This window comes from Fundulus heteroclitus, chromosome 1 (genome assembly GCF_011125445.2).
Source record: "Fundulus heteroclitus isolate FHET01 chromosome 1, MU-UCD_Fhet_4.1, whole genome shotgun sequence".
Classification (NCBI taxonomy): Eukaryota; Metazoa; Chordata; class Actinopteri; order Cyprinodontiformes; family Fundulidae; genus Fundulus; species Fundulus heteroclitus.
Genome location: NC_046361.1, coordinates 10751680 through 10895858, shown reverse-complemented (window position 1 = coordinate 10895858; position 144179 = coordinate 10751680). Strand labels below are relative to the sequence as shown.

The 144179-nt window shown below is 38.1% G+C and overlaps 1 protein-coding gene across 1 annotated transcript; it reads right to left on the bottom strand.

Moving 5' to 3' along the window:
* Positions 1–45297: 45297 nt before the first annotated feature.
* On the bottom strand, positions 45298–115597 carry ajap1 (adherens junctions associated protein 1). The gene is made up of 6 exons (XM_012866737.3): positions 114797–115597; positions 78124–78863; positions 57205–57292; positions 56822–57064; positions 53115–53242; positions 45298–50981 (listed from the first exon to the last, which is right to left on the bottom strand). The coding sequence occupies exons 1-5, from the start codon at positions 114823–114825 to the stop codon at positions 53170–53172; spliced, it is 1173 nt and encodes a 390-aa protein (XP_012722191.2). The 5' UTR covers positions 114826–115597; the 3' UTR covers positions 45298–50981; positions 53115–53169.
* Between the last annotated feature and the right edge of the window lie 28582 nt (positions 115598–144179).

The following is a 144179-nucleotide window of genomic DNA, read 5'->3' as shown; positions in this document are numbered from 1 at the left end:
TGTCAGCCGGTATTTAAATGTAATAACCCTTCATTTTGGCTGAGTGTTAAAGCACCAGACTCTCTGCAGGCGGCACATGCACTTCATTTAATCCCATCATTATCAAACAGAAAGAGCTGGAGGGCACAGCTATGCTTCAGGACATGGGGACAATGTCAAATGGACTAAACTTATATAGCGCTTTTCCAGTCATACTGACAACTCTGTACACTTGAGCCACACTAAAGCACACAAATTCATACACTGATACGCAGCTTGGTAGGCAACTTGGGGTTAAGTGCCTTGCCCAGGGGCACTTCGACATGTGACAAGGGGAAGCTGGAATCAAACCCACAACCTTCCAATTGCAAGACAACTACTCAAGTCACAGTACTCAAGGTATTTTGGAGCTCACACAGTGATGTTTTGAGTTGATCTGTCGAATTTCTCACACAGATCAATCAAGTATCTATACCCGTTAAACTTTTCTTTCATTATCATCTTACAGCCACAGAATTCCATGTGTTTTAATGGGACACACTAACAGGAAGTTGTCCTGTTAAGTGAGTTTGTCGCTGGAGGAAAGTGCAGCGAGGACCATAGAAGCCACATAATGAAAATAAGGTTTTTAATGAAAAGAGAAAAAGAACAGACTTACAGTAGGAGAACTGGCAAAAATCAGAAGGAATCATTGGAGTAACAGGGGACAGGAATAATGAAAAGAGAAATATGGAACATTAAGTGACGGAAGGTTAACAGAGAAACCAGCAAAGGGAAATGACAACTGGGCAGCTTATGTGCAGGGAAAGGTGTGATGAAAAATCATATCAGAACAGTCGGAAGAAATCAGAAAACTCTAGAATGGCTGAGGTAAATGAAACAAATGAGCTGAGGAGAAGATAGCAATGAACTGAAGGGAAACACATGAGATGTAACAAAATGTACATTAAATTAACTAAGAACAAAGTCAACATGAGTAAGAACTAAAACATAAAGACCCAAGGATAGCATAAAATAACACAAGAGAATAACTAAAGAAAGCATAATCGAGGAAACATAGAGAATTAGTAAAAATTACAAAGAAAATCAAGACATGCTGCCAATCCAAGATGGCAGCATGTCCCTCTGTGTCTCTTTAAACCTGTGATATTTGAGTGGAATTTTTTTTATCTCCTTTATGCTATTTTTACACTTAAATTTTATCAGCCTTGCATTGTTGACCATTGACTTTTTAAGTGTGTTTTCTGATCAAGCGTGTCATTGATGGATTTTTGAACTCTACCTGGATGCCTAGGAACCACACCTGTGCTGCTGGGACCATATGATGTACTCTCCTGGAGCTGCTTGCTGAGACGACGTTTCTTGCTGATGGGCTTGATTTCCTCATGATAGATGGAAAGTGCTTTCTCCACGGCTTCCATATTTCCGTGTTTCTCCAGATGCTTCTGTTGTCTAGACCGGATTGGTCTTCATTTTGATAAATCTTTACTCCACAGCATCCGTGCTCCGCTCCCAGGGACCACACTTCCTGTTTTTGTCTGACGTCACCTGTGGTGTCATTCCCAAGTAGCTGACTGTATGTTTAGGATGGTTGTTCTGTTGACCTCAGTCCCAGTATCAGCTTGTTTGCAGCATCTAACAAGTTTTCTTCCAGAATTTCCTTGTCTGCAGCTACAAGAATCTTTCCATCTACATCCCTGGTGTTATGGAAATATATAATAATTTTTGTGTTAAACCTGTATTTTTAAACCATAAAGAGTTACCTTATCCGGGAGTCTATAGACGGGGAAGATTGTAGCAATTAAATTATTTTAAGCTCTGGTGGGACGCCAGGCACAGAGAAGCACGAGAGTTTTATTAGGGACTGATACGGGGTGAAGGTTTGTTTATGGTTCTTGAGGTCATCTGTGTTGACCCCTGATAAGACATTTGGGTGATGGGTTAGCCTTACTTCCTGAAGACTCAGGGGAGAACAGATTTCCTTTGTTTGGGGATGATGGGCACCTGAAGACTGTCTAGGATTCCCCCCTCCCTTGACATTCCGTAGGGGGCTGGTCAGTCTATTAAAGATGTGTTTGGGTAGTGTTCGAGCAAACAAATCGCTTGCAGCACCAAGGATGTCGGGTAAATATACAAAATTAGGTATTATGAAGCATGTAAGTGTTTTTGTCTCCAATTGGAAAGAATTCCTATTGTAATAAGTATACATACTTTAAATGTTTGTCTCTGGCAATTGTTTCTCCTTTTTCTACCAAATCTTCGAACTGGGGGGAGTCGGGCCTTCAGTGAAAGAGATTCACGCCACTGGTCACAGCATGATAATGCCACTATCATATTTTTAAGTGGGTATTGTGTGTTCAGGGTGGGTTGCATGGTTAGCTTTCTATCACACACAGCATTTTGCATGGAGACCAAAAAGTTAGATTTTACCAAGGAGATATTTTTTCCCATAGTTCAGGAGGACTTACATAAATCTTACTGCTGCCTCAATTTTATCAGCCATGGTTTCACCACTGCAAGACCTGTAAGCACACTCAAACTTGGACCGTTATATACAGTTGAGCCAGAAAAGGGAAGAAATTGAACGTGTAATCACAGCTTTTTTTTTTGTGTGGCTGGATGACAGAAGATTCAGTAAGGATAGTGATCCTTCATCATGAGAGCCAGGAAGGAAAGCTGAACCAAACGCCTGGATGAAGGTGCGGCATCATCCAAGTTGGTGTGAATGCAGGCTGATTCACTCTCTTTTCTTTCCATTTTTGTTTGTCTGTTACCTCTGTTTAAGCTCATCTCACAGAGCTGCAGCACTTAGACACTATTTTATTTTATAATTTTTTTGTTTTTGTTTTTTTGCCAATATAAGCCAACTCATTTGCAAAACTCACAGCTGTAGACCGTAGTGAAAAAAGTGGTTAATCAAAACCCCCAAAAAGTTATTTTTCTCCCTGGGTGGCATGAAGTATAGGAAAGTACAATACATGTATTTTGCTGTGACTTTTTAGAACACAAGTAGCTCTAAATAAGTGTTTATGAGTAAGAAGATTAACACAATGTATAAGGGACAGTATGAAAAGCTTCTCTGCAGTAAGAAATACAAAGAATTTTTAAAGTCCTTAGATGTCATCCTGTTTACTCATTGTTCTAACAGTGATACAATTAAACATATCAATCAAAGTAATATACCAAAATAAATTTAAATATATCAGGATAGATTAGTATTTATGTAAAAACAAAAACTACTTTTTTTGGACTGCGTTCATGTGCAGCCCAGCCTCATGCAAAGGCTTTGAGGATGCACAACCTTCTACCCGAAGGAATAAGGATAAACAGTGGCTGAGCTGGGGGAGTGGGAATATATTTGTGATGTTCCCTGTTCTGTTTCTGAACCTCCTGATAAAAATCTCTTTTAGCGAAAGGAGGCTGCTGTTGGCCATTCTTTCAGCTAAAATTATCACTATTCGCAGATCCTTCTTGGTGGCCTGGGCGCAGCCTCCATACCAGACAATTGTGGGAAAGGTCAAGACGCTCTCCACTGCACACCACTAAATTGGAGTCAGCACTGCATCACAAAGGCCTTTCTGCTGAAGAACAGGTGTTGGTGAGAATACTCAATGATACTGACTTAGTGATTCATCAGACATTATAGGACTGAGTTGGATTTCTGAACTAAGACTTAAGTCCTAGTAACACGTACGAAGTTTGAAAGGAAGCCAGTATGTGAGCTATGCTGTGATGTGCTGGATTATTAGCCAGTGACGTTAGTGATAGTCTGTTCATGTTAGCTTTAAGCTTCATAATGATGAGCTTGTAAATCTCTCTTTAATTGAACAATTTATTAAAGGACTTAGGATAATTTAAAAAGTGAAATAATTGTAACTTACCTCCAATGTTCTCTTGCTACAATGCTAACTGTGACATCACATTACAAAGACACTGAAAGTATTCAAATAAAAGCATTTCTTGTTCCACTCATTGAGATTTTGCTAACTCATTTATTTACTTACCATTATTTGTCTCATTTATAATGTTGTAATTTATACCTTAATTGACCATATTTGGTATTTAGAACTGAGAACAAACGTTTTAAATCTGAATTTAGAAAAATAAAAACATTTCCCCATATTATTACATTATTATTACATATTCTACAACCGAAAGTAAAGAAAAGAAAACCCTAAAAACCTTATTTAGTGCAAAATACTACCACTACTGATGGATATGACAGAAATAAACAGATATGAATGTATTACAAAGACAAAGTGATAGTGTGTTTGATTCATTCAGAAATTCATTATTAACAGAATTTATTCTCTATTATTTTTTTTTCATAGAGAATACACGCCTATTTATATTTACAATGGGGTAAACATTACATTTGATACATTTGTATAATAACAGATCAGCCATTAGCAGTTTTTTGCATTCTCAATTATTTACTTTTTTTAAAAAGTAAGCAAAAGGTTAAATATGTAATGTCCATGTAGTAATTTAGGTCTAAGGACAAACAGTACATATTTTTATTCCTAACCCACTGCAACTCAGGGTTAGAGGTGCAGTAGATGTCATGGATTTGATGAGAAAAAACATTATTTCAGTCATTAGAGACTTAAGAGTCCACTGGGACTTTAGACAAAATGACTTGTGAACAGCTCTGAACAGTATTATCTAAAAACCTCATCCTTTGATTTCCTGGGTACCTCAAAAAGAAATCATATGTGAGTGTAAATGAGGGGGTTCCTTGTGGGAAACCTGGTGGAGAGGAAAATGGTGGAGGCCAAGACAATGTAGGTAGTTACTGACTGTGTTTCCCTGTTAGAAAGTCCACAACCAAGTTGCACAGTTATGCTTTTTTTGTTTGAGCAACCGTGGTTTTGTCAGGATGATGGTGTTAAAGGCTGAACTGAAATCCAATAAACGCAGTGTGACATACAAGTCTTGGGCCTTCAGGTGAATGAAAGCTAATAATGCGTCAGAGACAGACAAGTTCCCTCTGTTTGCATCTTGGTTAGTGTCCATAGTGTTGTCAATAGTGTCCCTGATGTGAAGAAAAATATTCTAGGCATTGCATGAGAACTGAAGTGAAACCCACTGGATTATAGTCAATAAGTTATATTGGGACACAGAGATGGTAAAAATATGTGTCAGAGCTTGTGATTTCCTCTGTATAGTCTTTAACAATCCTTCCTGGGTCGTTTTTTTAGACCAGCTGCTTTTAGAAGCAGAAATGTGAATTTAGAAATTCACATTTCCCAAAAAAAATAAATAAATAAATAAAAAAATTCACATTTCTGAAAGGTCTTTCTGATGTCTGATACAATGCTGTCCAAAGGCCTGCTCCTCTGGTGGGATGCAAAACATGGTGAGAGCAACTGGAGAGCTCTAAATGTTGCGTTGAATTGGAGTTCTTCTTCACACGCAAGATTGGAACTGTTTTGCTTTTGTTGCTTTAACTGCACATAGACTTGTACGTCCCATCCTAACCCACAGTTTCTTACAGACCAACTATGTAGTAGGTGCTCACAGAGCATCCGGGTCGACCTAAATAATCCAGATGATTAATTTGTGGGAAACAAAGGTTCAGTATAATCACAGCACACACCTGACTCTGGGTACCTGTGTGTGCTCACGTGTTCAGATGGTTCGCCTTCGCCTACACCACTCTGGCTCACGGCCCACATATCCCCGCTCCTTGTCTTTCCTGCCTGCATTCCCTGGCACTAGCCCCTAAAAGTAAAGTGCTATTTTAGGCACAAGGTAACAATCAGCGTGGCCAAGATCATTAGCTTGTGCATTCCCAGCGGCCCGGAGACAGAAAATAACTTTCCCTTTTCCCTGGCATCTGCAGATTCTGGGGAAAATGAAGACATACAGCCCCCAGGTCCAGCGGGCCTGCTCAAGGTAACCTCTGCTGTCAGCACACATTTACAAATGCTGCCTGTGGAGCAGAGGGGGCGCTGAGAAAAAGGAAAATAATATGCTTTATGTATTAATAAATAAATACTTCTGCCCATTCCCATTTTGTTTCTGTGCGTAAACATGCAGAGAAGAATCCCTCCTTGGGTGTTTCCAAGCAATATGTTATCCTGCAGCAGAAAGTCCATTGAGTATTTAAGTAACATCCACTTTTTGACTGTGTATTTGGTCTCATTTGTGGAAGTACATTTACACAAATGAGATAGCAGAAAAGTAAAAGCTCAATTAGTCTTCTTTTGTAGCCCAATAAAGATCTGTTTTATTTTTGAGTACAGTACTGACATCTTTAAGTTAATTACTCCACATGTACTGCAATGAGAAAAGCTTAAACCGTACAGAGGATTACTGATTATGTTTATTAGTTATGACCACAGTCAATTGTTGGCCTTTGATTGTTTGCTTGTTTAAAAGATGTGGAGGAGCTCAGGTGCTCTGCAATACAGAGCCCATTTTCACATTTTCTGGGTCGTTGTATTTACATTTTTTTAGATATCCAATTAAAACTAAACAGATCCACATTTCAATACACTCTAGAATAGATGTTTCAGCAAAAATAATTTATATGATTTCCATTTTTATTTTGTAAAGGGGTTCCTTGATGATGTAAACCACACTGTTCCATATTAAACAACCAGGATTAATTCAAGTACTGGTTTTGCAATTTGATGCGACTAGAGAGGACAATCAAATCACTATGTCACTGGAGCTGTAGATGCGTTAGGGTTTGGTAAAACAAGCTTTTTGATGGTTTGCTCTTACTGTATGATTAGAATGTAAATATATACAAAAAATGAAATAAGACTTCAGCTGATCTAGAATGAAATAATCACGTTTCTCCAAGTTTAGCTTTTAGTTATATTCTCCTACAGTATTATTATTTATGTAATTAAGTTTTTTTATTTCTGCCTTTTGTCTTTCCAATAAACATATATTTAGTCTGGTTTTCTGTGTTTAGTTGTGCTTTGCTTGTCCTTTCTTTGAAGTACTGAACTATTGCTGGCCTGTGTTGAATTGCTTTTTCCCTTCCCTATGGAAAGTTATCTAAGCTCAGTGCTTCTATTTTCTTTCCTAGCTAGGCCCATTTAGCCCATTCAGCTTGTACAAGGCCAAGCAGGAGAGTGCACATATTTTACCGTCTCTATAACTGGATTAAACATGATTGACTTTTTTCTCCTAAATCCCTCACAAATGAGGCTTTAATGTTGCTAAAACAAGTCGCTAACTTAGTTTTCTTCATGAATACTGATGGTTTTAGAGCTTGCTAAACATGTGTTACTATTTACTCATAGGAAGATTGAACTTGACTATATGTAACCACATAATTAATCTAACTCTGATCAGATTATATTGGATTGCGGCAGACTGGTTTGGACTAATACTAGATTCTATAATGTAAGGAATAAACTAGATCATAAAATGCTTTTAAACTATATTTGTAATTGCATCAAATTAGGAATATAGTAAAAAAAAAAGATTATCTAAAACTATTTGTCTAAAACTATCTACCTTTATATATGCAAGACGCAAATTAAGCAATGCTATTTTCATGTTTTTATTTAAATTAGATTTTTCTGGCACTGTCCCAACTCTTATTGTGAGGAGAAAAAAAGAATGACTGAGACACTCTTGAGAATACCTGGAGGATGAGGCTATAATCAGTAAATCAGGCAATAACTGCTAATCAAATCAACCACTGAAGAGCCAGAGGAAGGTTTTTAGAGGGCAATTTCTGCAATGAAGAATCTTTTAAAGTATTAACAGCACTCAAATTCTGCCATGACAAAGTAGCATGCATCTAAAGTATGCCCAGTTACAATGAGATGCACTCCATTTTACTTTAGCTCCTATCTAGAATATTGATAATGCATTATGCGACAGTGAAGTGACACTATCTTGATTCAATCCATCAGTCACTCGGCTACTTATTAGGGAAGCGTTCATGGACAGTTACAACTGGATTTACTTACATTATGTATTAAACATAATCCCAGAGGCTTATGCTGCAGGCTATTTTCAGAATGTACTAAGTATAATAATTAAGCAGATGCTCCTAGTCTTACATTTGTTACATTTGGATGCCTTTTTACATATGTAGACTGTTCTGGTTTAGCACTATAGACAGCTACACTGAGACAGCCAGCTGCAGGCATGCTTTTGGCAAAATAAATCAACTATAAATAAATAAATCAAAAAAGCTAATTTTGCTGATTCAATACTGGATATCATAACTATATTAATTCAGTAAAAGAAATTGCTATTTATAATGAATTTTGCAAGCAGGTCCCATACCGCCTTGGGAGAATATTCACCCCCCCATGGCAATTTTCATTCTACATGGCGAAGATTTATCGCTTCACAACTCAGAATTAAAATTAATTGGTTCAGAGGTTGCGTCATTACCTTTTTAGATCATGCTTACAACTTCAAATATACACATATACAATTATATATACATATATATATATATATATATATATATATATATATATATATATATATATATATATATATATATATATATATATATATGTGTGTGTGTGTGTGTGTGTGTGTGTGTGTGTGTGTGTGAAGCATTCAGCAAGTGGGTCACAATAAAAGTGTTTCAAGGTGCATAACTTTTCTTCCCCCCTGAAGTCAGTACTTTATAGGATGTGTTGCTTGTTTTTCAATGCAAAACTGCTCCAGCTCCTTCACTTTGGATGGTATTGGCTTGTAAACTGCAGTATTGAAGTCTAACCACAGATTCTAAACTGGATTGATGTTTTCATTTTGACTAGGCTTTTCAAAAACTTTTAAATGTCCCCAAAAATTATTTTGTGTAGCTTTAGCAGTATGTGTCGGGCCGTTGTCCTGCTAGAAGGTGAACCTCCATCCCGGTCTCAAACCAAAGTCAGACTGACAAAGGTTTTGCCAAGACTCTCCCTGTATTTAGCACCATCCATCTTTCCTTCTATGCGTACACCAGTTTCCCAGTCCCTTTTCCTAGAAAACATCTTAACAGCATTAAGCTGTCACTACTATGTTTTACTGTGGGAATGGTGTTCTTGGGGTGATGGGATGTGTTGGGTTTGCAGCAGAAGAGTTTTAATTCATGCATAAAAAGTTCAATTTTAATCTCACATGACCAAAGCACCTTCCTCTTTACATCTGGGTAGTCCCCCACATGCCTTTTGGCAAACCCAAAATGTGCCTTATCTTTAATAGTAGTGAGTAAGGGCTTTTTTTCTGGCCACTCTTCCATAAAGCCCAGCTCTATGGAGTGTATGGCTTATTGTGGTCCAGTGGACAGATCTTTCAGTCTCTGCTGTGGAGCTCCACATTTCCTTCAGGGTTACCTTTGATCTCTGTGCTTCCTCTCTGATCAATGCTCCTCTTGCCTGGACTGCAAGAAGTGGTGGAAACATCAAAGATTTGCATATTATTTTATGACTTGTACTTTTCAACAACTTTGTCCCTGATTTGTATGTAGAGCTCCTTGGTGTTAATGGTGTGATGCCTTTTGCTAAGTGGTGTTGCCTTTCATAAAACGTGTATTTATACAGAGAGATCATGTGACAGGTGGACTTTGTTTAACTATCTGACTTTTGATTTTAATTGGTTGAACAAGAATGTTTTAGGGGCTTCGTAGCAAAGAGGCTTTAATGTAACAAAACAAATAAAGCGCCAAGATGGTAAATACAGGGCATGATGCAAGGCACTGTAGGTAATCCCCTATTCTCTCACAATTTTGCAATATCACTTCATTTTCACAGCCCTCATATGATCATACTGGGAATATGTCTTATTGAAACATGCTCAAGCTTTGTACTATTTATGCAGGACTGTGACCTGAACAATTCCCATACCTGTATTAGCAGGAAGAGGTGTGTTTACATGACCATACCCAACAATATACCTCTGAAGTAAAGAGTATGTTCTAAAGTACCCTTGATTTACAGACAACAATTTTGTCAGGTTGGTTTTCCAACTATCCCGTTTGTTACACAGTGAAAAACTGGTTAGAATGTAACAAAATCATAATTGATTCATACAAAGCCTCAAATTCATTGTTCAAAATATAATTTTATAATCGGTCTCACACACATACAGGAATCTTCCTGTATGTGTGTGAGCTCAAAATGAACTGGAGTGGCCAATGAGAAATTTTGCAGCAGTAACACACAGTGACAAATAAAATATCCCTGATTCCCGAGTTCATGTTTTATCATACAGTGCCAAGTAAAAGTATTCCCCTCAGACTCCAGCCCCACCAAAAAGCTTTTTATAGTTTACCCTTTCACAACATCATTTTTTTTTTAAATTTCATTCATTTTATTGCAAGTTTATGTGAGCGATCAACACACAGTGGTGTAGTTTCCTCTATCTGCATGAATTGTATGCCCTATTACCTGCTAGTTCAGAATATAAAATTAAAAAATATTTCGCAAATCAAGGAATCAATCTCTGGTGTAAAGAGCCGTCTCTTAGCATGTGTATCAACATCCGTCTTGTTTTGTGAGGGGTAAAGCGTCAGTGTGGCAGCAAACGTGTAAATGGAAGATCACTTGCAAGATCCATCTTTTGTCCCTTCCTTTGTTTTTTGTTCTTTCACTCTGTTTTCACTGTCGCCTTGTTTCCATTGACATTCTGTCTTTCTTCCAATCCATTATCGTGTGTCTCCCTTCTGCAATCTTCCCTTTGCCCCCTCTTTCTCTATCTGACAGCAGTAAAGCTCCCTTGGGAGGTAATTAGGAACTATTCAACAGAAACACATACGGCAGCTGTTGAAAACAAGATTTTCAATACTTTTCAATCTTTTCTTGCATGACAATAGCAAGAGGCTATGAGTCAAGTTAACGGGATGATAAAAGTGGGTGCACAGGCATAACCAGAACTTCTTTAGGTAATGATGTTGGGAAGGGATGCTGCTTTGGTAATCCCAATTTTTTATGCAGTGAAGCATCTGATGCAAGCTTCAAATTATGTGCACCTTTGCTTTTGTCACTCAGCTTTAGAACATTCTGTGTGATCTTGTCTGAAAAACTGGTCCATGTTGGCAGCAAAAGTGTAACATAAAGTGTATTTATTTGAGGGGACATAGACAAAGTTCCTTCTCTGGCCTCAAGCAATTTGTTAATTTCCCAAAACTGCATGTTATTGGCTCTGTGCTTTCTGAGCACTGTAGAAAGAATAACCATGTGATATTTCCTAAGTGAATGGTCCAAATGGTTCTCTCTGTCTGAACAACCTGCTGCCTTCTGGGCTTAATTCTTAGTGTTTTTCATCAAGTTGGTCATTTGGTGCCTGCTTGGCACACTATGACTGACCTACTTTAAATAATTCCCTATGGCCATAAATAAGAGTCTTCTTACTCAACAACATGAATGACCATGGACCAAATATTAATTTAGATTCACAAACTTAGAATTGTATGTAAAGAGACATTAATTTTTGCACTGAATTAAACAACATCATTGCATATTTGTGAATCAACCTTTTTGTTAATTAGCTGACAATCTCACATTCTGTTTCATTGTAAATCACAATGTGCTATTACTAGAATCAAAGTATAAATCAACCAAACTACACACACAGACACACATGCATTTATATATATATATATATATATATATATATATATATATATATATATATATATATATATATATATATATATATATATATATAACATATTGCCTTTTTGTCACTTTCCAAAACTGTCCAGAATTATCCGCTTTACTGAAGGATTTATTCTTGTGTTTAATGAAATCACAGAACTGGAAAGGCCTTTTGGTAAGTTTCAAAGATTTTTGTTTTAACTGTTGATTCCAAAAATACTTTGCCCAATTGGTTCTTCTGGACTTGAGTGATTTTTCTCTGTTAAGGTAGATCACAGTATCTACTTTTTATGGCTTCAACAAAAGGTAGGTTTCAAAGGCAATTATCTGCAGTGACTCATGTCCAGTTAAATAGGAGACGTTTCTCAATCTAAATGGGCAAATATTTATTACCAACAGCATTGCTCTGTGGTTGAATTCCACATGGCTACTTGTTAAGGCCTTGCTTTTTGGATTTTTTTTATGTATACTATAATATTTGTGGATTTTTTAAAATTATTAAAATGCTTTTTTTATTTATTAGTTCTGATTTCTTCATTTTAGCTTGTATTGTGTTATTAACCATTTTTCCCTTGCTACTTTTATTCCTTGTTGTGAAGCACATTTGCGCAAATTTCTAGTTTCATAAATATCCCATCCAATACATTGATGTATTGGAGGAAACATTTTCTTCAAAATAATGGCAAAAAGACTTAAAGGTGCATAGCAACATTATTAGATTGTTTTAATGAATATGTCAGTAGCTCACTCTAGTTGCATACAAAGTTTTTAACGAAACATTATCACGTTTTGCTGACATATTAGTTGTTATTTTGGTGTTTTATGCTTTGTTTTTGCTTAATATACTAGTAGGTAAAGCTTTTTGTATTTATTTACGATTTTAACACAAGTACGTACTGCGCATGTGCAGCAGGGGTTAAAGCTGGACTGAACTGGAATGTCGCTGGGACTATAGTATGAACGTTGGTGTTCATTGAAGCGGACGCTAAACCTGCCGAGGCTCAAATGGGACTGCAGAGTTGATTGATGTGAGTACATTTTCTGATATGAGACTCCTAAAGTTGCTGTAGATTGGTTCATTTAATTAATAATGGTTGGTCATTGATCACGCTGAGCTGTTGCTTTACTACTTGGTACTGCAGAGGGTCAGGCTCGGTCCGGCATTATTTACAAGTAATTTGTTAATTAAGGAAACTGGCCTTATGACAGTTCTGTGATACTGTTGCTAGATGTCACCACGTCTGTTTATATTTGTTAGTCGTGCCTAAGAGCAAATTATTTTTTAGCTCAAAGAGGGCTATCTAAACACTATCAAGATGGAGGCTTGGTGTGTGTATAACCTTATTTTTACATGATCAAACAGTTTTTAGTCTTTTTTATAAGCATATTACATGGCTATATACTTTAAAGGAATTTTTGAGTTGATTGGCATTTAGATAGTTGTCTATGCCAATTGATGTTGCGAACCATCCAAACATGAAATAAAGACACATCAAAAACACAAATCTCATTATCAATGCATTGTAAAATTGGTTGAGTCGACATTGACAAAAACAAAAAAGCTGTCCATGTTACAAGGCTGCTTAAATGTTACAAAATGTTGCAGTGAAATCTAAGCTATCTGTTCTCATCCTTACATGTAGTCATTTAATCTCAGCAATCTTTCTGAAGAAATTGTTATTGAATTTCTTCGGAAAGATTCTTTCCGAAGAAATTCCAATATCTTATTGACTTTCCGATATCTTATTGACTTTCCTGAAATGGAAGCTTCTTTCGAACTTTATTTACCAGCAAGTTTATTAGAATGTTCTACAACTCAGAGGACCTAACAACTGTTTTGGATGGTTGTGTCTATGAGTAATTTTCTTTCCTTTGGTCCCCAGCAGTCTTTTTCTTTCTTTTACACAAAACACCTCATTTTCTTTGAGTATGTAATGACTATGTCTCCAGCTCTCCTTGCTGCCTTTAAATGCAAAGTCTCTTATTACTGAGCTCAAAGTGATATAACAGCTGGGGCATGGGGTGTGAATACTTCATTATAAAGATTTATAGATATGCTAGAGCAGAATATGGTTGTAGTTTAATAAAATATATTTCTTTTAAATATATATTTTTGGCCACCACAATGGTTTCAAATGGATCAAGCTTACATTCAGCTGACATTTGGTCCTAAATATCTCAGTGTAAAAAATTACAAATGAACAAAGTTGTTTTTTAATCATGTTACGACAGCCCACAACTTTTGTTAGTCTGAACAAATCCGTAACTGTTACAATTACACCATGGTAGATTACAATGGTAGATAACTGTTATTTTGAGTCCATAGGACTTAGCTTGATTGCATTATGATTTAATCATATCATTTATAAATCCAAACTATTGGATTTAGTTCACCAAGCAATTAAAGTATGTCAGGGTTTTGTTTACCGATGAACTCAGGACACACACACGGGACTAAAAGTTTGAGTCTTTATTGAAGGAAGTATGCTGGGTGGTGAGTGATGAAGACCGGAGGTTCAGGACTGCAGAAGGTCAGGGATGAATGTGATGGCAGGAGCTGAGCTTCTCCAGGGCGGCTAGTCAGGTTAGCAGAACTTGAGACCAGGGCACAGAGCAGCGCTTCTCCAGGATGGCTAGTCCAGTTAGCAGTTCTCTGGAGACACCAGGACACAGAGCAGAACTTTTCCAGGGACAAACAGCAAAGTAAGAGTGTATAGAAAACTGGCAGGACTAACCTTAAACAAGAAAAACAAATCTTCCAAGGCAAAAACAGGGACTGGCATGGAGAGGTGTGGAATGATGACGGCCCAGTGCTGAACTGAAGGCAGAGGGAGGTTTAAATAGAGCACTTCACAGGTGGAACAAGGGTCTGGCTAATTGACTGGTAAATTATATCAGGTGTGACTGACTGCTGAGGAGGTGAAGTGAAAATTGACAGAAAATAACTGATGACTGAAAACTAACAATAAATAAAGTCAAACCTAACCCAAAAGAGATGAAAAAATGAAAATAACAGAAAAACAAAGCCAAACCAAAACTCAACCATGACAAAGTATGACTTAAAATTAAACTTTTCTGAATGCAAACCTTTTGTAAGTAATGATTTAAAAAAATATGATTATAAATGCTTAGGCATTAATCATTTTATTAAGCCTGTTGTTGAAATGTTTTTTGTAGTTTCTCCATAAAATGGTTAACTCATTTTTAGTCCTTAATTATTGAGTCCTTTAAAAGTGAAAAAGTCTTCATTTTATTTCAGGGTTTCAAAATATCTACATGTGGTATGCAAGTTCAGCCAATATGATGTCTAGATGATTGTGTGTAATTGCTTAGAAAGAAGCAGAGTGGTGCTTTCATACCTTTGTGCAGCTGCCTCCACCCCTCAGTAAGATGTGTGAATGATTTATGAAGAGATGTTCGTGTGTTTGCACTGAATGACAGTCAGTAGTAATGCAGGCAGGCAGGACAGCCGGTGAGCTATATACCATGTACTGTGGGCTCTCTAAGATCCGGGCCGATAAGCACTAAAAGAGTCTTTAGAGAGATGAAAGCTCCCTTTTGGCCACTGTGTAGATTGGGCTGACATCCTTCCATGGAGGCCGATTAAAGCTGCCTTTTAGCTGCCTTTAATAATCTACAACTTTCACTTTTCCACTTAAGCTTTTTGAAAGAAAAGGTAGCAACACCCTGAAATGCTAAGCTGTTGTATCAGTTACTTAAATGTTGACATAGCAAATTTAAGAGTAGCTGCCATAATAATGTTCCATAAAATACGTTGGACTTTGTTGTTAAGCACATCTGGACTAGGGTGAAGGGGTCCCTGCTTTACAAGCGTAGTGTATAGAGCAACCGCGTAGATAAATGATTGTATGGATATCTTATTTGCTTTAAAAGTTGCTTGATGCACTAATCTAGGACAAAGGTTTCGTATATAGCATTTATGATCTTGGCAAACTGAATGATCTCTGCAGTTCATTACAGTGTTTGACGTGAGTACAATGGAACAAAGCTGCCACTCCTCTGCCAGCAGTTTGTAAAATATGCAGGCAGGCACGCTTCACTGGATACAGGCTCCTTGGTGGAAAGTGCCAAAATCATTAAGTTATTTAATAGTTCATTGAGTCTCTGCAGTTGAGTGGTAATTAAACAACATTCGATAAGTGCAATGAGGGAGAGTCCACGGATGACATTAAGTGACTAAGATGGTCATAACACCTGCAAACTGCTTGGATCAACTGATTGGTAATTAATGTTCTCAACCACTGCCACTGATGAAGCCTTCAGGAAGGGCTTTGAAACCTGATGTCTTTGCAAAAAAACTTACACTGGAGCTTAGAGTATTTCTATGGTGATACATTTCTAAGCTGTAATTCTCGCTGCTGTCAGTTTTTAATTAAAACTATGTAGGTATGAAAAAGTATTTACCCCCCGATAGATTGTTTGTCTGATTTTGCTTTGTAACTCACTTAAATGTTTAAGAGCATCAAAACAAATTTTAAGAAGATAAAAATTCCTTTATTGTCCCCAAATGAGGGAATTTGGTAGTCAGCCTATGAAAACAAGAGGACATACAACCTATTTTCAAAAGATTATTTCAATTATTCTAGAATAAGAAGCTACCCCACCTTACCTTGCCAGATCTAAAACAGTTTGCCCATTAAACCTGATAACTTGGTTTGCCACAATCTATGGCACAAATGTAATCAACTTCTTCTTTTCATAATAATTTTAGTTCGACAACATTTGAGGGTAAAAGTATGTTTAAGGTCATGTCACAGTATCTCAATTGAAATTATGCCAAAACTTTAACAATTTCAAAGCTTTTTTGCTTTCTTTTTCTCCTCTGCATTGCAGATGTGCTGGTATGTTTCAGGTTTTTGTCTTGCTGCATAAAGCCACGTGTGCTTAACTTTAAAGTCACAAACTAATGATTCTCTGGTTTAGAGCAGAATTTATGCTTCTATCAATGGAGCAAGTTGTTCGGGTCCTGAAGCAGCAAACAGCCCTAGACCATTACACTACCACCACTATGTTTGATTGTTGCAATGCTATTCTTCATCTAAAATGCTATGTTACCTTGAAACAATATATAAAGCAAATCACACCTTGCAAGAAGTTTTTTTTTCTTTTAAACTTTTGAGCTTTGATCTCATCTGAGGCAAACAAGGCCTGCAGTGCTTTAGATGTTGTTCTGGGTTCTTTTGTTACTTCTTTAATGAATTGTGGAGATGGTCCTAAGGTAATTTTGCTAAGTTGGCCACTCCTGGGATTGTTCAAAACAGTTACAATTGGTGGATGATAGCTGACTCCTGTCATCATGAAGAGCTTCGAGACAATCCTCCTGAAATACATCAAAGACAGCATCTCTGCTGGCCTGGATAACCTGTTGTTCACCTACAGGGAGACTCGCTCTACAGAGGATACTATCTTGTTGGCACTTCACACGACTCTGTCCCAGTATCCCGGCACCTCTTTTGGGATGCTATTTGTGGACTTTAGCTCAGCCTTCAGCACCGTGCTTCCAGACATGCTGCCCCTGAAGCTCCACAGCTTGGGATTATATCCACCGCTCTGCTCCTGAATCAGTGACTTCCTCTCCAACAGGCACCTGGTGATGAGGATAGGGAAATGCACATCTGCCCCGCTGATTTTCAGCCTTGGAAAGCCAAAGGGGTGTGTCTTCAGGTGTCTCTTCACCTTCATCACCCATGACCACCCAACAAACATGGCTGTAGTCCACTACTCCACCACTGTGGAGTAGTGGACTACAGGAAGTCCAGGAAAGCATAAAGTCCCTGGACATTCACATCCCCTCCGAACTCTCCTAGACTGTGAACACCTCCCACCTGGTAAAGATGGCCCAAAACGACTCTTCCTCCCAGGAAAACTGAAACGAACTGGATTTTCCACTAAACGGTTTAAAAAACCCTTTTCAAAGTTACAATAGAAAGCATTTTGTGTCTCAGTGTAACAGTGTGGTATAGGAGCCGCACAGCGCAGGACAGGAATGATTTGGCATGGGTGGTGAGGACAGAACGGGAGATTGTGGAATGCTCTCTTCAAGGTTTGGACACGGTTTAAGGTGCACAAGTCCAGAGAGGGGCCAGATGCATTGCCACTACTCCCACACCCCTGGCATCACACTGTTTGGCCCACTTCAATCAGAGAAACTCTTCAGAAACATTACATCAAAAACTAATAAACTCAAAAATAGCTTATTTTCCAAAAACTGTCAGTGCTATCACCCCCTGGTGAGATGTTTGTGTACATGTTACAATTATACTACTGGTAATAGATATTTGCACACTCATTTTTCAGGGAATTTCTGATTCCACAGCTTTGTAAATGAAGGTTTAAGATTACTGCACAGAACATACTGTGGGCATGAGTATCATTGAGAGAGCAGTGAGAGATATGAATATATATATATATATATATATATATATATATATATATATATATATATATATATATATATATATATATATATATATATATATATATATATAAAATCTAGTAAGGAAGAAACAGAAACCAGGAACGTAAATACAACTGGCAAATAATCAAATAATCACCTGATTAAAATCAAGTGATAATCAACAGATTAACCAAACAGCTAACAGAAAGACTATGGTGGGGAACTGAGAAGGCATGAAACGGAGAATCTAAATAACAGAACATTTCACTATACAAACAACACAAAAGAAGATTGTGACAAGTAAAGGACGCTAAGCACATATGGTCACCACGCTTCAGTTGTTTTTCTTGTTTATTCAAAAACCACATGCATTTGTCCTCCCACTTCAGAGTTGTGTTCTACTCTTACAAAAAAATCCAAAATAATATCTCAAAAATGTGAAAATAATTGAAGGGAGTGAGTATTTTTTACAAGCCAATATATAATTAAAGAACAGGAGACTTTTTCAATAGTCAGCTTATTTTTTATTGAATAAGTAAATTCATGCTAACAGTTTCCAGGATTTAAAAAACTTAAATCACATGCCTTGGTATCTTCTGGAGGGTAGAAAAAAATTCACATTTCCAGCAATAAATCAAACGATTAGGCTCAGTCTCTCATCTCTGACAATGGTGGTGCAGTGATAGAACCGGCTGTGACACAAATGAAGGATTCTGAGCGCTGAGCCCAATCCTCAGCAGGGCAGCAGTTGTATTGATCAGAAGCTGGGAAGTCCCATGAAAACAGCCAAAAGGTCGTGCTGGCGGGACACTGTCTGTAAAATATGAAAACAACCAGTGTTTCTGTGATTCTAATCACAGTGTGCAACGTCATGTGTCGCCTGCAGCCAGTTAGCATCTCAACATTGATATAATATCAGAAAAACTAAACTTAATTCAATACAACATTTGAAGAAATTATATCTTTAACCAGCATCAGAATTACAGAGAAAATTTTTTTTTTTCTTCCTTTTGACTGTCTGTAAAGTCGTTTTCTATTCGGTTGGAGGAAGGTAAAAACCACTGGGTGACTTTCATGTTATGAATGAAGGGTAGATCCTACACAATGAACATCAGGGAACCTTTTGGATCAAATGAAGAAACATGACATAGAATTATGCTTAAAAATTATAGGAACAGAAGGAACACAAAGTAGTCTTAATGCTGTTGAAAATTATAGAACAGATCAGTGAGAGAGAGAGAGAGATGGTTTATCCATGTCTAGGCTTTTGCTAAGGGATTTCCTGAAGAACCAATAAATCCTTTAGATTTACAGATTTAAAAGAAATCATCCTAGCCTTCCATTGTACAATAAAGGACTAAGGAAAAACACATCTCCTGACATACTGTCCCCCATCAAACACAGATGCAGTATGCCAGGTGTTTTGCTCATGAATTGTGGGATTTAATGAAAACTTGTCTATGAAATAGCTGTATTAGGTGGCATGAAACAAGAGTTTCAGCTGCAGGTTTTTAGATAAAGCAAGCAGTCTGGATGAATCACTCAGATAAATAGAGCAGAAAATAAGGACTAAAAGATCTGATGTGATTAGAACATTGCAATAAACTAATAATCGATAAAGGCAGTCATGAGAGGTGAAATGTTAAATACAGAACATAATTCCCTGTAGCCCGAAACAGTTGGATGGTGTCTTGACTGGAGCAGCTGAAGGTGAAAAGAGGAAACTTCTCCTTTCAGGAGAGCATTTAAAAAGAAATGTAAGAAAAAAAAGTTATCTGTAATCTATAATTGATATCTGGGAGAAATGGCCAACTGCCCAGGGCAACGTCACCTGGTAGTGTGCTCTGAGCAATCTGTGAAATGCACCCCAAAATAGTTTTCATTGGCTTATTAGCATGTCCTTTCAATGGAGAATGGAGCCCTGCTTGTGCAGTTTATGTACTGTAAGTTGTATTGTTTTTACCTTTTGGCTGGTTTGTGATGCCACACAAAGGTGACACAGAATGAGAGACTTGCTCAGGGCACCATTCATGCTAAAACCACAACTAATTTTCATACATATTCCAATTCAATTTTAACGATATAGCGCCAATTTATGAAACATGTCATCTCAAGGCACTTTACAAAGTCAAATTCAATCATATTATACAGATTGGTCAAAAATGTCCTATATAAGGGAAGCAGTTGATTGCTTCAATGTCCCGACAAGCAGCATTCCATCATCTATTCCTCTGATTGGCTCTTCTGATCCACATAATTATTTCTTTAGTGGTAAAACAAACAGAGACACATGCACCTACAAATAGAAAAATAATATGAGCCAGATGGGAGAACTTTAAAGGGGAACTGAAATCAAATGTCAAACAATTGACATTCCAAATATGTTATTCAGTCAAACACATCAACACAACATTGCAGTTTTCTGACCTAAAACTTAAATAAATAGTTTTTAGCAAAATTAGTCAATAATTTCCAAAGTGGGTAATTTTATGGGGCTGAGTTCATAACATAATCTGTGCCATGCACTTCTACATCAGTACAGGATAACGTAGAACATTGCTACTGTTCCAGCATTTCATCGTAGAAATGGAAGAAGAAGCATTTTCGGTTTATAAAGCAATGTCTGGAGGTTTTGTGAATCTGAAGGATGTACAGCCCTACCAATATGAACCTGAAACAACCGCTGGACGTCTGGAATTGAGTGAAAACTCTTCGGATTCAGATTTAGATCATCAGGACAGACAAAACAATGTGCATAACTAACCAGTTGGGAACGTGGGATGGTAAGAACAGTACAATTTGTGGGTTTAATTTGAATATCTTTTCTGGTCATTTTAAGAGCACTGCTGGCATGTTACATAGATTGATCGCTGCACAGACGGTCACCCGAGTTTGGAGAGTAATTTTGACGGCGTAGCTTATATATCCAGATCTGACAGCTTTTTGTCTTGGGAAGCTGAAAAATGAAACTCTGGTGGTGTTTTCTGGCCATTTGAACAATTAATAGCAACACAAAGAACCATGTTGCATGCCTACTCATTGGCTTTAACTGCTGAATAATGGCGGCGCAGCTGATGACACACTTCCGGGATAGTCACGGAAAAAGCCGAAAGCACCCGAGTGGTTTTGTCAATATTGAGAAGTACCAAAAAAAATTATGTTTTTTTTTATTTTTAATTTAAGACTTCTCCAAACAACATATCTTATGGCTATATTTTCACAGATGTTGACTTCAAAACAGGCTTCAGTTCATCTTTAAACCTGAGCAAAACCATCTAAAACATTTTAAATGATTAACATCAGAGCTAGCTTTAATCATCTTCAATCTATTTTTATTTAAAACTAAGGTTAAATTCTGGCGTTTTGCAAAATTTTTCATCTGGAAAGATTGTCATAAGGAATTAATAAACTACAGAGATCTATTAGAATGAGATATAATACAGTATGATATACAGCAAATTTGTTACACTCAAATGCCTTGTTGAATGCCAAAAGAGTACACTAAATATATGGTGTGTTCACTTGGTGTTCTCGTTTCACTATCTCTGCCACCTCTGTCTCTTTGATCTTCTCCTGCCAGGTTGGAATAGAGCTACAGAGAAAGAAGTCATCTTTTATCAGCTAAAAGAAAACAAGTCACCTGTGGCAGACAAAAAAGCTGGAAGGAGCTCCCTTAGTCAATCCATTTCCTCCCTGCTGTCTCCGTTGTTAGATGGACCCCTGACCTGACGCTTGCCAATTCAGAGCCACTGGACTGAGGGAGGGTAATCAAAAGTTCTGCGTGACCAAGAGATGAGGGAGAAGGGTGTGAGGAGGAAAGCGGGCCGTGCCCTGGAGATAGTGATAGATGGAAAGAGGCGGATCTGGGCAGTCCTGAAGTCAATCTTTGTTCATTCAAAGGGGAAAGTAAGGCGGACCAAGCCAAGCAGTTTGGTTTAATAAAAGAAATCCTCTAAAGGAGCCTTTTCTCCTCTAACAGACCTTTACCTTTTTATCTCTCATAAATATAAAACGTCAAGAAGATTAATCACTTTCCTTTCTGTCTCTAGAATATAAAAAAAAAATCATCATCATGAAGTTAATGCTGGATGCTTATTATGTCGAAGAAAAAAATTGTGTGAAATGATAGCATGTGCTAAAATGGCTTTGGTGCATACACATAAACTTCGAAGTCAGCGTTGCAGATTGTTAATCTGGCAAGCAGGTTGATGATGTGTAGCACTCTTGGTTGTATTGTACACATTATCAATCTGGGGCATCTCCCATCTAATCCATTCGGGGAAAGGAGAGACATTCAGCAGAACCCTCTGATCTGATTGAGCAAAGCGACACCTAGTGCCTGCCTACCAAAGTGTGGTTTTAGCCAATCACAGTATCAAATGGAAATATAAATAGGCACAAACATCTTTGCAGTGGTGGGCACAGTTGTGCCAAAGATAATTGCAAAGCTAACTTTTCATCCATATTATCATCGTTCACGTTAAGTTTAGAAACTGTTTGAGAACCAGTTGGCGTCCATTTTATTGGATGTTGATAACTGTAGGTACGATGACAACGTTCACACAAGATATTAATCTGCCATTTAGGTCAGTGTCCTGGCTCTTAATACACATCCACACAGACGTCTCCACAATGGCTCCACAAAAACATTGTTAATAGAAGTGCTGTTTTTTTCGGTGCGTCTGTGTTATGAGTCCAGTCCAGTACACAGGAGGTTTTCCACAGGGTGGGGACCACCCCTAGGCTGAAGCTCAGGTTGTAGATGTAGCTAAGGACCTCACAGAGCTCACCTGCACAGGTCCTCAGCAGCCTTGGGGGGGATGCCGTCCGGTCCTGAAGCTTTCCTCTGTTTCAGCCTCGTCAGCTGACTGCTCACCTGCATTGGTGTGACTGTGAGGGGGGAGGAAGGTAGGACCGAAAGTGTGGATGGGTCGGGGAATGGTGAGAGTGACGCCAGGGGGAAGGGTATGTCTCTGGAGGACTGGTGGTTGGAGACGTGTGGAGAGTTGAGGGCAGGGATGGGGCCAGTGTGAGGGGAGTCAAACCTGGTGAAGAACCTGTTTAACTCATCTCATTTAACTCATCTCCAAACATCTGCAAACACAAAGCAAAAATGGTTAACAAATGTTTTGAGATCTGGATGCTAGATACCATCACACACCTTCAGGGGTCCAGTGGCGTCTACACTTTAACAGAGCAGGGCTGCTTAGGCAACAACAGGCAATGGCAACAACACTCTATTGGTTGCTGTTGCTGCATTTTTTTTTTTTTTTTGCATTAATGATGCACTTTGTTCAGAGCAATACACCCACCATCCTCTTATGATTCAACAATACATGACCAATCACCTTGATCATTCTCCTTTAAAAAATCCATTATAATGATACTTATCAGAAGTGCAACCTAATCACTTTGGCCTTAGTCTTGTACTTTACATGAAGACATATTAGATTTATGAAACTTTCAGGAATATTTCTGTGACCTAAATATCACAACTTAAGTAGAGAAAAGGTTTTTACCAATCCCAAACTGTGTTTTAAAGAACCTGTAATCATGTAGAATACATCAGGACAGGTCTGACCAAACTAAATTTAAAATATATTGTCAGTGTAAAAAAGATCAAGTTGAGGTTTGACATAGAAAATGCATTCCATAATCCTCAAAAACAGTAAAGATTTAGCTCTTTAATTTTCAGGTGAATCTGAAATTAGAAATCAGATACCATGTTTGGAATCTGTCAGTGATGTTTTGCAGCAGTACTTCTGATGGAAATACCAACCTCCAAGTAGAAGGACAACTCACCACCAGTGAGCCATTTCAGAATCTAAATCATCTTTATTTTGCCCTGATTGTGTGTACAATCAAGGAATTTGACTTTGGTTACCTCGCTCACAGCGTCTGGCATTTGGTAGTTCACTAATTCTAAAAAAATCACTAATTAAATAGGTAATAATGTTATGCCTGATCGCCTGAAAAAAAAAAAAAAGAAGAAGAAGCACCAAGTCTGCCGTTGGGCTGCAGTCAGCCAATTCTAGCAGCCGGGCAACTTAATAAACGTCCCGAAGAGCATCACGTCATGGCTGGACCGTGACATGGTCTATTTTTAAGACAAGGCTTAAAACTTTGACAAAGCTTATCGTTAGAGTGGCTTAGGTTACCCTGAGCTATCTCTAAAGTTATGCTGCTATAGACTTAGGCTGCTGGAGGACATCTAGATCTATTTTTGTATTTGCACTGTATGTTGTTATTTCAGCTTTTAACTTTATGTTCTCGGTCATTTTTTTCTTCATAGTAGGTACACTTGGTCTGGCGTTCTGTTAGCTGTGACATCATCCAGGGGAGACAGATCACCCACTATTACCAATCCTTTCTATGTTTCTATTAACATAGAAAGGATTCCTAGATCAGTGTGTGCTTCTGTGCTTTTGTGTCTCTGCTCTGTCTTCTCACACTGAGCCTGGTTCTGCTGGAGGTTTTGCTACCTGTTAAAGGGGAGTTTTTCTTTCCATTGTTATTTCATGTTTGCTCAGTATGAGGGATTGCTGCAAAGCCATAGACAATCCAGACGACTTCGCTGTGGCTCTACGCTCTTTCTTGAGTGAATGCTGCTTGTCAAGACTTGAGGCAATTTTCTTAGATAGGAAACTTTTTCACCAATCTGTATGATTTGATTGAATTTGACTTTGTAAAGTTCCTTAATAAAATAAAATAAAATACAATTTTATTGAATTCATGATTCATTTCCAAATGCTCTGGTAAATCCAATCATTTTAAACAAGAGACAGTTGTATTCTGACAGGCAGAGAGGCTTTGTTTGACTGGACCAACGAGAGGATAGAACAGCTGCTGAAACATGTTCTGGGTCTGCTGCTGCAACTGGTCACATAACACAGTGACACACACAGCTTTATTTGGGGCTAATTAAAAGTGTGTCAACATATTTCTACTGAATACAGCAAGTGGCAAAAAAATCTAAAGCTGATTCTCCTGTTATGTATGTTAGTGCCTATTTTAAAGTCCCATTTCAGTGTGTGTGCAAATTCCAAGATGACAGAGCACCCCAGCTCACCAGTGCAAGCAGCATGTGATAAAGCCGTCCTATCAGCTGGCAAGTCTGCGGCTGCTGCATCCGTTCCACGTCTGTAAGCTCTTCCCTTAAGCTTAGCAAAGAAACTCTCTGAGAAGTCCATTTGCAAGGAACTGAATCAGTCTTTGGAACAGAGAGTCTGCTATTCCCTCAAAAATGATAGCAAAAAGAAACCAGATTTTTTTGAAGGTGCCCATTTACAGTCTGACTATCACACACAGGTAAAGTTTGAGAGGCTGCGGCAGAGACAGAGCAGCAGAGAGCTCATGAATGTTTAATTAGCGTTTTCAATGTGCAGTCAAAACAAGCATTTATATTCCTCGAGTCGATATCCAGTGCGGATGTGAGGAGGCTGATCTATGTTTAGCCATGCAAATGTGGGGATTAAAACTTCAGGCTAGGCTGCTGAGCAGGGATGCATTTGCTGCTAAATTTGTCATTCTCAGAGAAATGCATTTGCAAGCAAACACTTGAAAATGCAAAGACAGAGACCCTGTCCTTATTTTTTTCTTTTCACGCCCCCACCCCCCCCAAGTCCCTGATAGTTACAAACGAAAAACTCCAAACAGTGTTTGTTGTGAACAATAACCTGTGACTTATAGGCGCACCAGGTTTTGTGTGCCAAGCCGTCTTGCTCATTGAGTGATGGCTCCAGGATCTGAAAAACACAAACTGTCCTGGATACATGGCCCATCCATTTTAGCATCAGTAAGCCCCCGGCATAAAACATGCTCCTGAAAAAGTCCTTTCAGACCTCCTCACTGATGTGTTTCCCTCAAAGTTGAGTCATTTGTTCCTCCCCCAGACATCCTCTAATTGGATTCCAAATCTTTGGTGATGATTAATCATATGACTTGATTCAGAGGTGCTAATGAGGAGCTATTTTAGCTGAATGACATCATCGCAAATCACCTCTGGCAACTCTTGGCTGCAGCTTTTAACCTGTGTCTCTTCCAGCTGCGAAGGAAATGAAATGGGCATTTCTGATGGTTTCTGAAGGACAACCATTGATTTCAAGCTTGATGAAGGGATGTTTAAAAGCACAAACATTTCAGTTGAAGTCAGGCCCCGTATGTTTGTGCCTGATTCGGCTTACCCTTCAGCATTTAACAGCTCATATAATTGACAGACATTAAGTCAGCCTGTCACCTGAGAAAAACATTTGAACACTTAACAATTCATTAGCAAAGTGCTAAGGATGAGCACGTTTTTTTACAGCACATAATTTGAGCACAGTGCTGCGTTCTGCTGTTTTGGTTCTTAATCACGTATGTATTTTTTTTGTTTTCTGTTGCATACCATTTTGAATCCTTTAAAAAAGTACCCTTTTAAGCCATTTTTAGAATCAACCGTGTAGACACTGTACCTCACTGACCAGATACTTACATACTTTGTATAAAAAGACATACATTTTTGTTCTTAATGTTTGATATTAAATCAGGTCACTTAGTACACTTATTTATATTTGCTAAATACCTAAACTTTTTCATAAATGTTCTATGGAATTGAGATCCGGCCTCTGTGATTGCCACTCCAAAATCCATTTTGTAACAAATGTGGCAGTGTACTAGGGTCATTTTGAGGAGTGAATTTATATCAAAGCTTTGATTTTGTGGCTGATGTCTTAACATGTCTCAATATATCTATTTAATATTCTTTCATCATGATACCTTCTATTTTGTTTGTGGTCCCATTAAAGATGGGGTGGTGTTTATAGGCATGTAAGCATCTCCATTTTCCCCTACTAAGGTTACAATGGTTACCAATTTCTCATTTGATCTTAGGATATGTCTCCAAATATGAAGGTGATGGTCTCACAATGCATTTGAAAACTGTGATCTGTTTTTTTTTATCTTGCCTTTAGAGTATTGGATTCTTCCTCTCTGAGTGGAATTTCAGGCCATGTCAGTACAACACTTGTTTAACTGTCAATAATGACACTCTGTTACCAGCCTCAGCCAGCATAAGACCAAGAGCAGCCAAATACTGTGACCAACATCTTGGGTTCAAGTTCATCACAAACATTTTCTACTGTTGGTTTTTACCATGTGCAACAAGTTAATGTCACTGGTTGAGTATGCATCAATACAAACAATATTTAAATGTGGTAAAGAAAACTTGCTAAAGTTCATATCAAGTGTCAGAATGGAAAAGAAGGGTTGATTTAAATGACTCAGAAACTGCTGATCTACTAGGATCTCCATGCACAGCCATCTATTAGATTTGCAGAGAATCGTCTGAAAAAGAATATGCAGTAAGCCACAGTTATGTGAAGTTAGAGGAGAATGGGGAGACTTTTGAGATAATACAACAGCAATAGTTTTTTAGATAACCACTGATCACAAGCAATATATGCAGAATACAATACAAATACACCAGATCTTTAAAAAGATGCACTACAACAGCAGGAGACTGCCATACTGGAAGTACACATATGTTCACCAAGATTGGACAATGATGTGTTGCAGGCATCTTTAGAATCGGTTGGTGTTTGAACTATGATGTGCGATCAAGCCAATAGGTATAAAATGAGACTAAAATTTAAAGACTTGCTGCCCAGGTTTATCACCCTCATTCGCCCACTGCCCTAGCAGCATTGGGGAGAACACTCGCATCTCCCTCTGCAGAGTGGATGATCCGACTGGAGTTCAGAGAACTGCCACATATGCAGGCTGGAACGAAGCTAAGTGTGCCTATCTTCTGCGTACCCAGACGCTGGAGTAAAGAATACGTCTTTACCAAAACCAGCCGTGTGATTTTTCTCAGCTGTTGTAGGAATGCTGAGCACTCTGCAGCCTCCACAGAGAACGAACACAGCCACAGCAAGAAAGGGGAGCCCATGCTGCGACCCCCCTTCACAAGCTGAGCACACCCCCTTCCTGGGGGTACAGGTTGCCCAGCCAGGCCTGGCTCCCCAAACAAGGATGTTTTCTCCTTTCGAGCTAGCCTGCTCACTGCTCAGATAGCCAGCTTTACCTTGGAGTAATTCACTGCAATCAGACGGCCCGTTGCCACAACCAGAGACAACGGGAGAAGTTTGGCAGTGAAATAAACAAGGAAAGTTTAGAATGGTTTTCTTAAAGCATTTTAACTCTGTTTTTTAAAAAAACCCGGAGCTAACAGGCATAACTCTCGCTAGCTTCTTTGAAACCGTGCTATTCTGATGTGGGTTGAGTGTGATTTTATGGTTATAACAAACATTATTCCCATTAGGGTTGTTGTCTGGTCTGCTCATTATGACCAAATAGAGGTAAAAAAAACTTTTTAAATTAGTGCAGAATGTCCACTAGCACAGCGCTATTAACTTCCTGGATACCATTAGTGCTACCACCGAGTCAACACAACTACAGTTCATTGTAAACATAATGCTTCTTTTCGTTTCGCTCCGCCATCATTTGATAGTGCTGTTAGCATTATTACCGCATTACTATAGAACATTAACGTCAATTTAATGGTGTTTTATATAACTTTAGGAATAACCCATCAAGCGACCGATTGTTACAGCTCCCCTAGCTTCCCAGAGGAAAAATTGCATTAATAAAATCAAGTATCCTAAAAGCATTCATTTTCATTCAGCAAATCATTGTTATTTTCTCAAATTTTTTGTTTAACTCAGAATTTGCATTGGGAATGGAATTAAACATATACCAAATGTTCTAAATTAGTTAAGCTAATCTAACCTCATTCCATATTCTTTAAGATGAACTTTGGTTCTCTAACTTGGAACTTGAAAACGTTTTGCTTCCTCTCCAGGAGGCTTTCTCAATTCAAAAGCTTTTGAATTCCTTTTCCTTTCGAATTGAGAAAGCTTCCTGGAGAGGAAGCAAAACGTCTTCAACTACGGAAAACAAGTCCAGTTGCTTTGTTTTTTGTACTTTTTTTGGAATGAGGGATGAGGCTGTGGATAAGGACAGAGGCAGTGCGCGTGGTGAGGGAGGAACGGAGGCGGTTAATGTTACGAAGGTGGAAGTATGCAGACCGGGTAATGTTATTTATGTGTGACTGAAAGGATAGGAAGAAGTCGAGGATGACACCCAGACTCTTGACCTGAGGGGAGGGGGAGACCAAGGAGTTGTCAATGGCTAGTGAGAAACTATTGATTTTGGATAGGGTGGATTTGGTGGCAACGAGGAGGAGTTTGGTTTTCTCACTGTTTAGTTTAAGGAAGTTTGAGGTGAAACAGTCTTTAATTCCAAGTAAGCAGTAACGGACAAGGGGGGGAGTGAGGAAGCGGGTTTACTGGATAAATAAAGCTGGGTGTAATCCGCTTAACAGTGAAAATGAATGTTGAATTTGCGAAAAATACTGCCAAGGGGAAGGAGGTAGGTGATGAAGAGGAGGGGGCCAAGAACTGAGCCTTGAGGGACACCAGTAGTGGCAGGGGAAGGGTGGGATGTGAAAAATTTTAATTGAACAAACTGAGTGCGGTCGGACAGATACGAGCGGAACCAGTCAAGTGGGGTGTGAGAGATGCCAAGAGAGGATAATCTATTAAGGAGAATGGGGTGAGCAATGGTATCAAAGGCTACACTAAGATCGAGGAGGATGAGGATGGAGAGGAATCCAGAATCAGCAGCTATGAGGAGATCATTTGTGATTTTTATTAGGGCGGTTTCAGTACCATGGGAGGGGCGAAAACCAGACTGGAAAGGCTCATAAAGACTGTAGAGGGTAAGAAAGGCATGGAGTTGAGCAGACACTGTTTTTTCGAGTATTTTAGGGAAAATTTTAGATGGGACAAAGATTATTAAAATTAGTGGGATCAGAACAAGGTTTATATCAGAGCTCTGATTACCCTGTATGTTCCTAACAGAGCACTTCGCTCTCAGACTGCAGGTCTGCTGGTGGTTCCTAGAGTCTCTAAAAGTAGAATGGGAGGCAGATCCTTTAGCTATCAGGCTCCTCTCCTGTGGAACCAACTCCCAGTTTTGGTCCATGAGGCAGACACCCTGTCTACTTTTAAGACTAATCTTAAAACTTTCCTTTATGACAAAGCTTATAGTTAGAGTGGCTCATGTTACCCTGAGCTACCGCTATAGTTATGCTGCTATAGGCTTAGGCTACTGGAGGATATCAGGGTCTATTTTTGTCACTCTGCTGAGTTCTCCTACTGTTGCCCAATTTTGCATTGCTTGTTGTTATTTCAACTTTTAACTTTTTGTTAATTTTTCTCTTCATAGCAGGTACACCTGGTTTGTCATTCTGTTAGCTCCATGGGATGCTATATAAATTAATAAAATTGAATTGATAAACTGTGACTGTGTACCTCAAAGATTTTCTCCTCTTGAAAAGCTTTGCATGCTCTTCAATCTTTTGTGTAAACAACATAAAAAATGTTTGTGGTGATCAGATAAGACACCCATTTCTGACTTTCAAAGACCAGGACTGGCTAACCAAAAACTCCCACAAAAAAAGATGATGGGAAGAAGTATTATTTTTACGACATCTATTTAGGGTTGTGCTCTGAAAACAATCAATTCACACAGAGTAAATGCAATTTGGGAGCATTTACAGAAATTAAGCTGGTCCTGTTTTCCCACATTTTGGAAGACAGTCTGTGCATGTACTTTTATTACCTATGAAGTCTCTTTCTGTACTCAATTATGACAAATACACCAAGGGGCAAGGTGTTTCCTGGAAATTAAGTTTTCCGAGACATATTGGTGGTCTTCAAACATTGAGTGTTGAACAGTTCATTACATACTTTGCTAAGGTAATATGTAAGTAATTTTTTATCTCTAACGGGCAGTTTTCAATGTGCCAAAAGCAGACCTACAACCTCAATTTAATCCATGTTTGAGTTGAAAATGTTTGTTTCTCATCTTAGAAGCTCCCATTAACAGTGTTTGAGCAGAGGTGCTAAACTCAATGTTTTTTAGTTATATTGACGGCATCTAAATAGAGCAATTATGGCTTTACACGCATGCATGCTCACCATTCCATAGTCTGACTTGAACAAGTTAAAGATTTAGTAAAGAGTCCTTCCCAGTGAAAATCAATATTGCCTCACTGAGCACATCGACCATTAACAATCCACAGACAAATATTATTTAAAATTTAGGAAGAAACCAGGAAACCCGGTGACAAACAATATTAAAGTGCTTTATAGGTCCAATACCTCTCACTAACTCCAAAGCACACACTTGTGACCAAGTAGCTCACAGATGGCTGATCTAGTTTGTTTTGCTCATGCCAGTCTCAATAGATTTGTTAGTGTTCACTGCTGTTCCATAACAGTAGGTCATAAATGTTATACATCATGCATGTTTCTTGTTCTGGAATTTTTGAATACATTTCTCAGAAGTAAACCTGTCTGTAACAGTGATATTACCAAGAAGTGCATTAAGATAAGGATTATGAGCCTCAAGTTTTCAATGAACCTGAGTCAGGTGAACTAATTTGTCTTTAAAGGCATGTCAGAAAGACACTTGAGTGTCTGGAGACTGATTTAGCATTTTCTCATTGTAAGGAGGATTTAACAATTTTTGTCATTGATCCTAGACTCAAACTGTTTAGACTTTCACCTTAAGGTCGGCGCTACAAAGTTCTCTTTGCAAAAACTGGGTGCCACAGAGACAATTTCTATTCCCAGGAGGTTATCCTGATTAGCACTTAATAGTGAGAGTTCCCAGATCAATACCACACCTATTTGCAATGATTCAAAAATGTTTTTCTCTTCTGTAATATATATATATATATATATATATATATATATATATATATATATATATATATATATATATATATATATTACATACTTATAAATACTTATATACATACATATAAATAATATTTATACTTGTGATGACAACAAAGTTGAATTATATTCTTTTCTAAATATATATATATATGTAGATATATATATATATATATATATATATATATATATATATATATATATATATATATATATATACATTTTTACAAAAACTTTTGTCTTATTTCTATTCATAAATATATTTAAAATGTCTTCATCAGGAACAAATTCCTTATTAGTGTACATAAACTTGACAAATAAAGCTGATTCTGATTAACCTAATTTCTGCACAACAGCTAGTAACTATGTTAATAAATACGTAAGTATGTAAGATAAGTACAAAGATATAGAGCAGTGTTTTTCAACCTGGCTCCTCAAGGCACACTGCCGTGCATGTTTTAGCTGTTTCTCAGCTATAATACACCTAATTTAGATTATTGCAGTCCAGCGAAAGCCTGCTTATCAGCCATCAATTGAAATCAGGTGTGCTGTAGCAGGTAATCATCTAAAACATGCAAGGCAGTGTGCCTTGAGAACCAGGGTTGAGATTGTCTATTCTGTTTATACAGGTTCCCAATGCGGCAAGCTTCTTGGTTACTTGTTAAATGGTTGGATTTTGTTAATTGCAATCAGCAGAGGAACATAACTGACAACTCTGCTCACATACTGTAACAGAAAGTGTGCCATAGCCACAGGCTAATCCCATGCATAAATTGTACAATTGGTCAGCTTACCAGAAGGAGACACAGCGTGCCTGTGCTCTGTCAAAGAAGGACAGTCACACCAGTTTATTGGCTGAGACAGGCAGAATTACTCATGTCCACCCTTGGCTCTCAAACACAACTCTGTTATAAATAAATGCAGCCAAAGTGTTGACCAAACCATTTTGAAAAGCTGGTTTCAAATTAGTATTTGAAAAAATGACAAATGCAAATGAGTTTAAAACAATTTTATAGGATGTGCATGTCCTGCAACTAAAAAAGGGATTTTTTTTCTGAAAGAAAGAAGCCTTAAAACAGAAAGCTCTGTCTCCCATTCTTGTCACATACATTCTGGGAACAGCGAGGAGATCTACATTTATGAGAATGAAGCCTTCCTGCGCATTGATGAGGAACAATGAACTCTTTCAAATAAGATGGAGCTAGGACTTTGAGAGCCGTCTTTAAAATTAAATTGATTTAGAATTTCATCCTAAAGGAACAAATTCAGAAATGCCAACAAAGGTGAAACATAGTTTCTCCTTGCAGCACCAGAAAGAATTTACAGACTTCTCTGAAGGTTTAGTCAAGAATAGTGGCAGCCCAGAGCTAGTTTCAGTCCATTGTGTTCACTTCATTTCTATAGTGCCGATTAATAACAAAAGTCATCTGAGGGAACTTTCCAAAGAAAAGGAAGGTTCTCCGATACAATACACATTTCCTAAATGAGTTTTCTGATGTATATTTCATCATAATGAAAAGTAAGTTTGATCGTGTTCAGACTCGCTGCCATTAAAGACAAAAGAAAGCCATCTGTGTATTAAGAGCCAGCCAAAACATTTTCTTGCAGTTACTGACTTACTGCGAAGACTGCTTGTGTTGCTGTTTTTCCAGCATATATGGATTAGGAAGGGATGGGGCCAGATTTATGAAAAATACTATTAGTGTTTCTTTTTTTTCTTTAAGCGGAAATCTCTCACAATGTGAGCATGGTCACGTTATAGTGACTTGCTAATAAAGGCCCTCCCACTGAGCAGTTTTATATTTTGTCACGTTGTAACACTGAACCTTTTTGTATTTTGTTATGATTATGTGAATATAAATGGGAATACACTATATAGCACAGTCTGGACGTGAAACAAAACAGATGATGATTGATGATGATGATTTTTCCTTTTACAAGTAAATGAGAAAAAAAACTCCACATTTGGAACAAAATCTACCCTCAGGTCACCCTAAATTAACCAGCACATCGTTGCACCTTTGAGATCAGAGCAAGGTGTGAGATGTGTTGGGGGAATTTCGCAACAGGAACTCCACAAAGGACTGAGTTTATCACAATCCAAAAACTATTTAGTGCTTTACATACAGTTGTTGGCCATCCTTAACAATCAATATCTGCATCAAATTCTGCTGAGCAACATACTATATGTCAAGATGTATCAGGGCTGTAATATTTGCAGGAATAGTTCAAACTCCCATTTCGTGTCTGAATCTTTCAGTTGACTGCAAAGCATAAAGAACAAAAGGATGATCCGAAAGGGGCTTGTGAAAAATGGGGATAGCAGCTTCAAGCTGAGAGGATGCATTTCTTCTGCAGGGGTAGAGATGTTGTTTAGAGTTGATGGGAAGATGGATACAGCCAAATACTAGGAGATCCTGCAAGACACCTGGTGGAGATTACAAAAGACTCAAGGTCATCTTAAAGCAGTAAAGCAACCCTAAACATACTCCCAGGACAACAAAGTAATAATTCATATAGCAACTTCATGTGTTAAAGTTTCCCCTCAAAGTCCACTCCTGTAAATTTTTACATTTAGCATTGTGTAGATGCTTCCCAACTAATTGATAGAACTGAAGCAAAGATGATTTTGCAAAAGTTAAGAAAAGCTAAAAGACACATGCAGCTGTAACTGCAGAGAAAGGTGATTCCACAAAGTTTGGATTCAAGAGGGCTAAGTATGAATGCAAGGCACTCTTTTTTTCATGTGAAAATTTGTGAAAGCCAAATATTCTTTTTTCCTTTCCTCTCTTAAAATATATATTTTAAGATATCTTGGTTGATTACATAGTATCCCAAAAATATACATTGAGGTTTGAGATTGTAATTTGACAACATGTAAAAAGCTAATGTGGTATGAATTATTCAACAAGCCAGCATGTATTGGTTGCTGCAGTTTGTCAATTTAGAATGAAGTGAATGAAACAGCATGTGAGGATGAATGTTTTAGCTGGACTTTCTGAGGTCACAGTGTGGTGCTTACCGTATGTGGTTAACTCCATACTTCAGCCTGTTTGAGGACATACTAAAAAATGGATGCACACCAGCAAAGATGCAAAGCACATTTACAGCGCCCATCAACGAGGACTTTTAGCTCGTGGGGTTAAGAGTGATTCAATCTCAAACTTATCCACTCTACAAATTGAAGTATCCTTGGGTGAGACATATAACCTCACTTTGCTTCTGATGCATTCAGTTGCGTGTGTTAGTTACAGAAAGAGTCTTTGCAAAGACCACAAAATTGCTTGTGCCAAGAGGAGCTGAGTAGCTATATAGAGTGTAGTGTAAAAGTACATAAGAGGTCATTAAGAGTGAAAAAGCAGAGTTCATTTACTGTAACAAGCTCATTAAAAAGAAAACAAAATTCACATGACTAGCATATCTGCCATTGACTTCTCTACTTCATTTACTGCAGCAAGCAGCAAGAAGTCTGAAAACCCCACTTCAGGTGTAATAAAAGCCTTTGAACTTGTGTAGCTTAACACAATCTAAATCTTGAAGGGTTTACAAAGAGGCAGCTATTACCCCCTTTATGGTAATTTTGTCATTAAAAAAACAATGAAAAGCAGGGTGTGCTTCTACCTGTCCAGATGCCACTCTGGGGGTGGGGGGTGGAGGTGGGGGGTTAGGGGTCCCAACACAATTTTAACTTTGACTTCCTTGCCCAACCTCAGTGGTAGCACACTCTTTGAAGACCATAGTTTTGCAGTTAGATTAATCTCACTGTACTAAAGTATCTCCTTGGCAGCTGTCGGCATGTGCTGTCCACCCCATTGATCGGGTCCTTCTGTGGAGGCACGGATACATAATTCTATTTAATGTATGAAGACCAAAAGGGGCTCCGGGCCTGTCACAGTCAGTGCAGACTGATCCAAGTGGCTTCATACTAATGTGGCCTGGCAGGCCTCCCTCAGGGCAGAGTGTGGCTTTGGGGCGCACAGAGGCGTACTCAACCTGCCCGTGCTGATTCGTCAAACTGGAGCGAAGAACTATCTCCAGGTGATCCAAAAAAAATTAGCTGACAGCGTGAGAGAAAATAGAGGATGGATGCAGAGAGAATGTGACTCCCAGGAAACAAAGAGAAGACACAAGGGAAACCAGAGGGATCCCTGCAAACAGTTCAGAAATACTTATGCTGTTTTTTAGGCTTTAATCTGTGTCCTTTTATTGCTGAAATCAGTTTGGAATTGGTTTATTCGGAAAATTAGCCATGCAGCAGCTTTAGATATTTAATTTCTTCAAACTGAGGCCCTTCACTACCTTCAGTGGAGTTGGTTTATTTCACAGGTTCAAAAATAAAAGAAATGAAATTGCTGAAACTATTTAATTTAAAAGCTAAACGTATCCTTGTTAAACACAAAATATATTTAACAAACTTAACATTGTTGTAATTATCATCCATGAATCAGACTTTAAATTATTTAAATCATGCTTGACATTTACTTAAAAGAAATGAAATAAATGATATTTGTTGTCATTCAAATATCAGTGTTTGCTTTGTTTTCATTCATTATTTAACTCAGTAAATAAAAGGAATAAAAATATTGATTAGTTATAGTTAAAATATCACCGTTGGGGTCTTCATAATTGCTTTAATAGCATTAAAGACTTGTCAGGTAAGATCTCATTTGCTTCAACTAAATATTTTAGTACACAATAACAAATTCTGCAACAGAAACTGCTCCTGCAAACAATATTAGTCTATATATTATATTAGTTTATTATATATAGGGTATTACATTAATATCAGTTTCAATGTGGTGTGTAATGCAGAGCTGGCACAGATAGCAACATGACCATGTCCTGTGAAGGTTGGCAGAGATCCTGAAGAGGCAAAGTTTGAAAGCCAACAGGGCTAGCCCATTAAAATGCCAGGGGCTTATCATTTTAAACAAGAAGCTAAGGTCACCATTGTTAGAACATGGTCCTTCAATGGGCACCAAGTAGAATATGTTTCCAGGGAAAATTACTGTTACATCTTTGCAGCCTATTATCGACATTTGGTTCTACCACACCAAGACTGTCATAGTCAGGCCAAATACTCTATGTGATGATGGTGTGGAGGCTGCCTTTAAAAAGAAAAGGGACAGGACACAGAGTAGAGCATGCCTTGAACCATGGCGAAGAATCATCATATTCACACATTCAGATACTGGAGCCTTCATAAAGCCCCTATTAAAAATGGTGGTAGTAAGAGGCGGTTTCATAAAAAAGTCATCAAAGAGCTGGTGGAGAAAGGGAGGCTTCCAATGATAGATAAATTATGGGGAGGAAGTGGGGATATGAGGGCTGGCAGTGGGGGGAGGCGGGGAGACATTCCCACAGCTTCTTCACTTTCCTTAGATGTTCCAAGATCTACAGACTGAAACATCAATGAAAAGCATAGTACAGGTAGAGATGCCAAACAGGTAGCCTTACCTGTACTGCAGTAACAATAAACAAAATATCTGCAAACAATAGCTCTATAAGATTTCTGTCTGTCTTTTTAAAATGTTGAAGTCCCTTAATGCCGCCAAGGTCTACATCACAGTTGGTTCATAGATTAACAATCAGATAGATTTTATAGTTTTCTGACCTCCTGTTGCTTTTAACTAAGCGATACCTGGCTGATCATTTTATCTAGTTACCATGTAAACGTGTGCTACAAAAAGCTGTATCCTGGGAAAGCATTATGTGAGAAAAAAAAAACACAGATGTATAAAAATAACCTCATATGTATAAAGATCTATTATACAAAAGAAATTAACATTTTAAAAAAATGGCTAAAATTAAAAGTGCTCACATAATATTGTGAAGTGAAATTGCAGGAGAGAAATGTCACATGTAAACCTTCTCAGAGCAGGGTCATTTGTTGCTGTAATAAAGTTGAGATCAGTGACCCAGGGCAAATAGTAGGTAGCACATATAAGTCAAATTTAAGGATTTTAAGGCGTTTTCATGTTTATCTGCCATATTACAGCTAGCATCATATTGTACAGGCATGCAATGAAAGTGGCCTTAAAAAACACATTATAGAAATAATCAATCAAACTCAACTTTTATCAGTACTGTTATTACTAGTTGAGTTCTCCAGATAGAAAGAAAAACCAACTGCAGAGATATTTCACACCTTAATCACGTTGAAAAATGGCTTTTGCAGCAGTAACAGCTTTGCCTACAAATATGTCGCTGTTTATTTTAAAGCATTTTACCCAGACGAACGATGGTGCCACAACTATTTTTGTCAAATTAATAAACCAACAGTGCATGATGTGAATCCAGTGAGTGCATCCTATTGAACATAACGATGACAGTAAGACGAAGGAATATTTACACATTGATTTCATTTTTTAATTTGTGTAAACATTCCAGCATAAACAATCTCAAATAGATACTTTTTTGTTATTTTTAATCTGTGTTATGCTAATGAAAATATCCACAACATTTTATCAATTATAAAAGCATTGCACATCATATAGTCTCACATATTGTGTATCATACAGTACACAGGCAGTATATCCTTCCTGATTTGCTATTTTTTTGCATGGTTGTCACACTTAGGCGTTTTAGAACATGTCTTTAGAGTTAGACTTTAATTTATTAGGTCCCCGAAGAGCAATTCATTTGCAGCAAGTAATAGTAGTAATAATAGCAACCATCACACAATCATACAAACAATAAAGGCAATAGACAGGAGAGAAGGATAAGAAACGACTTATTAAAGTTAAAAGAGATCAATCTAAAACAAACATTTTTAAAATATATAAGGTTGGAGCTGAGATTTAAAGTAAAGACTAACAATAAAAGCTGAAGTAAAAATTAAAGTTAAATGCAGCAATTAGATAATGACCTTAGATCTGGATCTGAGATTCTACAGTTTGTTTAAAAAGCCAGTGACTGTAGGGACAAAATAATTTTTCATTCTGTTTGTTCGACACCTTGGGAGGGCATATCTCCCATTGAAAAAATGTCAATATTAGTCAAAAACAACACAAGTACACACAAAATGTAGTTTTTACATGGTTTATATTATTAAAGGATGTATGAAAAAGTGATTGACCCGTTAAAACATAACTCACACAGTTTACCTTCTCTAGCAACGCCCAGGCCTGAATACTGCCACACCTGTTCTCAGCCAAGAAATCACTTAAAAGGTATAGTGGACGACATTTCCAGAAATGTAGGTGATAAACTCCCAAGTCACTTTTTGAATAACTGCTCAAGACCATTCTACCTGCTCTTCTGCTCCTCAGGGGGATCATGTGAAAGAATCTCCCAAATACACCCTGGTCTTACTTCTTTCTTATGAGGCCTTCCTTTTCTTCTCATAAACTTCTAAGACAGTTTGCTTCTAGTAACTGTCAGTCATTTTTAAAGTATACAGTGAAAGCAGTGGCTGAACGGCTGAAGCTGGAGCTCACTGGATTGATAAACACTAGACGTGGGCATTCACAGAGGAAACTAGGACAGAACAAGCATGGATATTGCCGTTAGGTGAGCATGTCACAATGAATAGCATGTGGGGCATCTGACAGATAAGATGATCTCTGGAACTCAAAGCCAAATGAAGATTGTCCACTATACTTTTAAATAGCACCTGCCTGACAAAGTGAAGTTCACCTAAAGATCCTCAAAAACTAGACATTATGCCTAGATCCAAAGATATGCAGGCCTCTCTTGCCTCAATTAAGGTCAGTGTTCATGCCTTCACCATCAGAAAGAGACTGGGAAAAAATTAACCTGACTCTCGCACTATGGATTTTGTTCCGGCTCCACACCTCCATCTGGAATCGCTGCCATTGGGAGAGATTTCAATACCACATAAAGTGGACGAGCCACTCAGGATCGCCGGGTGGGATTTTTGTTGCTGTGACGTATCAGAGAAGTGACTGTTTGGATTCAGACAACAATGGAGGCTCGCAGCGAGGAAGCAGTGTTGTCCAATCTACCATATATGAATTATTTAAAAGAACACCAGAGAAAAGCTTTGAAGGCTTTTGTGGGTTTTAGGTCAGAACTCGTGTTGCTTCTATATGTTCCTAGGGCTTGTTTAGTGACCCAAGGAGACAGAGCTTTTTCGTTGTTGCTACCAAACTTTGGAACTATTTTCCTCTGATTTTCAGCAAATCTAATATATTTTACTAGTTGTATGTCCCTTTTTAAAACCCAATCTTTTTAACTTGGCTTCTTATTCCAGTTGAGCAAAAATGTTATGCTTAATATAAGTCTTTTACTTAATGTTTTTGGATTTTGTCATTGGTCAGTTGTCGTTTCTGATTGTCTTCTAGTAAATTTACGGACCTGTGCAGCACTTTCGTCTGCAGCACTTTCGTCTTCTTGGGTGTGTTGTGTTCTGTAAAAAAAAAATTATAGACTGATTGACATTTGTCAGATAAAATATTTTCAAGCACCTATACTATTGCAGGCAATCTGTCCATAACATTGCTATATTCTATGTGCCTACAAGCCCAATGTGTATCTCTAAGCTGTTGAAGCTCCCTTGGTGTATCTTCGGAGATCTCCTGCTAAACTCCCAGCTATCTGTTTTGCATGTAAGAGACAGATATGGATATGGCTCTTATGTAGGACTCTTCCAGGCAGGACCTGGAAGACTTGCTGTGATGGTGTATCACAGACAACCCTGTTTTGTCCCTAGCTTATATTGTATTTTACTCTAGTTGATTGTAACTTCTTTTATGTATTTATCATGTATGCTGTACATAATTGTTCAGGACTTTGGTCAGCTGTGCTGTTTTTGAAGTGCTTTTAAATAAAATTGGCTTGGCATGTGTGAGTATAATAAGTGTGAATGTGTGCGTGCATGGTTGTTTGTTCTCTTTGTCTCTATGTCCCCTGTGATAGACTGGGGAGCTGTCCATGGTAAACCATGCTTCATGCCCATCTAGATGCGTGATCATTCAAAGGATAACTCCAAAAGAAAAGCATTAATTTCTTCCTTTACCAGAACAGATACTTTTTGAACATTAAACGTATTCTGATTATTCATTTATTTTTTAAGCGTTTGAACCTCCAATGTAGTGTTTGTTTGTGCTAAGCTAAAGATGATTTTGCTTTATTTGTTTGTTAGTTTTTGTGTTCATAGTTTTGGTTTGTCATATGGAAAGTTTAGGTTATGCCACCCCTATTCGAGCAGCCTCTGTTCTTTGTCTGGAGGTCAGTTTTGTTTATGTTTTGTTACTGTTTAGTTGACCTCAGTTGTGTTGGGCACAAGTTCTTGATATTTATTATTTTAGTTATTTTATATTGAAGTATGACCCTTTTGTTAAACATTTTTTACATTATTAAATTGAAGATTTTCAAAGTTTTGGAACAGGGAATGCACATCTTAGCAGGGGACATGCTGCATTATAACACCGGCTCCCCTTGCCATTCCTTCTACTGGATTGCCTTTGAGCCAGTGTCGGGTTATATTGTGCGGCATTCAATGTTGTCAGCCATAAGAAGTTCACAATCATAATGTATGATGTACCATTAACTGTATCTTGAATTCATAGCTGACAGCTAGGGTGGCAGCAGGGGAGACAAGGCTTTCTTTTAGGGTGGCAGGTGCCACCTTAAGCCACCCCAATAAATCCACCTCTGTGTTGATCCCCAAGACTTTTGTGGGATATATTCCATGGACTGATGAAACAGAAGTTGAAATTTTCAGAAGGTGTGTTCCATTATATCAGTCATAAAAGTCACATTGCTTTTCAAAATAAGAACACCATAGCAACAGTAAAATATGGCAATACAAGGAAAGGCAGATTTTTTTTGTATTGCACATTTTAGTAGAAAGACAATGCAAAGTGCTTTACATGATTAAAACATAGGAAAATAAATTAGAATAAAAGCAAATTCGAATAAACTGTAGAAATAAAATAAAACATGGGAAAATAGATTGAATATAATTTATTATTTCTATAGGCTTTTATTTATTAAAACAGTTTAAGTAGGGCAGTCGAAGACAATAATCTTGATTTAAAAGAACTCAGGCATTCAGCACTTTTACAGTTTTTTTGGAAGTTTGTTCCAGATAAGTGAAGCACAGGAACTAAATGCTGCTTCTCCGTGTTTGGTTCTGGTTCTAGGTATGCGGAGTAGGCTGGAGCCAGAAGACCTGAGTGGTCTGGAGGGTTGATACACTGACAATAAGTCTGTGATGTATTTCGGTGCTAAGCCATTCAGTGATTTATAGACTAGGATTTTAAAGTTTACTTTCTTAGTCTTAGTGAGGACGCGGGCAGCAGCGTTCTGGATCAGCTGCAGCTGTCTGATCCACTTTTTAGGCAGACCTGTGAAAACACCGTTGCAGTAATCAATTCGACTAAAAATAAACACATGGAATAGTTTTTCCAGATCCTGCTGAGACATCAGTCCTTTAATCCTGGAAATGTTCTTCAGGTGATAGAAAGCCAACCTTGTAATTGTCTTTAGATGTTTTTGGAGGTTTAGGTCTGAGTCCATCACTACACCCAGATTTCGGGCCTGATCAGTGGCTTCTAGCTGAAGCGACTGAAGCTGTGTGCTAACTTTTGATCTCTCCTCTATTGGTCCAAATATTATTACTTCTGTTTTGTTTTTATTCAATTAAAGAAGATTTTAGCACATCCAGGCATTGATTTCTTCTAAGCATTTACTCAGTGCTTGAATGGGTTCATGTTGATGTAAAGCTGTGTGTCGTCTGCATAGTTATGGTCATGGATGTTTTTTATGATCGGAGCTAGAGGAAGCATGTAGATATTGAATAGTAGGGGACCAAGGATGGACCCTTGGGGAACCCCGCATGTGATTTTTGTCATCTCTGATGTAAAGTTACCTACTGACACGAAAGGTCCCTGTCCTTTAAGTAGGATTTTAAACCAGTCGAGTGTTGTACCAGAAAGGCCGACCCAGTTTTCCAGGCGCTCTAACACAATGGAGAATGGAGAATGGTTGATCCCCACACTGGAGGTGGTAGTGTGATGGTCTGGGGCTGTTTAGCTACTGAAGGACCTAGAAGACTTGCTGTGATGAATGGAACCATAAATTTGGCAAAAACATTCCTGGAGTCGAATGTCCAGCCATCTGTTTGTTACCCCAACCTGAAATTAACTTGTTTTCTGCAGCAGGACATTGATCCAAAAGACACCAGCACCTCTACCTCTGAATAGCTGAAAAATAACAAAATGCCTATTTAAAGTCCTGACTGGTTGGATCATGAGAGGATTGCATCATTGTGCAGTAGTAGTGTACTTGTAGGCTTTAAATAAAATTAATATCGTCGTCCATGGAGTCAAGCATCAAGTGAGATCTGCTGGTGGATTGGTGCACTCACAATGAGGCGCTTTCACGTTCAGTGGAACCCAACCAGTTATTTGGTTTAGGGGCAATCACTTTGAGACACAAGGACCATGTAGGGTTATTTTCTCTCCCTGAATAAAAACACATTTAAAGACTGCATTTTCTTTGCACTTGTGTTGTCTTTGACTAATATTAAAATTAGTTTGATGTTCTGAAACACTAAAATCAGGAAGGGGGGAACACTTTTTCATAGACAGACAGAGGTATGCAGTCTCTGTCTCATAGTCTGGCATGCACTGTTATATCAACAGTTGCAAGAATCTGCTGTAGGTTATGTAAAGACCTTCTAGGGCTTTGGAGTATTCCATTTAGCATCTCGCGGTCTACTGTTGGGATGAGCTTCCTTGGATGGCCACACCTGGGCATGCTAGCAGTTGCTGTGAATGTCAACTTGTCGAATATTTTCGGTATAAGGCAATAGCTGATTTTGAAATAGTTTCAAAACCTTTTTAAAAGTCCCAGTGTGTAAGATTTACATCCATCTACTGGCGTGCTAAATGAATTACTAACAACTGAGAAACACTCTCTGGTGCCCCGCCATTAAGCATGTAACAACTTCTATGGAAGCCATGGAGTGTCATAAATGTGACAATGTGACAGAGTAGTTTCTGGAACTGCCCTGTTTCTAACATAACGGCAAGATAAGCTTCACTGTTATATTGCATTAACTTACCTGTCCAGCAGAAAGCCTGGAACCTCCACATCCATTTTGAAGCCTCGTTCCCTCATGAATTGTCTCCACCTGGTAAAAGCTACACCGATGTAGACTCTGGTTTTCTCCCAGTTATTACTTTTTCTTTACTTGGTTACTTTCTCATTCCTCTCGCTCAAAATTTGTTTCTTCAGTAGTAGCCACTTTCACCTAGAAGTGAGCCATATTATAGTTTCAGGTTAGGGTTTTTGAGAAACCTTAGGCTGCTCAGGTCAGCATTCCAGTTGGTTTTTCAAGCTTGGATCTTTTACCAAAACAAAAGTAGCACAGCATTAGCACACATCAAGAAGCACGCAGAGTGCCATGGTGGGATCAGGTCTGAATGTCTGCTGCACAGATCTTCCTTTTGTGGAGTTTGTTTTTTCATACCATTTCTCCATATATTTTTCTTGGTTTAGTCAAAAACAGAACAAAACAAGTTTGAATAATGTAAAATGAATAAAATATTTTATCATGATAATGTAATGCCAGTAAGAAACTGAGCTCACCTCATATAAAAATCTATAAGACATGGCATGTGAGACAAAGTTTGGACCAACATGTAGACAGGTACTTAGGAGCAGCATGGTGACTGAGATGGTTTAATGAAAAAAAATGTAACAAACAACAAAACAAAAACACAAAACAACTTACCGACTGGCACAAGGGGAATGGACAGAGAACTGAACTGAAACTTGAGGAAACAATAGGCATGGAGAGCAAAAGAAACCAGTAAGTATTTATACACTGAGGCAGGGAAAGAGAAATGACTGGCAAACCAGAAGAACGAATCAGACAGGATGAGTTGCAGGCGAAGGAGAGAGGGAATCCAGAGCAATAAGGGGAAATGAGGAGCAGCTGACAGAGGAAGGATGACAGAGCAAGAGAAGCGCAAAAACATTAAGACACTTTGGCTGGCTTCAAACTAATTATGTTCCTTATACACTCTGTCCTCCCACAGCAAAGTATGCTGTGCAGCCAACCAAACTGTATATGTGTAGGATCCATTCATGCTTCCAGAAAGCCCCACCCCCCTCTCCCCTTTATTTTGAAATAATTCCAGATTCACTTTATTCTCCATGTCTTGACTTCCTATCTGGCTCATCTGGTATTAAGAAATTGATTTGTTTTGCTCCATCATCTGTCACAAATAAACTTGATCCGTAGTTATGACCAACGACAGAGGAGGGCTCTTTGTCATCCTGTAGCTACAGGATGACATTCAAAGTAGGATATTCAAATTTTGTTGAACTTTAGAAAACTTGCAAACTTTTATGCAGAATGGAATTTACCTCATGTCAGATCTCACCAGAACAATGGTACATGACTGAGTTTTCAATAAGTAGGTTTCAAAATACCCTTAAATGTTATCGGTGATTGTAAGCACTGCAGGACCATATCAATTTTATTAATTGATCATTTTATTCCCTGCTGTTGAGTTAGGCTTTCTCTGTGCTTTTCCCACACCAAAAAAAGCATGTTATGGCCACAACCTCATGTTGTTTTATATTTTATTAATAGCAACATCAGAGTACTAAATGTACAGAGGACGAATCCAGTGAGAATCGCATTTACAGTGCTTGCAAATACAGAGCTTAGTAGTACAAGAGTAACCAAATCATAGTCACCTGGAAATTTAAACGTTTACCAATTACTACAAAAGGAAGAGATGTGGTTCATAAGACACAAAACAAAAGTTATACAACGTTTAGCCGTCACAGAGACAGACTGGAGTCCCTTTTTTTGGAGGTGTATAATGTGTGTGTGAGTGTGTGTTTGTGTGTGTGCGTTTGAATATACTATAGTCATATGTCTTTTACAAAAGTTAACAGAGGTACTCATTGATATATTAAACACAAATATAAAAAGTTTAAGAGTCACAAAGTACAAACTCTTCATTTTATGGCGACAACACAACTGGAGTCATTTTCCTTCAATGTAAGAATGAATGAGCTTTTCATCGAGTGTAAATGATCAAATCACACGGGCTCACAAATGAGCAGCCTTTCCCGATTAAAGAAAGACTACGAATCTACATCATTTACTTTCTTTCTATCTGTAAACACAATGTGTGATATTCATGACATTTTTGTCTTTGATTTTAGTCGCACTTCATCCACTGATTTTGTCGTTCCCAAACAGGGCCCCATGAGTCCTGTTCCTCACTGCTACTCACATTCCCTTGACTTGCCACTCATTTCAGGTTTTTATATTCTGTTGCAAAAGGCATCTTGCAGTGCTAGAGGCCTTCTGTGTGAATCAGCGGCAGATTTGGGTCATGTTCCTACTCCCACTTCTTGCAGGTGCATAATGAGAAGTTGCAAACAATATGTTTTCCTTTCTTTTTCCAAGTCTTTAACTGTATGGATAAGCACCATCAGTGCTTTAACTTTGTGAATAAAAAAGCAAAAACATGACCCAAGAGCAGAGTCAGAGCCCTCCGCTGCAGTCACAGTAAGCGCACAGTACGTGATTTTCCTGAAACAACGAAGAGAAGCAGGGTGAGGAGCTACAGTTTCCTGATGGCTAAGGAATTGATTTGGTAAGATTTATTGTCAAATCAAATGTTTCTCTCCTTCTATGGAGTCTCACCTCATTGAGCACCCCACTGACTTTGATCAAATTTAAACCACCACCTCGTCACCATCAATACCATGTGTGTAATATGTTTCTGGGCTAGTCAGGCATGAAAAGCTCATAATGATGCCAAGTCGATTCATTGATTCCATTCCTCTTATGGTGGTGCTATTTAACAACATGGTGGGGAAATAAAAACAGACTTTGGAAATGTTCAGCAAACATTTAGATGTTCAAACAATACATATGTCGATAAGTTCAACTCCATATGTCTGACGTGCAAACAAAAACCACAGGATCTGTAAATTTGTCTTATCCTTCATCTTGACAGAGCAAACCTTTGCTGATCGATAGTGTCTTTGTGCTTAGGGGTGTGAAAGAATTCAAAGGCGAGTGACGTGACAGAAATAGAAGCAACAGAACATTTATTTGCTGCGGAGAAGCTTCTAAAATCAGGTCTGACCAGCCAATAATTGACTTTATTTCTTCACTATTTGCCAAAAGCAACTAGCTATCCAAAAATATTTACTTAAAATGAAAATTAAGCATGAAATGAAATAACGTGCTTATTGGATTTTGGACAGGATTTGATAAAAGAATGAGTTTATGTGTTGCATTTGTGACTTTACCCTGCAACAGGTCTACATATGTTATGTAGTTAAAACATCTATGTTTATCAGATCCCTTGTGTCTCCATGCTAATCAGAAGTATTTGTTTGAAACACAACTGCCCCAGTGACACCACAATCACAACTGCCATTCAAGCCCTATACGAACCAGGAAGTATCTGGTAAAGTATGAGAAAAATGATTTTTTTTTTCAGAGTTTCAGATCATGTGTTTATTTTTACGTCATCAGCATCATGTACTCTATTAGCATATTTCTGCAGGAATATCTGAAAGGACTTTCAGATGACATTTTGTCGAAATTCAAATCTTTCTGGGGCAATTGTACCAAAATAAATATATGAGAAAAAGAGGAAAATGGCAAATGAATAGAACTCAACCTAGATCAAGTTTTGTTGGTTTCTTGGCGGCAACAGTTGAATTAACAGTTTCTTATATTTATGCAATAATGCTCTTTATATTAAATTTTGCTTATAAATATTTGAGAAAAACAAGTCATTGGTTTTCCAGCCAACCGTGAATGCAACAGAACTCAACATATAACCAAATAACCTGATAAAACCATCCAGCACTCTTGCTTTAAGATATTCCACCTGGAGATCACTTTTTAGCCAGTGAACTATTGCAGCGTCTACTGAAATATTATACTGGTTAGCTAAAGATATCATACAAGTACTGCTTGAAAGTGCAGATAAGAAGCTTGGCACAAGGTTAATTTTTGTGTTTTTGAAAGAAATACTGTAGATACACATGTAAACAAAGACACTATCCCCGACCTCACTCGAAAACCTTTCCAACAACTGGAAAGGCTTTGAAAAATAGAACACACCTGTACACAAATAGAAGCAAATATATAGAAAATACATTTACACGTGTATAATATACAGCAGGTTTTGTAACCCTCTGATTGAGAAGGTAAGACATTTCATTCAAAAAATATATGTTATGTTATGTCAAAGAAGCAACACAGCCTGACAAATTTAGGCTGTACCTGTTATGGGTCATTCGTTAGAGCATTTTTTCATGTTGTGAATGGGCCAAAAGCAGGAGTTTTGCACCACAGTGTTGATCCCAACTCATTTTCACACCTCGGCAAGGGTTTCCATTTACACATAAGGCGTTTTCACACATGCACTATAATCCTGGAATGTTCTAGAGATGATTTGGCAGCATTTGCACCGAACGTCTTTCAGGGATTTTCCAGGCTGCTTAAAATAAATAAATAAACAGGAAGAACAGCTAGTGAGAAAATGTGCAAACATAGTAGCAAATCTATCTATTTTTCTGGCAACTTGCTCTTTTCCATTTGCTCCCTCACCACTGTGGAAAAGTTAAGACCCTAACAGTTCTTATTTCTTTACAAAGTGATTGTACACAACTTCATTTGTCACTGAAAGGTCATTGAAGTTCATTGTCATTTGATGTGTTTTAATGTAAACCTAGCAATTTTCTGCATCCTGACTAGCTTACGTTGTCTCCTCTCCTACTCACATCTGGCTGTGAGACCAAATATTCAACCTTTTCTATTGTGAAATGCTTATGTAAACAGCTACTTAAAGGGGACCTATCATGCTTTTTAAATAAGTAATTTTTACATTTTGGTCATTAAGTTGTGGTCTACATTAAGTAGAACTGCAAAGCTTTGGTGTGAATTTTTCATTATTGTCATTCCACAACCGCTCTGTTGCCTCTGTTCTGAGGTGTGACTAAGGGGCAACTCGCTTTAGTGCCGTCCCTTTAAATCTAAAGAAGGCACCTTACACCCTGCCCCCCCCCCCCTGCAGGTCCTGGAGCATTCTACTCCACCCCATTCGGCCATTGTTGTAGTGTGCAGGGGGACTGTTTCATTAATTATGTGGGTCAATACACCCAACAATCAAAAATTTTTACTTATCCTCTTCTAGCTTCAGCATGCTTGAGCTTTGACTACAAGTCTGTGACTTTGTTCAGCATCTCTGTAGCAAATGCTGTGACATAATTGTTCAAAAAACATAAAAGTAAACAGAGAAAATTAAATGGCTTGAAAAATATGAAGATATCTACGTAGCACCAGGAGAGACTAAATTTACCGTTGCTATCCTCCTAGAGACTCTGAGTACACAACAAAATGTATTTGAGTGCTAACAAAGTGTATTTTGCATGATATGTCCCCTTTAAAAAAAAGAATTCGGACGAAATTGTCTGCACAATCCCCAAAACATCTTAAGTCAGTCATGTGTGAAAACGTCCTCGTTACCATCACTTCATTGTGTGTTCTTGGTACATTTTAGAAATTGGATATAGGTCTAAATTAAATTACCCATGTGTATTACTGGAAATGAATCCTCAACACCTAGTGAAATCTGTACATATTGCTGTTTGCAGCCAAAGAAATGTTTACAATTACAGAATTGTTTTTTGTGCTTTGTACAAACCTACAGCACAATTACAGGTAGATTATTAGACAGTTTCCACAAAAGCTTCATAGCACAAAGGTCATCAGAGTTTGAAGTTTTAATAATAATAAAGTCATTGGTGCTAGGAGAATCTCAGGAGAGCTTTACTATTCTCACCACTCAGTTCACTTAACTTTACTTCAGAGACGGTTTCAACAAATTTTGGGACTTGGCTTTTCTTTAATTGTTTTTTTTCTTATTGGTTTTACTTTAACAAAACAATCATGGAGTGACAGCTTCTTTGAATACTTTTTTTTTCAGAAAGAACTGTAATATTCACTTTAGCATAATATAGTTGAATGGAAACTGGCTGAATTTGAATCTGCCTGAGCCACTGTTCTTCTGGTAGAGGACAAGGTTGGTCAATAGAACATGCCTTTGTTTCTTCCTTGCTAGTAGTTCTTCAGTCGTATATTCCCTCATTTACAAAACCGGTTAATAACTTTCTGTAGGTTTGAAAAACAAAATAAGATGCTTGAGCAACATTTTTCACTTTTTATCTAAATAATACTAAGTAACAGAATTTTGTCCAACTAGCTTTCCAGTAAGAGACTAATTTGTACTTTGCATAAAACCCAGACTGCCCTGAGACGGTCTGAATGTCTGAATGTCCCGTGGAGCTCCCTGCAATGTCTTGTGGCGGTCTATATTCAAACCCTCTGAACACATTTTCATTAACCTTACTCAGATGCAAACCATAAGAAGCAGTGACATGGGCATTGGATTGGCTTAGACCAGGTGTTGATGAGTTTCTTTGTAATAATTTCAGTTAACGGTGGGGGCATGTAACAAGAGCGGTACCTGGTTATCCAGACTTCCACTGTCAGGGTTCTTTTTGGTGTACAAAAATAGACATAATTATTCTGGTTTTAAAATGGGACTTAATACAAATTATGTCTTTAAAGTGAATTGTCCAATAAAGCATAAACCATATATGTTTTCTTCCATCTCTCTTTTTTTTGTGATTCGTAGAAACATGTTTTAGACTCTTTTGCAACACTTCTCAAAATTACTTCAAAACATTTTTAAATACATTTGTAGTATTTTTTTTTTACATTTCTTTAAAAAAAGACAAAAAAGAAAAGAAAGAAAGAAATAAGAGCTAATACAGGGTTAATATAACACACATTGTTTAGTCCTTCAGTTATTGTTAAAACCTCCATTAATCCAGGTTGTGGCACATAGTGGCATTATTGGCACATTGTTCAGAAATACAGTTTATCTTCCCCCAAAGCAGCTGCTTGGGCCCCTTTGTCTAAAGTCAAATATTTTCCATGAGACACCATTGATGTCCACAGTCTTGTTCCATATGTCCTGTAAATATATCTATATATCTATATCTCTATATATAGATAGATATATACTCTCTACCTAAATGAGTGCTGTTTTTTTTTTTTTTTTGGGAAAGATGGACGAGCAGCTCCACAGCTGCTCAGCTTGTTAACTCTAGAAAAATAAATATCTTCAGAAGTGTCCAAGGAGAGATTACACTATTTTACAAAATAAGCTGTTTTGTGTGTTTCTTGTTTCCAACTGGATCCTGTAGAAATGCAGAGAAGAAAAAAATCCAGTTACTCCTCATTACGAGGCCAAGCATCACATACATACTTTTTTTTTCTTTTAAATTAGCCTACTTTCTACTTGCTTTAGAGGGAAGTGTGGCATCCAAGTCTGGGTTGAAAAACATGCTACGCAAAGCTGACAGAAGTAACATGCGTTATACAAAGCACTATACAATTAAGGGTAAATGTTTTTATAAATACATGAAACTGCACAGATAGTGAGAGGTCTTGCATTTTATTCAAAACTGCAAAGAAGTGAACATGCTGTGAAAAGCTAAACTTTATAATGTGTGTCCAGACGAGAACAGATGACCTAAGACCCTGTCCTCTCCCTATTTACCTGCAGGCCATCAATTTCTCTGAAAATCTGGGTCAATAGCAGTGTTACACCTCCTCCTAGGATTCCGCCAACAATGCAGGGCTAAAGCATGTGTTTAAGGTTTACACTTTGTATTTCAAATACTGGGACATTCTGTCATTTATTAGCCATGCAAAAAGACTATTTTTTAGCAAGGTAAAACTTCTCTTTTGTTCTGATAAATGGAAAAAAATATGTTAAACTTGTAGATGGTAATGAAATGAGGCACATCAATGAGAGTTACAGCTTTAGAAGTTAAGATAGAAAGAAGTTTAAATATGTGGTGCTGATATACTTTGCAAAAGTATTCACACAATTTCAATGTTTACGCATTTTATGAAGTCATACCCAAAAACTTTGGTGCATGTTATCAAGAAACTGACATTTTTCCCCATTCTTCTTTGCACAATAGCTGAAGCTCAGTCCGAGGTGATCAACTGGATCTAGGTTTATATTTTGACTTCTTTTTAAAACATAAATATGTGTTGATCTAAACCATTCCATTGCAACTCTATCTTTATGTTTAGGGTAAAGCTTGGCCAAAGTCTTTTGCAGCGACCAACAGCTTTTATTACAGTGTTGTCCTGTATTTACCAGCTCCATCCATATTCCAACTCTGTCTAGCTTTCCTGTCCATTCTAAAGTAAAAAATCCCTTCAACGTTTATGGAGGTGTGTTCAGGGTAACATACAGCGTTAGTTTTCCCTCACACATGCTTTACGTGGAGCTCTTAAAGTTCCATTAAAGCTGAAGTAGGTAACTTATGTAAAAATTGATTCATTATAAATCTGCTAAAACTGTCACTATGTCCTGTCAGTAAAATAGGAGACAGATAATCTGTGAAAAAATCAAGCTTCTCTGGCTCCTCCCAGTGGTCAGGTCATAATGCCATTTGCAGAAACACTCCGCCCCCGGTCAGAAACATCCAATCAGAGCCAGGAGGAATGTATGGCTCTGATTGGTTGTTAGCAGTGTCAGTCAGGCTGGTGTACACTGCTAACAAAGAAAACAAAGACAGGTAGAGAGAAGAAGACCAATGATGAAAAGAAAGAGTTGGCCTAAACCTGTAATAAAATGCTGCCGTTGGGCAAAGGGTGGACTTTTCTGGCTTTCTTTCATTAAAAGCTTTTTTCTTGCCACTCTTTTATTCAGGCTAGATTTGTGGAGTGCAGCTTCTCTGTAAAAAATCTTCCACCAAATCTGTGGTTCCTGCAGCTCCTCCAGAGTTACCATGAGCATTTTATCTTGCCTGCTACACTGATTAATCCCAGTCCCACAGCCTTTAATCTAGGTGGACTTTTTTCTGTTGCTATATTTTATCTTTATTTCCAGACTGGTGGTTCAACAATGCTACATTAGATGTACTTTTATGATTTTGAAAACTGTTTCTCATTTTCATCCCACATTACAGTTATATGTTAATTTGTGTTGGGCAGACAAATATCATAAAAAAATAATATACATCAAAAAATGTTCCTATGACCTCACAAAATGTAAAACATGTCAAAGGGTGTGAAACGTACAAGAATAAGAGTGAGCCTATCTATTCCCTCTTTTCTGAACTGAATTTCTCATTCCCTTGTCCTCCCAGAACAGAATCCGGGAAAAAAATCTACAATTATGTCACAAATAACAAACATATGCCAAGTTCCTCTCAATTCCCAAAGTGGGGCAGCATTATCACAGGGATCGAGGCAACTGAAGCCCACTTCAAGCACAGTTTGTAGAGGAGATAACGTGGAAAAGTACCCACCAGATCGTGAATTCGTGAAGTCTTCACCACTGAACGAGTAAAAGCCCATAGCTCGTCAACAGGAGATCTCAAACCATTTCTCTGACACAAAGGCCACAGGAATCAGTTGTCTTTCAGTGGGGGACGGCCTGTTGGGTAAAACGAATGCAGTTAGAACATTGAGCTGATTAAAGTTGAAGAGAATGGAATATGGAGCAGAGGCATTTTTTTTTTACCCCAGAGACTTTTACTGTGTGTCCTCTAAGGTCTAATTATGCTCCTAGTTAGCCTTCAATGCCACTGTCAACAGCATAATGTTGTCACATACAGATACTTAATAAAGCTGCTTGAGTCATCAGCAGTGTCCCTGTTAAATCTGTAAAATAAAGCCGTAAAAATGCTTTCAGTGACTTGTGATGATTATATATAAGCAGTAAATAAGACATTCCTAGCCTCACTGCCAAATGTTAATTTGTCATCGTTGTCGGTCTTTTACCTCAGGGCTTCACATTTCTTCACCCTGACAGTAAAAACTGTCAATATACAACTAATTTAATGTCTCATCATCCACATAATGGCTGCATCAGGGATACATCATCAGATCCAAAGAGGACACCTTTCAATTATTTAATCATCTTCTGTGATATGGAAATTACATAAGAGTACAAACATGTTGTTAAAACATTTAAACATTTCAGAAACTGTCAGAAAAAGGGAGTGAAGAAAATTTTCTTTTGCCCTGGACTTACAAACCAAATCATTACAAAAGCAAGAAAAATCAATCCCAACATGCTTTTGGAGAGAAGCTTGAATGTGCTGAGGCACAGAACTCAGCGGAGTCTCAGGAAGATGGATGAAGATCGATATCATACAAATAATGATAAAGATTAGATTTTACCAAAGAATGAGCCACCAAATTAACCAGAATGTGGGCAGGAGAAGAATATACTAGCAGGGGAAAAAATTTGATTATCTGTGATTTTGTTTACAATTCATTCTACTAAACCTGTTTGGTTTTCCATTATTTTTATTCTTTATAGTTTAACAAGTAAACTATTCGTGGAGCAAAACAAATTATCTCCTCATTTAGCTGTGCTCTTCAGCATGCACCACCACCTTTACAATGAATTGCCTCCTCTTGTATAGAAAAACATAAACAAATACATAGCAAAACTTTACAATGCAAGTTTGAGGAAATATTAAAACTTTAATTTGAACACATTTATGCAGTACAGACAAATATCCTTCCTACAAATACAGTTTCTAACTACCAGTCCACTCATCAGTGCTATCAACACTTTGTCCATCTCCCTTTCACACACAGATCAGTGGTAGGTTTTCTCCTTTAGTATCTCATGAGGTTGGAGCATACAGAGACAGGGACTTTGACCTTTGTACACAATCTCTCCAGAGCATCCAACGTCTGGTGCCTGTATTCACAAATATTCCTAAAGGCTGGTTTATATGGCAGGATTTTTAGCCCGATTTTCGACCCGATCTCCCTTTTACGAGAGGTGCAGATTATTGGTGTGTCTCTTAAAATATCCTGAGAATATCCTGGCGTGTTAAGAATGATTGGGTCCACTCGGTAGAACGTCGGGACCGCTCCGACCTCAAATTGTGGTATTTAAAATATTCGATTGTTTTGTCCCGATATCCTATTGTGTGGTTTCGCTCGAGGACAAACGAGCACATAGCCTGTTGAATGTGACTTGTAGCCAATCAGAAGGTGAGGTGAGGGATTCCCCGAGAGAGAAAACACTCCCCAACTCGCCTCCATTTCATAGTGCAGAAAGCGTAGAGCCCCCGGTCGCGTTGTCTCCGCTTCTTTAACCAATGGCTTTTCTTTTCGTTATGTTTTTTTCTACGTTAAAATCAGTCCACAAACTATTGCCATTATTCTTCCTGGTCGTCCATGTTTATTTCTCTGAAAACACGCTTGATCTTGAGAGGACTCAAAAGATTTACCGTCTGATATCGAATAATCTTAAACCAAATCTGTTTGTGTGTTGTGTTGAGCTTATCATCTGACCGGACACCACACACTGTACAAACAAACATGTTTTATCTAACATTTTTTATTGTTACGTGTGATGTCTGTCAGGCTTTGAAAATCTGCTGACTGTGTGTGTTGTCATCTGAACCTCCCATGTGAACCACCCTTTAGACTAAGAGTAGCTCTTAGTGATGTCATTGTAGGAAAAAATCTTAGAATTTCCCGAATTATAAGATCGATCTTACAATTTTACCTCAGTAAGACAAAAGTTATTTAAAAAGCATCTTAAGGCTTAAGAGAGATCCTTAAGTGACAAAATATTAGTAGTGAGGAGGACTTTTAGCAAGCTAAAGAATGTCTTAAGCAGGGAAGAGGGTGGAAACAGAGATAGCTGATTGGCTTGAAATGTCTCCACTTTTTATTTATGGTTATTCAATATTTTTCCAATTTATTCATCCTCAATAAAATTGCGTATCTAGAGCTATGCCTCTAACCCTTTGGGCTGGTGAAACTAATTAATTTCCCTCTATGTGAATGATAAGGTTTATCTTGTCTAAATATTATAATTGTATGATTGTTAAAAAAAACTTTCAGTGCTCAGTTCATCCACTCTTTAGGTGGAGGATCAGCCAATCAGCTCTATGTTTCCACCATCTTCCCTGCCTAAGACACTTTTAGGCTCACTAAAAGTCCTCCTCACTACTCCTAACATTTTGTCATTTTAGGAGCTCTCTTAAGGCTTTAGATGCTTTGCGAATAACTTTTATCTTACTGTGGTAAAATTCTAAGAAAAAAATTAGAGTTTGGGAAATTCTAAGATTTTTTCCTGAAATGACGTCACTAAGAGCTACTTTTTGTCTCAGGTTTCTTATCTAAATATTATAATTTTATGATTGTTAAAAAATATGTCAATATGGTATTTTAAAGCTTTAGTGATGCAAATCACTCTAACCAGGTCCCAAAGACCTTTGGAAAAGAAACATACCCCTTACTACACTTAATGGAATGCCTGAGGTGCTTTTCCTCCTATTGGGCCTTTGTTTCCCAATGGACACACATGAAAAATTTTGATGTTCACTTGTAAACTCATCTGACAAAAGCACATGATTTGAGTCAAAGTTGAAAACGGGTTCAGCAAACTTTAGATTTACGTATGTAGGACAGTAGGACAAAAAAGCCCTTTTCCTGGTATGTCTCCTAAACATAATGGCTGGCATGTAGATGATGTCTAATAGTCGACACGGTGATTTAGTGACCCCTAAGATGTCACTCTTTACTGTAGAAAAGAAAAAAATAGCCTCTGTCTCACATCAGTGTAGTCAGAGGGAGTCATGCATTACTATTAAAACCAAAATATTCCTGTCAAAAATACACTCTATTTAACCTTAAAAATTGAGCATGAATGAAGAAAAACTTAATATACATTCATTTTATGAGGAAATCAAGTAAAATCCAGGCCAGTACTTTTGCCTTTATTTTGTAAATCTTTTCTTACATAAAAAATGATTAAGAATAACTTAGTTTGAGGTTATACTAACTGAAGATGGATTTAATTTAAGGTGCCTCTAGCAGGTGCCAGTAATTCTGGAGGTTGTTGTACTTACATCACCCTTGAGACACCACAGCCCAACAACACTAATGAATGATAATTTATTAAGTGCATTGAACATTATTTCTGACAAGCAGAAGAACTATTTCCAACTTCCATTTAGTCATTCCTCCACCATCATACCTGTTGCCATTGTACGCCGTCTTGTAGACAGGCGTCTGCTGGATCATCTCATCGGTGTAGATGGGCACGGCAGTTCGTACACACTCATGCGAGCACTGCAGGCTGTCATTGTAGGCAGTGAAGATATCCACTTTGCTGGGAACACGGGCCGGGGTGAAGTCTGTCAGGTTCTGGCAGCTTTCCTCCTGCTGGTGGATCTTTCTCTGATGGCTATTGTGGCGGCCATTTCCAGACTGCGCACAGCTACAAAAACACGCACCAAAGACAAGAAACAAACATAAAATCATACCTTGCACCTATGACTAAGCTAGTAAGATTCTGAATAGTAGATACAGAACTGCAGACAAGGTGCTGTGAATGAAAAGTAAAGGAATCTTTCCTACCAGTTTTTAAGGACAAGTGTTGTGATCAAGGCTGCGATCACCATGATGAGAGACACAGTGATTGTGATAATCTGGTGAACTGCCAAACCTGCAAGAAAAACACACATAAACAAAGAAATTGCAGTGATTTGCAGAGAAAATTGTTCCTTTAAAGTAATCTAGACCACCTTTTGGTTTTTCACAAGCTGCTTACTCAAAAAGGGAAGGATTCTGAACAAATATGGTTTCCTACAGTAATATAATATATCTTGAATTTTTTTAAGCAATCAAACTCAAATAAATTTTCCTACAAAGGTTCCCCACTGTGATCTTCGTCATTCTTTAACATTATACACCTCAAAGTAAGTAGGTTCTGCCCGAAGGCTTTCATTTATGTGTGGAATAGAAGCAAATTTTTTGATCCGATATATCAAATGAAATGTCTGATCAAAAGCAGAGCCTGAAAGGTAATCTGAGTTCTTTGAAAAGGGTGACAGATTGAGGAGGCAGCAAGGAAGCGAAAATAATTGATCTTTGGGGAGTTTGAGGAAGACAACAGGGAAATTTAATCTAAAGAAAAAGGCAAAACATCATGGAAAATATGGTTTCATATTCTGCAACAAAACTGTGGCTGTGCTAATTTTGCTTGAATCAAATCCTTCTTTAGATTCTGTTCTGTATTCCTCTAAACACTGGGCTGATTTTATCCAGTTCTGGCTTTGTTTCCCAAATGAAGTCAGGTGGGTCAGATGCAGTTGCTTCATTAGAGCCATCTTTCTGCAAAGACACATAGTCACCCAAACTATTATAACAAGTAAAATATAAAAACAAATGCTATAAATGCTGTTAGACAGTATTATTCAAGTGTTAAGGGTTAGAAGAATTTAGGCTTAATCTTTATCTCCCTCAGATTCTCTATCAGATGGAAGTTGGGGTTTTAGCCTGACCACTGCAAAAAGTTAATAGTATTTCCAGTCAGAAGAAATATGTTTGTAAAATAAAAAATAATAAAATTTGGAACTAAATATGACTGGGGGTATAAATAATTTTAACTCACTGGTCTAACCCAGTGAAATCAGTGGTTTAGCACAAAAGGAATATGTCAATACTAGATGCTAGCATTCAATTCACAATCAAGGTTAGATTTGTTGTTTTTTTTTAGAAATGTTAGCCCATTTGCAAAGAGTTTATAACATCATTTGGCATTGTTTAACTGCTGTTTCAGTCAAAAACCCCTTGTCATCTGCTCACTGAGTGCTGAGCACCCCTAAAGGTTAGATCCTAGAATCACGCTACTCTAAACTATCCATCCATTCATCCATTATCCTAAACTAATCCAGATCAAATCAGCTGTGCAGCCCCACGTCACAGCCCTGAGTTAGCACATGGTGAAGAAGGAGTAAATTATCTTGACTTATATACATCAGGCAATAGCATTTTTAATTACTGTAAATATAAAGGCTTCTTATTTTACTATCTGAAGTCAAGTTGAGTAAGAAAAAGGAAACTGTGGTCTCCCCACATCATTATTTATTTCAAAAACAATTACAAAATCCAACAATCTTACACACTGCTATCATTCAGATCTCATGATTATAGTTCTGCTATGCTAAACATACATACAGCAAAAGGCCATAAATGTAGCCTACTACCCAAAGTTGCACAATTTAAACTTTTTCTTATGCTAAAATGCACAAGAACATCAAAAGTCCGTTTTCTTTATTTTTCTCTCTTTTCAGACTATAAAGTGAGATCTCTCTCCTTTTTTATCAAAGGCAGTTATCCACCAATACAACTTTGTAGGACGTGTTTAAAGTGAGGATTAGTTCAGGACCAATGCACTGTACTTTAAGGTGTATTTGTGTGGGTGAGTGATAGAGCATGAGAGCAAATAGGGCAGAATGACACACTGCAGCAGGTGACATACTGCAAGGGGACAAAATATATAAATAAAAAGAAAAGCTGTTATGATGAAAATGCCCATGTGGTCCTTATACACCTCACCTCTCCATCAGCCAGCTGCCTAGCTGCTGATCCAAGCCAATTTGTCTTCTGAAAATACTCAAAAGGAAGTGCTACTCATTGCTTTTGGAAAAGAACACAACTTCTCTCCTGCTTCCCTGCCACCTGGATAGTCTCCTCTCAAACAATAAACTTCTGTGGGCAGGAGTTTTTGGAAAAATCAGATCAGGTCAAGCTAGGATTAATGATATCTCCGACTGGCTGTGGGAAGCCTCACCTTCCCAGTGCAATCAAGTCCCTCGCCGTCCCTCGCCGTGACAAAGGCACATTTAGTTCTCTGACACACCATTTGCATTTTCAACAACCCACTCATCTCTCCCCTCCATATCCCTCTCTGTCTATGTCCATGTGATGTTGGAGCTGGAAAATTCTGGCTATAAATGAGCATCTGTTTTTCTGAGCTCAATCAAAAGAGGTGTCCACTGATGAGAATAGCTTTGCCTTTCGTTGATGTCAAATTGAAAAAGGGAAGCCTTCCACTTGGTAGATTTTAAATCAAAAACTGGACTCATTACATTTGCCCTGTAAAACTCTAACTGATTAAAACACATCATAAGGCTGAATTAGTTTCTGCTCCTAGCCTGCAATTGAGGCCACTCTATTAATTTTGATAAGAGAAAGCTGACTGACACAGCTGGTAAACAAGAACATTTTGTTTGCAGTTTAGTCAGGGTACTTAAGTCAGAGTAGATCATTAAGAGTTACATCAGGATGCCATTTCGTGCTAAAATATGCATACAATCTCTGCACAGTCCTTTAATGAAACAAATGAAGCCAAAAATGTGAGCCTCAGCAACACAAACACAATGTTAGGTCTCTCATAACCCAGTTTTCAAGACACAGTATTGCAAGGTTCTTAGATGGCAGAGCACAGCGTTCACCAATCTAGGTCAACGGACCAGTTCTGTTTTCCTCCACAACTACCAGTTGGAGGGAGAAAAATCTGGCCAGTGGATCTAAAAGGAATTTCGTCCTACTAGGAAATTTGAGAAATATCCTTTGGCATGCACCTTACTTTAAAAATACCAAAAAAATTGTTTTTTGGTTCAATGACGATCAAAAATAGAGAGATACATACATCTCCTTTTTGGTCTCCCTGTAGGCCTCCTGAACCAATGTACTCACTACCCCTCCTCTATATATATGTTCAAACCATCTCAGTCTGGTCTCTCTGGCTTTATCTTCAATACAACTAATGAGGTACTCGTTCCTGATTCTATCCATCCTGGTCACTCCTAAAGAGAACCTTAACATCTTCATGTCTGTTACCTCCAGTATCAGTATCACTTTATTGTGTCCCCTTAGGGAAATTCTCCTTACAGCAAGGTGGAACAAGAAAACATAGACATTACCAGCGCACACAGAAACAATCACATATGAATTTAATTTGTAAATTTTAATCAAAATCCAGTAAGCATCCATGTACGAGGATCAATTAAAACAGGCTGAACAACAAATCAAACCTGATAAACTTTAAGATTTATCTGAATGATGGCCTTGCTGGCAAAAACGTTTTTCCATCTGTTTGTACTTGATTTGGGATGCCTAAATCTCCACCCGAATGGTAGTAGCTTGAATTCACTATGAAGTGGGTGATTTGAAGAATGAATTATGTGTTCTGTCTTTTGTGGGACTCTTTTTTTTTAAAAAAAAAAGGTTTCTTCGAAATTGGTTAATCTCACTCCAATAATTTTGTCACCAATTTTTACAATTTTCTGCTGACATACTGCCAAACCAGGTGATAAAAGCGAACATATTTACTCAGAGAATTGTTGAAAATGGTGATCAACATTTTACACACTCCAAACTTATTTAATTTATGTAAGAAGTGGAGTATTTGGTGAGCTTTTTTACTAACCTTTTCTGCATTTTCACTCAATGTCAGCTTGTTGTCGATGACAACTCCTAGACATTTTTAATGTCTTTGGTTTTAGAGACATTTAATGTCAAATAGGAATTATCACACCGCAAAATGAAATCCTCCACTCCCTGACCAAGTGAGTCCAGCTCTGTCTCATATCTCTTCCACTGTCTCTAAACCTTAGAACATAGCTGGTATCACCCCCATGTGGTTCACCTTTGCTTTCATTCTTGCTGATGCTGTTTATATCACACAACAAACTCTTTTCTCCACCAGTTCCAACCTACGTGAACACATTTCTTTGCCTCTTTTCTACACTCACTGTTGCTGTGGACTACAGACCCTAAGTACATAAAGTCCATCACATTCTTTAGTTCTGCTTCATGTAACCTCATGGTTCTACTTGGGTCCCTCTCATTCACACAAATGTATTCTGTTTTGCTGTGGCTAACCATCATGTCTTTCCTTTTCAGGGCAAACCTCCATCTCTCTAGAATTTCCTTCACCTGTTCCCTGGTGTCACTCCAGATCACAATATCATCTGCAAACAACATAAGTCCATGAAGATTCTTGTCCAAAATCACATATCAACTTGTACATCACCACAGCAAACAAGAAGGGGCTCAGAGCCACTTCTTGGTAAAATGGTAAATGGTTTGTACTTGTATAGCACTTTAAAGGACAAACTCCTTAACTCCTAATGCAATCCCACTTCCACCTTAAACTCTGTCATACCTTTAGTACACCTCACCACTGTCTTACAGCTATCATACATGGTCTGCACAACTTTAACATACTTCTCTGCTTCTCTAGACGTCCTTTTACAATACCAAAGCTCCCTCTTACTGTCTCTGTACTTCTCCTTTAATGTTCTCAAAGCAAATACCGCATTGTTAGTACTTTTTCTTGGCATGTAAACCATACTGCTGCTCACAAATGCTCACTTCTGAGCTCAGTCCACCTTCCTCTACTATTTCCTATAACTTTATTGCATGACTCATCAACTTTATTCCTCTGTAGTTGCAACAACTCTCCCTTGTTTTTCAAAATTGGCACCAGCACACTTCTCCTACATTGCTGAAGGATCTTCTTGCTATCTAAGATCTCATTGATCAGCCTAGACAAAAACTCTACTGTTGTTTCTCATAGACACTTCTAAATCGCCACAAGTATATCATCAGGACAAACTCCCTATCCACTCTTCATCCTTTTCAATGCCTTCCTTACTTCATTCCCATTAATCTTTGCAATCTCCTTATCCACAATGACCATTTTTCTTTAACTTTCCATTAACAATATGCATTAATACCTAAACCAAAACTTTCTACCTTTTTCCTTGCCTAATCACTTACCTCAAAAAGCAAAACACTTTAAGAAAACATAAAACTTTAATGTCACTACTTCAGTTTTTAAAGGGATTTTTCATGGGATTTGGCAAGTAAATCGATATGTCCACTGGCAATATCTTTACCAGGTGTCACAAGTTAGAAATGTTACTGTGTTGCAGATAGTACGGATAGTTAATGAAAACCCTAGAAGTAAGTTCATAACTCAACAGCTTAGTGCACTACAATGTATTTTCATTTGGTTTGGTAAATTTTCACTCTGCACTTTAGAAAGAGGACAAAAACACCTCGATGACATCAAGCAGTTCCAGCAGCTGGGGTGCTCAGTGCTCACAAGAAGCTGGCCAGTATGAGCAAATGGGGAAGCAACAACCTATGCAGCATGCTAGTCTGTACCTATGAGACAGGTAGAGCAGTATCGCAAAAAAACAGCAGAGAGAGTATGTGTAGTTACTCAAAGGCTGAGTGAGTACTTTACATGTAATTATGTCAATCATCCTATATGAGATATAACCATGTTCCCTTTTTGGTGCAATTGATAGTCTGTTTGCATTCCCACTCTATGTAAACCACACAATGGTTCACCTGCATGTGAATTGAGGCTCACATTACCAAAATTTGCTTGTTTGGTCCAGCTTTCACGTCTACCTAAATGAACTGAACTGCAAAGTGGTACCTTTTTATATTGGAGCTTCTGTCACAACAAGAACTGTGAACCATAAACATTTTTGCTGAAAATATAATTAAATGAGCAAAAAGTTTTTGAATAGTTTTTAACAAAATATTTGAGTTTTGAAAAGGTTCTGTCAACTTTAAAAACAATAAAAAGCAAGTGGATTGTTGATCAAATATAAATGGCTTAGGATTGGACTTGAGGTAAAAAGGAGGGATTACAACACTGAAATTTAACACAAACAGTAGAGAAACTTGAGTTTCTTGGCAATAAATCATATATGGATGAACAGCCTGCTTATTTCCCTTTGAATAGGGCCATGCATGAAAAGAAAATGCATTTGTGGTCTGAGCAGCAGAGCTCAGTGTCTGAGTTGTCCCCACTTGATTTGTTGGGTTTTGCTTCCCTTTTTTAGTCTCTTCCATTTCTGTCATATTTTTTTACTTTGCATTTGGTTTAATATTTATGGTAAAAAACCAGTTGGTGCCTTAACCTAATATGAAACAATTGCAAGGCACAAGTACTTCACCGAACACCAGTCCAGGAACATCGTCAGTGATGTGAGGCCTCAGCAGCAGTTTAAGGCTCCAGCCCCACAGAGACAAGATGAGGTGTATTCTCAAAAGTATTTTGTCACATAGGCTGTGCGACCAGGTGGATGCAATGTTTAGGAGACTGTAAATTATAATTTTTTTAAACTGGATCCCAGAGTGAATAAATAATGTTTTCCATGTGTAAATGGGAGCCGCATCTTTTCTTAAATAATGATGTCGTAGCTTTGTCTCTCTATATAATCCGCATGCGCCTGACTCTCACAAAAACAACAAAGTTGTCACTTTCCAGTGTTGTGGCTTTGTTATGGCTGTTATTAGCATTCTCTGAGTTTTTTTTTTTTTTTTTAACAGGCCTGCTCTACACGCTGTATCCCTTGCCACCCCACATATAAATCACAATGAACATGTGTAAATATTTGTTTTTGATCCCCCATCATGGTGCTGTGTTTACTTGACATGAGTTGCCTGCACATGCCCGGTGTTGTTTACATGTTTCTTTAGCAGTGTCACAGTGTCACCAATGGGCCCGGCATATCTAATACAGTCTTTTCAATTGTGCTGCGTCTTCTCTAATTGTTTATTTACCTTGTTAGTCTCTATGCAGACAAACCTGAGAATAATTTAATCCAGTAGTTCCTAAACCTTTATACCCAGCATTAGCTATAAAGATACTAAGCTCTCTAAGGGTGCTGATGGGGCCATGATTTGTATCCACTGGCACTGGCCTTAGATCCACTTGGATCTAAGGACGCAGTGTAACTGTACCCTCAGAAATCAGAAATGTATTACATCAAAGTAGCAGAAATAAACAGGAGTCACCAAGCCAACCTTAAAATCGAATTGTTGCCACACATTTAAACCACAGTAATGGCTGCAAAAATAAAACAGTTAATAACTATTCTGTCAGACATATCTCAATTAACTCGGTATGCTGTACAACCTCTTTTATACTGAATGTATTGGCCACCTGTTTAAAGGACCAATACGTGAAATATCATTATTTTAGAAAGTAAAAACAAACAATTTGTTTGTGAAGAACTAAAGGTATCTTTTTAGAGGGAATATGGTAGGACATCACACACCATCTCTCTGTGTTATTCTCCAGTCTCCTGTATACAAAGCCAGGCCGGCAGTGTGTGCACATACAAGTATGCGCGGCCATGTACGTGCATGTGAATAGCTGCAACTCAGGGCTTAGCCCCTCCTTCCCCTTAAAATGCCACCGCTGCATTCCGTTCAGGACCTAAAAAGGAAAAAAAACTGTCTTTGGCAAAGAGGTTGTGAAATAAGGAATAAGACAAAATGAGGATTAACATTGGCCTCACTTTTACAAGAAAGAAAGCATTTGTAGAGCAGAAGCAGCTCCAGTTTGACTCGGAGCTAGGTTCTCTCCTCTGCAAAGGTAACAGCATGAAGTCAAATGTTTGTTGTTGGTGGTGCTACAGTCCTGTTACACTTGTGTTGCTATGTTGATTTGATTCAGTGTAATGCTACAATTGTGACAAGTCCATAATGCTTTAATTGTGGCATACGCGTTAATTGTTGAAGTTTGACCAGCGAGGGCCCAGCCATTACTGATCTGCAAGGCAAGTAGCCAGTAGCCCAGCTAACACAGTTAGGGTTTGTTAATACTTGTGAGCTGCCCACCGTGATCCTCGCATATATTCAGGACATTCCTTTTTAAAAATAAAATGTAAACTTGAAACGGATAACAGGTCTGGTGCTTAGATTTTAGAGGTAGACAGAGGCTTGGCTTGCCACACATCTTGTATTGGTCTAAAGACAATGCTCAACACTCCACATAGTTGTGAAATTTTGCTTATTGCTCCTTTAAATGTACCAAATATACATAACAATGCAATGTCATAGGCTAATTGTGGTCATCTCTGTCACTGAGCATTTTCCTGGTTTTCACCTTGCCACTGGAACACAGTTGTGTGCAGTCTCATTCCTACAATCAAGTTTTGTTCTTAGAAGTAAATGAAACACAGGAAAAATAGGTCACAGTTTCAGTGTGATTAACAATACAAGGCAGCCCTGCTGGTAAGTGATTGGATAACTATGTATCTAATTAGCAAATAAAATGAATAAAAAGGCAAAATAAAAACCCATCCAAATAGGCCCTTAAATGATGAACTGCTGTTCATTTCATATATAGGACACATTTAACTGTTTAGCACAGATTGAGTTAATATGGCTTTCTTGGTCTCAAACAGAACATATGTGTTCAGCTCACTATAATGGCTATAATCTATCAGCCAGATGACTTCATAATTCCAACTCCTGTTTTCCTTCCCTAATGAACTGTAGTACTGATAAATGTTCTCATAAAAAGCACAATAGTCTTAAGAATACCAAGCTACTGTTTTTATATCACGGTAATGGATACATATTAGAGAGATAAATTCTAGCTCTTTTGTTAAAAACAGTTACACAATTTTAATAACAAATCAGAAACACTTATATTTTTCTATGTAATAAAGGCAGTATTTTGATGACTTTGTAGACCACTGTTTAAACATACTGTGTTATGTATTAATCTGTAATGATATTAAAATAAATGTTATTCTTGGTTTTATTTAGCTTATATAGCTCTACTGGTGGAAGAAGTTAGTCTGGAGTAATTTAAAACAAACTTATACTCTTAACTATTATTGTTGATCCTATGTCATTGAAAATGATAATAAGGAGGCAAAGGTTGACATATGATAAACTTGAGTAAAAACATGATTTCACACAAAGATTTAAATATAAAATAAAACAAAAATCTTTATTAAACAAACAATTTAAAAAAATTATGTTGCTGTTATACAACAAATTGATTATTATAGACTATTGCAGTCTATTACACGTTGTATTACATATTTTTATTGCTTCTTGTTTGACTTTTAATTTTGAAACTAAGCAAATGTATAGAATAAACACTTCACAGAAATGGTGCACATATCTTCACAGGTCTAGTTTTAGAAGTGTTAGTTTATTAAGAATAACAGGTGGTATCCCCACAGCGTGAAGCCATGATGACTTTATTTTATCATTATTTATACACCAAGACTGTATGTTTTTTGTAACAGTAAATAATTACAAATGAGAAAAAAGTGTGGGATTTAACTTTCAGCCAGATCTCCTTCACTATGCAGCAAACGATGGAGCATTGAAGGAGACGCGTGGGAAAACTCTGGTCACCCAAGCCCCTTTTTTTGGCATCTCATTGAAAGGTCTTTAAGCTGTTTGTCTAATATGACAAAAGATGTTTGTCATTTGAAAACCGGCAATTTTAAAAACTTGGTACATATAGATACAGCTAGCTGCCTCATGTCTAGTATTAATTATATTGAGCTGCACCAAAGCAATTCTGGACATTTGATGTTCTCATTAAGTGGTGATTGAACCACTCAGCAAGCATGTATGACTTATTGTGTCACCATGCACATGCTGAACTGTCCCAGTATCAATCATTCTCTGCAAATAGCCATTTAGAAATAATGATACACACACACACACTCAGTGTTTGCTTTAAATGCTCCTAAAAAATGTGGGAAAGGCCACGCTCAACTAGCCTGAGCCCCTTCACTCTCACAAACTACAGAGCACATTTACGAAGGAATATTCAATACATGCTAATTTGTTGTGTGTCCTCACCAAGATTGCCTCAACTATCTCATAGAGCAACCTGGCTCCTTTTCAGGACAGTGGGAGAAAACTTCCATCAAAGTTTGCTGGTTGATAACCATGAATTTCCAATTAACATCCATGTCAATGTGTCAATCTTGGCTGCTTTCCACTGAGTAACCAAGCAATCTAAAATACTCTTTACCAAAAGCAGCAGTGAGAGAGGCACAGGACAGAAAAAGGAGCAGAGATCAGATACAATTACTCTAAATGCCTTTTCATTCAGTGTCAAAGGCATTGCTGCATAATTCAGGCAGCCTCCGTTGGAAAATGGTAAAATGGCAGAAAAAGGGCCAGCCATGGTATATTGCCTCAATGATAGACCCCATAAAGTTAGATGCACTCATCTTGAGTCTGTATTAGAAACAGCAGGGGAACACTCAAGAGCTCATCACACAGCAGACAAATGAGAATAACAGGAATTTTAAGGGGGGATGAGAAGTGCCATTGCTTCTAATGCTGCTTCAAACAGCCACCCAGAAAGCAGCTTGCTGTCAGGCTGGTGAATGAAGTTTTTCTTTTTTTAGTTTTTTTATCGAAAATAAATAAATAAACTTGAACCAGTAGGAGAAGTAAATTGAGCACCTGCAGAGCTGCTGATGCCCTCTCCTTTCAAATACATATTTTTTAATACAAAAAAAATTACTTATAATTTTTATTCATAATTTTGTTTAAGAAATAGAGAACAAAATGTTGCATCAAAGTTTCCTGTGACTCTTAACATAGAGGTAGAATTTTATTTATATTCTGCTAAAACTTTTCTGATTGACAAGAAAAAAAAATCTCCAGCCTCCAAAGCTTCTCAGTTGACTGTAATTGTTGTCTTTGAGGCAGATGTGCCACAAAGAAGAAGTCAGAGAGACAGAAAGTGAGGTTACATCTGCTCAGTGCGGCCCGTTCATCTACCCTTGGCGGAGTCATCTGTAAATCAGGGGCAGAGGGTTCAACTTTGTACGCCTGTCACCGGGCATCAGCATTTAAGTCCAGATTTAACGCTTGAGAAAAAGAGATTCATTTTACCCACGTTATCGTGAGTCAATACAGAGAGCTATGGCAATTTTATTGGATTGCCATGGTAACTGTTGGGAAAAGTGCTTTCTCTCTGTCTCCGCATGTCTCTCGCTGTTGAAGAGGCTGTACTGTACGCCTCTACAGGTCTACCTCAGGTCAAATTGCTGCTTTACAATGTTCATACAGCCAGCTTTCTTAAAAATTGATTTATGAAACAACATAAACTTTACATAAGCAAAAAAAAACTGCAGGGTTATTTCTTAAATCTAAATACTGGATTTATGTGGTCTGACAGAAGTTGGCCGCTTTTTACATGTGGTCAAGAAATTTGACCCAGCTAGATGGGTTAGAGCGTTAGAGCAGGGGTGTCTAAAGTGCTGCCTGGGGACAGTTTGCATCGCCTGGACTGATTTTGTGTGGCCCCCGGTGGAAATTCAAGAATGTCATTACATTTCATTTTCTTACGATGTAAAATGTTTGGTGTAAAAACTGTCTGTTTACAACAAGCATCAGAAATGGGATTTTAGTGGTATGGGTGTTGGTACCAAAGAGGGTGGTCTGTTTATTTCAGGAATTTTTGTCATGTGTACAGAGATTGGTACAAACAAAGAGAAAACAACCAGTGTGTGCCATTTACATGGATACATTGTTGATGAGAAAAACTGGCAGATTAGTTTAAGATAACAAGCCTTGCAGCGGATTGGCTTCAGCAGCAGAAGACTACTCCAGTGAGTAAACTGAGGCTACAATTTACACACACTTAGAAACAAGGGACCATGAGGTACTAAATTGTTGCTTGGTTGAAGCTGAGTCTAAATTTCAGCTGCAACATTCAGATGGTAGGGTCAGAATTTAATATTCAGAACTTAAAGATTGTCTGTCTTGTAACAACGTTTCAGGCACCTGAACTATTCAGCAAGAGGTGGAACATACTTACATTTTTTCTAATTTTTGAAAATGTGATCTCCTTGGAGTCAGACACAATTATAAGGCTTATATTAAATAAATGAATAATTAAACACAGAAAAGTCACAGAATATTTCTTGGTTAATAATCCAGATTTGTGCTTTTTCAGGTCCATTCTTCAGTAGCATTAATGTTAGAAATTATGCACTTTAGCTCTTATTTTGGGTTGAAAACCTAACGCAGTATGTTGGGTCAGGCCCAAAACCTAATCCTGTTGTTTTAAATCAACCCAGGCATGGATTGGTCCATATTTGACCCATGCATGTGTTAGCATAATAACTGTAGTTAGATTGTTTTTAACCCAACAGGTTTTACAGGCACCTGCTCAATTTGCTCAAAACTACATGCAGACCCACTCATATGCACCATTCATTTAACCTATTCCCTCTCAGTCCTGATGAATTACTATGCATTCTGTTGTATTTAGTCACCTTCTGGTTCCTTCAATGATTGCTTGGTTACATTTTATCTAAAATATGCGCTCTAGGCTACAGATCCAGTCAGGCATTATAGACTCTGAGGAATAAATGCCTTTTTTTTTTTTTTTTTACTTATTTTGAAAAACCTATAATATTTAATCTTCCATCCCACAGACCATCTAGCAAGACCTAAGTTATCAGCAGTGGTTTGCTGACTGGCGTTTTAATCATTCTGTTTCCATAATGGAGCTGATAGCTCCATCTGCATGGAGTCGAGGGGAGTCGGAGTTACAAGCGGCACAAACACAGAGAACAATCAGTGAGCATCTGGAACCAGCACACTAAAGGCTCCAACCCTCCTCCTCCTCCTTCCGCACCACCTGTATAATGACCTGAGCACCAGGGGAGCGAGATCAACAGGAGCTATCCACTCAGAAATGCACCATCCAGACCCCCCATCCAAACTAATTGAGCCATTGAAAATGCTTATTATGCACACTGGTGGCAAGCCATTATAATAGGACAACACACATTATCACCAACACTGTATTCTGTGTGTTTCTTTCCCTGTTTTGGGCTTGGCCTGTGGCAGGAAAGCAGCTAATTGAAGAATTACACCCACTGAAGGCAGCAAGTCATTAAACTTCAATGCATGTACTGACTGATGATGTGCAAGAGAATAGCTCAAACTAGTTAAATGAGGCAGAAAGCTCACAAAGGCTTCTTTCTGAAGGACGCTGATATGATTAAAGGACTTTTCATTATTTAAAATTTTCTAAACCCATCACCAAATAGTTGATTTTGTTTTTCCTGTGTTCTCCATGAAAACACAGAGGTTTCACAGAGACAATTCACTGTATGTGTTTTAGTCCCAAACTGTATTAATTAAATAACACAATAAACAAAATCTGCATACTGAGGAGAGTATTTGGTGAATAGCAATAGCAATCCCAATAAAAATAGTGTGCTAAATTAAATAAAAAAAAGTAAAATTTAACCCATGTCCCTAGAAATATACAATGAAATTGTATACATATTTTCATTCTGTCACCATCAAGAAAAATAAACAACCAGAAAAACATTTCAACCCTATACCTGGGAGCAGAGAGATGTAGATTAACACCTCAGGTTAGGACTGTTGGGCTGTGTTGCTCTGCTGCTGCGAAAATAAGGGAGCAATTTTAAAAGCTACCTCTTGAGAACGTTACTTCAGCAAATTTAAATATGACTCATGATGAGGCTTGTTTAGTAGATGTAAAGTACCTTTTGGAAATAACAACCTTTAAGCAGGTATTAAACATAATGTTCAGCCCACATTTCTGCATGAAAAATGTTTTCTATTGGTCTGATGTAATATTGTGCTTTTAAATGTTGTGTTTTCATTAGTTGTAAGTAGAGAATCTTCATAATTAGAAAAAAAAGTCTCAACAGTAACAGTCTGAGTGTAATTAATCTTTGTAATGTGTTTTAATTAGTACATTTTTTGAATAGCTTTATTGAAAATACTTCCTCTCGACATCTGTGTTCCGGTGTGATGATACCATAAAACAACATTCTGAAACCTACATCTCTGAGCATTCAATGCTACAGTTTCCGGGGAACTGTAAAGGCAACACAATCATTTCCATTCTAATTAGTTTTATACATAAATATTAGCTTTTTTTTTTGTAAGGAGAGCTTCACAAATTGGTAAAAACTGATGTTTTCTGCAAAAATTCAAACTTAAATTACAACTACAAATAATTTTTAAAGATGCATTTTTTTCACAATGCTTCAAAAGCCCAAATTACGTATGGCAGATTGCTATGCCGCTTTACAAACTCAAGTGCAAACAGCTCATTACAGTAAAGCAAAAACAGGAAACCGAGGCAACCAGGAGAACATAAAATAGAAAAAAGAGAAAAACAAATCTATTAAGAGTCACAGAAAACTTTGATGCAACATTTTGTTCCCTATTTCGTAATCAAAATTATGAATTATTTTTTTTTTATATTCAAAAATTAACAATATTAACAGAGATAATTTATTCCTTGTCATGATTTAGGTTTGCTTGTTTTGAACTTTTCTGGAAGTTTCAGCCCTGTCACAGAAAATCCTCCTATTACCTCAGTCCACTTTTCAGTCACCACTCATCTGCCCAGACCAGTTCCACCTGTCACTAATTAGTTCCATCACTCCTCACCTGTTCCCCAGCCTTGATATACCTGCCTCTCTGACCCACTCTGTGCCAGATCGTCATTTCATTTCACATTTCATTTCCCAGCACTTCACATCTCCTGACTTGTGCACTGCCATCATGTTTTTTTTTTTCCAGTTTGTCTCCGTAGTCGGTTCGGTTTAAGACTGGTAACGCCTGCATCTCCTAGTCTGTTTTTGTTCTTTTTCAATACATAATCCAACAGGTCGAGGCTCAAAACCCAAACAATTTAATGTTTGGTCTTTGAGCGGTTGCTGACCCAGATGCTCTTTACTACTACGATCCAAATTTAAAGAATCCACTCAATTCCGATTATCAAGATTTGTAATCGATTCTCACACATGGGCATGGTGAGAGGGACGTTTTTCTGTGTCACTACACTGCCTATTTCAGACCAAAGCAAACCAGTTCCTGAAATGTAAATGCCCAAAGCATGAACACAAGAATGATGTGATCTAATGGCAGAAACTTCGGGAAAAATTGTAGACTTTCTTTAAAGGAAGTGTCTGTGAAGAAATCAACTCTTTAACCTCCTTTTCCTGAAAACATAATGTGTTTACTGTATTCAGGATGGAAGGATGATTTTACCCGGTATAACAAAAAGTGTTTCTGAACAGGATTACCAAATATAGCTTTAACAATATTTGCCTCAAGTAAGTACAGCTTTAATAAATAACCACCCCTGAGGTTATGTGAAAGAGTTTCTTTAAGGGTGCCGAACGCAATTGAAGATAATTTCATATTCTAAGATCTAACAGCATCAACCAATTATACTCGTCTCTCAAACCATTCACCTTTGCTGCCCACAGAATGTGATCATACTGCTACAAATGCTGCAACTTTGACATCTTTTCCCTGGTGGTTTAAAAACATTTGCCCCTTGTATCATGTTTCTACAGGCTCTCACCTTTATGAGTATTAAGATAAACAACTTATAAGTGTCATCAGACCCTCTTCCCCACAGTACTGCTTAGTCAGTGGAAAAACTGGGCATTGTCCAAAAGTATAAAGGACAATGTACAATTTTTGCAGAGATTTATAGTTTTGGGCCAGGTACTTTAATGTAAAGTTTGTTGCACTCTCAATGATCTTTGCTCCCTTCTGGTAAAAAATCTTAAAAAAAGGCTTACAATAAATAGTTGCTGTTGGGACTCCAAATAACTATGATTCTCTAAGAACGGAGTATGGATGTGTTTTACCTCCCTTACCATCCTGCTCAGTGTGTGTCGTGGAAAGATGGGTCCTGGTCTCGCCTTGTTTGTCTCAATTAAATGTTTAAAAATGATGTTCGGACTTTAAATACTGGTCACATTTCACGCGTAGCTCTTTTATGATCTCTGCACATGCCTGCTTTACACGAACATGTTTTCTTTTCTTGCCCATTTCGAATAGGGGCTAAAGGAAATGGGGCGTTGTGTCAGATCATATTTATATATGATTTACTAGAAAAGTAATCCATCCATCCATCCATTTTCCAAACCGCTTTATCCCTCATGGGGTCGCGGGGGTTGCTGGTGCCTATCTCCACTATAAAAGTAATATATAGTTTAAAAGAAATTCAATTGCATTTATTTCATAGAAATTATGAGAGGTGTCAGTAACTGTACAACTGTTTAATTTGTAATAATTATTTGTTGGACAGAGGCAGGCATCCACTGTTCATCCCTTCTAACACAGGGTCTAAATAGCACTTGATAAAACATTTTAGAACCAAAGGTTTTATGTAAAATATAAGTAGAAGAAGCTACTTGTTAGGACTGAAAACCTACTGCCCCCTTGTACAGTGAAAAACAAGCAGTCATATCAAATTTATGCTGCTGGTAGTTTTAAAATAAAAAAATTGCATAACACAAACTGGAACAGCATGTATTTCTGTAAAACAACAGGAGTAGGAGGCATAAAAAAAAACTTGAGGTGGGATGAAGTAAACAGCCAGCAGAATATGTGATTAGCAGGCATTAGGTTAGATATTACCACAGATAAACAAAACCGAAAACAACTGCAGACACATTTCATATATAATAGGGACAGAAACAAGCCTAAAGTTATTTCTATATATTCTTTCAGACTGAAGCTGTCGACGTTACACAGGTGAGGATTTTTTGGTTGTTGTTGTTCTTCATTGGTATGAGCAGAGTACAGCTTTCATTCATAGTTAAACCAAAACAATTAAAAGGTGTGGAATTACTGAATTAATTAAAAACGCTGAGTGTAGAATGATTATGTTGTTAGTTCTAATGTGTAAGATGATTAAAGACGTCATGATAAGACAACTGATGTCTGCAGAGACTCTACGCTGAACACAGATCAGCAAGGGTTTTCGAAGAATTGAGCTTTGGTGGGAAATGTGATTTCAATTAGAAAATCAACCCCTGGATAATGCTATGGAAATAAAAATCAATGCAGTCCAATGCAACTTTGCACTGTTTTTTCTAACTAATGCTTCATTATTCATGACACTGTATGTTTGTAAATACGTCTTAAATCAGTTTCAATAAGAAATGATCAGGTATCTGTCTAAACCTGTCTAAATATCAAACAATTTCAAAAAGTGCTCAAAAGTGACAAAAAGGAAAAAAAATAAAAAAATAAACAAAATTATGTATCTGTCTTTTAGCAATCGTCTCATCAGCAATTCAAAGCTGTGCTGCTGGAAATTATATATTTTTTGCTTTGGGGGTAATTTGAGGCAAACATGGGTTAATGTGTTGTGAAGGCAAAGTCCTTTGCAGAGTGTCTTTTATTTTTGAAACAGCTCTGATGAGGAACCGCGATCTTACTGGAACAACGATGTGCATCCATTTGGAAAGAGAGAAACGACTTTCTTTCCCTGTCAGCTTTCAGGAAGCTGTGTTAACTAATTTCCTCCTGGATACAATATCAAGCCATCATTTGAATCACAGGTGGCCTCACACTAACCTCCCAATCAAGGAAAAATCAAGGGAGCACAACAGAGCTGACAAGACCATTAACAGCTGCCATTTTGCATTCATTATACAAAGCTCAATCACAATTGTGGAATACATATTTATGCCTCTAGCATTAAAACTGTTTTTAAAGTTAGGTTTTACAACAAAATCATATATTTCCTTGCTAGTTCCTAATTTGTTCACCGGTATCTGAGCCTCAAGACACTAATACTATATAAAAACCTGTTCAGTATTAATATACTTTAAACACCTTTACTATCCAGTGGCTGCTTTTACGACATGTCTGTTATTGCTCCATGTGGAAAATATTAAATTAACCCAGTTTACATGATAAGATGTAGAACATAACTTATGTATCATTACACTTATGAAGAAGTCATGTACCTCATAAATGTAATGAAACGTTAATTCTGAAACATCAAGCTGAGAGGGTGGTCTGTTGAGGATTGTCCACAAAAGTCACAAGGGTCCATGTGTAGTAGTATTTCAAGCAAGAAGCATTCAGTGTAGTCAAGAACTCTTCACAGAAAGCATTTATCTGCACATACATTGCATTATGTTCTGTGTATTCTGCTCTTTGTCTTCTGTTTTGCTCCTCGAGCTCAATACTTTATTTTAATATGATGCTTTCAAGCTGTTGCTCACATTTCTTTTGTATCTTTTCTCAGACAGTGATATAACACCCAAAATTGTAACTTTTAAAACACTGGAAAGTTGGTCCTTTGGCCTGATAAAATTCTGTCAAATCCCCATTTATTCAGGTCAGGTGGGAAATATGATGCAGTGATTTAAAATTACAGCAACATTGACAAGCGTTTTAATTTTTGGCCGTGCAGACACATAGATCTAGATGGACCGTGTGAATGGAGCCTCTCACCAATTTGGCATGCACTTTCAATTTTCATAAATAAATAGAAATCATCAGGGCAGGGAATAGATGCCCCCCAAATACCAAACATAGGAATACAGAGATGAGTTTGCATCCCCTTTGACACTACTGCCAACATGAGCCTGTGAGCGACTTCTCACCTACCTGATTGCATCTCAGAAATGAACAAAGCAATGAACTACAGCATAACTTTGCAGAGAAATAATGGCAACCCCTTCCCTGTGAAGTACAGAAAGTTCATCCTGAAAATGATTTCAACAATAACATTCCAGTCCTTTTTTCCACATTTGTCTGTTGAAACACCAAAAACATGAGTGATGACAACAAACAGTTTTGAAAATGCTAAGAATTTGTCTTTATGCCTATTTTGACATGAGTACAAGATAACATTTTGCCCCTGGGGTCCAGTTCTACTCTTTTTTTTTTATTTTTGATAAGCTGTGTTGTTGTTGTTGTTTTTTTCATTTTGATGACATTGTATACTATTGATTCTGCACAAGATGTTGGTAAATCTGTGTTTGCAGCTGACTGTAAGGAGCTTCAAGAGTCCCTGCAGTCAATTTGTTTTCCTGTTTTCTCACCCACACAAACGCACCCTAGCCATCTAATTGTACACTTCTATGACAAAGCAAATTGTCTGAGCAGACTGGATGCAAAATAAGTTTTAGCAAAGAATATTTAAAAATAAGACAATAAGACAAAAAACTTGCTATTTGTGGCTTCAGGACATCCAAGAGTGTCCACCAAGTGCCAAGATGGCCTTCTACTAAGGAGTGGGCATTAGAGTCATGTTGACACCATTGCAAAGCCTAGGTGGCATTGGCACAATGTGGGTGTGAGCATAGCTTCCCACACAGTGAGATGAAGGCTTCTGGACAGCAACAACTATGTGACAGGAAGGAAAACAAAGAAGCAGCAAGGACAGGAATTCAACAGGAATAACAAAGATGGACGGCAAAAGATTTCTCTCTTCTTTCTCTAGTATATAGCAGTGGATCTCAAACTTTACGCCTCTGACCGCTAAAATAATTGTGGACGACACGGGTGGCACAAATTGCTGAATAGGTAAATGAGAATTTTACTGAGTGCATAAAACAGAGGTTCAGTTTGAACAAGTGCTAAATTTTAGTCTAAATCCCCTTCAACTGAGCAGTTTGATCCAATTTACTGCTTAAATGTTGCTTCACCTCACCATGATCTCCTCAGTCGGACCGTTTATAGCAAGGAAATAAAAGTTAGAATCAAGAACTTTTTAATACATTTTTGAAATGTCGCTAAGTCCCCATAATTTTGACGGAATACATTAGAAAAACTTTTACACAGCTCTGCAGGCGGCTCAGACCAAGAACCAACCTGTAATAGAGCCCCCAGCCAGTGGCATGCAAACTGCTACAGTTACTCACCACTTGCAGAAACAACATCTTTGGGGCCGTTATCAAACCAAAACTATCTGGAAACTTTTAAAATGATCATTTTAATCAGCATATAACTGACAAATGAAAAAATGAGACCCATCCTTCCTACTCATTGCCAGGGTTCCATTAATATTTTGCCACTGCCATTTCATGAGCTTTGAGATTGGTGGTTTAAATAAGGGATTGCATGTTTACATCAGAGTACTTCTTTCTGGATGCCGGGGTGCTAACGATGTGGTTGGTGGCGGAAGTGTTGTGTCTTGGAATGTGTCCAATTATGGTCTAGGAAAATTTTCAATTCTCAATAAACCCTTGAATAATGGACATGAAATGACCAACTATGGTAATGCAAACGTAATGTAAAAAAACTTACAGCACAATAATTGACAAAACACATTAAAAGACTGAAGTCATGTGTTGAGTTTGTCAAAGTAAAGCTAGATTAGAAATTACAATTTTGATATTCTACACAGGGATGGATGATATAAAAAAAATGATAAAATAGAAATCCTATTGATTGATATCAATAATCATCAACAAATTCAACATATTTTAAGTGCAGCCCTGGCTATTTTATGCTGTTGCTTAGCTACCTATTTTTAGATACAGAACACATCTTCACTGAATTCAAACTCAACCTTTTATTCAACCAACTTTTTACCAACCTGCAAGTTTTTAAAAAAGAAAAAAGAAAGGGTGTTCTCTGAACTCTTTCAAGGGGGATGAGCTTGGTGACCTGAGTGTGCCTGGGTCTGTTTGTAATTGGTTGGGAGGATGTATTTACTATAATATTAACCTACATTACTAGAATGCAAAAGTAAGTAGAACTGTTACTCTATTGAACTTATTATTGACCCTTTTTTTCTATCGTCGATATTCGCCTACCGATCGATCGATATACATTGTTATTGAATTATCATCCAGCCTTAATTCTACACCATGCAATTCACTTCAAACCATTTGTTTTTTAGCTGTTTTGTCTTACCTGGTGTTTCCCCAAATGGCTTTTGTGGTTTGGCAGTCTCTGTTTTGCTGATAGAGGACTTGGTGGTGCTCTTGGACTCTGTTGAGGTCACCACAGAGAACGTCCTTTGGGAGAGCCTTGAAGTAGTGCTAGTGGTTGTTGCCACTGTAGTAGTTGAGGCCTTAGTGGACAGGGTTGCATTGAGTTCTGGTTTGCTAGGATCATCTATGCTATCTGTCCCCGTGGGTCCCCAGTCAATGAAACTAGGCACCGTTGTAGTCCGGCCCTCCTGAGACTTGTCATAGCTGTCCCACTTGAGCTGCCTCCTGGCTCTAATTAACAACCTCCCTCTCGATAATGCAACAGGAGCTTCTACTATCCCAGCCAAAGGGTCACTTGGCTCTGTTTGAGAGTATCTCAACCAGCACTCCTTGCATGCCGCTTGTCCTTTATGTGCTAACTTCCGATGTGTTTGTCCTTTGGATTTCAGTCCCATCGCTGCCCTGTTGTCTTGAGGTGGAGGAACAGGGTGAAGGAGCCGGCGCGCCAACGGGGTCACTGTTCTCCAATGAAGCTTGTTGGGCATATCCCAGAGAGGCTGCAAGCGAGGCCGGGAGCGAGCAACCAGTTTAGGTGTGAGCTTGATCCCCAGACCCTGAATTAGGGGGCTGCACACAGAGAAGTCCAAGGTGAGGTGAGTCATGGCCAGCAGGATCCAGACCCGGTGCCCCACACAGCTGCCCGGCCTCAAAGCAGACGAACTGCAAAATATAGCACAAAATACACAAAATATAAATGAGACAGGTCCTTTTCTTGGCAAGGACAATCTAAGCAAAATCTTTGCATCGATAGTCATTACCCATCTGTACACCAGTCAAGGTTTAGACTCTACAACGTCTGCAACAGCCACTCCATTAGGTTTAGACAATAATTACGTTTACAAAGGGCCTCTTGAATTACAGCTTAAAAGGTCATTTATAAAGTAAATGTTGCAGAACATATGAGAGATGTTGGATTTGCACCTCTGTACTCTGATCTATTACTGGCAAGATAGAGCTATCCTTGACTTTCGAGATTCATATCAATCCAGGGATGATTAGACCAACACGTAAGGTCAGGCGTTTAGCTGATCATCATATTTTACATTATCTTGCCCAGGCACAAAGTCATCTGATTCCCAAGGAGCTGATTATGCAGCACAATGCTTAAGGTGGTTCTACGTTATGCCGCCAAATTACACAGCATGTCAAATATGTTGTAGGATTTATTTTTTTACTATTTAGACAGCAATAGTTTACTGAATAGTACTGTAAAGTACCAGCTTCTGGACAAAGTTCACTTTCTGATTACAAGGTGATAGATGGGCTGTGTATTCAGGCTGCGACCCGGTAGTGGGCTTCTTTTAAACTCAACCTTCAGAGGCCCCAGGGACAAAGCTACACATTGATTCCTGAGGGAGAAAGCTCATTATAGGCTATCTTTAATCTCTGCTGTCCTTGCCCAATTTAAGCCCACAAGGATGGCTCCGTTTGGAGGCATCAGAGAGTTTGATGACAAATGAAAACAGCCTGGTCGGGTTCATCAATGGTTAGAGGCATCAAAAAAGACATATAATTATAGAGGCTTGTTTGTGCAACTCTGGCACACCACTATCACCACTATACTGTCTAATTGTACTTTGCATAGGCAAGTAGGTATATTACAATTGCTCAGATAGGGATTTGACAGCTTTAATGGATTCAATGTCAAACATAATCATGTGTGTTGCATTTTATGAACAAAATGTTAAGTGCGAACAAAGTTTTTTTTTACAGCGCATAAGTGAAAGACTGACAATGATAAGAATAGCTATGTTTGCAGTATTCCCTGCTTTTCAGCTATTCAGCCAGGGTGTGAGGTACCAACAAGCTACTGATAGAGGAATAATTTAAAATGGCATTTTAATTGAGCTATAAAAGGAGACTGATGTGATCACGAAAGAGGTGCGACAAGGTCAGTGTACTATCGACAGCAAAAAATATGGGCGATAATCTGTCTTGTACGAGCCCTGGCCCTGACCTCAGACTTTCTGGCACTGATCCTGGCTCCCACCCAACCTGGAGACCTGAGATAATTCTCTTTTAAATCTCTGGGCCAAATGAATGCAATATCCGATATGGGGAAGCGGATGTTGCTTGTCATTAATGAAATTACTTTGCAAAAGGAAAGGTAGAGTTTTACATGCTTAAATGGCATGATTGCAAATCATTTAGCTTTTAACCCAGAGTCTAAAGAAAGATTGCAGCAAAAGATAACATATAGACCCTCTGCAACAATTAGGTTGTTCTTCATTCGTACGTGGCAAGTAGGTGGAAATGAAAACATGTGGACACAGACGATGCTCAGAAGTCTAATAGGCTCATGTTGTTAACGAAACACAAGCTGATTTATGACTATATATGATTCATTTTCAGAAATTGCTCTGATTTATTAGTAGTGATGCACAGTAAAATATTTATCAAAAAGAAATTAGATACATGTTAAATTAAAGAAAATGATAAAGGATTTTGTTTTTATTTTGCTAAAACAGCTGCAAACACCTTCCACTTTTTAAATAGGTTTTGCATCTAGAAAGTTCAACTTCCAACAAGATGACCTATGATGAATAAAAGCAATTTTTTTACAGTGATATTGCAACCATTTGATCTCCAAGAGCCAATAGCTCAGATATCCCTTTGTGGGCTATAAAAAGGGTCAGCTCAATGGCCAGTTTTACAGGCTGATGAGATTATGCTAGATCACATAGAAATGCTGTTAATGAAGATTTAAAGCAGCAGATATGAAATCAAAGTGTCTATAAATGAACAATGGCATCGGTTTGACTTAACATACTTTATAAATGAGCTCTAGAATAATCCCTAAATTGTCAAACTAGAGACCTATAGCAAACCTTGAACACCCATCTTTGCTTTTGTACATCAAGGGAGAATTGTTAGTCTACTGATCTTCAGCCCTTAATGTGGTGCCTGTGGGAGGTGCATTGAAATCTCTTGGCAACAATCTTTTTATGCCAAAGTTTATAAGCATATGACTAAGTCAGTCTTACATCAGCTATTTTTATAAAGGGTTTGCTTCAGGCTTGACATTCTTTAATTATGTTTTGTATTCTTATTTTAAAATGAGTAGCTCTGGAGTTTCCTTGTGTTGATAAATATGACTGGTAAAAACTACCAACAACATTGCCACAAAAACATTAAAGAAGCTTCTAAGTTTGTTATTTTTTTTTTCATACAAGAAAATGTGTAAGCACTGTAAGGATATTGCAACTGGCTGACCACTACTGAAAACAAAAAAGGGGAATCTCGGTTTTCCAAAAATAATTGTATTCCTAGTATTGAGTTTTGTCTCATCTCTGGAGCTGGATGTAATATTGCAGCTCTTGTGCCAGTGAAGCTTACCAAAACCAGTCATTGCTGCTCTTGGCAACGCAAGCCAAGGCAAATTTATTAATAAAGCACATTTCAGTACAAAGACAATGAATTGTGCTTTATATGATTTCTTGTCTGGTGTTGTTTCTTGGACTGGATGACTGAAATTAAAAAAAGAATGTATAATGACAAGCTAAAATTTTCATTATTTAACAGACAAATAACTTATTAAGTCCATGTGAGAACTGCACTTCCGCCTGGCACCTCATCTCCATGCTGATCAGCAGCTTGATCAAACACTGCTGTGGGACAACATCCAATTCCTAAACAGACACTAGTTGCAAGTGAGCCAGTTTGGTTGTATTGGTCCCTGGTATGAGATGGTATTGATTTTTAAGTTTTAATGATTTTGCGGTCAGGACTGCAGGCAAGCCATTCCATTCTCTTTAACTTCAAATTCTGGGTGTAGTCTTTGATAAACCCCACTTTGTGTAAGAGCGTTGATATCCTAAAACTATAAAGATTGGATCCAAAGAGCATAGATCATCTTGACATCTCTCTATTTTGAGATTACCTGTAATGGTGACAAGTCTGTGAGAAGCCACCCCTCTGCAACCTCTGCTGCTCAACCCAAAAGATGCGTTTTCATTACAAATGTGGAACCACTTCAAGGGAAATGTATAGGCTTTTACAACAGAATAAGATTTACTGCTTGAGCCATTGTTACAAAAAAAGAACAACAAACACACATTTCTTCTTTTTTTCTTTCTTTTCATGCTGAGTTTAGGGTTAGGGTTACCATCAAGAACAAAAGTATTAAAGTATAGCTTAACTAAAGAATGTTATAGCCTGACCAGAGATACGTAAATTCATAAATCATTCAAGGAATTCAGTGCTAGTCACCCTATACATTTTTATGATTGGACTTTTTTATTCTTTTTTTTTTTTTTGCTTTGCAGTAACAAATACAAAGATGAATAAATTATTAAATCAGAAATCAGAATCTTACTTTACTTTTAATAAATAAAAAGATGCAGGCACTATGTAAGTTATTTTAATTTGTAAGTCATGCAGTTCTTCCCTTCATTCTTTATACACGCACTTTTACATGCTGATGTGTTGTCTGAATCATACTCTTTGGATTGCACACTACTTACATAAGTCCAATCACAGCAGGACTTGCTAGAGATATAATATCCTAGCTGCAAGTCAAATTTTCTAGGAACTGCACATTGATAATTTAAGAGATACTAACATACTCTGACATCTTGCATAATGAAAATATAATTTGGAAGTACACTACACAGATGGCAGGAGAAGTAGTGCAACATTCTCGTGTGAACAAACCAGATTGCTTTTTGAAGGCACTGTGTGTAGAGCGTCCTATTTTATGAGCTACATCATACTGTCATGGCTAACTTCAAAGTTTAGGTAAGCCCTAGGAATGTGGCAGAAAATCCTTTTAGTGGAGCTTGTGACATGGCCTTATCCTAAGCTTCTACTGTCCCAGTCTCACATTTTTATCTTCAAACTGTGATAAAACATGAAGCCTTTCTGGTTTAGATACACAGAGCCTTGCAAAAGTATTCACACCCCCGGAACTTTTCCCCCACTTGTCACATTACAGCCACAGACTTCAATGTATTTCAACAGCATTTTAACCACAAACACGAAATGGTGTGGTTTTGTGAAATCAAAACACATGACACATATTTCCCTTTTTTAAATAAATTGAGTGTGGAGTCTCAAAGGTCAATACCTTTGCAAAACCAACTTTCTTTGCAATTACAATTGCAAATATTTTGATGTATTGTATATCTCTACCGGCTTTGCACAAACAAATTTATTGGAATAGCTCAAGCTCAGTCATAATGTAAATGAAGTTTCTGTGAACATTAAATTTCAAGTCTTGCCACATATTCTTAGTAGGATCTAAACTTTGAGTCATTCCAACACATGAATCGTCCTTATTCTAAGCCTTTGTAGTAGTAGACCTTTGCAAAAATACATTTTATTGATCTCCTTCCTCAATGGTTTATTTTGAACAAAGGCTTTCTTTTTGCCACTTTTCCATAAAGGCCAAATTGGAAGAGTGCATAGCATACGCCCGAGCTCACTTTGAATGTGGTGCAGGTTGCGGCCCTGATCCAGTTCTGGTTTTCCGCAAACCCTGACTCAAGCTGCTCCTAGGCCAGCTGCGACTCCAGTTGCAGAAATGGCGCTGGCAAGAACAGAAGTTCATGTGGTCCTTTCTGTTGCTATCCCTCATAAATGATCAAAAACAGCTATGGTTTTTATTTTTTAGGACAAAACTTGTTATCCGTGCATTAAAATATCCTATTTCATCCTCCAAAAGCCCCTCTGTTGCTTCGTGTTTCTGGCAGAATCTTTCACAGCGCTGCACAGCCTTGGTAACCGGACCCACAACTGCATGCAGTGACTGGAAACATTGATTTTTAATTATCTGTGTTCCTTGCGGCACTGCAACCGTATCTGCACTGTAGTCATTCTGAGCCTGGGGTAATAATTCTCTTGTTAACAGATTCCCCTATCTGAGCTGGGGATCTCTGCAGCTCCTCCAAAGTTGGCAACTTCTGTAATAATTATCCCCTTGCCTGCCCAGTCAGTCTACTTGGAAGGCCATGACCTAATAAATTTGTAGCTCTGCCATGCTCTTTTCATTTTCATGGTTTGAACATTGCTCTATTACATATTCAAGCTTGGGACATCGTTTTCTAACCTAACTCTGCTTTAAACTTCTCCCCCACTTCCTCCCTGACCTTTCTGCTGTATTCCTTCATCTTCACAATGCTGTTTGTACCCTAATGTTCTCTAACAAACCTCTACGGCCAACACACAAAAGCCGGATGTATATTACGATTAAATTACACAAAGGTGGACTCTAATATTAATTAGGCAACAATTGGTTGAACTCAATTCAACTTTGTTAATCCCACAAGGGGCAGTTAGTTAAGATCAGCATGTTTGCAACAGTACATAACACAAATCACTTCAAAACATACAATAACTGATTTGTATTTAGATGCCTAGGAGTAAGGGGGAATAAACACCAATGAATACCTTGTTTGTTTGATTTTTATTTATAAAAATAGTGAAAACAGGGGGAAAGTTTCCCTTCCAATCACGTTTTTTGGTTGTAACCTGACAAAATCTGAACAAGTGCAACGAATACTTGTGCGAGGCTCTTTAAATCTTTAAGACAAAAAAAATCTAATTTAACTTTAAGACTGATAATTTGGTAACAGACAATCTGATGCATATACTCACAAAATGACTGGAACTAGAAATCAAGCAGAAAATATGTTTGGGCATTATTTAGCATCTTTCCTCGTTCTATCGCAGCGTATCAGGCCCGTACTGGGAACTGAATTACCAAGTAAAATGTGGAGAGAACCTTTAATTGGCATGTCTGTTGGCCTGGAGGACTCTGGTTTGAAGGTCAGCAAAAGACTTGCTGGATTGATGATTTTACCCAGGACTTGACAGACCGCAGATGAAAGAGGCACCTTGGGCTTTGGCCCACATGAGGCAAAACAAAATCTCGGTGCATGGCATGTAAGCTCACAACTTTTAACTATCACAACAAATAAACAGCATGTTCATATGTATCATATTAGCCGATCTCTCTCTGGTGTTTCGTTTGATTCAGAGTTAATGATATTTGCCATATGTTCAATCGTGCCAGAGTCTGAGCCCCACCTCTGCAGTCTTTTGATAAACGCAGTGAGGAATTTCAACAGAAAGCTGATGATGTAAGAGTAGATGTGACATGTTAAATTTCAGAGCAGTGACTTGGGATTATGCTTTTCAAGCCCAATTATGAAAGAGCGCCACAGCAGGCTTTGCTGACCAGGATTTTTTTTTTTTTTTTAGTTTAAGCTGTGCTATATTCAGTAAATCTACTGGCAACTTCTCGTGCTGCTTCTTGCAGATGCTACTGTCAGTGGGGAGGTTGCATAAGTCATTGACAACTCAAGCCAAATTAAAGACATAATGTTCACGTGCCGGAGTCTCAGCCATAAGAGCCAGATCATGGGTTCCCCTTCATATGAAAACATTAGCTGTATGTCATTTAAAGTCTGATTTATATAGTTTTATAGTATTTTAGTGTTTATGATAAATAATTAGTATTTTGCATATTACTTTCCAGGACATGCAACATGGACATTTAAAAAAAAAAATGTCCAGCAAGCTCTGCGTCTGGAATAAGAAACAGTCATTCTTATTAATTTCCTCACTAATGTCTCATCAAATTCCTCCGCCAACCACTGAAAGCAGCTCAAATATAAAACCTGGCCTTCAAAGTAGAAACTTAACATTAACACTCTAAGCGAATCGGAGGACTAAAATGATTTAAAACGAGCATTTAAAGTATGTGAATAAGACCCTCAGTATCATCCTGTTTGAACTGCTTGAGTGAAGAGTGACTGTTTATTAAAAAAAGTGATTCTTGCACTGTGCTCTGCCCTGAAGATACAGGTCCCTCTGCATAAGTAAATGTCTTCCCACATGACAGATTTTTGACATGCGAAGTGGTCCTCTGTGGTTTGTGCTTTTCCATAAATAGCAGGGTTTCTAGCCTGTTGTTTTTCACACCCTCATGTGTGTGAATCCAGCCTGAGTAGCACTTGAGATTTCTTTTGCTTAGAGGCCCCAATGACCAAAGCCCTCAGGGTGAAGTAATTACATTTTCCTTCCTCTTATACTTATGTAACCACAGTTTAGTTCTTTTTTTAGTGGAGATGCTTTTTTTTTTCTTGTGACAGTAAAATTCTGGGTGTGTCCAAAATTATATTACTTAGCCATTGAGATTTGTCATGGTGTATCAAACTCCTTAACGCTCTCAGCAATGACACCATGAGTGCTGTAAATGCTTAGAGGAGCATAAACTGGTTGCAGCTCGGTCAAGAAAGACAGGCATGCTCCGATAAAAATCCCACGTTGACCTAAATCTTACTAATAGTGAGCAGTAAAAACTGCATTCTGTCAATTAACTGAAGAAATTATTTAGTTACTAAAAGTATGATGAATACATCAAGCAATACCAGCTTTTTTTAAAGAAATAAGCATTGGTTAAAAGTTTATGTGCAATTTTCTTTCTTGTTTATAGGCTTATAATTAATCCATGTTTTAGTAACTCTAACTGTTTTCAACTCATCATATTTAAAAGTCATGTTATCACACAGTCTGAAAATGGACAAGCAAGACCCATTCCAGGTACTTCTACTGTTTCCCCAGGACAGATCAAAGTAGTTTGGGACATTTTGCACATCATTTTTCTGAACTATTTGTCGATGAGACCCAGTTAACTAAAAAAAAAAAAAACACGGGGCAGTGGCTTATTTGGCTCCGGCTCAAGTCACCCCTCCAAAAATTGTTGCAGCCACCTTAAATTCCCATATGCTGCCATTTCAAACTAGCCTACTTCCATTTCCATTGCATACCCGTAAACATAAACATTGCATATCAGTTCATCTCTCTTGGAATTATTTAGGAGACTTATTGGAGATAAACAAGTGTAAAAAGGCTGGAAATCCATGTATAATTTAATTGAACTGCATATTGTTTCTAAAGATATCTACATTAAACCCTAATTCCACTGACTGTGCTTTTTATCTGCATTTGGGATAAATGATTTATTAATATATGAGAGATTATGGCCACTGATGAAACTAAACTAACTCTGAGTGGTATCCTCCTATTAATTAGATTTAAAAGGTGACACATTTCCAAATTTCCTCACAGCAGACATATGTAAAACATAAAAATGTTTTTACAAATCATTTAAAATGTTGGTTGTTACAGTGGGCACAGAATTATCCACACAGTGAGTCCAAGTTGATGCACAACTGGTAGCCTACAAAACATGATCTGGGAGACAGCTCATTTATATCTAAAAAAAAGTCAGGTATGAATAATGTACATACAATTATATTTTTTTTTCTGAAGCCTTTAAGTTACGTCTTACTTCCAGTGACTGGGATTATGATCTCTGTTTGGGGAAGAGGATTCTTATTGATAATGAGAGATCCTGATTCTGAACTCTGATTGTCCTGGTCGATTTTTCTTTTCTTTTTCTTTTTTTTTTTGTTGAACTAACATAGCATATTTGTTTACTGTGGCCTATGAGCACATAAGAAAAAAATACTTAAATAATAATTTCCTAAAGTTATAAAACAAAATGACATGCTGTTCAACGAATGTACCACGTCAGATGGCTTGTTTTTCATAACTGAAAAACTCATCCACAACTGCAGCAGTATGAAACTGTAATAACTCAAAAAAGCAATCTTTTCCGAAAAAGAGGCCAATTTTGGAGACCACTGGTAACTTATACATAGTTTTATTATTTTCATATTTCTAGGATTAATTTATTTTAATGTGTTTTACAAAGATTTACCAGGACAGCCTAAACGTCCTGGTAAAAAATCCAAGATCAGCATATTTTTTAACAAATGGCTCTCCTTCTAGTTTTCAAGGAAAACATTATTTTTCTGTTTTTTCAACTCATTTCTATAATTGTTTAATGTTTGATTTTCCATTCTTTATTCTTTGTGTCACATTTCTCTGTTTTTCAGATCTACATTTAAAGTAAGGAACTGTAATGATATAACATTTTCTAGGATAATTAAATAAAGTATTCTGTTTCTGTGTGTGGAGTCTTCAATACTGTGTCACACACCTGTGATGCATTAAAAAGAATATATAAGCTAAATATATAAACTTTAACTTAAAAACCAGATGGATTGCATAGAAAAGGAAACCAGCTTTCTCATTTAAGTGTTAATATGTAATTTTCATGACAGTACAAGAGCTAAATAAAGGATTTTATGAGTCCATGAACTCATCTTTTTCACCACTTTGGACCTGGTGAAACAAAACTATTATCTCTGCAGATAATCAGCCATTGTTCCCTATTATTGTTTCTGCACAGAATCCCTGGCCCACTTCCTGTGTCATCACCACATTGTGATCTCCTGTGCAAAGTAGGTCTTAATTAGAATTGGTTGGTAAATTTGCAGGAACGAGGTCTCAGCAGATGGGTTCCTCACCTGAGGGAGGTGAAAAAGGCAACTTGTGTCCCTAGGTTGGCATCAATAGAAATTTTATCAGTGTGGCCTCAACAGCTCACCCACTAACTACGTATAATTTTCTATTCAATACAGCCATTAAAAATGATGTGTTTTAAGGTATCCCACTTTTGTTGAAAACCTTAATGTGATGGCAGTCGCTATCAGTGAAGATGTAGGCTGATTCAGCGGTAGGCGTGTTTAAATCTTGCATTGGAGGTTTTCCGGCTCCTGAAAAAGGTGCTTCTATTCAAGTCTATGTGTTCACCATTTCAGAGTTCAAAAAGTAACAATTTATTCAGGGTGGCTCCTGCAATTGTTGAGAGTATTTACAGGCTGAACTATGGTATCCGTTTCTCTCCCACTCGCTTCCAAAGTAAGCACTTGGAAGGAAAAAGAAGAGCCACTGGGGAAAAGGTATACAAGCTACAGGTCACAAAGTTTCAGGCTGCAGTGGGTGTTTTTCCCTCGCGGGTCTAAGCGGGCACTAGCAGAGGTTAAAATGTGACTTTGTGAGTACATACTGGAGAACTGTGTCTCAGAAACACTTGTTTCAATTGACGTTCTTTTTTCTTTTTGCCTTAACATTTCATCTATTAAATGAACTTTATAAAATACATAAATAAATACAATTCATGCAGTGTGAATAAAGCATAAAGTGGTGTGTAAATTTGCAGTTTTAATTTTGGTAAAATGTTTCATTTACAGTAGTATTTGAAGCTTACTCAAATTACTCTTAATGAACTCCTCTTGTTTATTTTGTTTCGTTTTCATTTTAATGTCTTTTGACCTTTCATTTTACCTGCTTAGAATCAATCAAAGATATCCTTTGACATCAAGAAAGAAATTTTATTGAGTCAAGGTAGCGGGGCCGGGAATCTGTTCTGGACCTTGACTGTGTACTGTGACTGGCACATGAGACAGAGAACTGTGGATCCACACAAGCACACCTAGGAATGAAATGAGCTAATGGGAAAAAAAAATGTAACATTTGTAATATTTACCCTTTAACATTACAACTGTATTTGTTGACGTCAGTTTTAAAAACTCTGGGATTTGTGATTGTCCAAGCATCTGAGACTCAGGCAAAATGCTACAGACACAAGTCTAACATAGAAAATGTTATAGTAAGGTTCATATTTATATAAGTGTATGCAAAAGGAATCAACACCAGTAGCCCTCCACCTCCCCCAGTTAATAAGCAACTACATGCAGAGTCCTTACACTACGTCTCCTTTTATCAGTCCCATACATTATTTCCAACAGTTTTTTAAACATTCTGAACTTTTGATTAGAAAACATTTAGCTTGTGAGGTAACCTTGATATATGTATAAAAAAAATAACGAAACCACAATTTGCCACAATACCACAATGTGCATTTGGATATGTGTGGCAACGGGCTACTTTTCTGCTCTTTGACATCTGGGCCAACTTGGTGCTTATCTGAGGCTCTGTCAGTGACTCCAAAACCAGTAGGATCAACATCTAAAACCTTAGATGTGACATCATCATAGAATATGTCAGAGAAATATAAATTAACGTAACTGTTTTCTTACTAATTTTGTCCATATTTATGCAGACATGGAAATTATCAAATAAAATGTGATACTTTTCTAGACTTCCCTTCTGCATAGGAACTCGGTAAGTTAGTCCACTTTTGCCTGGATGTATGCAGTTATATCAGGATAGTCTAATTTGTCTGTTTAAATTCCTACCAAATTTCTTTCTCTATTGGCATTATAATCAACAGTCTGAAAATACTTGTCAGAACTGCAAAATCAATAATATGAGACCTTATGACTTAAGGGTTCTGACAAGCATCAATACACAGAATGAATTAATACATAACCTTTAAAATAAATGAATTCAGGAAAGTATGATGTTCCTTGAACTGCAAATAACCTTCTCTCCTATCATAAAAAAACATTACCAGTTAAGAATCTGAATGCAGGATATATTGTGTGTTCAGGCTGCAGACTGCAATTTTTCCATGACATCATTTAATAAAGGGCAGTTGCCAAAAACCATGGAAACAGTCTTACTTCTTGGTGCGCTAGGATGCTTAGTAGACAGAAATTAGCCAGTCCCACATTAAGAAAACACATCCCGTGTGTGTGCTGAAAGAGTCAAAATGTGATCATTTATGTGACTAACGTTGAAAAATATGACTACTACTACTCCTACCAATAATAATAATAATATTAATAATATCAATTAAAATAATGAAGCTGCAGAAAAGTGCTCCGCCGTGAATAACAGGAGCTTGCAATGATAATTTTTGCCAATTTTTCATGCATTTTAACAAGACTGTAATAATTTATACAATTAAACATTTTCATCCTTTTATATCCCCAATTACACCTTGAACCTACTTTAGAGTTGCTAATTAACCTACCATCATGCAAGAAACCCGGCATTGAAAATTCTTGCATGGACAGGGAGATCATGCTGTTTTCAGAGACTACAGTAGTGATCCAAACCCTGTGAATTCTTATTTTGAGCAATTTTTCAATGCAAATCTAAAACTATGAAAAGGCTACAATCATCAGTCTATTTTTGTTGCAATCTATTGCAGTTTATGTATATACTATGAAAACCTAAAATATATTTGGCACATTTTTCTGTCAGATCCTCACTGGCTGTAATGGGAGGTGTCTGTAAATGGACTGAATCTACATAGTCATACTGACCACTCGAAGCGCTTTACACTATAACTGCTTTCACCCAATCACACATTCACACACCGCTACACAAATCGGTAGGCAACTTGGAACTAAGTGCCTTGCAGAAGCTGGAATCAAACTCCCAACCTTCAAATTACAAGATAACTAATCTACAGATGCCCCAGGAATCAACATGTTTTACAAGCTGAATCAACTGACTTTATTAAATGGTGAAATTTTGCATCCACAGGTTTGATCCCATCAGTTTGTAGTAAGTGTACTCCAGTTAGTGCAAATCAGAGTGATTGTTAGAGCAGATTGTGTGTGAGACCTGCATTTCTACCTTCAGTAAATGGTCTGTACCTCAGTGACTTTAATTTTTTGTTTGGCAATAATTTTATAAAACTATCCACAGCTCCTTGGCAGAGCATTTTTTGTAAAGTGAGGACTTGAAAAGAAAGCCTCAATCTGATTATCACTAATGTGAAGCACAATACTAAAAATCAAATCACAAAATAGAAGGATACACAGAACTGTGTGTTTTCAGTGTCTTTCTAATGTTCATTTTGAGGAAAGAAGATGTTTCCTTGTGCTCAGCACTGTTTGAAAAACCCTTTAAAGATCAAATGACTGCAGGGAAACCGTCATACTGAAATTGTAGCGTTGCATCATAACCACTTATATACACTTAAGCGTAACTACTTAATCTTGCACTTGACCCGAGCAAAACTGGCTCTGCTTCTGGTTTTACCATGTAAAGAATTAAGTAGGCGACTCATAATTTTTTCTTGTAAAATAAACCTTTCTGAACATATATTTGGCAAGCTGCATTTTACAGTAAAATTCCTGCTCTTTTTAAAGTAGAGACTTATTTACCATTTAAAAATTACAATTAGTGATTAGTTTTAATGGTGGCTGTCTAGTCACCGAATAAATCAAATACAAAAAGTCTGAACATATTTGTGCAGTCACTAAGGCAGGAGCAAAGAGCAGCTCCAACCACGGACTGCTAATCAAAATAAAAAAAAAATAAAAAAATACCTTTGATGGACACAAGCCATCAAGCACAGAAAAAAATATAACACAAACATTGTGGGGTGATGTAAAAACAGACTGAAGATTTTTTTTGTAATATATCCCTATAAACGAATCAGATTTTCTTAGTGGTGTTATATGTTATATGTTTGTTCTGGCTTTCTTTCTTTTTTTTGTAAACTTTGGCTACTTTTCCATTTATTTTCATATGACTATGCTTTTGGTTAAGCCACCAAACTCTGATCTCTAAATCATGAAAAAAAAGCTTTAGAGATGAGCAAGTGTTGTCTTTACAATATATCATATAAAAAACATTTAAATTGGATCTTCAGGCATGTCCTTAACAGCAGACAGTCACTAAAATGCAATTTGTTCCAATGAATGTATTTGTGCTTATGAAAATCATTAACAGTGACAGTAGGAAAGCAAAGTATTTTTGCATGTAAATAAATATGTAATTCTCATAGAGCATTAGCAAGAACTTGGCCAGAAGGTAACTGGGGCATTAGTGACATTGCTTGGTCTGCTGTCCCTCATCTTTCCCCTGACCTTCATAGATTCTCAACAGGATTTTGGTCAGACAAGTTTGCAGGCCAATCAAGCAGTTATATGATGGTCGTTAAAGCAGCTATGGGTACTTGGGACAGTGTGGGCAGGAGCCAAGTCCTGCTGGAAAACAAATCTCCATAAACCTTTTCAGCGGGAAGCATGACTTTCCTGCTTAACAGCTGCCCTGAATTTGAACTTGATAACACACAGTGGACCAAAACCATCAGATGGCCTGGTTCCCAAAATCACATTGATTCACCCACTGGACTTCCAGCAGTTTAGATACTGTGCCTCTCAACTTTACCTCCAGACTCTGGTACCTTAACTCCTTAAAAAATGTGAAACTTTATCTGAAAAACTGGCCACTGAGAAACACTACAGTCCTTGTTACCCTTAGCCCAAACTAGGGTCTTCTGACTTCTCTGGTCCAGGAGTGATTTAATACAAGAAACGAGACACCTGTAACATCTGTAGCCTATGTCTTTGCTATGTCTGAGTGTGGTGGTTCTTGAAGCACCGACTCCACTGCAAAACTTTTTCCTTCTACTCAACTTTCCATAACTTGCAGGGCTACAGCAGCCTGTTTGCACCCTGCTTCTTTAACAATGACCTTATTTGGCTTACCCTCTGTGTGGAGGGTTTCAGTGACTGCCTGCTGGACAGCTGTCAAATCATCCCCATTATTGGGTAAGGCATAACACAATATCACAAAATGATATTTCGGTTTTAGAAAAAAAATAATTTGTCTTATACAGTATTCTAAATTTATACAAAAGTTTTATGTACTTATTATTTTAATTACTAAGCTTTAAATGAACTATACCAGAATACATTTTTGTCTGGTTAAGAAAAAACAATTGACTAGTTGCTTGTGCGATTAATTAGTTTGACTGATTGATTAGTAGATTGATTAGTAGGAATAAACTGCAAACCAGAGACAACCAGACAATTTTTCTCTGTCAGTGGCACAATGATGTGCGGAGCCGTTGCTAAGCAGCAGCTCCTCCAGTGCATGCACGACAGGGTGTGTAAACAGAACAGCATGGCATGCAGGTAAGTGTTGACCATTCACATAGAAAAACATCATTTACCCGAGATGTAGCCATTTATTTAAAAGAAAACCAATAAAAGTCCCTCTATGAAGCCTTATTTCATAAAGAAATAAAATGGACGAAAAAAACTGTTGGGTGCAGGGCTTACACTTCAAACTAAAATGTTCTTCTCACTCGTGGTTCAAACTTGTGCAGAATCTAGTATAGTTCCTTTAATGAACGAAATTAACAAAAAGGTGAATCTTTTCAATATATCATTCTCTGTAGACTGAATCAACATGAGTTTAACTTTGAATTAAATTACTGAAGTAAATTAACTTTTAAATGATACTGTTTATTTATCGAGATGCACATAGCAGGGTCGACTGAAGAAGGATGCTTCTCTCAGGTCTTTGCTGGAGTTCTTAAAGTAGGAACTTTGAGATACCGCTCATCCACTCTGTTGTTGGTATTGTTTTATTCTCCACCCCTGCTGATGTTTGGTAAGTTGGAAACGTCAGTGTTTCATGCTTTTATGGTCAGGTACAAGGATTGGGCTAAAAAATAATTAAAAAAATAAACATTTTAAAAGACCTTCAGAAGCTATTAATTAACTTTACTCAAGGGCATCTTAAAATATTACAACAAAGCCTGGCTCCGTAGAAAGAAAGTAAATGGAGTAGGTTTAAAACATTTGCACAGTACTGTAGCACCTATAAGTTATTGAGCTTTGTTGCATCTGCTTCGTCTGGGTATGGGTCAGTGGGGGCTTTATCTTATCCCAGCTGTCACTTACAAAAAGCAAGGTACAATTTCAACAAATGTCCACAATGTGATTGAACCGTGCACCCTGAAACGGCGTCATAAAGTAATTTTAACTTATTAGTTAGGAAAAGGGCCATGATCAAAACATGGTGACAAAACATGAAGACAGGACGTTCCTACTGTGATGTGACACAAATAGACATGCGGCCTGCCACAAGCATTTCATCCACTCTCACACCCATAAGCAATGCAGCTGTTCACGGAAATTGTGTGCATAAGTTCGATTTAGCGACTAAGAGTTTGCGTGTGTGTTTCTGTGCTGCCCTCAATCATATGCTGCCGCCATAAAGTGGTAGTCATCCATCAAAACTTTGAAAACGCCCCAAACTTAGCTCTGCTCTGTCTCGGTGATATATGGACTTTTCTAGTTCTGTAAAATCTTGCATTGTGATGCACAAACGGCAAATAAGAAGTTTTGAAACAGCAATTTAACAATCCAGTGACTTCACATCCTTCTCGCTGACAGCATGTAAGTGAAATTTCATAAAAAGTTGACCTACTGTATGAGGAAGATCTATAGGAGTTAGACCTTGTCTGGTTAATCAGACATGTTTCCAGATGAAAAAGCCTTTTGCGGTAGTCCGCACCTCATTGTGTTAGCTGTTATTTATAGCCAAGTTGTTTAAAAAGCTCAGCCCTGTCACGGCTTCCCTCAAAAGCCTTCAAGGGATTTGAGGATGGATTATGTCTTCTTTTTAGGCGAAACACATTCAGACCACTAAGGAGTAGATCCAACTATATTTTTCATCTTTTAAGAATGGTGTATATAGAATACACCCAAGACAGTAGTGTGCATGTGAGGGCTCTTACATTGTGTTGCCCATTGCAACCCATTCATTCCACCTTCCCTGATTCAGCCCCCAGCATAGCAAGTCAACGTTAGGAAGCAGATTCCTAAAATAGAGATGGAAGGACATGGAGTATGCATTTGCATTGCCCTAAGAGAGAAACAGAGATGGAGAAAGAAAAGAGTGAACGGTGAAGGAGCTGTGTGGCAGTCTCGCCCCTCTGGGGCAGAAAAACTCTCTGATAACATTCAGGCCGAGGAGCAAGGACACTTCTCCTTACAGATGAGTCACTGTGAGTACAACGCAAATAGCAGTGCAGATTGAACCCTGGCAAAAAGGTAAGGATGCATTTGAGCGCCTCAGTTGAATGCAATTGAGGCACAAGACAGTATCTATACACATCAATATTTAGAGACAAACTACACATGCAAAAAAGAATCTGAAATGACCAAATGGAGAGGAAACCAGAAAGAGACGATATTCATATGATTTAGGATTTATAGCCAGATATGATGGGACTTTTTAATGGATCATAAAGCAGAAGATGGTCAAGGTAAATGAGAAATGGCATCAACAATAAGTTTGTTGAGCAGCTGAACCCCAAACATTGCATTTTCTAAGATGCAAAAAAATGGAAATGCATTGTTTGACCAACTTATTTCTACTTCTTCATGTAACTATGAATGGTAAATGGCCTGTAAAGCACTTTAACTAGTCTTGACGACCTCCAAAGTGCTTCACACTACGTACAGTTTAGTCATTCACATACACACCCTGACGGTGGTGAGCTATGTTAGTAGTTACAGCTGCCCTGGGGCAGACTGACAGAGGTGAGGCTACCATACACCGGTGCCACCAGGTCCTCTGACCACCACCAGCAGGCAATGCGGGTGAAAGTGTCTTTCCCAAGGACACAGCGACAGTCACAGAGCGGGGGATCGAACCAACAATCTGCCAATTGCAAGACAAACTCCCTAACCTCTGCGCCACCGTCGCCAAATAATTCCAAATATATGTCACACATTGGGAAAAATATTATTGAAAACATTATTTGTTGACTTTTTTACTCCTTAGACAAACAACTAAACTTGATTTCCTCATAAATCATCCTGTTGGTTCAATGATACGTTTACCTCCTCACGTAATTCAACCTAGATAGACTCGCACAGACAGAAAAGGCAATTAGAGAGATATATTGACATAAATCAGTAATTATTTCTCAGCGTTAGGATTAGTGAAGTCTTCCCCCGGGGTCAGGACACTAGTGGTGGAGGCCAGAGGGGAGAAGGAAGCCAGGAGGAGCCTGAGAGCGCAAAGGAGGCGATGGGGTGGAGGTGGGTCGAAAATCAGCAGAAGAGCAGGAGAATCCATGGATGTAAAGCTTTATAAGCAAAGTCTTGCAGAATGATTGGCTGAACTAGGATGAAGACTTGATGCAGATTGGCTGGAGAACAGGCGCATGATGAGACAATTAGGGAATACAGGCAAGGCTGGGGTGAGTCTTTCAGTTTCTATGAAACTAAAAGACTTCTATGAAAGGCTATGAAAGCATAAAAAAATTAAACGAGCCATAAATTCTCCAAATTATGAGAAATTGTCGCTAGCAACACTGAACTGTATTTGAGGTTTTATACCAAAAAAGCTTTAAAAAAAATAGCAAAAAAGTGTCATTTTGCTCAAACGTAAATTTCTTACTGTTAAGAAAAGTTATCCACAGATGAGAAATATAAAACTTTACCTTCATTGAAATTATGTTAATAAGCAAGGTTTTGGGTTCCCCAGTCATGTTCTAGTCACTGTGTTATTCTTTGGACTAAATGGAAACTCTGGTTGCCCGGACACTTTCCCCTAGCTTCGTGAGACCATCCTGATCTTGCGAGCTTTCAAGGTTTCACTCGCAGATCAGTCTGGCTACTTTCCGTTAAAGAAAATTTGGAGCCGTTCACCAAACGAACGTCCAATCAGCGTTGGCTTTGAGGCGGGTTGAGGTGTGACGCAACAAGAAGCGCGACAGTTCAGTCTAAAGAACATGGCGGCTTCAGCCGATGAAACTAGCGTTAGCATGGCTATCGAGCAAGTTTTATCGGAATTACAGAGTATTTCTTTGCTGAGCTAACGAGCCTTTACCTGCAGCAGCAAGAGTAGCCTGGCTTGTGGTTGTGTTTGCGAATCTGATTGGTTCATTTGGCCCGTCTATCACCAACACAGGCCAATCAGCTAACCAGTATTTTCGCCCCTTCCCAAAATTACTTCAACGGAAGGTTTCCAGATGGATATGCGGAGCAAATCTATCTGGTAAACTTTCCCCAACATCTTGTGAAAAAAATCCTAAGCTAAAAATCCACTTTTTAGCTCTTAAATAATTTTTTTTGTGTAGTCTTTAGTCTGTCCAGGAGCTGTATAGACATCTTTATATTCTGTTTAGGTGATATATCTCTTGCTGTTGAATTTTCTCTATTCTCTATTACATTTTTTGAACAATTACATCACAGTGTTTGCTGCAGAACTGCTAAACATTCAACCTTCGGCTTACCACTTTTGCGCATAAAACAACTTTTTATTTTATTTTTTTGTCTTGATTTTGTAGTTTAACCTGAAGCATGCCAAAGCTACAAGTGGATAAGTAAAAATGTTTGGTTGTTTGGTGTATTAACCCAAACAATTCATTACAACATTCCCTAGTATAGCACAAAAATGGCCGAACAGAGTGGAGTGGAGCACTCTGGGACCCCGGAAAGGGACGGGGTTTTAAGTGTCTCCTTTAGATTTAAAGACACATTACCAAAATGAGCTGTTCTCAGATGCCCCCGCAGAGCAGGAGCCAAAGAGGGGCCTGTGGACTAACAATAACGAGGAATTCAGATCAAAGCATTGCAGTTTCACTTTATGCAGACCAAAACTGAATGATATAAATGTGAAAAGGAAGGCATTAAAACAGCATATGCCCCCTTTAAAGTGTAAGAGCGGCAGTTAAAATCTGAAACAATGTTAAAACCATTTTTTTAAATATTCGGTGTAGTTCAATGCTGAAAACAGTCCCATTCTTTAATATTCCCATCAAGATTTTTAAAAAGATACCTATAACTATTTGTAACCTAAAATTATGCTATTGCTGAAGCCTGTACATTTTTTTTCTTCAACTCTTCCATACCTAATCACTGCTTTGTGGAGTGGTAAACAGATAGGTTTATGCACTGTTTGATTACCTAAGACTGATGACTTACCATAATATAACCGCACTGTTTCATTAAGATAACAAATCAAAGCTCTCATTAATAGAAAGAGTTTGTGTTATATTGGAAAAAATAGTTGCAGCTTTATAGACCTGAAAGGCTGCCTCATCCTTTAAAAGAAACAAACAGTGGAGATGCACAGTCAATTAATCCTAATTGATGCAATTTAAAAATACTTCTAAAACTGTGGTGATTACAATGTTATCTCACAGAAAACATGAGTTTGCAACTTAAGGAATTGACTCTGACCCCACTGGGTTCAGTGAGTTGTGACACTTTTTCTCTTTCCAATAAATGCAGCAGATTGAGAAAACGAGGACAAGATATCAGCCCAGTTTTGCCTTTCTCAGTCCCATTAATTTTAGAATGTAGCTTCAAAAGAGTCTGACCCAGTCAGGTCAGGGTCAGCAGACATGTTATAAAAAGAAAGGGAAGACTGTAGTAAAGCAGCACTACACCGCTGAATATAAAAAGAGCTTTCTCTAGAACTGAGGCAGACCACTGCATTAATATAATTAATTCTGTATTTCATTAAAAAGCAATCAACAGATGGACAAACAATGAAAATCTAGTAATTAAGATTGTTCCATAAAACCAGCTACAACATCTAGAGCAGGAGTCACCAACCTTTTTGAAACAGAGAGCAACTTCTTGGTGTTTTGTCCAAAGGGCTACCAGTACTGACCTTTGAACTAAAAGAGTCAAGAGTTCATCTTAACTTTCTGTAAAAAAAAAAAAAAATTGTCTTGCTTTATAGATATTGTCGTCTTTAAATCTATATAAATGCATGTGTGAATTAACAGGAAGAGTAACGGAATAAAATGAAGTTGTAGATGCCGCTCACTGGCCCGTTGTGTCATTTTTAGAACAGGCTCATGGGCACCACATGTGGTCCTCAGGGGCTACTTGATGCCCGCGGGGCACCACGTTGGTGACCCTTGATCTAGACATAGAGTATGCAACTGCACATTTCTTAATCACTTTAATCTGATAAAAATGTTGGTATGTTAGTTTGTACTTCAGCATTTTGCCAGTTCTAGCTTGTGGTTGGAAAGCAGGTTCTAGTTCTTAGTGTCTCTGGTCTACTTGTTCAGGAGGCATTTTATCAGTTGTTCATGATGTATTTTAAGCATAGATATGAGAAAGACAGAAGCCAGATGCAAGCTTTTGATCCTTGTGTGTACATTTGACAAAGAGGACAGGCAAATGGCAGCAGCGGGCTGAAAAAAACAAAAACAAAATCAAACTGATCAGGGCTGCTGTTCAGTCATTTTAAATCTTTTCCACTATTACTGGGAGATGCTGCTGATCAAGCTAAGCTTGAAATACAATATATTATAGCCATTGCTATTATTTAATACTTCAAACCAACTTGCGACGAGAACAGCATAACAACCAAGCTGACATTCTGATCATCACTTCTCCCTTAACTCTATTTCTAATTAAATTCTCTGTGGGGTTACAATTATCTGTGCTGTGGCAATATCTCAGTGACCGTCAAACTGAGGATACAAACTGACCAGCAAACTGATCCTAGCATACACAGACTAACATGATGGAAAAAACTGTCAACTTTTAAAGCAGTAAATCTCTTGAGACTAACTTTCTGAAAATTGAGGCTGGAATGAATTCAATTAAAAATAGATTAAGCAATGTTTTATTTTGCTGTAAGTATAAATGGCAGAAGCACCTCTGTTAATATCCTTACTGTGCTCTTCCCAGGTATAAATATCTTTCTTAAAGAGGTCGACAAAAGCCTTAAAATAAATTCTTGTTATGAAGACTTGGTGAACCCAAGATGTGAACCTTTGCTGCAAGTGTCTAACAGCTTTGGATTTTATTTTTACCATTCTCCTCACTATGCATGGTAGCAAGATAGCCTTGCATCCTTGCCCAGCCTATTTTGTCACAGATCCATCTGGATAAAACGTATGTTTTTTTTCTGATAGTACACATCGGCAGGTTTAGGTGAGTAGCTATTTTCTTGTAGTGATTCCCTGTCTTCTAAAGATCGGCACACACCTGCCCCACTTTGAGTACTGACTCTGCGATGGATATACCCTCCTGGTTCAGGTATCTTGAGAGAATTCAGAATAGAAGATTGGGCCTTCAATTTTATCCCCTAATTTGAGGTGCATGGCATTTACTGTAGTTCCGATTTTAAAAAGCAGATGTCACTGCAGATTAAATCTGACTGTACCCAACAACTGGTAGCAGAAGAAGAAACTAGCAAGAATGTCTAAAACTTTGCTTTTTAGCTGTTCTTAAAAGCTCATATAGCATTTTGCAACAATTATTTCCTCTGTGTTCACAATTAACCCAGCTTATGCTTGTAAAAATTAGTTTGCTTTCGAACAGTTTTGCTGCTGTTTCTTTATGCCGCATGCACACTTTTGCAAAACGGAACGTGAACGACTGAATTGGCCAACAAAACACACCTCCTTGAGACGCAGTTCATGTGGACAAAACTGGCGGTGTAAATTAGGTGGCATAACTCCAGAAGTTGTGGAGGACAAATAAAAATTTCTACAGACTTGGATGAACTTAAAGTGTAACTCTATGTAAAAGCATATTTCCGCTCCCAGACAAATTTGAAAAATTCCACCAACGTGAGCGGCAATACATGGGAACGGGAGTGGGCTGTGCTCAGGATGGGGGGGAAAGCAGCTGTTAGCCTGATTTGCCATACTGAATCATGGAGAGTGAGCACAGTTATGCTGGTAGTTTAGTTACCGTTCTGTCTTTTGAGGTGGAGGTTAGTTCTAGGTTGGACAGTGGACATTAGTGATACGCGCCTTCAGCACCATCTGCCTCCTGTTTGAGCCGATACAGAGAGGCTGATCTGCCGCTCTCTGTCTGCTGGCTGGCTGTTGATACCATGGAGTGCCAATATCCAATATCCAGCGTAATACTAACTTCACCACAGTCTCACACCAGCCCCTTCCCGGCTCAAGACACTAACGGCAGAACGATTGGTTGCTTTCATGTAAATTCGGCAATAACACATAGAAAGTTAGTAGATTTGTCTCTAGTCACTTTTTTGAAGAAGAGCAGTCGCTAGAGGATTTGAAACATACAACAGTGCTCGCTATGGAGGCACAAGATGGAGGGAGCTGTGGTTTTTGTGTTTGTTTGTTTTTTTAAGACAGAACAGCTTTTAAAACCCACAGTGGCAAAACGCTAACGACGTCACTATATCAGAATTACGTCTCATCAACTGAAAACAATGGAAATTCACTGCAAGACCACCGTTTAACCCTGGGAGGGTGCCATACTGACGATTTTAGACCCAAAAGCAGAATTTCAACACATATGGACTAATTTGTCTAAATAATGACCAGGATATGTAGACAGTACTATAAGATAACCATGTTAAAAGTTTATTGGCAGAAAAAGTTGATTGGTGTGTAAGTTACCCTTTAAAAGGTTAAGACTAAATTAAGAAAAAAAAAAAAGACTAAATTAAGAAAATGCTTCTGCTTTACCTGTTTCATGGGAACTACCAAGGGATGAATAATGGGATGTATAGTCCCCAGAGATCTTTATCTTTCCGAGGTTCTCCTCCCAGTGGCATTTAGTAAAAACAATTATTTCTTAAACTCAACTTTTTTCCCCACTGTAACGGTATGATTTTTTTTTTTTCAGCATGAGGTTATACTTTTGTAATATAAGATTTTACTGTATTTTAAGGTTCTGTACAAATCTTTACATGGGGAGTCTATGCATGTGGCGGACGCTGTTCACAAGTGATTTACTTTTTTAGTTTTGATGAAGCGCTGACAATTGAGATTAAATTTCTTTAGCCACAGCTGAACATACAGCTCCCTAATTTAGTCATTAATCTGTCCTATTCACAGCAAATGAGGATGTCCTTGGGAACCAACACCAGGTGCAGAAGCATTTTGTATACCCAATTTTTCAAGATCAAAGCCTCCAATTTTCCGTTGTCTGGTTTGCAAAACAAAACAAAGTAATGCATATTATTTCACTGATCTAGAAAATATCTGTTTTTCCTAACAATTAAGATGTTTTACTTTTTACAATCATGTTGGAGGTAAAGGAGGGAGTGTATTGGCTGATGTAGCTCCCTGTTTATCACACGGCCTGTTATGCTTGTGCCTAGATTGGTCTACCTGTCCAAGAAGAGGTATGTGACCAGTGGCAGTTGAAGCACAAGTCATCAAAACTGGTCAAAGCAAAGTGCTAAGTTTTTAAAGCACAATTCTAACTTTTTTCCAGTTTTAATTAGAACTCCAATAAGATATGTTCATATTAAAACAGAGAGTAAACATGCTAACCTTACCTCAGCATTTCAGCAAACCTATTCACATTAAGACATTGTAAACAGGACTTGTTTGTCTGTCTGACATTATAAGGTTGTCAAAAATAATCAATATTTACATATAATCTATACTAAAAACAGGTACTCACTTGCATCAAAATCAATATAAACTAACCGATTCATATTCGCCCAATTTATCGCAATTTCTCCAGCAGCAGTGCTGCAATAATAGAAACACTCAGCCCCTGCCCTATCTGTAGCTGCTCACCTGACCAAAACAATGAGTGGATACTGGAAGTTTTAAACTCTGCTAACAGAAAAAAAACAAAAAAAAACAAGCCTTCGCCTGAAATCAAAGAAGTAAATGTGACTAACCTGAAAAAGGTTAAGCATTTCTTGTAGGCTTTTCACTGACTTTTGCCTATTTGCATCCTGTAGCTAAAGCCACAGTTTGCCGAGAGGTTAAACGGGATCAAATGGATCTCATTGAACATACACCAAAGATAAGTCATTAAAATACCAGTGGAGAGAGGCAAAAAGCTGGTAAACAAGTTTACATGTGACTGTAAAGAAGGGTGTTGATAGTTTTTGGCATGCCACTTTTAATAAACAAATAAAAACACATTGTTTTTGTTCTTTACTCATCATAAAATGTTTTATGTTTTTTTGAGAAATGCTTGTTTGATTTCTTTTCAATAAGAAACATCTTGGTTGAATGGAAATAATTTGAAGTCTTAATCTACGGTATGACTATTTTTTTTTGGGGGGGGGGGGGACTGCTCTTTGTAGAAAAACAAGACTTAAATAAAATGAAATAAGGAGCTACCTGTAATCTAAATTTGAAACCACAATGTAAGCCAGGGTTCTTGGACAATGTAACACTGCGATAGGCTCTGAGTAAAAGTAAAAGCTATAAGTATAAGTATTATGCTGGTAGTGCTGGGTGATACAGTTTATGGCTTGGAGTAACTTGGAAACAAAACATTTCCAAATATACTGAGAAAAAAATCTGAGCCAAAGATATTAGAGATCCACATTGAGTTTTGGAAACGACTGTAACAGCTTGACCATCTGTCAGCCACCATCTGCATTTAACCAGAGAGTGGTTAGATGGCTAAGTGTTGTGTTATTATAAATGAAGCCATTGTCTCTCTCCACTCACAGCTTCAATAGATAGTGTTGTAAACCTTTGGGACATTCAGGATAGAGCAGGGTTGCATTCTGTGTAGTGCTTGCACAGCTCACATCACATTCAAACTTCAACTCAATAAACATGAGCATGCTCAATAATGATAAAATAAGGCTATATACTCCAAGCATCTGTCCAGATAGAGTGTTGATAGTCCTTTTTGAGTCTAAATAGAACGCCAGCAATGAGCAGAATTAAACAGACATGGCGACATCTCCAGGCAGTACTGCAGAACTATCAGAAAGCAGAAAACTAATAAATCACTAATAAATAATGTCAGACCAAGCCTGACCCTCTGCAATGTCTCGCTGTAAAGCGGCAGCTCGTCGTGATTGAAGACCCACCGTAATTAATTAAATTAACCGATCTACAGCAACTCTAAGAGCCTCATATCAGAACATAGACAAATAAAATTCCCATTCATAAATACAAACAGGGTAAGAACCAATCAATCAATCTATTTATAATGTTGTTTGTACTAAGACTGTAGAGGCTAAGAAGATAATTGCAATTACAGTTGTCACAGTATTAATAAGGACGTTTATTCATGTCACTTTAGCTTCAGCTTCAGTGAACAGCAGCGTTCATACTGTATTCCCAGCGCTACTCCAGTCCTTTCCCTCTTGGAATCATATATTTGTTTGCAGGTTTTTTTTCCACTGGATCTTGGACCTTTCTTCATTATTTCCACAGTTTTCCGGGGGATGTTAATAGCCCTTAGCTGCTTCCTGCACATGTGCTGTGTCATACTTCCATTGTTATTATAAATAATAACAACAAATTGAGCAAAAATGAAGCATAAAACACCCATATAACAACTAATACGACATGATAATCTTTCACAAAAACTTTGTATGCAGCCAGAGTGAGTTACTGACGTATACATTTAAAAAATGTCAAATAAAGTAGCTATGCACTTTTAAAGTCCAATGTTACCATACATCCCACCCCCAAATAACATTTTTGCAAATATGTGTCCCTGGAGACCTGCCTATCTGATTGAATTTAGTTTTTTTAATATAAAAAATATATGGAAGGTCAGTCCTAGCTAAATCAATGTAACCAATTCTTAAAGATAAACTAATATCGAAAACGTTAGAGTATGCAAAATGCTAAAAGTAATTCTCCTTAGCTTTGACGAATACTGCATACTGGATATTTATGAATCACACGGCTGAATGCCTTATTCAGCTGTTCCATTTAAAACTCAGTTTAACTGGCACCTTACCCACAGCGCTGGATGGAAATATACTCCCTTTGGTGTCACTGAAGGAACGCTTAAGTACATTCATGAAGTGGTGCTTTAGATTTAATCTGTCTCAAAAGTTTTCACTCAAGGAAATTAGATCTCCATTCAGTACAAATTTCTGCAATCCTTAACATATCTTGGTAATGCAACCCCTTTGATGTGAACAGGGAAATCTGTTATGCTACAACATTCAAACCACTACAACATCCCCAGCCTCTTCAGCACCTTTCTTACCCACCAATATTTTTCACATACAGCCTAATATTGCAGGGGTCATCAAAAAACAGATAATACTTATTTTAATGCAGCAGTGCTTTATCATTCATCAACACTGTAATGGCGTTATTATTATTATTATTATTATTATTATTATTATTATTATTATTATTATTATTATTATTATTATTATTATTAATAATAATAATAATAATAATAATAATAATAATATTATGCCTTTTAGTCTTGCAACCGTCCTTAGGTGTGAGTGTGTGCGTGAATCCTTGTTTGTTTTGTTTGTCTCTGTGTTGCCCTGCGATAGACTGACGACCTGTCCAGGATGTACCCTGCCTCTTGGCCATTGACAGCTGGAGACAGGCACCAGCAACCCCTCGTAACCCCAGCAGGGATAAGCGTGCTGGAAGATGGATGGATGGATAGGTTTGCAACCCTTTTTTGCAGCTTTTACTGCTTTGTCATTAACAAGATAGATTACACAGCCAATTCGAAAAATTGGCAGATGATAAGAATTGGTGAAAATGAGCCAATCTAACAATCTGTACACAGTACTTTCTGGTTAATGGTTTTTAGAATCAGTCGTTAGTTTTACAGCCCTTTAGACATGTGCCTATGTACATGATATAAATTATTATAGCATTGTTTTAACAAAAGGTGCGATGAAGCATGCATATCTTTGTACATCTCTTAGACAAAATTGTTCATTGTAAGATAATTTATGAACTTGAATCTGCTATTTGACGTTGCTAAAATACCAAGATGTGCCTGGAATTATCATGTTGTGCATTGATGTTATGAGCTAAGCCATTTATCCACTACTTTTAAAGCTTGTTTGTAGTCTCTCTCGTCATCCAATAATTCTTATCTGACAGAATCCATGTACATATGTGAGGCCTGCGTAGTTAAATTGTTTATTATGTGCCTAAGATTCCTCAAATCAAACTGAGTTCTCCTTAAAACATGTTTTATAATTGATTTATATCACTCTGGGAGAGTGGTGGCCTAGTGGTTAGAGAGCAGGGTGATTGCATCCTGGAGAGAATGCAAGGTTCCTGGTTCAACTTCCACAGACTGCCACACTAGGTCCCTGAGCAAGATCATTAGCTGCAGAATGCTCATCGGGCCCTGCGCGGTGGCAGCCCACTTTCCCTAAGAGATGGGTTAAAGTTAGAGTCCATTTCAGAAACACTTTTTTGTTATAATGGGTGAAATGGTCCATCCATCCTGAAAGTAGTTACTACGTTATGTATTCAGAAAAAGGAGATTAAGAAATTAGATCTCAGTGAAAGCTGCAGGCCTGTAAAAACTCTGAAAAATCCCTACCATTCGGACCGAACGCAGGGATTGGTCCTGCCCACGCCCCTCTCTCTTCCTTATCTGTTGGTTGTCCCACATGCCAATCATTCATGTCAAGGTAGTGTGTGTGCACGTTCCATGTCAGTTTCTGCTTGCTGGTTGCACATGGGCACTAGTGTTTATGTATACGATTAACTTTGCCGTTCATGTAGCTCTGCTGTTCTCATCGTAGAGTTTGAACATGGATGAGAGTCGCAAGAAGCAAACCATGTACACGTCTAAGGAGCGGTCTTATCATAAACGTAGGGTAAGGTGGTCCTGCGCATGTGCAGTTTTTCAAAAGGGACTTGGGCATTTCTTACTTACATTTCCAGAAAAATCACAGACTAAATGCACAGGACAAATTTCATTGGAATGTAATGTATGTTGCAATAACAATAAAGATTATTATTATTAGGAGTATTATTATTATTATTATTAGTAGTAGTAGTAGTAGTAGTAGTGGTAGTAGTAGTAGTGGTAGTAGTAGTGGTAGTAGTAGTGGTAGTAGTAGTAGTAGTAGTAGTGGTAGTAGTAGTAGTGGTAGTAGTAGTAGTAGTAGTAGTATTAAACCTATATATTTACAATCCAGTAAAAACAAGTATCTTTGCCCCTATGTAGCATTCTGGATCTCTACTTTCAAACCTAGAAAAGCACATTAAGATGCGGTCCTGAGACACATAACCAGTCAGAGATCTTAATCATGCTTTCTCTATGTTCCATACAGCCAGGTAGATATCTGGTTACTACAAGCCTTCCTTTGGCTTCTCATCTAAAGGACTTTAAACAGTAGAAAGAGTAACATTTCAGCTGTTTAATCTCACAACTTTTAAAACCTCTGTCTGCCTTGTTACTGGCAACTGGCCTATGCCTGGCACACACACACACACACACACACACACACACACACACACACACACACACACACACACACACACACACACTGCTAAACTCTAAAGACCATCCCAAGAAAATAATAGAAGATTTGAACTAGAAGTATGAAACAAAATAAATGGGCATTTTCTCCCTCCCATGGTGCTTCTCTGATACGGGGCTGAACATTTCTAAATGCCTGTAACACAATTTACAGATAGCCAAGTGTTTAAAGCCTTTGCTGACATTTCCCAGCATTTAGCCAGTGGAGAGTTTAAAATACAGCATATCATTGAAGTGTTCTATCTGAGAAAGGATTTATAAAGTGAACAATTTTTTTAAAAGATGGATTTACACGCGTCTTCTTGTCCCTGAAAAAGAAGAATATGTGCCTTTGTCCCCTTAGTACTATGTATCTATCGTGTCATGTTGTGTCTTTAAGATCAGGGATTTTGCAGGTGTGATGTGTTCAAAATTAACTTATCTCTGATACCATCAGAGAGTTCAACAAAGGTCAGGGAGATTTGCAGGGTTTGTTGTGAACTGGAATAATCTTTGCTAATAAATCGGCTGCTGTGCTGTAAGGCACCTTTTCTACGCAGAACTTAAAAGACAATTTTTTATCTCTTTACATTGATAAATATCATCTGCATGTAGCTGCGCAGCAGAAACTGACTCTGGGGGGCAGGAGCTGATCTGAACTAGGTGGATATCCTGTATTACCCGGATAAACACCACGGTTGGCTTTCCGTGACTTTCAGAGATTTATGGATTGCTTCTGTGGAGCAGGCCACTGGGAGGTAAATATTGTAAGAAATCTTCCAAATGTCCCAGTGGAGTTCAAGTCACATGCACACACACACACACGCGCGCGTTTACACACATAAATAGACCCGGACAACATCTAAGCCTTAAGGCCTAAGCTGCAACAGCTGCTACTATGGCCACAGTGTAAAAATCGTGGCTGAGACCAGAAAACAGTTTAAAGAAGAAACTAAAAAAGTGAAAACAACAGAAAACGGGGAGATTAGAATATATTGTTGCATTTGGTTAAATAGGGGTCCAAGACGCAACAGCCAAGGGTCTTGCATCATCCCATTAATTACTCCCACTGCACAGTGTCCTCCGGCGCTGTGTATATGACCCACATGCTCAGAAAGAAGAAGGCTTAGGAGAAACAGGGTGAAAAAGAAAACAGAAAAACTGGAAAATTGCTCCAATTATAAAAGGCCTTTGATGTAATAATTTTCACTGTGCCCTGTGCCACAGTTCACATCAGTTACCACTTAGATGGTAAAAACAAAATAAAGCATTTATAAAGAAGCATTTCAGTCGGGCTGTGAGATTCTCTGTGCCGAGCCAGTTAATGGAAAAAGGCTGTGAAGGATAAATTTGATCCTTTATAGAAGCGCTATTGATCCAGGAAGAGCTCACTACATTAATCAGGTACAGTATAAGCTCCTTGCTGGTAATTTCGTTACTCTGCAGGATGGATGTGCTTACAGGGTAATGGCAACAAGAAGACACAACTTCTCATTTTGCGTAAACCAGACAAGACGGCGATTACAGTTTTGACCAAAGGTGGCCGAACCCAGGTGCAGGTTTTTTTTGTTTGCTTTTTAGAGGAGGGCTATCTGATAAGTTGTTAAAAATGTTCAACTGGATCAGAGTCGATCTTCCTTTAGTCAATACTCACAGGATGATATTTTACTGGATGAACAGTGTGTGCTTGGTTTTTAGGTGTAACTTCTCTGGAAACACCATGACTCTGAATGAGGAGTAGTTTTTGAGGGGTATGAAAGTTGAAACCAGCTCATGACCAGGTTTCATGTGTAGTACACCAAAGGATCTGACCCCGACAAGTTGCAGGGTGGGAACTGTCAGGGCTGCCAATCAGGCGCAAGATTTATCTAACATCAGCAGTACATTGATAGCGGTTTGCTGATGCAGTCAAGCTGCAGATCTGGGTCTTTTAAGCAAATTTAAGGGCATGAAGCAGTTAAGACAAAAGGAGGGATGTATACTCATGGTCTTACAGATAATTATGCAAACACACACAGAGGCACATCTAAACTGTTTCATGTATTAAAAAAAAGTATAAAACCTCCAACAGTCTCAACTAATCAACATGGTGTTAAACTAAAGGCACTGGAGGCATTGAAATGACCATGTTCATTATCATTACTACTTTTTGGAAAAACTTTGTGTTTAATGATTCTGGCTTTTTTTACATAACGAACAGTCCTCTTATAAACAAACAAAAAAAAGAAGAAGAAATTTTATTTCTGCAGTTGTTCATTATCCTTAGTCACTTGAAGTTTTGGCAGTGAGAAATAATGAGCACTCTAATTTAAAAAAAAAAATTCATCAAAAATTCAACATCAGATCATGATCGTGGATGATTGTAGATGATTCCCAAATTCAAACCAAGAATTATATTTTAAGCCACCATCTAGTGGTCAGAGATACATTCAATTATGCCTAATTTTGCTGATTTGCATTGTGAATACCTAAATTTAAATATAGTCATATTTAATTTCAACCATCTCACTGATTCTAAAAATGAGCCCACTTTCCTCAGAAACAAACCCCAAATGGCAGGCTGATGTCTGTGCAATCTAATAGGGCTCATCATATATAAAAAAAAAGTAAGGATTTTAGGGCTGCTCTGATTCTAGTCACCTACTGATTTTAAAACCTGGGACCTATTTGTTGGTGCTTTGGCTTTCCATCTCTATGGTTGAGAGTTGTTGGGTTCAAAAGTAATTCTGCTCCATACAATCGTCAAAGATTTTCCGACCCTATCATTATTTCCAGGTTTACAGCTCAGCGCCATGGTCTACTGAACTTTAAAGATCCAAGTCATATAAAGACGGAAATTAATATAATTGATGCTACGGAATATTTTCTTCTTTGGTCACAGTGCCTAACTTTAACAGCTAAGACATTATGAGTTCTCTGAAGGCTATAAAAACAAACTCCATCTTCTCAACTAAAGCATCCAATGTACATTTATGTGTCCAGGGAGGAGAGGGAACCCCAACAGCAGCCATGATCTAAATCTTCTAATCTATCTTTACTCACAGCCACAATCCAAGCTACTGTTGTGTAATTTATGCTTCACTCCTTTTGCCATCAGTAGCCTTAACAACAAATCCTGTTTTTGTGTCTTTCTCCCAACGTGGAATCTCTGGCATGGTCAAATGAGGCACGGTTGGACACGTCTGCTTTGGGTCTTTCACTATTAGACAGAGACAACCTGTCCTGGTCCGCCTGGATTTGACAGACTGCTGAGCACAGGGTGTTAACAACAAACTCTCACAGACACACACTCTCATGTAGACACACACACACACACACACACGCCTCCAGAGGATATGATCTCAGAGAAGCAACACAGCCTATTTCACCACAAATTAGGTTAATCACGCTCCAGAGAGGCCCAGTTAATAACCCTCATGGAGGCTATTAAGACAGCACCTAAATCATAGGACAATCTGGATATCTGATGCCCCCCTCATACAGAAGTGCCATGTTTGGCCCCAGAGTTCCTGTGAACGCCGGTTCTGAGAACAAAAAGGTGGGTCACATAAAGTTCATCAGCTGCAGACCGCTGATGTTATGCAATTGTTTTGTGCATTAGGAGCCCTTGTTCATTAAGCCAGTTATATTATTCAGAATTAGACCATTAGTCAGACACAAACCACAATTTAATGCAGCGGTAACACAGCGTACTCAGCACATGCTCCCCATGAATACTGATACGAGGACATAGTGTCTGAGCTTTCTCAGCTCATAGATCGTTAAAACAACGCTCCTCCTTTTTCTTACATGTTACCAACGTTTGGGTAAATTTAATATTTACCCAGACTTGATATAGTTAGACACCCTAAGAAGCAGTAACCTCTGGGAGACAACTCTACTGAAAGAAAAGTCCTTGGGAGAGGTAACGGGTGTCTCTGCCAGTTATATTATGCAGCCACAGTAATTTAAAGCCTGATAGCATCTTCTGAGTGTTGGTGGGATGAGGGATCTCTGCGGGGAAGCAAAAAAAACGGTGTGACGTCCATGAAAGATTTAGCACCGAGGTTCAGAGCCTGGCATAGATGAATGGTGGCTCAGTAAACTCAAATTATACACAATTACAGCCGCTTTCATCTTGGATCACACCTAAATTTATCTTCCATTGGGAAAATCTATCATGTATATAGGATTTCATTTACAATGAGACGGTGTGTTCAGAATCTAACTGATTTTAATTGTTTTCCATTTGAACAGTCCACAAAAGAAATTGAAGACAAACTTTCCTCGCAAACAACACATTTTGTCAAGTTACAGTATGCACCCATGTTCCTATTAAAATTATCGAAAACTGCCCTATTTATAGTGTCCTATGAATAGTGCTGAAAGAATAAATTACAATCTGATGATCAACAGCAAAGGAGACCTACCATATGTGCTACAGCGATGTCCCTTCTGCCACACTAGTTGCAAACTTATCTTATAATCAAATCGGCCTAGATATACACTTGCATGTTTTATTATTATTTGTTTATTTCAGTCTACAGATGCTCATATTTATTGACATCTGTAGTAAAGATGTGTAGAAAGCCTTAAAATAAAATAATCTGTTATTCAAGTTGTATACCTCAAATGGAAAACTTGAGAAAAACCTTACCTTACTATTCATTGGGGGAAGAAAATTCATGTCAAGTAGTAATTGCTTTTTCTTTTCTTTTTCTTTTTTCTTTTCTTTTTACCAAGCCACGGATAGCACAGTTGTTAGTACCGCTATGGTTAATCAATTTATACAATTGGCCCACAGCAGCACAGATCCCCCACCATATTTAACAATAGTGCTTGAAGTGTTGTTGTTTTTTTTCACCTTTTCATCCTCCCACTGAATTAGTTTGAATTAGTTGTGGTAGTACAGAAAAGCTTTCTTGAATGCCTCCTAAACAACTGGTTGGCGGACGGATAACATGTAATAGTTGGTACACAAAAATGGTGACCCCAAGATGACTGAATTTGCCAAAATATTTCAGAGCACTACAATGATGCTGCAAAAATAAATGGTAAATCTTTTCAGGCGTTTTACGTATGTTTTACAGGAGTTCCAAAACAAAAGTTGCACTCTAGGTCTGACACAGACTGATTAAAAATATCTAAAAGCCCTTTTCAAATTCTTGTACCTAACATTAAATGACAAATAATACTATGTTTAGTGAAATAATAATAGCATCACTCTAGTCAGGGCCTGTACAGTATCTAATTATGATAAGGCGTAATTATCAAGCCATTTTTACAGAGACTCTAAATGAGATTAGTTGCCCAGAATACATAATGAATAACAATATTGAGGATCACATATAGCTGTGGTGTGGAGTTTTTTTAATCTTTCCATCAGTTACTTTTTTTTTTTTTTTTTGAGTTTTCTAAATCTGTGCTGTAGCATTTACGCCCACACATCTCGATTCTGTGGGCAGTTTGTTCTTTATCTGCTCCAACAGGTACAGTAGCTGTTTCCGCACATGCTCACAGTTCACATCTCCCTGTTTTTTATTCCACATAAACACAAACATTGTGGATGGTAGGAATTTTCCCAGGGAGGATGTATTCACCATTACTGACTGATAACGTCTGAAAAGAACAAACAATACTAGCCTTTAGCCACCGTTTTAGACAAAGAGGCTCACAACTTATAACCAGCTGCTGCAGTCTATAACCCCAGCTGGTGGTTCTCCGGGCATTCCCATTCCCAGCAAATGCCAATAAAATTCCTCAAAAAGGGAATCTATTAGAACTCCACACCGTGCCACATCTGAAACCAATTCATTTCATCATCTTTTGCATCTTCTGCTCTGCCGTCACCATGCACTGCCATTACCCTGTGAGGTCAGCCTAGGATGTGGAGAGTGTGTCATGCATAATAAATATACGGCTGCAAACAGGCAGGAATTTGAAATGCCAGGCAAAAATAAGTTTCAGAGGGTGGTAAAAGAACCTATATGACAATAGATTTTTGCTCGTTTATGAGCACATACTTACATCTACAGCCATTTCAGTGAAAAATGAAAGGGGCAAATTTTGTCTGCTGATTGGACACTTCCTAAGAAAGTTAAGAAAACTAAATAGCCTGCTTCCCATTTTGTTTATGAAGATAGAAATATTTCTCATAAAACAACAAAAAATAGAAAATAACGTTGGTTCAGTCAAGTCTAGCTCGTGAGCCTCCCTTCCAATACTGCAATACTCTTTTCTTCTAAGCTCAGATCAGTGAACTGCTCGCCCTCATCTGCAAATAAGACACTTTAAAAGTAAAACTCAGAAATATGGCATCATGGACACTTAGCCTTAAACCAACCTATATACTTTCATATGAACGATTAAATACAGTTCATTTAACCTCTATAAGGTTACCTTCAAATTAATTTATATTTGCGTTTTCCATATGTTTGCTGTCACAAGGGGGGCGGGGCTGCCAGGGCCAACATTGAGGCTCTGTGCGCGTGCGTTTGCGTCTCTGGCCGCGTCTGAAACGTTTGAGCTGTGCTGTTGGCGACCCCTAGCGTCATTAACGTGAACATTTCTGATATGTTTCTTCTCAAAACACATATTTTTGCACAAATATTCCCTGTTGTTAATACTCGGTTGCAGAAATATATTTCATTTGACATATGTTTTCCACAATAATCTTTTTATTTAGAATAGATTAAACACCGAATACATATTTAATTCCAATAGACTTAAGTTGCCGTGGCGTAGGCTTCAAAATTGAGACATGCTGAGAAGAGAGGTGTCAAATCTTTTCTATGTTTAAATAAAGGGTAAAACATCAGTTTATTCAAGAATTTAGTGATAAATGTAATCTCCAAAACGCTATTTAAATTCGTAGCAAACGTGTCTCACCTGCGCGCAGCGCTCCTTTTCATCCACATTTTATCTCGGCTGACTAATCCGCCTCAGTCCTCCAGGTATCCTCCCATTTGGACGGCTTTCCACCAAAGTCTGGGGCAAATTCTGGCTTGAGGGGAGAAAAGCTCTCAAGTGACGGACCTTACTCCAGCTGTCAACGCCAGCATCCTTGTTTTAAGCCATATCCTTCTACGTGGCGCACATCGAATTCCTCCAAGAAGGCGGGCAAATCCCACTAGAAATGAAATAAAAAAATGCCTGCACAACAGTCAATTCGCTCAGAAGTTCTTCATCTGTTGTTCTGTTCTCTTCCTGGTTATCAGTTAAAAGCAGAGACGGGCAGGTGAACAGCTGCCCTCAAACTTTGCCTCCGCGCAAAATCATCCCTTCCTCCCTCCGGGTGAAGGAGCGAACACATAAGATGCGGGGAAAACGGAGCAAGTAGTTGGCTTCTTCATCGTTGAACTGACAGCACGTCGCTTACATTGTTGAGAGGCAGATGAACGTCCGAGAAATAGAGAGAGAGAGGGGGAAAAACACCGAGAGCGAAAGATGAGGATGCACGGAGGATCCAAGTCAGCGGCGCTAGCAGGGGGTCCTCATTATCTCCTCACATCTCTGGAGGTGTTAAGGGTTGGGGAGGGGTTTAGAGAAAGTAAAAAAAAAAGAATGAAAAAAATAATGGCAAATGAGCGCAAGTGAAGGAAGGAAGGAAGAAGGAGCGCGATGAGGGAGAGTCCTGGAGGATGAGGGTTTCAGAGGAGTTGGAGAGAGAGGAGGATGAGAGCTTGTCATTTCAGAGGAGAGGAGGATGGTCCGTCTCCTCCTGCTGCTCCTCTTCTCTCAGACTGACGAACGACCTGCCTGTCGAGCCCCACGTTGCCGTGACGTCACTTTAAAGCCAAATATGTCATGTGCCGGAGCGCCTGGCGTCATGTGGGAGCGCTCGCTCACACATGATCGTCGGACTTGGCGTGTTGATGGAGAACACAGAACTGGACTCACCTGCGCAGGTGGCGGAGTGGCTGAAGCGTCGTTTGCGTGGGAATCATAATTACAGTTTCACTTGCTAAAGTATTCAAATGGACTTTTTTATGTAATTTGTTGCATTTGGATGTGGGGTGGAGGTAAACTGATACATGGTGGCAATATTTTTTTTTAGCAATAACATTTGGTTATGTCACAGCTTTGGACATTTTGACTGAATTTATGCAAAACTGCTCAGTCTCAGTTAGATTGGATGGAGTGCATCTCTCAACATATTTTTTTTTTTCAGATTCTCAATTGGAATTAGGTCTGTACTTTGACTGGGACCTTTTTACCCATTATAATGTCTGTTGATCTAAATCAGTCTACTGAGGCTCTGTTTGTAGGTTTACTTGGTTCGTTCTGCTGAAAGTGGAACCTCTTTCAAGTCTTTTGCAACCTCTGACAGGTTTTACCCTGAACTTGGCTCCATCCTTCGTCTCTTTGATGGATGTCCCCGCAAAACGATGCCGTCACCATCATTATTCACATTGGGGTTGGTGTGTAAAGGGTGTGTGCTGTTACTTTCCCATCTCTCATATATAGTGTTTTCAACTTAGACCAGAAAGTTTGGTTTTGGTCCCATCAGACCAGAGCATTTTCTTCAGAATATTATATTCTCTACATGACTTACAACAAACTACAAAGTGGAACATCTTTCAGCTGTGGCCATTAAGGTCAGATTGATGGTGTCCACAGCTGCAGTTCTCCTGTCAACACTGTCCAACCAGAGCTGTGTATCTCTGCAGCTTCTCCAGGGTATCCATTAGGTCTGTTGACTGCTTCTCCGATTATTACTCTCCTTGCCTGCCCTCTTAGTTTAGACAGAGATTTTCAAAGTTTAGGATATCGTTTTATGATCTAACCTTGCTTTAAACCTTTACAAAACATTTTCTCCCTGTTCTGTCTGAGCTCACACAGGTGACTTTGCTTTAGAGCTGACTTTAGAGCAGACTTCTGAAGACACATGGTTGCACTGGACTTTATTGAGGAGTATCAAAGTACAGGAAGCTGAATGCAAATGCACACAACAGTATTCAGACTTATTTGTGAAAAAAATAAAATTTATTTTTCTTCCACATAACAACTCTACCTTGTGTTTTTTATTTTTTTTATATTTTTCATTTAGTAAATGGACTGAACTTATATAGTGCTTTTCCAGTCATACTGACCACCCCAAACGATGTACACTAGAGCCACATTCACCCGATTGCACTCACTAACATGCACATATTCATACAAGTGCCTTGCCCAGGGACACATCAACATGTGACAAGGGGTAGCTGGAATTCAACCCACAACCTTCCGATTGCAAGATGACTACTCAATCCATCAAGCCACAGTCGCTCATTTAACCCTTCAATAACATTTGTTAAGATTTGTGGTTGTAACAGGATTCAATGTGAAAAAAGTTTGAAGGCTATGAATATTATTTGAAGGCCTTGTAAATCTTCCAAACGTGAAGCTTCGAATGAAAAGATGAATGGAAATAAGTATAAAGTTTGACCTATGTGAAGCAGTTTTTGATCATTTGGTGACGTGAGCCTGTGTATATATCTAAAAATTGCATGATCTGGTGGGGCAAAACGACTGCTGACAGAAATATGCCTGAAACGTCTGCTCAATGTCACAGCTGACCGAACCTCAAAGGAAGAGAGTCATTGCTCTGCTTGTGGCTGGCCTGAGTAATAAAAGAAAAGAAAAACTTTGTCAGAGGACTGAATGCCAGTCATCCGATGACTGTGCATCTGAAGTAAACGTGTACTGTGATGCTACTGGCCTGGGACTCCCTGGCCAGGTCAGCAGTGTGGGACTGTCGATCATCAGGATCGATACAACAACATGTCCACTTGTAAAAAAGAAAGTTTAATAGATGGAGATAAAAACACTGTTTAAGTTCTGAGCAAGGGGCTGTGAACCACTTTGCAGAACCACTTTTATATTTAATGCTCTCATGAAATGATATTTGCCCACTCTAACTTGCAAAAGCTCCCCTGACCTGTCAGGTTGGGATGATATCTCTTCTCCACAACCCTCGTCAGATGATCCCACAAAATTTCTCTGAAATCTTGCCTGGCCACTCCAAAACCTTTTTCTCACAAATAACACAAGGAGAACAGGACAAGGAGAAAGGGCAGAAATACATGAGCAACGGAGAATCGGGAAATAGCAGGCAGTTTAGCAGGAGGAACCAGCAGGGCACAACGTGAGTACAAAAGCTTATTTACCGAGGAAGATGTGAGGAACACATTTGCAGGTCTGTTATAATCACGGGATATGTGAAGAGAGAGCGATAGATAGATATGAACTGGGGCAAGGGACTAACTAACATCAGAGCTGAACAGAGAAGCCTAGAGACACAAGGAAAAATCTAGCAGAGATTCTATAAATATAAAAAAACAGAATGAACCAATAGAACTAATGCACAAAGGAATAAATATAAAATGGCAACAACTACAGATAAACAACAAGGAAATGAATATAAGAGACACGACAAATCACAAAACCCCAAATACCGAATGATCACAATACCTCTTTCCCTATTTCTAATGTTTCCTTCCACTCTACTTTCCATTGGTATGGTTGAAGAGAGTGCTATACAAATCCCTTTTATCTGAGTTTTAATTCCATCACACAATAATCTATTTTGCAAGCTTGGGCAAGAGCAGAACATGGGTGAGAATTACATCACCAGTGTTTGGCCTCTAGGTGACTCATGCAAACATTACCAGTTGCAAGTATTCACATGTCAAATGTGACAGCATAAAAAAAAAATACCTTGTTGTTTAGGAAGGTGTGAAATTGATGCTGGATGAAAATGTTTCAGAATCTCTCTACTGAGAATTATGCATTATGTATTTAGTTCCCTAATTTATTTTAAAATGGTGACCTTTCATATGCGTGTCATACATGGATGATATTTTTAATCCTGTCCTGCTTGTGTCAGTTACCATAGAACCTTCATTGCTTTTTCTGTAACCAAAGAGCCAAAGAGTATAAAAAATATTCATCTTATACAGACTAAATAAACTCTAATTACAATAATTCATGGTGAAGAACAGGATGATTTTTAACCTAAAGAAACTTAAGAATAGACTTAAAGAGATAAACCCTGACACTTTATTTTCCTCCTGTATAGTGTGTGCATCCAACTACTTAGAGTAAAACCAAATGTAGTGCACTGTACAGTACAATAGTGACATGATGTAAGAGCTCATAACATCAGGATCAATCAAATCGCTCAGATTTTGGGCCTCAGCAAAGATGAAGCGAAACATATTTTTTGGTAGAGCCTTAATGCTGAATCCAAAGTGATAGCAGCTTTCTGATGCAGGCCACATTTCCACCATCTTTCCAATTTGACATGAATGCAGAATTCAACTGTCACCCTAGAGGCTTTTTACACACCTGTACTACAAGAACCTAGCGGTAGGCAAAATTCTCTATTCATTAGAATCAATGTGCTGATGTGACCGCACAGCGGGATAGGTGAAAATATTATCCATGACAAGATCAGGTCTTGCGTGAGAAAAAGAGAGAAAAAGGCAGCCTTCCTTGTTCACCTCAGGGTCAAAGTGTCTAACCAATGAACACATCACACCTGTTTCAGCCTTTACAACCGCTCCAGCCTTTCCTGGAAAATAACATCTCCAGTGTTGTGTTTTTAGTTCACATTCTCAAAATGCAAAATCACATTTCCCTTTAAAGAAAAACGCACTTAGGTATTCCACTGCATGTAGCAGTGATGAGATGGGCTAAACTGCTGTATATTAATGCACACAAATAACCATCTCAGATTAGTTTTATATCAATACTGGAAAATGGTTATCTTTCACAAATTTTAAAAAGAACGAGCTTCTGTAAATTTCACAGAATTTGGATTAATTTCTCGGCTTTGAAATGATTACATTTAATTTAGGGAATGGAGAGAAAAAAAACCATCAGTAGTTTTAATTTGATATATTAAAGATTATATTTTTGATTAAACTTTTCTTACAATTTAATTAATAAAGGAAACAAAACCGCCAAAGATTTAGAAAACAAACATACAAAGAAATCTTAATCTTTAAATATCTAAGCTGATCAAATGTTTACTGATCTCTCAGGAGATTAAAGAAAGAGCTTCCCTACCCAGAATTCTCAGTTCTAGTATCTAAGGATAATTTGAAGGAAGACAGTTTAGGAGATAGTAAAAAGGACAAGAAAAATTGGAACCACATTAATACGTCAATTTATCGAGAACCACAAAAGTGACTTAGCAAAAGAAGCAGAACGCTGTGCTGTGGTACAGAAATATTGCATCATCTCACAGTTTGAGTCGAGGACTGAGTCTCTGGACCTGTGATCTTCACAGTCCCATTTCCCAGCTTGGCTCAAAGGAATAAAAATTCAGTGCCACAATTATTCAAACCGAGCTGGAAGTCCTTTTGTGGCAGAAGGTCACAGCTGGTTTGTCTGGCCGATGTAACTGGATGTTTAAATGCTTTCCTACTTGGTTCTATGGTTTTGATCCTCTATGTGTTTGGGGGTCTCAGAGCTCAGCTGCTTCTGTTCTTGGCAGCTGTAATTTCTGGGAAAGGAGTATTCACAAAGTGTTACTCAACCACTAAGAAGAGTTGTAGAAAATGCAAGCCCCTTCAACTAAGACACAATGAAGAAATTGAATCACTAGTTTTTTTTGTTTCCACTACATTCTTCAAACTACAGAGAAAGAAATCCAGAAAGTAACTATCCTTTGTAAATTAAATATCTACTGGCTGAGGCTTTTTCGCATTCCTGGGATCTTTATACTGAATAAAATGTCAGTTCACATTCATAATACAATGTAGTACAAAAAAGATATGTACAGTCAACTAATCAGGAATCACTTAAAATGCTTTTTAAATGTCCAAATGACAAAATCAAGCTCCTTCACATAAACATTTTTTTGAGCATAAAAATTTTAACGTTCAACAAAACAGAAAACTCTGGCCATTTATTTTTGCGCAAAGGCTTCATCTTAATCAGATCGGTTGTAGAGTGCTCCATTTTACTGGCAGGGTACTAATGTTCTTTGTCAGCTCTTGCTTTGTTATTCAGTCATTCTAAAGATGGCTTATGTTATTTTTTTCCATGCAAGCAGTTTTCTAGTTTCTCCTCTGTTAGTTTCTGTTCAGCCATTCACTATAGCCAGATTCCATTTTTTCTTTCAGTTGTTTCAACTGCTTTCTTTTATATTTGCCTTTTCTGAACTCCAGAGCTTGTTTTGGTTCATTCATTGTTGTGTTAAAGTTTTTTTCCCCCACACATTTTGTTAGTGTTTTTGTATTCTGTGAGTTTAGGGCCATGTTTTAATGTAGGGGTTGTGTGTTCAGGGTGATGTGCAGTTTTAGGTTTCTGCTTCACACACTGTTTCGCATGTTGACCAAGATGTCCAATTTTAACCTCATCTGACCACAGCATGTTTTCCCACAGGTTTGCTTTGCCCCGGGGCTTAAAGACAGGGAGAAAATTACCTTACTTCTCTGTGGTTTAGTAAATATTAAAGGTTTTGACCATAAAAAAGCATTTATTGACAGAAAAACAATGGGTTTCTTCCATAAATGTCAGATTTGTAGACAGCACGACTAGTAGTTCTCAGATCAACAGATGCTCCCACAGGATATTTCTGGTGCTTCCAGGGCTTTCCTGACTGCTTCTCTGATTAATGCTCTCCTTGTTCAACCTGTCAGCTTAGAAGAAGGGCAAAGTCCCTGTAGTGTTTGGAGTTGTGCCATTCTCTGGGTTTTTGGATGATGGTTTGAATGGTGCTGGGTAAGATGTTTAAAGCTTGGAATTTAATTTGAATAACCTCATCTGTATTTCTGATCTGTTTCAGCAATACATTTCACCTTCATGATGACACGCTGCTTTGTTTTATTTTATTACAGAATATCCCAATAAAATACATTGAGATTTGTGGCTCTAACGTGAGAAAGCTGAAAAGGTATGAGTGTTTTTGCAAGGCACGGTGGTTATGAAAAGAGTTACTATTCTCCCAGTGAGATGAATTGCAGCTGTTCATAAAACTGACTGCTCCATACATGATGAGGCAACATTCCTCCCCCGCTAATTGTTGCTATAAAACACTCTTCTGTTAAACACCCTCATTACTTCATTACTGTGTACGCATACATCCTGATCCAAGTGGACGTGACTGTCTGAGGAAACCATCAGCAGCTCTCCAGCAGATGGAAGCTGTCATCGCTCCGTTTCTCTATTTCACTTCCTCCATCTCTCTCCTCCCTACTCATTCACACTCCAACTCCTACATCCACCGTTTTGCATGTTGTCTTCCTCTGGTTTCATGTTTGTGTGCATCCTCGTCCTCACGCGTTTCCTCTTGAAGCGAACCGGCGTACGTGTGAGCAGCCGTAATTTTGCCTCAGAGAGAAAGAGAGCGAGTCGCAGGTTGTCATGTATGTTTAGGGCTGCAGGTGGCTTCATCTCACATGGATCTAAACGCAGCATAATAAACATCTGTTGTGTAAGCCATTAACACCCCGCCATGAGAGCGCGCATTAAGAGGAAGAGGGATCAGAGTACTGCTGTGTATGTGCTAAACTGGACTGACTCATTCTGTGCAGCAGCAGCAGTTGTGGGCTGAGTTTTGTGTGCAGGGTGAATCGCCCTCTGGTTTTTGCGGCGGTGGTTTTACAGACAAAGAACCGGGTCACTTCACCTGCCTTTGCGTTTTGAAAGAATTCATAGACTGTGGAGAAAAAAAGGTATTGAAACCTGTCAGTGTTTTTGAAATTATTTAGGTTAGAATGCAAAATTCAACAGTTCAGAAAGATGGACATAAACATTGATAGAGTTTAATAAAAGAGCGATTATATAACGCGACATTGTAGAGCCAGAAAACCAAATACATCTTGACTGAAATAGGAATAGGACATTTTAATTGGCTTGTCCACTGTTTATCAAAACAGAAGAGCACTTTTAAAAGACAAGCTACCATTAAAAGGGGATGATGTGGCATCTGGAATAGAAAACTATCTTTAATAAACAACAAAAAGAATGCTATCTTGATTTAAAAACAACTTTTTTTTAAGTACAGGAACACGTTGAATTGATCTGTGATTGTGATTGAATGGATAATTTCTCAAACGATCCTCTATGCAGTAAAAGTGGGTGAGCTTTCTTAAAAAACATGCATGGATTTCTCATTACCCACCTAAAATAGTTTCAATAGCAAAAACACTCTTTGATTAAGATACAGTTGCAATCTTGGTTTCAAGCAAAGGAAGAATTCAAGGGTAAAGGATGAGACGTAGTAAAGTTCAGACCACAGCAATGGCGGACAACTGTTGAATTGATGTATTTTGAAAGCTAACCATCACGTGCAACACAATTTGATAGTGTTCTGTTCAGAAAGGAAATCACATCATAGGATTTTTAAAGAATTAATTTGTAAATTATGGTGGAAAATAAGTATTCGGTCAATAACAAAAGTTCAACTCAATACTTTGTTGCATAACCTTTGTTGGCAATGACAGAGGTCAAGCGTTTCCTCTAAGTCTTCACCAGGTTTGCACACACTAATGCTGATATTTTGGCCCATTCCTCGATTCTTCTTTAGAGCAGTGGGGTTCTGGGGCTGGGCAACATGAACTTTCAACCCCCTCCACAAATTTTCTATGTGGTTGAGGTCTGGATACTTGCTAGGACACTTCAGGACCTTGAAATGCCTTTTAGGAAACCATCAGCAGCTCCGTTACCAGAGCGGTGTGTTTGGGTTCATTGTCATGCTGGAAGACCCAGTAATGTTCCATCTTCAATGCTCTCACTGATGAAAGGTGGTTCTACTTAAAATTTCACAATACATGGCCCCGTTTATTCTTCCCTGAAGACGGATCAGTCATCCTTTCCCCTTTGCAGAAAAACAGCCTGAAAGCATGATGTTTCCATCCCCATGCTTCACAGTAGGTGTTCTTGGGATGCAACTCAGTATTCTTATTCCAAACATGATGAGTTGAGTTTGTGCCAGAAAGCTCTATATAGGTTTCATCTGACCACATGATATTCTCCCAATCATCCTCTGGATCATTCATATGCTCTCTGGCTAGCTTCAGATGGGCCTGGACATGTACTGGCTTGAGAGGGGGGACACGCCTGACACTGCTAGATTTGTGTCCCTCCCAGCATAGTGTGTTACAGATGTTAGCCTTTGTTTCTTTGGTCCCAGCTCTCTGCAGGTCATTGATCAGGTCCCTCTGTGTAGTTCTGGGATTTTTGCTCACTGTTCACATGGTCATTTTGACCCCACAGGATGAAATCTTTCATGGGGTCCCAGAACAAGGGAGATTATCAATGGTCTTGTATGTCTTCCATTTTCATACAGTTGCTCATTGTAGTTATTCATGGAAACGAGTTACCCATGCATACCCATGCATGTCAGAGCAACGATGCTGATTACCATCTCATCATAAATAACCTTTTACTTAAATGCTGCTGAATTATAGCTTTTTAAATTCAATGTTTGGTCTTAAGCTGCCAGTTGCTGCTGTGGTGAATTACAGGCAGCCTGGGTGGGTTGCTGGTTTGTTAAATCTCCAAGCTACTGCTCTTAGATACAATTTTCTCCACTTCCTCCATCTCACTAGACAAATTGCTCTATGTATTTTCATCCTATGAGCTCATATTTGAGCTGGGAACCTTACTATCACTACTTTCTTTTCAGGTGAGCATGTTTTATTCTCTGAGTGACTGAGTTCTGTGTTTAAAGTTATGGCTCTATTGGAACTTTTGGCTGAATGTTAAGCTGCCTTGTATTTGAGTCCTTTCTTTCATACTTTTGTACTCATATCATGACTTTGGACATCGAATAAAAAGAACTTTGGAAAGACAGATCTGAGTCTTATTGTGAGATTACCAGCTCCATCACATTCAACTTAATTTATTTCCAGTAAAACTTTGTCACTCACAGTGATGTCCCTATATGTACTAATCTTTTTTACCAGCTCTACTCTTCTGCCTTTTCCAGAGATATATCAGTGTTTTTTTCACTCTGTTAAAGAATAGATGGTTAATTTTTATACTGATCATCCTCTTTGAGACAAAATAGAAACAGTAATCAACAGTAAAGGGCCACACTATAAAAAAAAAGCATTTACTAGTAATGAGTGTTTAGACAGTCATGAAGTCCACATAAGTAGTTTTCTTGCAATATTATATACAAACCTAAGCTTTATGTTGTAGGGTGTTAGGTGATGTGTTTAGAAAGAAAAGCTGCCTTCATTAGAAGAGATGACCTAGAATGTATTCTTTTTAACATTTGAATTTTGACAGGATGTTTATTGTTAAGGTTTTATCTTAAGGATAGACCTGTTGTTGACTCCATGCTGTTTGCCAAGAGTTAGAAAGGCGGGAGAAGTGGCTGAGATCGTTTGAGCTTCTTGAAGACATCTAAGCTTTCATTTGAAATGCCTGAGGAAACCTTTTGAGTTGTGAAGGGAACTGAATAGATCTTTCACACACACTCAAGAAAGGCAAACCCTGTTTTGTTCAAACAACATATTGTATGAATTACAAGAAGACTAAGTGACTGAATGTACTGAATTGATGTTTATAATGCCTGGGGTTAATTGTGACTGGTAATTTGTCATATTTGCGTGGCTGTGTACAGATTGCGCATGTGTGTGTGTGTGTGTGTGTGTGTGTGTGTGTGTGTGTGTGTGTGTGTGTGTGTGTGTGTGTGTGTAGCCAATCAGGAGGAGTTTAAGAGGAGGGGTTTCTCATGAAGCAGATGATAGGTCGTTCCTGTTCAGATTGGTAATCTGGCTTCTTCTTTTTGCTTGTGATCTTCCTATGTTCTTTTGCTCACCTCCTTGTATCATCCCTTGTAGATACCCATGTCTCCATTCTCTGGTTCTGTCCAGGACCCCAGCCCACTGCCTCCTGTTTTCTGAGTTCTTGGAAGAACTCATTCTAAAAAAAATACTTCTGTTAATGTCCACACGGGTCCTTTTGCTACTCCCATGGAGCCACTGTTTGAACTCCTGCACACTCCACCAACACCATTCACCTGCCTGTCCAACCTCGTTGCCATCACCACCTCTTTCTGGAAACAAAGGATCATTACTAATCTACACTGCAAGCTGCCAACCTCAGCCCCTGTAGTTGTATTCACCTCCACCCTGAATCTTCACCATATCCATCAACATTATCAGTTCCTGAACTCTTCAACTCTCTCCCTCAGTGTCTTCCCTTTCCAGAGCCCCAAAGAAACATTTGCTTACCTGTTTTATCAGAAAAAAAAAACATTTGAACATTCTTCTGTTGTCCATAGCTGTTGCCTGTGCTATGGTCTTACAGAATGCCAATGTGACATGATTTCACTTTACAAATAGCTATTCAGTTGTTTATCTGTAAATAAGATTACATTAGTTGCCATTTTTAAGAATCAGTTCTGTTGCTTTTAATCTGGGTTATGGTTAAGCAGACATGATTTTGCTGTTGTATTTTCCTCCTTTTATGTCATACACACAGATCAGTACAAACTTTTATTTTGTTTTTGTTTTTTTGTTACTGCATTGGAAAGAAGAAAAGTCTCAAGTAAAATTGTAATTATTTTGGTGACTAATAAAAAAATAACAGAATATCCACAACAGAGACAGCCTCTACTGTTATAGATAGGCATCTAATCACAAAAGGCAGAGCTCCTTTCTGTGCCTTTTTTTTATCGAATGGAAATGATTTTACTGTATTGTACTGGGGTCCTCATATGCTTTCCAGCACATATTTGTGCCGCTGTTATTCATTCTGACAGTACCGGTCAATGCTGCGCTCAGTCTTTTGTTTTGGCTGAGTTTACACAGAAGTCATAAACTCCAACAGATTTGAGAGGAGGAGGACAAGCCAGACATCTTTTCAGTGTTATTACAATTTTGTCAAACAACCAGGTAATAAACAGGCACAAGATTATATATATATATATATATATATATATATATATATATATATATATATATATATATATAAATAAATGTGAAAAATTAAATAAAAATGTATTCACTTAAGGTTTCTAAATGTTCCTAAAATGACATTAATATTAAGGAGGTATGTGCAATGTAAAGATTAGATTTCAACAATGCATCAAGTATAGTTAAGAACAAAGAATTTTGTGAAAGACCAGGTCCTTCCACAAAATGTACCATCTGCAGATAAAGTGCCTGACATTTAGATATCCTATCAGTGGTTAGAAAAAGCTGGTCTGAGGAACAGAACAAAAGCTCAGATCTCTCCCCATGCACACCCTAACCTATACAGAGGGGCCTGGGCAGGTTTACACAGAGAAGATCCATAGGTGCATGCAACAACATGTAAGGTCAGAGTTAAAAGTTGGTTCTAATTTTTACCTGTCAAAACATCGGTGAAAACTATCTATTTTGTAATAAAAAAGGTGTTAAAATTTGTTTAAATGTCATGAACAGGTGGACCCAGTATTCAGGCTGAACAAATAGATGACATTTTTAAAGGGATTTATTAAACAGAAAACAAACAGGTGGAAACAAAAGGGGCATCAAGTCAAAAACGGGAGGACTGTGTCCAAAAACCAAAAATAGTCCAGAGATGACAAACAGCAAACTTAATAATCAAAACAGGAGACAGTCTAATTCCAAAATCCAAAGATCGGTCGAGCCAGGCAACAGGCAGGAAGAATAATATACTCCAGAGACAGAACTAGGTCAGGTAAAACAGGCAGGAAAAACAGAATCAGGTATCAGGCTGGCTCAGAAGTCAAAAAGGCAAATTGGGTCAGGTCAACAGGCAAATAATACGAAGATCAGGGAATGCTGGACTAGACTCACCAATAGGCACAGAAAGACAATGATCTGGCCGAGTGCAGGGGACAGCGCAGATATAAGTAGGGGAGTGAGCAGGTGAACAGAGTGAAACTAATTACAGAAAACAGGTGGAACTAATTAAAGGAAGGGAAGTGACTGTAGGTGCAACTGAGCTGACTGAAGTGACAGGTGAAAACAGGTTAAACTAAAACAGTTTAAGAACCAATCTGGAACACAAACAAACAACAATAAGGCCTAACCTATGAGAGAACTCAAACTAAGACTAAAACAGGACACAAGTGATAATAAAAACCAAACAAGAAAAAAACCCAAAACAGAAGCTAAACTAAAGGCAGGAACTCAAACTATGCCAGAAACTAAACCTAAGACAGAAACTCTAAAATAAAAATAAGTACAAAACTAAACCAACAACAGAACCCAAATCGTGACATTAATGGCATATTAAGCAGAAGTCCTTGAAAAATTGACATCCTTACATTGAAAATGCATGTATTGTTGGTCTATTCTACATTGATTATTGCTCATCAGCAAATGTAGCATTCACTTAAAAAGCTGAATTTTTGGAACTTCTTTGGGTAGGAACTTTTAAAGGGGTAACACAATACCTGTGAGAGAAAGCATCTGCATTAGGCTTACAGAAACAACCTTTTCCGACTATAAATCTAAGTAATGGAACATTGGGTTTGTCAAAGTATGCATATGGTCAGCAACAACACTCAGGTAAGCTGTGGTGTTTAAACAATTGACCCTGGAATTTTTTTTCCTAAGGCAAAACTGCACCAGGTCTTTAATCTCAAATGGTTTTTACTTGTGAACAGAGATTTTCATTAATAGATTCCTAATAAGACTGACGTCTGGACTTTGACTAGGCCATTCCAACATATTGAAATTTTCCTTAATATTTCCACCCTGACTTGTACTTCTCACCAACTTTCTCCATGACTTGTTTTGAGAGCTCCCTGGTCTTCATAGTGTGATGCTTTTTGCTAAGTGGTGCTTTATAAAAGGTGAGTTTCCACTGATAAATTTTAGATTACACAAATGGTTGACTCCATTTTACTAATTATGGGACTTTTGAAGATAATTGGTTGTACCAGAGCATTTTAGGGGCTTCATAGCAATGTTCAGCTTTTCATTTTTATTTTATTCTTCTTCAAAATAGTCTAGTGAAGTCAAATGAAAAATAATATATTATTAGTTCCCATTTCACTTCACCAACTTAGTACTGTTGAAACTTGAAAATGGTGTGATTTCCATGCCAGGCCATTAGTGGTGATATACTCTATGAAACTCAACATGCACATGTGTTCTGCCTAAAAGCCAACTAATAAACCTTTGAGATGGCAGAGAATAACGTTTTCCTATGGACAGACGATTAAGTTTTACTGTTACTTAAGGTAACTTTGAATTATATCCGTGCCCAGTTGTGGTTATATTCAGAAGAGTCAGCAGTGCAAGCAGTAGTTTGCAAACCGGCATTTTTCTTCTTCTTCTTCTTCTTCTGTGGTTTTTAAAATTGTAGGCAGCTATGATGTTGTTCCTGTAAGCATTAATTTTGACTGATCTGTCATACAAAGAATGAGCAAGGGATTCCTGGAAAGAAAGGTTCTGTTTTTTTTTTCTGTCTACATGATTCTGATTTATATTCCAGTAACTATTTAGTGTGCAAAAAACACAAAAAATAAAACAGGTAACATATTTTAACACTGGAGCAGCTTTTACCTTAGAAGGAGAGGATTTTAGTTCAAACATGTGGGAGCATTACCTGCATTTTCTAGCTCCCACTCACAGGTCTGTATGAGAAATCAAGTGATGCCCACTCACAGTCCAATCAGGGAAAATACTCCTGGGTAGATAAATTTATTCTAGCCAATGCTTGTAAGTGTATATTCTCTAAAAGATCTAAACAGCCTAGTTAGAAGGGATTTGTTAATAGAAGAAAGTAAAGTAGATACATATTTATTTTTAATATTGTCATAAAGCACTCTCCACAGCATTCTCCACAGAACAACTAATATTGTAAGAAATACGAGCAATATTCATTGAAAGCCAAATAGTTAAAAGCCATACACCATTCAACTCTTAATATGCATATTACTTGTATATATGACCTTAAGTATCAACCACAAGCAATAAAAACAACTACTTTACAAAGACCATACATTAAATGTACCCTGTAGTATGGGGAATCATTGCAAGTAGAGTGATTACACTTCTATTTATATTTCATTTGACAACCTACAGGAACGGCACTCTTTCAATGCAAATTGGAAAAAAGGCAATCATGACAAAGCTACATTCGTTGTACTTACCAAATTGTTTTTCCCCTGCTGTTTTCTGTGTTCTCAAGATTCATCTTCTTTGTTCTCACCATTCTCTATTGTACAGCAGCACATTTGTATGTTGATCTTATCACGTATGTCTCTAATCTTTCCCTATTATAACTCTCCCAGATGATGTCAGTCAACCACGCACACATAATATTAGCATGAAACCCCTGCCATTAGTATTACAGTTTTATTTTTTTTGTCATAATTTGCTGGCATGATTTAACCAGCTTATTACCTCTAAGGTGGGATGCAACTTATATTTTCTAAAACATGAAAGATTGACCTGTTGTTTTGGTAACCTGGCTGTTAAGGCAAATATCCATACTCTCAATCTGGTCAAGACAGCAAGCAAGCAAGGATAATGGGTACTACCATCTTTACAAGAGTTGCTTGAACAGGCCCCTATTAAACAGGCCAACAACATTCCTTTCTGTAAGCCCAATCATATCAAATATTATTTTATTCCTCTTTTGATTAAATCGTTAAATAGTTGGTTGGAAATTAAGTGAAAAAAGATAATCATTGTACACTCTAAATCCCAATAATATGTACTAAACAAAACGGAGGAACATGAGGAGTCCCATAATTCATACGTACTAAATTCAAGATTTTCCTCATTTATACTCACATAAAACGTATTCTTAGATATACCATCATACATGGCAAAATAAGGGACTATGACATCTCTATTATGTATTTCCTTTAGTTTTCCATGAAAATTATTGGAAGAAGACTAGAGATGGAGGGCATACTTTGGCATACTAATTATTTTTCTAACATAAATTGCAAACCTGAGCTATTAGATTTCAAAGTATGGATGAAGCATGATAAGTAGCTTCAATCCACCACACGCTTTGCCTCTGGGCCATCCATGTGGATATGGACCTGAGCCTTAAGGAGAATTTCAGTTATATAGCCTTGAGGTGATGTTATTGTTATCCTTCTTTTGCTTCATTAAATAGGCTAATGAACAGTTAGCTAAAGCAGTGCCATTAAGGGCTTATTTCATGCCAGTAGATAATGTTTGAACCAGAGGCAGGCTCTGCTGACTGAGTTTCCTGTTACGTAAAACCCTCTTTTACTCACTGGGCTTATTTAGGTTATAATGGGGAGTCAATATCAGGACAAAGTGTGGGATGATCAGCAAGCAGCAACACTGATACGATAAATCGAAATAGCTCAAAAACTACACAGGCTATACAGCATTCACTACCAATTGTCAGCTCATGAAGCTGAGTTATTTGCTCAGTGAGCTTATGCTTTTTCGCACATGCTGCAAACAAGATCAGTTTTACAGCTGGGTTCCTGTGCACTCAAACGACACAAAAACATTATGTTGGGCAATTGGATCAAAACTAGATTATTCAAAGAGCAATTTTAAAATGTTTGTAAATGTCTAACACAAATCAACTGACTTTGTTACGTAAAAATTTCCTCATGCCACTTTCCAAGGCACTTTCATGATACATGAAGGAAAGGTTGAGAACCACAAATCAGAATTTATTCAAAGTAGGAACCTAGCACCTATTTTTTATACCTTAATTCAAAATATTATTTAAGACCTTTAAAAACTTTTTCCTCCGCTGCATTTTGTCTAAGCTGATTAAATTTGCTTGACATTGTAGGAGAGACTTCTTGTGAGCAGGGTCTGAAAGTGAGGAGATAAAGGCATGAGTAAGCGCGAGCAGGGTGGCTGTCTGAGTGTGCAGATGAGCCATCTCCACTGATATCCTGCCACCCAGGGCTGTGATACTCAACTCTCCTCGCCAAGACTCTAGTGTCAAGCTGGACAGTGTGTTTTCTCTGTTTCTTATTAAATACAGAACCTTACACACACACACACACACACACACACACACACACACACACACACACACACATACACTGCCATTGAAGTGAGCCAGTGCCTGGGGCCGCTCAACTATTTTCGGGAAAATGTCATATCTTCTCAATTCAGAGACAAAAAACACAGATTTTCCTTCTGTGACATTGCGGCTCACCCACTGTATTCAGTGTGGATAGAAATACTTCATGTGTATATATTGTGCAGCAGATTATTAACTACAGGTAAAATGCAGGGTATGCAGAAAAGAACACCGGACACCTCTGGAACAACTGATACCTATGTCATCAAACATAGATATAGGCAATAGATTATGTAGATTCTGGTAGATGACAATGTTTCCTTTTGTTTTTCACACAGCTGCAGCAGTGTCACAAAGATTTCTCACATCTCAACCCGAAAGAACAGAAGTTGATGCTGAAATTTGCAACTTTGGTTTCTGCAAGCGAAGTTCAAGGATTGTGGTTTCTAAGAAAATAAGCCTTTCTGACCAAGAACAAGTTGGTTCTTGATATTAGACGTGAATATTTTGTTTCTGCTAATTAAATTTTTATGGTCATGATGTCATTCACACAGACATGTCACTCAGTCAGCAAAGCATGACGAATATTTGGACAAACACTGCAAAAAGGGAGAGAAAAGACAGTAAAATTGTCTTGATATATTGTGATTTTTTTCCTTCATTTGAGCAGGTAAATAAGACTATTTGCCAATTTTTGCACTTAAAAGAGGAACAATTCATTGCCATCATCTTATTTCAAGTGTAGAATATCTAATTATCTTATTTTAGGGGTAACAGTACTGATACCATTGGCAAATAGTCTTATTTAGCTGCTTAAATCAAGGGAAAATATCTTATTTCAAGAAGATTTTACCGACTTTTAGTTCCCTTTTTGCATTGAACCAGTGAATCACTGGCAGAATATAGTTTGCTCAGATGAAACTAACATTGAATTCCTCCTCACACACACACTGAAGAGAAATTGCATTACATAAAAAATATGCATTAAAATGAAATTCATTTTTCTTCTCTGAGAGGTATTTATGGATAGAGATGTGTCTCTCAGATTTAAGAGATGAAATAGCCTTCGAAAAGAGCATCACGTCCTCTGTGTCTGCACAAGCAGCAGGGAAGGTGACCATTGTTGTCTTCACAAATGGTGTCTCAGAACAAAAACAATGGCACACACCTTGTCTAGGTGATGTCTATGGTTCTGACCTGTAATGCAGATGCCCTTTTTTGTAAGGGTGTCAATCACAAACCCAGTGGCACTAACCTAACAGGAAGAACAGCAGAGTACAGAGTAAACGTTAATTTATGCAACAAAAAAAGCTTAACATGACCACAGAAAAATATATGTATTGAATATTGCCACATAAACCGCCACTGCCTGAAATAAACACATACAGTTATTGTCTTGATCCATAGTTGTTTGTGTATAGTTTGATTCTCAGGCCTTGTTCACACGTAACCGGATATCCAGGAAAACTGATAAATCTTTATACATTTTATCTACGCACAACCTCCATTTTACATAACTAAAAATAATTTTTTTTTAATACTCTGGCCAATGTTAAGAAAAACCAGATTTTATGTTTGTGTGTACATGGCAAAACAGAGTTTTAAGGTCCCACGCGCCACAGTCTGCCATAAATAATGCAGCGCTGACCTCAGATGTGCGACCGTAGTTATTGTCTTGGTCATGCAGTGGAGGAAAAATTAACGTTATTAGAGAGGTGCTGATTTTTACTTTTGTTCAGACACCTTTTTGGTTATTTGTTTTTAGAAGCTCCACTGTTGCTCTAATACATTGAGGTGCAAAGGAGAAAGAGCTGCTTTACACCTTCCTAACATGGATGGACAACGTGGTTGTCTTGAAGGATTATGATTGGTTGACATAGGTTTTAGTTTCGCAGTACACTGCCCCCTATCATTTGCCAAGTTTAAAACAATGCTCAGTGGTGTATTTCTGCAAGCTCGTGTGAATGGGTTTGTGTAGTATTATTTTTAAAAATGATGTGGAAAAAATATTACTTTTTTATAAAGGTGTGTACAAGGCCTTAGTTTCCTGCCTTTCTTCCTCTCCCCAACTCTTTGGTATTCTATTGATTATGCTCACCTGATTTTCATGCAGTTAATTATTCCCCAGTTGTATTGAAGTTGTTGGTTTCTGTTTCTTTCCAGCTGGATTCTCTGTTGGTAACCCTGTTGTTCATCCAATTGCTTTCTGTCATTTAATTTCTGTCTCATGTGCTTTGTTTATTACAAGTTTCTCAGTTCATCATTAAATATATCCATCCGTCAATATGCCTATGCCTCGTCCCTGTCACACTTTGTGTATGTAACAATAGCAGTTCATGACAGTAAAAGTATGTTGTTTTAGTTTTATATGAGGTATACACCTGCGATAGACTGCCGACCTGTCCAGGGTGTTCCCCGCCTCTCGCCCACTGACAGCTGGAGATAGGCACCAGCACCCCTTGTGTCCCCAATAGGGATAAGCCTATTAGAAAATGGATGGATGGATGGATGGATGGATGGATGGATGGATGGATGGATGGATGGATGAGGTATGCACCAAGTCTAGATTATTGTTCACAAGTTGATGTACACAGGCATATTTTGTCCATAGCAACATGTACTTAGTGCACCTGTAGGAGGAGTATGTCACATTCATCGATCCCAGAAGAGTGTAGTGAAACCAACTATGCACCAGTACATCCGAGTCTTAAGCAATAGAAAAACAAATTCTTCTTCTTCTTTTGGCTTTTCCCTTTCAGGGGTCTCCACAGGAAGGCATTTTCTCAATCTAAGCATATCTTTTGGATTTTTTCCCACACCAGCTATGTTCATGTCCTCTTACATCCCATCCATTAATTTCCTTTTTGATCTTCCTCTTAGCCTCCTGCTAGGCCTCAGAGAAACTAAACAACAGCTACACAAATGCATGGCACAGCACAGTAGGGCCAGCAGCTTGAGGCAAGATTCAATAGTCCACTTGCACCTCAAGAACAAAGGACACACTTTTGATGACAATGATGCCCAGATTTTGGACAGGGAGAATGTATGGTCTTAGAGAGGGGTGAAAAGCCATCTTGGTCAAAAGAGAATAGCCATCCCTAAACAGAGGGAGAAGATTATGCTTCCAACTCCCCGGTGTTTACAGCTTGGTCCTCCAACACGTTCAAAGAGATTACATCAGCAGTCCCATCATGATTCAGGTGACCAAGTACTCCACTCATACCTAGCAATAGCTTCTGATGACCCAGGACAGTGAAGAGTGGGCTATTGATTTGCATCTGACTTAGAATGCGCTTAGGAGGATCGGCCTCAGTGTCCTTTAAAAACAGCAGCACATCAACTGCAGGTTGCTCAAGTGCAAGCCATCAGAATTGACAAAGACTCCTGGATAGGTGTTGAAACGTTTTCAGAAAGAACTGAGCAAAAGTCTGGTTGCCACTGAATTAAGCCTGTTTTCTGTCATGAATAATGTCTGTCCAGCAATTCCATTAGCTTCCATGGTAGCCACCTCCTATACAGGTTTATTGGCGACAATAGTCTTTACTACATTCATTAATGCATCAGGTTTGGAAAAAAACCATAGCATCATAATATAGAGTAGACCTAAGCAGTAGCTAGCAAGTAGCTGTGTGTGTTCTCTGGATGGAAAGAACGGTAGCAACCATCCCGCATTTCAAATAATCTACATTCAGAGATGTTTTTATGGAGATAATAAACACTGTTATTTAAGGGAAAGAAAATACATTCCCAGTAGATGTAACGATTCCTGTCTGTTCCTGCCTGAAAAGCTGCTGATTGCAATCCCATGACATCACTCCCTGCTCTTTGTGCTGCACAGGCAATCAGGTTTGAGTGGTTACACCTGTGGCGGCTCCAATTACTGGGAGTCGCTGCACCTGAGAGTTGTGCCATACATTCCTGGCTCTCCCAGTGGGTAATCGCCAGATTCTTGAAAGCAATCGTGTGAGTAGACCATCCAGTGTTCCTTTTATTGACCATTCCTGTTTTCTACCTTGCCCTTATTGGATTCTCCTTTTGGCTTCTGTGTTTTGGACATCAACCTCCTGCCTTGCCTACTGACCTACCCAGCCTGTCTCTGCCCTTGTCTGGATTCTCCTGCCTATCGTGTACAACCCAAGCATGGAGCTCAGACCTGTGTCTCTGCCACACTCGTGAAGCTCTGTCTGGTGTATGTGCCTCCTGTTACAGATTCTCTCGTCTGTATCCCAGATTTCCCTCTTGCCTAGCTCTTGTGGAAACCTCTGCCCTGTGGACTGTCTTCTGTGCATGACCCCCGAACTGATGACGACTTCCTTGCTAGCATTTTCCCTGGCTAGCCATGGTCAGTGATCTGTTAGGGATCTGAATCACTCTGGCGGAGCCATTGGGATCAATAATCAGAGCCAGTGCAACGTCCTGGAATATGAGAAGATTAGTGGCTTTCATTGAGTGCATCATTACTTCCACTGAATTGTTCTTGTCGACTAACCCTGCACTTCTTCTCACAGTGATTCCAGTACAAACCCTAGTCAGTTCCAGTTCCAGCAACACCAGTTTATTGACAATAAACATTATTACGAGCTTATTCTCTGTCTCAGCTGAATTATCGGATGTCCAGATTCTGTCAGAGCATTACAGTAGAAAGTAGCTGTGTAGTTGTTTACTGGAGGTCAGCCATAAGCCGTGCCCATACTTCTGCCTCAGTGCACACCATGTTCCATGCATTCTCACTTGGTCAACACAACCAATTCAGTCAGCTGGGCCACCACCTCAGTTGTTGGCCATTTAACCACTTTTCAACAACAAATTGTTAATTTGTAGGTTATCCTTAACACATTCAAAAGCAAGTAAAACATCTCCATCATATTACATAAAGCTAAAATAAACAGCTTTCTTGAAACAAAGGGTCACTGTGCAACAAGATTAAGCCATTTTCAAACAATTGTAAGAATACCTACATAAAAAATAAATGTCATATATTTAATTATACAACACCATGAGTAACAACCTTTTTTATGAGGTTTTTACGGCACTTGTGGCTCGTTTTTCATATAGTGGGCTGACAGGAAAGAGGGTACAAGAGAGGGGAAGAGACATGCGGCAAAGGACCACAGGTCGGAGTTGAACCTGGGTCAACCACATCGAGGACTAAGGCCTCCGTACATGGGTCGTGCACGCTAACCACTGCACCACCGAAGCACACCCATGAGTAGCAAACATTTAAACCAACTTGATTACCATGTGTTCATGAGAAAAATCTTTAGTGTTAATTCCACTGTCGCAATAAATTGACTAAATATCAATTTCCTTGCCTTTGCAGTCCTGTCTAAAGGTAGAAAAGATTGGCACATGTTAAATCACTACAGTGCTCAAGTGTATTGCATAAATAGATTATTGCGTAAACATCAAATCAAGTTCAATTTGCTAACAGACTTGCTGTATAACCCTGAATCATGTGCATTCTGGCTTGAAACTGTTTCCAAACATAAACAATGACCACCTAAAAAAAATTACATTAGCAAAAACCTTCTACAAGATGATATCAAAGGCCATTACTATCTGAGATATGACCGGAGAGACAAGTTGCAGAACGCCTGTTCTTCTTCTTATGCTGCTGTGTCACTGTTTTGTTGAAAAGAGCAGGATAAATCAGAAGCTGAGCAACATCAGCAATACAGGTGTAACATGGGGGAGGGGGTGGAAGCAGTCATGTGAAATAAAGGAAGCTGACCTTGAACAATTGCTCATTTTGCGTTAGAGGTGGGGGCTAAATTCTGGTTAAGCATTATATATTCCCCTACCCCAGAGAATGACAGAATACCCAGTCATTCAGCATAAAGTAATATTTTGTTTTAAAACAATTATATAAACAAATGAATTACAATGTACCAAAGCAAAATAGTATGATCTTTACCCTTTCTCTTTGATATATATATTTTTATAGCTTAGTAAGAAAGGTAATCTAGGTCTTTTTTTTTCACCTTTCATAATTCATTTAGCAAACAAAGGTAAAGGTATCAATGAAAATGTATTGGAGCCTATTCAAGGACAATTGACTTGCTGCTTGAATCTCTCTCTTTAGTCTAGCAGAGGAGCAGTAATGATGAGAAATTCCTCAGTGAAGCACCATCACCCCATCAGTGCCTACCTGGAAGTACAGTGTGTGGGAACAGGTGTCATCTCTATGGAAACAAGCACAACACTGTCAGAGAAGAGGCATACACTGGGCATAACTTAAAGTAGAAACTGTACCACGGAGAAAAGTGGGCTATAATTGATCGGTCAGTAGCTCTTGCAGAAGCGAAACAAAAAAGAAATACTGTGTTCCATTTTCCCAGGTCATGCATTTGATCCCCAGTTTTCCTACATGTAAGCAGAAAATTGTTGTTGCAATGAACGGCAACAGCGGTGTTTGGGAGAAAACATAAAAATGCTGGTGGGATGCACACAGGCTTGAAGCAGGAGTCTGAATGCTCAGAGCAGATTTAGCCTGGGCAGATGGGTCTCTTAATAGACTGATCCAGTTATGTTAGTTTGACAGATATGAACCCTTCTAACAACATAATATCAGCTCCACTTGGCATCTGTTTTTGCAAATTGGAAAAAAAATAAAGAAATAAGACTAACATGAAGTATAGCTTTATCCCCAAACATGTTTATTTGTTTTGCAGATTTGGTGTTCAGCATAAAGCAGGTGGGAAATACAAGCGTCCCAATTCCACTTGAGAAACAGAGCATGATGACCACCTTGACCGTGAGTGTCTTCATTTATTCCAAGTCACTTCCCTGCCTATAAAAATACTGTCCCCATTCTGTGATGATACCCATGGACTGTTGGTGAAGCAAAGCACAGCCTGAGTAGTGTTGGTGGATTGCGGCCATAAAGAGGCCAGGGCAGATAATATTACACAGGGCTGACTCAAACACTGGGATTATATGGATAGTGGCGAACAGTGTCAGCTTATGTCTCTTATCCAAAATTTAAGATATACCAGGAGATTTCTGGGAAGAAAACATTTTGGCAGGGGTCACCGAGTACTGATTCATGTAAAATCAAACGGTACCATGGTTCGGTACCTAAAAACATCACTGTGACATTATGGGAGTGGAGGAGTGGGTGATTTTCCATACCAAATATGAATACAGCATTGCATGCACAAGAACATGACGTCTTCAGTAGTCGCTGGTCTAGCCGCGCCGTATAGAGAGAGTTACGACAGACTTTAAACTCACAGACACCTGGTTACGTGGCTCAACGTCTCCACGCTGTCAGTTAGTTTGAGCCACGGCAAAAAACAACTCATTTGTCTTTTTTCCTCGCAATTACTGACCTGTAATATTCTCTGATTACTTTACTGACTGAATTTTATTAAAGCATTTTTTTTTTTGGAGCAGCAGGGACATTTATCTGTGTTCTAAATAATGTGGAAATGTTATTCCCCACACATTGTAGAATACATTGGGGCTACAGATCGTATTTGATAGAAAAAGTGTTTGTACAATATACTGATCAATATAAACTGTCTACAATGGTTTATATTAAAGTTTTGCACATAAAGCAAACCAAACAGGAGGAATATTAGCAGTTTTAAAGCTCTTTCAGTTGTTCCCAGGATTGTAATGTGGGAGTGCTAGACCTTGTCCTCCAGTTTTGTCCTGCTCCAGCTTACCTTCAGTTCTACATCCTTCAACAAAGGATGAATATTACTGTTTTCAGGACATATTCCTATATAAAAAAAACATGTGTAACCATGCAATTTAGTTATTTTGCTTTATCTGGTATCAGATGGAAAATGAGCTGAATGATAGAGCCTTTTTCCATTTTAAATAAGTTTTAAATAACTTGGAGGAAAATATACTCTGTGCATATAACCTTAAAATATTGTATAATAGTAATTCATTAAAATGCTAATTTAAATAAAACAGCTTCTGGTTAAAACCAAATTAGGTGATAAAATAGGCATGTGTCTATTTGCAAAAACAAATAACCAAACATTTTATTATACGAGGCCTTTTATTATACAAAGCAGGGAACTGAGGTGAAAAAACTAAAGGAAGAATTAGAAACCCAAAAACATCACATTAAAAATGATAGAAGGAGAACTTGACACAGAAAAGATTCATCTTGTCCTAAGAAATAAAGTATTGACTATGGAAAATAAATTGGGTTATATGTTTACCAAAGATCAGATGAAGGCTACTGGCATAATAGAGGTTTTAGATGGAGCAAACACACATAAAAAAACAGACAATCCTTTTTTCTGCGTGCTCAACAGGCTGCATGCTTCATCAGGACATGAGTCTTCCTCTCCATGACATCAGAAACCAGCAAAGAAGACTGCAACACATTAACCTGGAGCCTGGTGTCTTAACTCTGGAGGAAATGGCTATCCTACTAAGTGTGGAGCTGCACACAGGAACGGGGAAGCTTTTTGGATGTGGCATTGCCTGGGAATAGAGGAGAGCAGCAACACGTTGGCAGGAAGCACAACAAGATGGAAGCAAGTGGTGGCTTACCAGTTCAGTGGTAATTCCATTAACTGGACAAATTACAAGCCAATCATCCTAGAAATCATTGAGAGAGCAGCTCCCACAGGACTATTTGTGGTAAACATCACCACTGACACGGGCAGTCCAAATCTAGCTATGTGGCGGCTTTTGGAATGGGTCACAACAAAATATATATCCAAGACCCAGCAAGACCAAATGAAAGGCTGGAAAGATGCTGACAAAATAGCAGTGGCTTAACGACACTATGTCTCTTCTAGAACTGGAGAAGATCAGATATTCAGGGAAGGGCAACTCTGTTAAATTCAATGACATATGGTGCCCTTTCTTGACATTCCTTAACTCTCTTCAGTCTCTATTCCCAGATTGAGGGGTCCAACCCCCCCACCCACCCTCTACTTTTTTTCAGTTTGCAAATTTTATCTTGTTCGGTTATGTGTGTATGTTTAAAAGGCAAAAGAGGAGAAGGAAAAAGGGGGAAAAATTGCAAAACAATGAGCATCTATGTGCTATTTTTTTCTCATCATTGTTTACAACTGTGGCATGTTGAAGCTACAATCTTTTTGACATAAGTTGCAACGATTTCTGCTGTTCTGTCCCTTTTCTCCGAATAAAAATATAAACACTTTCAGGAGAATTGATGACAGAGGGGGTCGTTATTGTTTTGAAATATTGGTGAATGAAGAAAAAAAAATCTCTTTAGCAGAAGGGGCACCTTTTTCATCTAGGTAGAAAGGGCAGGTGCTTCAGCACCGCTAAGGATGTATCTGTGCAAGTGACAGGCCAGCAGCCTCTTAACCCTCTCTCATGAAGACCAAATTTGTTCAGGAAAACTTTTCAATGATCTTTAAAGTGATACAGAAAGGGTCATCATCTTTGTGTCTGCAACATAGGAACTATAAATAAGAGATTTTTGCTAAATGTTTCTGAGTTTGTTTTTTGTAACCTTTTCTCTCTCTGTAGATTCGCTCACTAAACAGGATAAACATTAGTGAATAGATGACACCAAACTTTACAACGTCCATTCCAAAGATTTTGCTTGTGAAAAAAAAAATATTTCTAAGAAATTTAAAATAACTACAATTTCTGACCATGGAAGGGTTTAATTCATTATAATTGCAACTTTAACGACTGAGATTATGAGTTTTATGACTAGTCCATTTTATGACTTGTCTGTTGGATTTATTCAGGTACTTAACCTTTGGAGGGCAATGGCTTTAATGGGTTGGTTTCTACTATATAAAACTATTTTTGAAAGTGTCTTGACAATATCATCGGTGATAAGCACTCAAGGCTTCCAGAGCTGTGATGAAAGTTGTTAGTTTTACTTAATCGTATTTTTCAGAATAGATAAACAAGCATTCAAGTCTTCACACTAAAATAACTAAATTAGAGTTGGATTCTGATACATGAAAATATAAAACCTATAGGGCCTTTGGAGATCATTCAAGCTAACTTCACTAATTTAAATAGTTTAACAGTGTTGTTCGGACTGCTATGTTTGGGAAAAAACTATGTTGCAGTGGACCATGATCTTTGTGCTGCAAACTTTTTAAAAAACGTCCCCCCTGAGGTAATCAGACAGAATCAGTTTACACAGTGTGAGAGGTTTGCCACTAAAACAAAATTATAGCAAAACAATGACATTATTCCTCTGGCAGTTCTACTGGGATGGTATAAATAATTTTGATACTGAGCAATAGAAAATGTCCGGCAATGGATTAAAGACACTCTGGCTATAGACCTTTCTTACCTGGTCTCTGTCTAACCAAATATAACATTTGAAAATAACAGGACCCTTGAAGCAAAAGCAGCAATCATCTTTGTAACATAGCCTATCACACTATGCTACGCATATTTTCCCCCAGGGGCTGGATAATTGTGTGTTTTGATAAGAGTATATGTGCCATCAGCATATTAGAAGCTGGTTAACAGGTTTTACTTTCTTTCATGTGGAATTCAAAGGATTTTGCAGAACATACAAAACAATTTTCCCTTTTTTCCTTCATTCCACGTTTTGTCTTTTGGGTATTTGCGGATTTAGCTCACATTTCAGTCAAAGTGCAATTCAAGAAAGGCATTGAAGCAGTGCTATTTGGCTGATCTCATCATGTTCCTCACCCGCACGCCTGTTTTCCTGTTTGGTATTTCTCCACTTCTCTCTGTTGAAGCTTTTCTGGAAAAATAGGGGGTCACAGATCCAATGAGATTTGTCGAAAGCTCAAATCAGATTAGTTTAATCTGGTGTCAGGCAAGTGTCATATGCGGTTCTTCTCAATATGGAGCATCAGACCCAAAGAGAACAAAGCAAAGTGTGTTGTGTTTTTTTTAGGCTACATCAATATGTCCTTTACTGTTTGTCAAAGCTGCTGGAGAAATACGTTTTGGCGCAGCATGTCCTGATAAGCCCCTAAAGTCGCAGATTTGATGACACAAAACACCTCCAGTATGTATCATATTTTTGTATGCTTTGATATATCTATAGATAGATAGATAGATAGATAGATAGATAGATAGATAGATAGATAGATAGATAGATAGATAGATAGATAGATAGATAGATAGATAGATAGATAGATAGATAGATAGATAGATAGATAGATAGATACATAGATACATAGATAGATAGATACATAGATACATAGATAGATAGATACATAGATAAGACATAACCTTCTTTCCTTTGTCTTAATTTGAACTCGGACCTCCCAGTGTGATAATACACACTACCACCGTTCTAATCACCTTGTAATATGGCTTCAGTTCATTATCTTCTGTTTAAGCTCATTGCTTCTTTTCTCTGAGCCCTTTGGTTTATCCCCAAATCACTGGTTTAGGATAATCAAAGCAGGCCCCTTCTGAAAATGATCTTAAAATTCACCAGAAATACATTTAGAGAATATGAAATGTCGCAGCCTCACCTGGCACGGGTCACTCACCTCTCCAATTTCTGCAATAGGATGATTTGAGAGCTTTGGTACTGCATACTAACATGCTGCTAAGGGTGTCTAATAGAGTTAAACTATTGTGCTGTGTCACTGATAAAAATGCTGCAGAAAAATAAATCTGTTTTTCTTATTTGCAAGTCAAAAGGGTTTCCATTAAGTATGGAGCGGTATGAGGAACACATGGTTTCAAAACCTTAAGTTTACCATTTTAAGTAAAAATGTCACGGTTTTATGACATTTATACAGAGACGTAACACAAAAATTGAAAAAAGATCTACTTTGTTTTAATAAAAACAGAACCGATCGAAATATATTTTTGAGAAACTTAAGAATGACCTTTTCTGGGAAGAGAAAGGGTTACATAAATCTCTGATGAGAGTCTGCAATTTGTTATAGTTCAGGTCTGGCTCAAATCTTTGCCTAATTTGACACTTTTCCAAAATAAGCAGTGGAATGTTTGGTATCATAAATCTCAAACTGTTCTTTTAAGAACAGTTAAGTGTTTAATAATTCAGCTCATGTTTTATCAATCTAAATATTTTACATTTTGAACTAGATCTGATCACAAGAGTAGTAATCCCTTGACTACCTTAACAAGGCAGTCAAGAGATTGCCCATATTTATTTAGCAGTAAATAGGATCTTGCAGTTCAGTTCAGTTAAACAATATTTCTTTCAACACATGGGAATACCAGTTGTCTACTGGCTGAAACAAATTCCTGCAATCTAGGAAAAGAAAACTTGCATGCAGGCTTTTTTCTTTTTTTTTCTTTCCTTTTTTTCATGAGTCCCTGATCTGGTGATGAGATCCAGGGTGGTGGGCCATATGATCCTTATTAAAACCATCACTGTTGCTTGGTTTGATGCTCTGAA

What these genes read in the sequence shown, in the direction of transcription:
- ajap1 (XM_012866737.3), bottom strand. Translation starts at nt 114,825, where the DNA reads ATGTGGATGAAAAGGAGCGCTGCGCGCAG. An exon ending in GCCATTTGGGGAAACACCAG is followed by an intron (nt 57,293 to 78,123) that starts GTAAGACAAAAC and finishes TTTTTCTTGCAG; the next exon opens with GTTTGGCAGTTCACCAGATT. An exon ending in ACACTTGTCCTTAAAAACTG is followed by an intron (nt 57,065 to 57,204) that starts GTAGGAAAGATT and finishes GTGTTTTTGTAG; the next exon opens with CTGTGCGCAGTCTGGAAATG.